At 38.3% G+C, this 130485-nt stretch overlaps 14 protein-coding genes and 1 long non-coding RNA gene across 18 annotated transcripts; 8 read left to right on the plus strand and 7 right to left on the minus strand.

The window, feature by feature from the left end:
• The first annotated feature begins 1228 nt into the window (after window positions 1–1228).
• Window positions 1229–14573, plus strand: LOC122663858. Its single transcript, XM_043859512.1, has 11 exons — window positions 1229–1592; window positions 2117–2348; window positions 2459–2530; window positions 6336–6433; window positions 8949–9180; window positions 9352–9426; window positions 11112–11209; window positions 11391–11544; window positions 11605–11696; window positions 13624–13975; window positions 14438–14573. Exons 1-10 carry the CDS (start codon window positions 1488–1490, stop codon window positions 13834–13836), a joined length of 1371 nt encoding a protein of 456 aa, XP_043715447.1. The 5' UTR covers window positions 1229–1487; the 3' UTR covers window positions 13837–13975; window positions 14438–14573.
• LOC122666081 lies at window positions 14367–15387 on the plus strand. The gene is made up of 3 exons (XM_043862190.1): window positions 14367–14577; window positions 14794–14849; window positions 15095–15387. Exons 1-3 carry the CDS (start codon window positions 14367–14369, stop codon window positions 15281–15283), a joined length of 456 nt encoding a protein of 151 aa, XP_043718125.1. The 3' UTR covers window positions 15284–15387.
• A 3665-nt stretch (window positions 15388–19052) lies between these two features.
• Window positions 19053–25112, plus strand: LOC122664798. Of its 2 annotated transcripts, none has more exons than XM_043860778.1 (3): window positions 19053–19267; window positions 22022–23016; window positions 24359–25112. In XM_043860778.1, the coding sequence occupies exons 2-3, from the start codon at window positions 22049–22051 to the stop codon at window positions 24840–24842; spliced, it is 1452 nt and encodes a 483-aa protein (XP_043716713.1). In that variant the 5' UTR covers window positions 19053–19267; window positions 22022–22048; the 3' UTR covers window positions 24843–25112. The 2 variants fall into 2 exon arrangements, with proteins under 2 accessions (XP_043716713.1, XP_043716712.1); XM_043860777.1 differs by having other exon boundaries at window positions 19058–19267; window positions 24356–25112.
• A 2621-nt stretch (window positions 25113–27733) lies between these two features.
• On the plus strand, window positions 27734–41728 carry LOC122664349 (putative aminoacrylate hydrolase RutD). The gene is made up of 11 exons (XM_043860126.1): window positions 27734–27926; window positions 28058–28271; window positions 28582–28664; window positions 28778–28878; window positions 30137–30232; window positions 32863–32916; window positions 34374–34522; window positions 34605–34722; window positions 40387–40474; window positions 41045–41250; window positions 41409–41728. Exons 1-10 carry the CDS (start codon window positions 27809–27811, stop codon window positions 41245–41247), a joined length of 1224 nt encoding a protein of 407 aa, XP_043716061.1. The 5' UTR covers window positions 27734–27808; the 3' UTR covers window positions 41248–41250; window positions 41409–41728.
• Window positions 41729–44377: 2649 nt separating this feature from the next.
• On the minus strand, window positions 44378–48908 carry LOC122664350 (protein ABIL3-like). Its single transcript, XM_043860127.1, has 10 exons — window positions 48691–48908; window positions 48067–48252; window positions 47515–47597; window positions 47264–47414; window positions 45845–45944; window positions 45583–45675; window positions 45434–45473; window positions 45264–45328; window positions 44950–45086; window positions 44378–44787 (listed from the first exon to the last, which is right to left on the minus strand). Exons 2-10 carry the CDS (start codon window positions 48166–48168, stop codon window positions 44617–44619), a joined length of 942 nt encoding a protein of 313 aa, XP_043716062.1. The 5' UTR covers window positions 48169–48252; window positions 48691–48908; the 3' UTR covers window positions 44378–44616.
• Window positions 48909–51764: 2856 nt separating this feature from the next.
• Window positions 51765–58127, plus strand: LOC122664353. Its single transcript, XM_043860129.1, has 4 exons — window positions 51765–51778; window positions 55403–55489; window positions 57365–57447; window positions 57797–58127. The coding sequence occupies exons 2-4, from the start codon at window positions 55411–55413 to the stop codon at window positions 57827–57829; spliced, it is 195 nt and encodes a 64-aa protein (XP_043716064.1). The 5' UTR covers window positions 51765–51778; window positions 55403–55410; the 3' UTR covers window positions 57830–58127.
• Window positions 58128–62348: 4221 nt separating this feature from the next.
• Window positions 62349–63660, plus strand: LOC122666083. Its single transcript, XM_043862191.1, has 3 exons — window positions 62349–62437; window positions 62539–63349; window positions 63443–63660. The coding sequence occupies exons 1-3, from the start codon at window positions 62349–62351 to the stop codon at window positions 63632–63634; spliced, it is 1092 nt and encodes a 363-aa protein (XP_043718126.1). The 3' UTR covers window positions 63635–63660.
• Window positions 63661–63818: 158 nt separating this feature from the next.
• LOC122664351 (uncharacterized protein At4g00950-like) lies at window positions 63819–65551 on the minus strand. Its single transcript, XM_043860128.1, has 2 exons — window positions 64843–65551; window positions 63819–64139 (listed from the first exon to the last, which is right to left on the minus strand). Exons 1-2 carry the CDS (start codon window positions 65539–65541, stop codon window positions 64062–64064), a joined length of 777 nt encoding a protein of 258 aa, XP_043716063.1. The 5' UTR covers window positions 65542–65551; the 3' UTR covers window positions 63819–64061.
• An 8664-nt stretch (window positions 65552–74215) lies between these two features.
• Window positions 74216–78365, minus strand: LOC122665234 (coiled-coil domain-containing protein 171). 2 transcript variants are annotated; one of them, XM_043861325.1, is made up of 4 exons: window positions 78053–78365; window positions 76120–77397; window positions 74912–75819; window positions 74216–74767 (listed from the first exon to the last, which is right to left on the minus strand). In XM_043861325.1, the coding sequence occupies exons 2-4, from the start codon at window positions 77372–77374 to the stop codon at window positions 74423–74425; spliced, it is 2508 nt and encodes an 835-aa protein (XP_043717260.1). In that variant the 5' UTR covers window positions 77375–77397; window positions 78053–78365; the 3' UTR covers window positions 74216–74422. The 2 variants fall into 2 exon arrangements, with proteins under 2 accessions (XP_043717260.1, XP_043717259.1); XM_043861324.1 differs by having other exon boundaries at window positions 76120–77400.
• A 4587-nt stretch (window positions 78366–82952) lies between these two features.
• LOC122665244 lies at window positions 82953–87717 on the minus strand. Its single transcript, XR_006333459.1, has 2 exons — window positions 87647–87717; window positions 82953–83020 (listed from the first exon to the last, which is right to left on the minus strand). It is a non-coding gene; the product is annotated as an uncharacterized LOC122665244 (long non-coding RNA).
• Window positions 87718–90421: 2704 nt separating this feature from the next.
• LOC122663982 (probable E3 ubiquitin-protein ligase RHA4A) lies at window positions 90422–92423 on the plus strand. 2 transcript variants are annotated; one of them, XM_043859650.1, is made up of 4 exons: window positions 90422–90432; window positions 90848–91097; window positions 91454–91539; window positions 91883–92423. In XM_043859650.1, exons 2-4 carry the CDS (start codon window positions 90888–90890, stop codon window positions 92343–92345), a joined length of 759 nt encoding a protein of 252 aa, XP_043715585.1. In that variant the 5' UTR covers window positions 90422–90432; window positions 90848–90887; the 3' UTR covers window positions 92346–92423. The 2 variants fall into 2 exon arrangements, with proteins under 2 accessions (XP_043715585.1, XP_043715586.1); XM_043859651.1 differs by lacking the exon at window positions 90422–90432 and having other exon boundaries at window positions 90655–91097; window positions 91986–92157.
• Window positions 92424–95205: 2782 nt separating this feature from the next.
• LOC122666084 (PP2A regulatory subunit TAP46-like) lies at window positions 95206–96103 on the plus strand. The gene is made up of 3 exons (XM_043862192.1): window positions 95206–95418; window positions 95527–95649; window positions 95984–96103. Exons 1-3 carry the CDS (start codon window positions 95323–95325, stop codon window positions 96101–96103), a joined length of 339 nt encoding a protein of 112 aa, XP_043718127.1. The 5' UTR covers window positions 95206–95322.
• Window positions 96104–97456: 1353 nt separating this feature from the next.
• On the minus strand, window positions 97457–101569 carry LOC122664688 (auxin response factor 11-like). The gene is made up of 14 exons (XM_043860631.1): window positions 101360–101569; window positions 101113–101228; window positions 100882–100977; window positions 100746–100802; window positions 100502–100654; window positions 100331–100415; window positions 100044–100134; window positions 99762–99926; window positions 99537–99650; window positions 99367–99439; window positions 99123–99276; window positions 98397–99037; window positions 98055–98242; window positions 97457–97936 (listed from the first exon to the last, which is right to left on the minus strand). The coding sequence occupies exons 1-14, from the start codon at window positions 101430–101432 to the stop codon at window positions 97789–97791; spliced, it is 2154 nt and encodes a 717-aa protein (XP_043716566.1). The 5' UTR covers window positions 101433–101569; the 3' UTR covers window positions 97457–97788.
• A 13360-nt stretch (window positions 101570–114929) lies between these two features.
• LOC122664388 (exportin-2) lies at window positions 114930–121185 on the minus strand. The gene is made up of 2 exons (XM_043860182.1): window positions 118202–121185; window positions 114930–115075 (listed from the first exon to the last, which is right to left on the minus strand). Exon 1 carries the CDS (start codon window positions 121130–121132, stop codon window positions 118202–118204), a length of 2931 nt encoding a protein of 976 aa, XP_043716117.1. The 5' UTR covers window positions 121133–121185; the 3' UTR covers window positions 114930–115075.
• Window positions 121186–124419: 3234 nt separating this feature from the next.
• Window positions 124420–125293, minus strand: LOC122664899 (phytolongin Phyl2.2). Its single transcript, XM_043860925.1, has one exon. It carries the CDS (start codon window positions 125233–125235, stop codon window positions 124435–124437), a length of 801 nt encoding a protein of 266 aa, XP_043716860.1. The 5' UTR covers window positions 125236–125293; the 3' UTR covers window positions 124420–124434.
• Window positions 125294–130485: the final 5192 nt, after the last annotated feature.

Raw genomic sequence — 130485 nt, forward strand, 5'->3', positions numbered from 1 at the left:
AATCCAAAAAAGTGGATCAATTGGCGGATTTTTAGCCAATCCAATGAATTCGAATCAGATTGGAATCAGCAAGGACCAATTCTGGTACCGATCTCTGGAACCATTGATTTAAAGCCTAAGGGTGTAGGACCTAGTTTCTCTTCACCCATAATCTTTTCATGGAAATTTGAATCCTTTGATTAAGAATAGTGATGGATATTTTTGACCATGTACAATGAGGGTGATAGTTAATAATGACATGAGAATTCAATCATGAATCACCGGACCAACCAATGGCCCAATTAAAATCGGAAACCGAACAAAACCTAGAATCAAACCCTTAATGGGCGGTTTTTGGATTGGGTGAAACGAATCATCACACCAAGTAGGTCTTGTGATCAAACCTTCGCTGCTGCATAATTTCTTGGGGCCACTCGCCTGAGGCTCACTAGGGCCTAGAAAGCTCCCGATTCGTGCATGGTGTGGGGGTCATGTACGAGCCCAGGGGGGATTTAGTCGGCCTAAAGTCGGATACCCCTCCTGTCTCCAAAAAAATATATATAAAAAAAAATAAAAATCATCACCAAGCAATGTTCAAATCAATATAAAAAACTAAACCTAAAACCAAATTGATAAAAACGATAGAAAACAGTTAAGAAATCAAAAGAAAATGGGAAAAACCTATTTTTCTAGGGAAAAAGAACACTCTTTGGTCACATGATTTTGGCATCTAGAAATAGGAGCACATGAAATTACCGCCCAATCCCTCATGAAATTAAAATTCCAATCCATGTTATGCTCGCGCTCTCATTTACCCTTGCACTGGTGTAGGGGCTAACGATCAAACAGGGATATCTTGCCCTTTTTTTCTTATTAATTTTTTGAAATTGAACCGGGTTGAAATCGGTATCAAACCGATAATAACCCGATAAGAGGAACTCAATAAAAACTCTTCTGAAACCAAACTTTAGATTAATGGTTTGATTTTGATTTTGGTTCAATATTAGACCAAAGCCGGTTCAGCCGATCACACCAGACCAACCAACCGAGTGACACCCAATACCTATCCAAATTTCGACTTCCGAGTCGCAACTCGTACGCTAGAGGTTTCTGTAGGGTGTGCTATTCCCGCCATCAGATAGAACAAAGTTGCGTGAAAAGTGCCCTATTAGTCCTGACGAGTTATCCGATTACTCGGACTCCCGTTTTAGAAGAATTTTGCTCTCCCTGCTCTGATCTCGTTATCAAGTCATGAATAACTCACCACAGAAAATCCTCCTTCTTCCATTTCTCCGAGACAGTGAGATCCTCAGTCCTCAAAATCTCGCTGGTTGTCTTGTAGGATCGGTTTGAAGAAGGATATTTCTCATTCTCCTCGACTCCTAAGCGTTTCGTTTACTGTTGATATCTTCTTGTCTGCAATTTATCTCTGTCTGCTCTTTTATCTCTGTTTTCTCCCCCGCTAATTCAAAATCCTATTTGAGAATCACATCCGTGAGCAACTGAGCATGGGAGATGTGAAGACCTGGATTGTAACCTATACGAAGCACATCAAGCAGAAGAGGAAAGTATATCAAGACGGTGTTTTAGAGAGTCACGGCTCCACCAACAAGGTTTTACATTGGCTCTATATTCAGTTTTTTTTATTATTAATTTAATATATATTCATTCAATGAGTTATTCATGCTTTTTATCTATTCTAGTTTTTGTAAATCCTTTCATGGATTCTGTATCGTTTATAGTAGAATTCACACCTCCATGTTTTTTTATTTATTTGTTAGAAGTGTTCACTACATTTTCGAATGAACAAAAATATATGACAATGCGGTATCTTCACTCGACCGATAAACTTATGAATGATTGGAAAGCGTGAGTCTCTATTAATTTCAGTTATGCTTGAAGTCTTGGAGGAACTTTACTGTAAAGTGATGTCATTAGCAGATGCACTATTATTTAGGCTACTCAAGATTTTGATAGCACTTATCTCCTTCATGCTGTTTCCTCTTGATTAGGTAGAAAGGCCTGAATTTGGAGACTGCGTTTCTTAATAATCCGATTTTAATTTCTTCTCACATTTGGCCCTCGTACGAACCAAAACTGTCTCTCTCTCTCTCTAACTATTTTTGTCTACATTCAGGTTATGCTTTATGATGATAGTGGGAAACTCCTAGAATGTAAGTTGCTGAAGGAGGAAGTTGTTGGATCTGGTGAAACACTAGCATTTGATTCCTATCTTGTTGACATTGGTGATCCCAAAGGAAGCCATGAGCATGTAACAAACTTAAACACTCAAGAAAGAACTAGGAGATCGAGTGGAACCAATAGGATTATGCATGGACAGAAGGCCAGAAATATTCATACCTTTGTTGGTATCATTAACTCTTTGTCTAATTGTTTATAATTTGTTACACATTCTTCAAGTTATGGCAAAAATCAACCTTTTGGATTTATTCATGCAAGTGAGTTCTTTCATGTGCAGAAAAGAGGACCGATGTTGGAAACACTGGAGCCCCACAGGATCGTCCAAATGTGACAAAAAGCATTACCAGAGGTTGATCCACTACCCTTCTGCATCTGACTAACATTATCTCTCAATGCAAGCACCATATGAATATATTCTCTCTCAATGCAAATGAAAGAGTTCTTCCTCTCAGTTATAGCAAACTAGTTTAGGATGGATGTACATAAAGTACTAGGTAGTGCCTAAAGGGTCAGACCTGGTTCCAATCAAGATCGGCTGGATATCAGACCCTCTCTCTGAGAAGATGTACTCAGGTTAGATCTGGATCCATCGAGGTTGGCTGGGTGACCAGACCCAGATAGGTGAGATGTAAGCTGCATGAGTGTTTGAATAAAATTGTTAAGAGTATGGGTTACAGTGTCATTGGACATAATGAATCTAAGAAGCTGCTGTCTGTTTCAGATTTGTATTTGGTCTGGGGACGGTGTTACTTCTTTTTGATGAGTAAGGGATGACATATGTCCCTGGTAGTAGAGCAGTCAATGGTTTGTCTCAAATATATATTTGGTCTATATGAATTAATTTAGATGTGTTCTTCTCCATACCATGTTTTTATTTACCGTCTAGCTTTCAAAACCAGTGTTATCACACAGACCTTGAGTTCGCCATGCATCATCAGAGTATCTATTTGAGTTACAAGTGCATTATGTTTCCAGCCTCATTGCACAGAATTTATGTCATGATTATTTTTATTTCAGAGTACAAAAAGATTGATTTGGAGTGTCATATAAACACAACAAAGACCACGGTGACAGGTTTGTTTGTGAAAATACTATTATCATTTGTTGCACGCTGCATTTGATCAAAACCGTCTCTCCCTCTCCATTTTCCTGGCATTGCCTTTTTTTCTATGTAAGTTAGAGTAGATTACTCCTTTTCTATTTTGACTGTCATGTTATGTGTTGGAAACATCTATAGCTAACCCTTGCTTTTTTTTTCCTGTTATAGTTCGGGAATAATGTTCCTGCTGTTTCCAATTCAAGAACAATTTGGGCAGTGTGTGTTAGTATACATATTCCGAGGGTAGAATGGGAAATATAATGAGAAATAAGCACATATGTGTATTACATTAATCAAGTCTTTCTTAGACTAAACACTTGCAAGCAAGCAGTAGAAATTCCATTAATCAAGTCTGAATTCTAGTACAACTGATGGGGCCTATTTATAGTTTGGCCTAAGCTTTACAAATTAGAAAGTAATGAAAAAGGAAAATACTAGAAGCCTCTTACAAGAGAATATTGAGGCTTGTACACCAAGTAATCTAAGACTTGACTAAGTAAGACTTAACTAAGTAAACTGAAATAAAATTAGAAAGTACACAAAAATAGAAACTCAAATAAATAGTAACTAACTAAATCAGCAATAAAATCTTCCTTCTCTTGCTATCTTCAGCAGGGCCCATGGAATCTCAAATAGTTCCTTGGATTTCCTTCTCCATGCAAGGCTTATGGACCCCCAACACTGTTCACGTGAACAGTAGGTTCAGGTACTGTTCACATGAACAGTAACTCCCCCCCCCCCCCCTCTTCTTTGATGTCTGTTTTTTTCCTATTCTTCATGCTTTGCTCTACATCACAAACACTCAATTTAACTACTAATCCCGTGTACTAACATTATCCTCACTTTATAGGTTTATAAATTAGGCCCATTACATCAATAAACCCAAAAATAAGAAGCCTAAGGTCTATAGAACCCAACCATGGGCCAAAATAAGTCTTATAATGCCCAATTGACCCAATTGGACAATCTTAACTGCATCACCGGATTTACCAAGTAGGCATTTCAGATGGGACTGATCTCCCAAGCGAGGTTAGGGATCTCAATCAACACTCTAAAACTCAGCTCTTGATCATGCCTAGATCACAAGATATGATATGAACTCAGAACTGACACCTTGGATGGGGATGATACTCCAGCCAAGGGTAGGGATAGATGAACTATTCAAATTTACAGCCAATTCTGATGGATGGATTGAAAGTTATGTGGGGTCTCAAAATTAAAGGGTAGGAGTCCAAATTAGCAACTATGGTCTATAGCCCAAATTTAGCTTTTAGATTAGGTTGAAAACATGGAAACAAATCTCGGTCGAAACTTGAAGTCAAGTTTCGACCGAGATGTCTTGGTTTCGCAGGAGTCCGAGACGAGATGTCCAGGGAGTTTAAAACATACCAGGTTTCAACTAGTTTCGACCAGTTTCAACAATATTTCGGAAATTTTGATAGTTTCGACAAAAAATGCCAAGTTTCGACCAATTTTAACCAATGTCAACCAACCCTCGCATGTCGAGTTTTACCCAAAAAATACCAGGTTTCAACCAGTTTTGACCAAATTTTGGTTTCTGGCTGGTCGAAACCTAGGTCGGCACCGAAATCTTTATCCTTGGTTGAAAATAAACTCGAGGGAAGGATCCAGAGTGAGTACTGTTCTGTCAAAACAAGGGCTGGAACCGTGGATCTGATCTTGAGTTTCAGAGGTTTGAAATCTGCTGCAATAAATCACCAACACAGTAACCGCAAGGTTGAGGATGGTTCTGTGGTCTGCTTCAGTTGTAGCTCTATAGGTTAGTCTTCTATGAAGAGAACAGAAACACAGCAATGGCAACAGATCTTCGGAGGTTCTCAGAAATTTGATAATGGCAGAAGAATCGTAATTAGTAATAAGTGATTGCAGGGAAAGAAAAAGAAGAGAAGAAGGATCTGTTCGTCTCCCATCAACTAGGAGATGGCCTCTCACCAATCTCCTCCTTGAAATCTCACCAAGGTTTGCTGTCTCTCATAACATGGGTGTCTCTCACACTCACACATATGCACATAGCACTCAAAGTTTGTCATCAAAATTGTTGGAGTCTAGGAACTACCTCCTCCTTTATTTATAAATTGCCTTGTTACAAAAATAGAAACTCTCTTTGGCTAATGGAGTGATCTTACAAAATAGCAACTAAATAAAGCTTACAAGGAAATAGAAACTCAAAAATAAAAAAAACCTAATATTCTTAATGACTAAGAAACAGAAAATAGAAACTATCTACTTAATCCCGTATAAGACTTAAATGCCTAATATTTGGGCTTATAGAATTGGCCTATTGCACAAGTAAACCGAAAAATATAACGCCTATGGCCCATACAACCCATGGGACACTCAAAGTTACACATATTAGTCCCATTCTTGGTCCAGTTTGGTCTGGTTTGTTACTGGCTTTCTTGTTCTTCTGAACTACATTAAAAATGGAGAGGAAAAGTATAAATAACCTAGAGAGAGAGGGAGAGAGGGATTTCCCCTGAATCTTCAAACCTATGCATTAAGGAGTTCTAACATATGAATTCATATGAATTTTGAAAAATTCTTTCACGATATATTTTTTAAATAATTGGGGTGTGGATGAGTAGTTAAATAAAGATTTGGTGCCCAGCTGCTGGACCCATTTTCTTCACCTAGATGTAAGGCATTGGTTTAAGTTTAACTCACCGTTTAGACCCACTGAATGGTGTCTGTGAATCCCAGACAATGCATGCTTTCCATATCTTCAGCTATGCCATTTATAGTTCAAATTATCTGCCATACCCATGTCTGGCACTTCATTTTTAAGTTTTAATGCAAAATATTGTAATGAGTTTTGTCTTCTTGCACCTGGGTAACATGATTATGAGATGAGGCTGTACTGTGACTGTTGTACTTTGAATCAATGCAACTGAAATAGAAGAGCAACTGAAATTCTTTTTAATTGCCTTTGATGGATTCTGAAATCTGAAATACAAACTTATGTGAATTTTGTTCATCACCACTGGTTCTGACTTCCTCCTCTTTTCACTGGATAACACTTTCTCCATACCTGCAGAATGGCATGCCCTGTACACTACACAGATAACTCAAAAAGCTAAGAAGTATCATGACGGATTCCTGCGGCTTTCTATTTGTGGTTCCCAAGGGAGGCAGGTTGACTGACGTTGCTTTTCTAGTCCTATTCATAATTCTTTGTTCAGGAGTTGCAATTGAACTTCATTATTCACACTTAATGGTCTTCTGATTCTGCAATTGCTTTAATGCTATTACGAGTAGATTAGGAATACGACTATCAATTGCTGCTAATACATAAGGGTTAGGATTTTTTGTCAGTAAATTGATCATGAAAATAGTTCTACTTAGTAAAGGTTGCTTCTGAAGGGTTGGGCTACATCTTGTCAATGTAAACTCTGCAGGTGTATGCCACTGAAGGCAGCTCAATATTAATTTCAACAGCATTAGTCATCAATTTTGCCTTAGTGTAGTTGTCAATTCTATCATAGTATCTTTCATATTTCTGCATGAGTTCCATTGTCTCTAAGAAATTGTTCCCCCAATTAGAACAGCATGCATGATACTAGGACCTGTGACTCCACAGGGTGTCAAGCTTTTTTTTTTTTTTTTTTGTCTTTCGAAAGAGGCAAATAAGGGGGGACATAATATTGTTATTTGATGGCATAGGTTGATTAGTCTCTTCCTTTCTTTCCTTCCTTCATGGTTTTATCCCTTATATTCCTTCTTGCATGTTGCATTCCTTATGTTCTTCCATAATATTTTTAAGAAATTTAGACCGAAAGAAAAGAAAGAACAATAGTGAAGTTATTGCTTAGTGGTTTATAATTGACATTCACAAATCACATTTTTTAAATAGGGGTTGTTCCATCAATTATAGGGTGTTTTGTTTGGGGGGTCTTAGTTCAAGTCTTAAATATTATGCTTTAGTAGACTAATATCCATCATTGCGACTCTAAGAGAATCTCCCACGTTTGTGGAATTCCCTCTCGAAAGAGGGTGTACCTGATAATTATAAGCTACTCAAGTACTGTGATGACTCTTAATTTTTTTTTTTCTTAATTTCTTCCTCAATACCATTATTTAGCTTTTAATGTTTAAGTGGCATTTGACAAAATACTAACCTTCCTCATGTTATTTATTGGTTTCTTAATTTCTTCCTCAATACCATTATTTAGCTTTTAATATTTAAGCGGCATTTGACAAAATACTAACCTGCCTCATGTAGGTTATTAGTCAACTTCGATTACTTGGGGATTCCTCAAATCCTCATGTTTCTATTTTTCTTGGTATAAAGATAATCCCTTGTTCTCTTGTTTCTTGGTGTTACCAAGGAACTAAAACTCGTCTCGAGTACAGGTTTCGACCAGCCAAATTTCCGAGTTGGCTTGAGATCTCGCTCGAGTTGGGATAAATTTTTTTTTCCAACTCAATGGCTGATTTTGATGGGTTTTAGAGCTATTTTGGGCTGAAACTTGGTACTCAGCCTATTTAGGCCATTTAAACACAATGAGACTAACAGATTTTGCAAAAACAAAGTCCAAATAGGAGTTTCACTTAGTGGGAAACCAGGACAGACACTTATACCAGAAATCAGGACAGACTTATTTATGCCTAATATCGTTTAAGTGTCTGTCCTGTGTCTGAATACCAAGGTTTGCATAGATAGGTGTTTGTATGCCCGAGATGGTGCACTTTTGGGACTCGGCTAACATCTCGTCTTGACCACTTCAAAAACCGAGATTTCGCTCGAGATCTCGCGAGTTCTTCTTCCATGGGTGTTACTAGGATTGGATTTCTCTTTAAATGGCCTCCAAGTCCAAGTGTCAAAACATGGTTCTAAGGACTGGCCTATCCAGTAACAATATTGACCTTTTCTCTCTGGATCATCCAATACATGACAGTATAGGTCGGTTCACCCTGGGAAGATCCAGATTTCAATACTGATCTTTTCGTCCTGCATTTGATGTCTACCCAAAGTGCCCAATTTTGTTTCTTTTATCTACACCACTGTCACCACTTTTTTATATCCTTTTTACATTCTTTCATTAACAATTCCAGAGAGAACACCTTGTTCTAGTGATGTACATGATTTTAGATTCTCAATTTTTTTCGGGAAAAGATTCTTTGCACAGACCACATTGGAAGGCCTTCCTATGTAGTCCACCTAATTCTACCACGTGGAAGATGATATGGCAACCCTGACTATTAGATAGATATTGCATGGTCTGGATTACCAAGGTGTCAAATTCATAGCCGAGTTCAATCATGTACCCTTCCATGTATTGGTATTTTCCCCTGTCCTTTCAGCTGTCTATTATTTTTCAAAAGCTTCCTTAGTGAATTTAAAGCTTTATTTACCATGTGACCAATGCCATTTGCTCAGAAACTTGACATTTTGAGCAGGGGATCCTTGGCCCTACCTGTCCACAAAATTTGTTCTCCACCTGATCTGTCATTTGGCAGATAATATGGCCATAGGGGATGGCCTTCCTATGTGGGCCATGCAGGAAATGAGACTTTTGTTTTCCTTTGCTGAATTGGTTTACTTGGTTTTCAGTTGTTTGATTTGTCATTTCATTATGCCTAGACTTTTTGGGATCGAACTTTGTTTATGCTCTTCCATCTTATTATTTCTTTTTGGATCTATATTCAGGTTATGCTATATGATGGAAGCAGGAAACTCTTAGATTCTAGGTTCTTGAAGAAGGACGAAGCGATAGGACCTGGTGAAACACTATCATTTGATGCCCATCTGGTGGACATTGGAGATCCGGAAGGAAATCATAGTGCTCTAAAGGATCTCAATTATAAAGGAGAAGATACCAAAGTGATCGATTTGACCGGGATAACACATGAACAAAAGGCTAGACATTGTACTTCTGTTGGTACCTTTCTTGTACAAAGCTTACTATGGATTTGCATGCTGTAAAATAAATAATAATCTGTTCACTAAATGGACATCTGCCCTCAAGTGCTTCAGAAAAAACTTATTAGTTTACGTAACATTGAGATAAATATATCCTTTTCCGTGTCATTTATTTAATGACTATATACAGAGCATGGGAACAAGGAACGAAAGAACTCTGGATCACTGCAAAGTCCTGCTAATGCTCCACAAACTTCTGTGAAAGGTTATTTTTAATATTTTGATTATTGGACAAAATTGTACATTTCTTATAGCGACTCTTCAAAGTTTCATCAAGTGTACTTAAAATGTTTATGAGTATCTTTCACAAGTCTTTGTACAATGATTCTTTCAGAAGTTTGTATTCTAGTTTGTTCTGGCTTTGGTAAAGAAATGCTTTGGGCACTCAGGGTGCTGATAGCTAAAAGTTGGAAAGCATTTGCATGCTAGGATCATAGTGTAGAGGCCCTGACATAGGACAAGCTCCAGAAGACAAAATAGGTTGGCTTGAAATCTAGCTTTCACCTGTTCCAGAAGAAAAAAATATTCTAGTTTGTTCTGGCTTACATACAGGGATGCCTTTTTTTTTTGAAAAAGGGGGGGGGGGGGTTAGGGGAAGGGGGATAAATAACAATTTATTGATAAAGTGGGATAAAAGGAACAAACCTAGAAATACAACAACAACAAAAAGAAGTGCAAACTGCAGCTGAAAGCTGCATAAACCTCAACACCCATTAGCACCCCTTGTTTTGCTAGATTATCCACCACTGCATTTGAACTCCTTGGGTTTCATTGAAGACAAAGCTGCATTTGGGAGGTTAAAGATTAAAAAACTGCATCCATTGAATCATGTTGGCAGAGTCACCCTCTATCATAGCTTGCTGGATTCCATTCTTCAATAACAACTCAAAGTTTTAAACACCAACAATTCTGCTCTAGTGGAATCTCCTATTACCATTGAACCTGAGAATACCCCAATCACAGAGCTACCCACCATTCCCATATGCCACCAACACCTGATGGTCCTGGATTCCCTAATGAGCATCCACCCACATCCAATTTGAATCACACCAGGATGGCTTATTCACCCTTTCCCTTTGAAGATATCAAGGCCCCTCAATCGCTCTCCCATTGGTACCGGAATACTTTGGGCACTCATATGCATGCAGTTAGATAGCATTTGCAAGCAGGGATCATAGCAAGGTTACCCTGACATAGGACAAGGTCCTGAAGACAAAATATTGCTTATGGAAATCTGACCTTCATCCCTTGAAAATAATAAATGAATTTGAAAGAATGAGTGTCGGCAATTAGCATTGGTTACATTGCATCCCTTAATAGAAATCTGTCCAGAAAAAATTCTCAACAAAAGAAAAAAAAAATCAAAGTCCCAGGGATCAATCTCCTTATTTCTTCTCTCATAGATCCATTTTTTTCCCCAAGTCATGGCGACTCTCAATTTCTCGACTTTGTCATTTTGCATGTACATGCTAATGCCTCTGGATAAGGTTTGTTCTTCTACTGTTCTACATTCAGCCGATGTAAAAATCATCCATTTGATCTATATTTCAGTCTATAAGTTAGAAACCTATTGTTTAGGGCATTGTTGTAAAACCAGACTGGACCAGCCGATCAAGCGCGGGTTCAACTGGAACATTCACATAAACATCCTGATTTTTTATGGAAACTGGCAGTCAAACCAGAAAAGGGGAACCGGACTCCTCACTGTTTCAACGCCTAGTCTATTTTTTCAAGCTATCTTTTAGGTCATTTCGTTCCTAGAAATCTGTCAGCTGAAACAATGGAATGAGCATTGGTCTTGGATACAGCCCTATCATGATCTTTGTAGGGATTGCCTTTGTGATAGTGTATCCTTTTTCTAATGTGTCTACTTTCTCCCATCCAATACAGAGTGGAATGCCTTGTACACCACACAAATAACTCAAAAGGCCAAGAAATTCCATGATGGAATCCTTCAGCTTGATTTTTGCAGTCCCCGTGGGAAGCAGGTTTGTTTGCACAATCTCTGCTCCTTCTCTCCCAACATTTCTCAGATTTCCTTTCTGGTATGTGTGCTGTAGCTTTTTTTTATTTGGTAGCGATTCTTTAAGGCAGTAATGAGAAATGCAGAAAACTTCATCTGACATGCTCCCGCAAACCTCATTTAACTAATTTTTTTGGTTATCTTAGGTTATTTTGCTGGATGAGGATGGAACAAAGCTGACTAATAAGTACATTAAATTCTCAGAAGATGTGAGAACTGGAAGTACTCTTGAACTAACAAAATACCTGGTTGAGATTGGTGAACCACGAGAACTTCAGGGAGGTATAATTCTGTACAAAAATCTGTGTTTCATCCATATGATCATAGAGGGGGCCATCAATGACCATGTATTGCAGTTTTGAATGCTTCTTCAGGGGAAGGTGTACGTTCGAATTCCAGCAGCTACATTGCCGATAACCTTGGGATCTCTAGAAGCACACTATTACGTGATGGTTTGTTTATTTCTATTGAGTCATTCACAATGTCAGAAATATTACTGAAGTTTTGGTTCGTAGATGTATTGGTGAGTTAGTATGTTCATATGGGTTCTAAAGTGAAAGGGTTGATGGGTGACTCCATGTCTAACCAAACTAAGTAATGAATCTGAATGTTCCATTACAACTCCAGCTTTACAGAGTCCACTTTTGGCACTCAAAGGTTATAATGTTATATGCCTGGTATCTTTTAAGCACCATTGCATTACATTGTCCCACATTTTTTTTCATCGGCTTCATATAGCTCCTCTGTGTCAAGTAGCATACTCTCATTTTTGTAATATACGGAGCAGTTGAACCTCTTATATTAGCTACCTCTCTCATTATAATTTCTATATTGTGTTGTTTATCCTTAAAGAATGCCATATATTCTGCATCATGGACTATCATAGATTAGTTGACAATGGTAGGTTTTTTCAGGAAAGCATATCTTTATGTTCCTCATGATTTCAGATTCTGATTCTCAGATGTGCCCTCTTTTTTCTTCCCTTTCTTTTCCTCCTCTTTGGTGTATGTGGGTAAGTATGGGTATGTGGATGGGTAAGTTGGGTTATGGTCTGATCCTTTCCTGACCTTCCAGAATTAATATTATATTATTTTTATTACTATCATCTAATTTTTGCTAACATAGCTTGTGAAGGAACAAATGAGACATTATGGGTAAACAGAAATTTCCTTCTTTATTACAAACTTGAAGAATAGCTGCTCTGTTAGATTTTTTTTTATCCTACTCAGTGAAGTTCTTTGAAATCTTCAGAGGCTTTTTTTGTCTAAAAAATCTTTCAGAAGGCATCGTAGGATGTATTCAGATTTCAGAGTCTGGGCCTGTGTACATAGTCAAACACACTACTCCATGTTCATGAGCAAGAGCACCTTGGTGTGGGGCATAACACCACCAAGTTGATGTTTTCCACATATTAATGCCTCCCTCCAGAGATGTATGGCAATCCCTCCATTCTCTCTTCTCCCATCAATGCTAGAACCATCAGAATTGAGAGCACAATCTAGGTGTGAGGAAGGGTCACAAACACATTTGCACCACACTTAAGATTCTCTAAAACTGGTTTGAAGTTAATGTTCCATCTCCCGAGTATCCAAATGGCACAAACGGGCTGTCTTTTGCTTCATTATCTTCAAGAAACCATGAAGTCTGTGTTGTCCAATTTGATTTTAAGTATGAGCCAAATCGGAATTGCTGAGCATGGAATTAAATCTCGGTTTCATAGCTAACCGAGACGAAACCTTAGGGGAGTTTAAAAATACCAAGTTTCATCTGGATTTGACCAGTTTCGACAATATTTTGGAAATTTCAGTAGTTTCGACCAAAAAACACCAAGTCTTGACCAATTTTAACCAATTTCAACCAATCCAGTTACGGTAGTTTCGACCAGTTTTGACCAGCCCATCACATGTCTAGTTTTACCCAAAAAATACCAGGTTTCGACCAAATTTCGGTTTCTGGCTGGTCGAAACCTAGGTCGGCACCGAAATCTTTATCCTTGTTGCTGAGAAAATGTGATGATAACTTAGGAACACTGGGCTGGAAAAAGTTTTCTTACAATGGATACTGGGCTGTTGCCCACTTGTCCTTGAACTACTACCATCCACGTGGTCCCCTCACCCTTCGGCCCAAGACAAGAAAGAAGGCTATGGGCAGCTGAGGGATGAGAAAAAAAAGACCATTCAATAACTAACTCGGGATATCAAATACAGGATGCAATCCTTGAAGCAGTTATGTCCATGTAGATTGTTTAGAAATTTAAGCTGGGAGTGATTAACATCAAACTTGATTAAAAATTATTCCCATAACTGATATTTCTTCTGATCTTTGTAAAGTTCTTCATTCAAGGTTATCTGGTAATAATTCTGGGTCTTTTTTGTGCAGCTGAGCAGATCTTGTCCATTCTCAAGAAGCCATTGGCTCAGGAGAGTGTTGTGCATACCAGACAGGTACCAGTGGAGCCGTCTCATTCTTCACATCCTTTATACTCAGTTCAATCTGGCACTCAGGATCAACTGCCAGCCGGAAGTTCCCAAGGGGCAAAATATTTTGAGAGAAATGAAGCGGATGATCATGAATATGATAATAAAAATTTGAATGGAGCAAGAACTGCCTCCTTTAATACCTGCAGAAGTGAGATCTTAGAATCCAAGGTGGCTCAGGATGATCTTGTGGTTGACATCACCAATTTGATGGATCATAACCATAGGATATCTACTTTTGCTTGCTCCCCTGGGTATGTAGGTATATATGTTTGATAACTACTAATTAGATACATATGCACCCACACACACGGTTATATTGGGGAGGATAGGCATTGGTCATGGCAAATGGCAATTGGAAATTACAAGGCTACAGTGCAGTGGCACATTTATACAGGTGTTTATCATAATAAGAACTTTTAAATTCAAGACTTGAGTGCAATACCGGTAATTTGCAGGATGTACAAAGCCTCCTTTCTGAGTTCTCTTAAAGTAAGGTGATATTAGACTTCAAATACACTTGGATTTGAGCTTGTCAAACCGTTGATATGGTAAAATCAGAAACTTGGAAATTGTTATAGACCATCCTGGAAAGTGCTGTTAGCAAATCTATTTTCTGGTTGTGGCATTAAAACTATGTTAGAGATGATTGCAAAAAATTCTGTCTTCTATCTAATATTTCTCACTGATACTGACAAACTGGCCATTTATTGCAGAGCAGCAGCATCCAACATTTCGTCCAAGCCCGGTTTGGGGTACACTGATAAGAGAATAATCAAAACAGCTCAATCCATTGCAGAGCCTCAAGCTTCAGATGCTATTATACTGGATTTGCCTGATGAGAACCTACCATCAGGTAAATCACTGCCACATAATTTCTGGAATGAGGGTTGCGAATTGTAAAATTTCATGGATTTACTTCCCGAAAAGGCATCAACTATTTTCACAATGCACTGCCATCTAAGGATTAGTTTGGACTATGTTTGGATCTCAAGCTGTCAAACTACAATATTGGTATTTTCACAATTTCATACACGTTGATGATTATCTGATTGAATGAATTTTACGACAGAATTCACTGGCCCTAGAAGTCAAGTCCCCAAGGATGTCAATGTTACCTCGAACCAGGTTTGACTTCAGTTCTTCCCACCATTTTCATGCAATTTGTCACCCTAGCCAACTTGATCTTCATCATTTATAACAGTTGTGCTCACATCATTGTGATTGCAAATGTTGTCTTGATCATGTTTGTAGTTGCACGATCTTTCCTTTGTCGGTTATATATAGGATTTAATTTGTCTAGCACTCAATTTTAAGATCTTAAAACTCGTTGGACTTTATCCAAGTGTAATGATTTATTCCATGTTGTGTAGCTTTATCTGGACAGCATCAAGACCGGCACCCAATGGGGTAAGAAAACTTCTTTTATGGGCTTGTCAAGTTTGAGTGATTCAGCCTCGTGCATCTCAACTGATGGTGAAAGAGAGAGTTCTGAGGTTCAGAACATACATAAGCAAATTGTGCACATTGGTGAGCTCCCAAGTTTTGATCTCGGAATTTAAACACGGCCTTGATATGCATACATATAGATTGGGCTCATCATGATAGTCAATTGTTATTGATGTTTACGGGATTAAATCAATGTTTTAAGACATGGACCAGACTTGTCCGCACTCCAGGCTGATTCTAGCATGGATTTAGTCCACACTATTGCTGATGGTATCGGTTGCCGCTGATAGTGATATCAATATCGATATCTATGTATTGGCCGTATCAGTATTGGCTCCATGTCAAAACAGCATTTCTCATTAAATACTACATCCATACTGTATCAACCAATCCATGTCAGTTGTATTGGTATCGGTCATGGTTGATACGCTCGATACCAATACGAATCGACTAATATGGGCAATCTGATACCACTTCCTAAACTCGTGGACGCTCAATGCGGATCTTCATTAAACCTTACTGCACTGTTGAATGGCCAGTAACCAGCCTGAATGAGCCTGATTGGCTAGAGGGACAGGTAAGCTTCTGAGATTTCAGTGGAAGCTGCCGCCGTAGCCAAGGATGGCAAAATGCCAGAACCACCTGTTTATAGCCGAACTGGACAAACCGAATTAAAATGGTGCAGTTAAGATTTAAATGTAAACCAAATCCAATCTTGAACCGAATCGAATGGCCAGAAGTCAGAACCTAACCATTGTCATCCTTAATTGTGGCAAAATCATGAATATTGTCTTGAATGGGTCAAGCCCCTGGGATAGAGTATGTTAGTACTTTTGTGTCATCTCTCTCATATGAAATGATTTTATTATCCTCCAATGTATAATACTGTTTCTCTACCAAAAAAAAAAAATGTATAATACTGTTTTACCACACCTCATAGGTGGGATTTTCTATGCCATTTGCGCAGAGAACCCTCTCTCATGTGATATTGTCGCATGGGTAGTTTATTTTTTGTCATAGTGGATCACTAAGTTGACAGATCAAGTTACCATTTTTTTTTTGGGGGGGGGGGGGTGTTGGATCGTTGCTGGGTGTAACCATGCATTGGTTACATAGAGCCTGACACCATGATCAGACCTTTCATTCAATAGGGTTATTTTGGCTAATCATATGTTAATCTCAAGATGGTAGTCCTTTTTTTTTTTTTTCTGGACTACTTCGAATAGGGTTCAGGTTTATTCCCACTGAATCTACATAATCAATGGATGGAGTTGAGTTGAGTATAAATTTGACAGTTGACAACTGCCCCACGGCTGTTTTAAGTCTCTTTGCTTCTTTTCTAATCCCTTTTTTTTTCTCCCCCATCTAGAGAAGAGATAAAGTCAATATCATGAGCTACCAAGAAACTTAAAAAAATAAAAAGGTGTCCAGCTTCAATTAGTGAAGACAGTTATCTCACTTATTTATAATAATGAGAAAATGTAAAGGAAAGGGAATCGGAAAAATAATGTAACACATGTAATTGTTTGTTATATATATATATAAAGGGAAAAAGAGCGTTATCTGGCTGTGTGGTTCATGTGCCCAGATATAGGAGCATGTGGAAGTATTGCCTTGGCCGTCATTAAAAAAAAAAATGACATCTATGTTGATGTCTTTGTGTGCACTCTCATTGGTCCTTGTGTTGGTGTAGGTGGTACAGGTATGATCCGACAACGATCTCTTGCCCATGTATAAAACTGTTGTTTTGATTTTTAGTTTCATCAATCATACGTAACCATTTATGGACTGAAACTTTTCTTTATTTCTAATTTTATATTCCTTTCTTTTTTTTTTCACGACAAACTAATATAATATAATCTAAATCTTAACGAGTGTTCCTGTCAATTATGCTCACTAATTATAGAAACTCCCCTTTCTAGGGATGCAATCACACAATGTGCTGCACCCCTCTTTTTTCCTCTATTTCAATATATAAATTAAGTTTATATTTTGTTTCAATCAAAATGGTGAACTAAAAAGTATTTTTAGAAGTTAGGTTTTTAAAATAATTTGAAAATAACTTCCTATTATGTTATTCTAAAGTGATATCATTATTTTTTTGGTAAAAAAAAAAGTCATTGTCTACATTTCAAGAACACAACTACACCTGTGAAACTATGTTATTATAAAAGAATAAAAAAAAGTAAACATAGTGTTTGTGTTGATACTTCATGAACTCTCTAAGAACCTGGTCTTCATTTTGTCTGTACCTAAAAAAAAATCTCTAAAAAATAATGCAGTAATACGGTAAATGAAGAGGGAAAAAAAAAAAAAACTTATATTGCAATTCATCATATGCTTAAAATCTAATTATTTTTTTTACCAATATTGAATGCAAATTAATATTCAAATTATTGACTATGAGTTCTAGAAGGTAATTCTAAGTTCTAACAGGATTGGTTGGGGAAATTAAGATAACCTTTTGCCATGAATTGGGAGGATTAAATTTCATCCTCTCATGGTTCACTTCATAGTATAATTTTTTCAGATAAAAATAATTAAAAACCGTGGTGGTAGAAGTAGAATGTCGGTTTGCGGTCAGCCTTATCACAATCTTGCTGACTCAACTAAGGCAATACCCCCATCATACCATGGGCCATGTTTGGAAAAAAGATTAGATTAGATTAGAAGGACGCAATGAATGCAAACAAAAGAAATAAAAAAGGCAAAGGGTTCTCGCTCTTGTTCTTGTAGAGTATTCGACACTTCTGGTTCTCCAACCTACACTTTGATTCTCACTGCCACGTGGAGAATTAACATTGTTAACTATTCTTCTTTATTCCCTGTGCATGAGTGAATTTTTTTCCTATGCAGTTTGCTAGTGCCTCTCACAAGAGGAGGGTGGATCCCACCCGGGGTAGAGTGTTCGGTCAGGTGTCCCGGGTGGATCTCAACCCCTCTTATGAGAGGCACTAGGAAATCGTACCGGTCAAAGAACCGTAGATCATAACGATTCATGCATGAGCTCCTGTTTGTTCCATGAAATAAGATTATAATTCATCTGTCTGTAGTATATCATTAACTCTCATCTTCTATTATTATTAGTTTGAAAAATTAAAATTAGATCGATCAAATCATTGGTTGATTCATATTAGTCATGATCGATCCTAATTCTGATCAATTCAAAGCGATCGATGATAGGGATTTAGAGATCTCATCGTTACGTTTGAGATCTAAGTGGTTGATTATAGGATTATTAGGCTCGATTTTAACCGAGTCCAATTGAGATCGAATCAAAATCAATAAAGACCAATTTGATCTTAGATTCCAAGTTTAAAATCCATGCCTATTGTTCAAGGTCCAAAATACCTGTTTTTTTTTTTTTTGTTTTTTCAATCCAATCAGGGTCGGCCTCAGCCATTCCGAATCGGCCGATCCGATTCTAATTCTTAAAACTCTGGTCTTCATCATGAGAGGAAAGAAAAACTGGGTCCCATGAAATAATATAGTCAGTGGGCTAAGATCCCTAGTTTTTAGATGATAAACAACTTAAAAAAAAAAAAACTTTATCTTGTGGGACGTGGACAGATACAAGTCAATCTAATCTATTGCCACGTGTCCATCTTCTTTCAGAGAAGGACCTATTGCTTGTGCTTGTGTATGAAAGTAAACTGCAAAACCAGTTGCCCAAATGGATTAGGAAACAAAATCTTGTAGGGAGGAAGAAGAGTGGTTTCGTGGTTTTTAGATATTTTTATTTTCTTGAATTCGACACTTGAAAAGGGTAAGCTGTTTTGGGAGTTTTCATTTTCTTACCCACATCTAATGAAAAATCCCAATAAAATTCGATATAATTATTTGTGTAAGTGTGTAATAATAAGGACCGAAGAATTTGATAAAATGAAAACGAAATTAATGAAACTGAGAGGAATTTAACATTTGTCATTCTTCTCTTCCTCGTGGGTTTGTCTTTGGATCTCAGCAAAAACACAGCGTTACAGACTCTGCCAATCAAGCTAATCCCGATTTGCCTCTCTTCTTTGGTTCGTGGGTGTCTAAGCATTCAACTCTTCTGTTAGAATCAGTCCCCAAAAAAGAAGAATGTTCTTAAGCAGGTATAATCTGCCCTTGTTTTTATATTTATCTTAAAATTGTCCATATTTCATGTTTTGGGTCTTCTAAATTTGCTTCCTTTTGCTTTTGATGAGTTTGATTTGGGATTATATTATGCTCCAACTTTTTCCTTCTTGCTTCAGCATCTCTTTCCCTTTCTGGTTTTGTATACTTCTTTTCTCTTATGGGCTTTCTGATGATGTGTTGGTGGCATGGTTTTGTGTATGAATTTGAACTGTGCATGGTTACTTTTTTTTTTTTTGTCCCTTTGGGTGGGGTTGGAGTGAAGGTGGTTGGGGGTGTGAGCGGAGAGGAAAAAAGTTGGCTTTTGTTCATTTAGATTTTGAGAGATGTTGTGAAGTAGTTTCTGTTTTCCCTGTCGCTTGTCGATTGTGTGAGACGTAATGAAGTTTCTGGATTCAGTTTTTGGCTTGATTTACACTTCCTGTGGAATTCTGGCTTCGGGGCAATGGTGTGATTAAGGTCAGATTTCATCATTGATGATTGTTTATCTGCAAATCTTAGGTCGGTGTTGTATATATTAAATTTCCGAACTAGATTCTTGAATCTGACTTTGTATGTTCGAGGTGTCTGAATCTCTTAGTTTTTTTAACCGGTAAGATAAGATGACTCTCATAGACTATTCATATTTTCTGTGTGGGGCTTGACTACATTTGTAAGATAATTCTGAATTGGATGCTGGTTTCTCCTTAGGAGTTCTACCAAGCAGTAGCCTTCCAGTAAATTTCATGACCAATATTATGAGAAAAGGGTAAAATACGAACTTTTGATGCCTTCTTCTTGATGGGCATAATTCATAATGAATGTTTAATACCTTAGTGATCAACGTTTTCTGTCAGTGATCCTTTACCAGTTTATGCATCTGCTGCTGCTGAACTTACTGTGGCCTAAACAAATTTAATTGGTGAATGCCTTCAATTACTCCTCCAAAAAAGTTCTCCTCAATGTAGGTAGCAACTTGTAATTTCCCTTCATATTGGAATTTCTTTGAAATTTTTGCTTCAGGTTTTATGTACTGATTAAGATTAAGTGCTTTACTTGTGTATGGTACTTTAATACTTGGACATTGTAGGAATCACCATTAGAAATATAAATTTCCAGAATGTTTTTTTTTTGGGTGGGGGAGGGGGGGATTCATGAGAAAAAGGTCTTACACTTGAAACCTCCTGTGGGTGTGGGGTGCTTGGCTCAACTGAACTAGCCTCAAGCCTGCTGTGCTAGCAGCTGTCCTCAATGGGCAATAATGTTAAGATGAATAATATTGGTGGGAGAAGCATAATATATAAACTAATATGAAATAGTGGTGTGGGTATATATCAACTAGGGTGGGGAATGGAAAAACTGGATGGCTCAAATAAGAAGCATCCCTAGTTTGTGAGAAACAACAGTTGAATTCGGATAACCCGATTGTCTATGTGGCTAAAGAGGGAGGAGTTCCTCTCAGGCTTTTGATTAACCAACTGCTATCGGACTGATCTCTTTTGAGGGAATCGACTCTTGAACAACAAAGAAAATGACCAGCAAAGAAAAGTTTTAGGTCTACTTCTTGCACATCCACCTTTTTTTTGGGGGGGGGGGGGGGTGGGGTGGAAGTATATTTCCTTCATAAAGGAAAAAAAACGAAAAACTACTTAATTGTTGTTTCACAACAGACTTTTTTTTGTGGGGCCAGGGGATTCAAGTATTCAACTGTTGAAGATGGGAGGACAGCAGTGAACGAGGAGATGATAAGCAGATGAAAGTGAAAGCAAAGGACTTTTTATGCTTTACGGAATTTTCATGGTTGTAGAACATGTAAAGACAGTGTAGCATGTGGGCAGCCCCCAGCCCTTCACCAAAGCCTCTGTGCCATTCCTCTGTTCCCCTCTATGCAGTTCCATGTCCGACTAGCATCCCTCCTTTCTCTTTGTACTTTGGAAAAGGAAAAAAATTCTCTTTCCTTATTTGGGAAGAGAAGAAGATCAACAACAAGAATTTAGAGAAGAAAATAAATGTGGGGTGTCCTATTGGCATTGGGAAATGAACAAGCAAGTAATTAGCTCTGTTTTCAACCGACATTGTTTTGCACATGTTTTGGATTGGTTTCTTTGTATTTCCTTCATGAATTGTGACATTTAACACTTGTGACCTGTATACTTTCACTTTTGAAGCCAAAATTTTCTTGGCTGAGACACTGACTTCCACATACTTTAGATGAATTTACTGAGTGCCAGCAACTTTGCACTTCAGATGACAGGAATTTTCAATTTTTATGATTCTACAACATTTGTCGTCTGAATATAAGTATTAGATTTTGGAACAGAAGAAGAAACCAAACAAGGTAGTACTTAATATTTATATAAAATAAAAAAAATAAGTTGTTGAGGAGAAAGACTTTCAGAGCTTTTCTGTTGAGGATAAAGTCATTAAAACCTTAATTTCAGGTCAATTTATAGTGTCATTCTTGGAGCTGCAAATTGTTGGAATCAAGCCAATATATTGGCAGCTTTGAATGGTATAAATTATTGCGCTGTATCCATTCAAAACGCATGATTGTTCTTAGATTCTAAGAGGCTTCCGAGGACTCAATTAACATGTCAATTTCAAGTATTTCTTCTGCAGTTCTTTTTCCTGTAAATAATGAAGATTATTTTTCTTCAATATTCAATGCTAAATTACACCTATTAGTTCAACCGTATGCACATTAAAGATTTGTTCAACCATATGCCTTATAACAGATTCTTCTTTTGCTACAGTGAAGTGTACCCAGGAGTAAGTGACTGATGGCTGCAGCAGAAGCAAGGGCTGCTTGGCAGCGCATGGCTAACCGCTGTTTTGTCCAAGAAGATGCCAAGAGAGCCCCAAAGTTAGCTTGCTGTCCATCATCTTCTTCATCTTCCAAACCAGAGTCTGATATGGGACCTGGTGATTATCCAAATGAGCAAGATCATCCCTTAGCAGGTTTTATGCCTCTTAACTGGAACCCCTCATATTCTAATCTACCACCTGACACAAAATGGTGGCTTCAGTTGCAACCCAATTTTGCATACCAGAAGGATTTCACATATGAGCAGTTAAATGCTTTGGAGGCTGAATCGGAAGTGTTTAGAGCTGGGGAGGTAAATAAGACCTCCAAACTTGATGAGAGTCACCCACTCAGTGAAGATGACTTTGTCCACATTAATAGCAACAATTCTGGATCTTATTTGGACCCAATGGGTCAGGTGCCTGCCACCTGTATGATGCATGATACAGAATCCAAAATGCACCAGCCAAAGACTGTGAACATTAACAAAACACACGACCAAGTTGAGCATAAAGACATGGAGTACAAGCATGGATCTGAGGGGTTAGATAGCTGGGATCCGAGCTTATTCTCAAGGCCATCCAAGAAGCTTTGCCCTGACTTGGGGTCCCCTTGGATGGGAGCTGAGAAGACTGAGCCATGGTGGCGCACTGTGGATAAAGACGATTTAGCTTCTTTGGTTGCACTAAAATCACTGGAGCATATTGAAAATTGCGATCTTCCTCGGCCCCAGATGATGCATGTTAGCCGAGGCCCATTTACTTGTTTTGAAAGTTTTGACCATGGAAGCATTTTCTCATCATCTTTAGATCATAAGGATAACATTGGTCTCTCCAACCCAATTGATTATTCACAAGGTAGTCGCACTTCAGGAAGTGTCGGTGGAAATCAAGTTGAATATTGTGAATCAGGCCATTCAATCTATTGTTCAGAAAGACTCCACAGGTATTGATTTAGAATGTTGTAGGAATCTTTTTGAATGTACTCATTGCATTTTTCTAGTTCAGATAGCCCAAGTTGGGTTAGATACAAGTCTTCATCTCCATGCCTGCTTTGCCATTCCTACAAAGTGAAAATCCATACAAACTGTTGAACAGCTTCCATTACCTGCTTTGGAGACTAATGCCAAATTGTTATTACTGAACCATTAATGAATTTCAGTAGTGCATTAGTGAATTTCGATAGCAAACAAACTCCAGGGCTTGAGGGTCTATGCTACTTTTATAGGCCCAATATCCTGGAATATCCATGTCGTGACAAAGAAATGTTAATTATGCTTTAATTTATTTGTAGGCTGGAAGCACTAGCCTGGGAATTAGTGAAGAATAAATTCCATAGGATAAATAATCAGTTGATGTTTTATTGTGGTAAATGGATATAACCTTCTTGGTTTTCCCAAATAAAATTTGTGTTTGTTACTAATTTGAACTTTTATCTCTTTGTTTCTATTTGTTAATTTGCTGGGTTTTGTTTTCTGAACAAATAAGCACCTTCAAGGTGTAGCAAGCAAGTTTCTCCCATCATCCCTCTCTCTAATCTATAGCCTCTCTTGTAGTTTATGAAAAATCTGCACAACTACTTGTTTAACACTGTCAAAATATTTATATTAGTTCTATTAAACATTAAGTTTCATTTAATGATATGTTTTATTAAATTTACATACTATATCCACAGTGGGGCTTGTTTTCTACCTTTATGCATGTGGCATTTGTTGGCTAACTTCCAATCTGACTCGGGTATCAGGCCAAATCAATATATCTTATAGGAGAGGAAGCTAGGAAAATGCTGAGGCCATACATATTAAATGAGTGGCACCACACATGTGCACCTAGGTAGAGAATTGCGACCCACTGTGAAGATGGGACCCTCTTTTCTGCGTGGTGGTCTGTGGCATTTATTTTAGTAAGTATCGTGCCAGCACATAGGGAACTATTAAAGTCCAGTGTAAGAATATTAACTGGCTTCTTTTAGTAATTTTTTGGGGATTTTGTTGGTGGGGGTGGGGGCAGAAAGAGACTGTTAGAACTCTGGTGATAAGCAACCAACTGAATTCATGGAAAGCTCAACTCTATGAAACTCGACCAATTAGGTAACCAAAGCATATCCCTACTACTTGGGGTCAGCTATATGAATCCCAGGTTCTGCCATTTGGCTCTTAAATAATAATCCTAGTCCAGTATGAATAAGTGCATAGTTTAGTCATCTTGCATGCATTGAGCATGGGTAGGTATCTTTGATGATGTTATTCAGAAGCTTATATTTTGGCATCTGTGATGACCTCCAGCAGCTCCAATGGCCACACTGAAACCAATGAAGAACCGACAGAACCTTGCCACCTCTCTAATAGTGATTCAAGTAAGGCTCAACTGTTGGAAGCACTTTGCCATTCCCAAACCCGGGCAAGGGAAGCTGAGAAGGCAGCCCAACGGGCATACATCGAGAAGGAACACATAATCAAGCTCTTCTTCAGACAAGCCTCACACCTATTCGCATATAAGCAGTGGTTCCAACTATTGCAACTGGAGGCCTTTTGCCTTCAGCTTAAGAACAAGGACCAACCAATTTCCACTCTCTTTCCAGTGGTCCTACCATGGATGCCATACAAAGGTAGGCAACTGAAGAAACGTCGACATAAGGCTGTGGAGCGGAAACGAGGTGCACCGAAATGCCACATCAGTAAGTATGCTGTTGCTTTTGCAGTGGGCATAGGTCTTGCTAGTGCTGGTTTGCTCCTTGGCTGGACCATGGGATGGTTACTACCTACATTGTAGAAGAAAATGAATATGCAGAGCCAGGTAAAACAGGTAATGGATCCTGCAGATGGAAATTTCCGATCAGCATTAAGATTGATTGGGGAATGTGGAAGTGGGTAGTGTTTCTTATCTTTTATTTATATGTACTGTTTAGATTCCTTTGTGTAAAAATAGTTCCCGCATATGTAATCCGGTGTACATGTGATGAGATGTACATTTGTATATATGGTGAACATATTTAGGAGGAAGATCTCATCTATCTTCTTTAAATTGTCTCAGTTTGGTTTAGGGTTTCAAGGAAATGTCTACTGCAGGTTATTCCTTAGTTCTGATAATTTTTCTTGAGGGCCGGAGGCTTTGCACGTAGGAACTAGCGACAAGCAACTGTGACAGGCTCTTGCACCATGGCAAAGACTTCATCTTATGTATATGAATTTCCAACTCAAAAGATTGACAAAGACTTCATCTTATGTATATGGATTTCCAACTCAAAAGATTGGCAATGATTTCATCTTATGTATATTGATTTCCAACTCAGAAGATTGGCAAAGATTTCATCTTATGTATATAAATTTCCAACTCAGAAGATTGGCAAAGATTTCATCTTATGTATATAAATTTCCAACTCAAAAGACTGATCTGTTAAGTGGAAGTATTCCCAGGTATATGAAGTGGATGATTCCCACCTTTGCATGTAGGTCAAAACCAGCTCTGATACCATGTAGATTTCTAACTCAAAAGATCGATCTGTTAAGTGAAGGCACTTCCAGGTATATGAAGATATGAATGATACTGATCCCACTTGCGATGTGGGATCCAACAACATATGAATCATTTGCCCTGCAAAATTGTCATGGCAGTATCTTTGTGCGTCTTGTATCTCAAGTTGTTTAAGTTGGTGGTCTGGAGCTCCCAGAGCTCTGAAATACTGTAATTAACGAATAACAGAAGAAACATTAACAGGGAAAAAAGAAGAGAAGAAAACAGCAGAAATGAATGAGTGGAAGATGAGAAACCAGGTCATTATCAGTGTTTAAGATCAAAACTCAGCACTAGACCTATATTTGTTATACTATTCCATATTCCATATCAGATACAGTATCAGAGACACTGCAATACCATATTCCTTCATCACAAAATCCAGTCAAGGTCTTACAAGACAGAAAAGTTTTTGAGGTGAAGAGTGTTAGTTTCTCTAGGGCTAAAAATGTTTCTAGGATTCCAAAAGCATTTCTTGGAGAAGGGAATTGAGAACAGAATTTTTTGACTTTTATGTTGTTTGGTCGTGTAGCCTCTGAACCAGCATGAAAGCCACACGCAGGGGTATCAAGGTGTTTTCATTTCACAAGTGGTAGGATGGTAAATTTGTGAGCTCGATGTTTAGACAGAGGAACCATGTGACCAAGTAGTGTTCTTTTTCCCTTTATATTATTATTGGTCTTCTTGCATGATCAAGTGGATGGTTAATTTGTTTTGAACTTGAATCATCTATCTGTATGTGTATGTTTCACATACGATTAGGTGATGACATGTGTCATTTTGTTTTCATAAATGCCCTTCTATATTGACTCTTTCTCATAAGTTATTGATTAGATAAGCCCATGATGTGTCATCCTTGTATTTAGATTTTTTTCCCTTTTGAATTTGAATTATAAAACAATCAAGAGCTATCCATTCTTGAGTCCTGACTTTATTTTTTCACTTTGTCAAGTGTTTGGACTTTTGAACTTGGTCTTCTTCCTAATTCCATCAAAACTCAAAAGAAAAGGTAAATGATTAAGCTACTAGCAATACTATAATCTCTTTCTCTAGAAAAATAGAGAGAGATCAACATCAACCTTCATGGTGAAAAGTCTCAGATGGAGAGAGAGAGAGAGAGAGAGACACTTTGAGTGACACCAATTTTTGTCCCATGCTTTTAACTGGCCGAAGGACCGAAAGCGCGGATCTTTATCACCTCCAGTTTGCTGACCGACCCAGTTCCCCAGTTCCTCTAACAAAGGGGGGCTGAAATGACCTCTCTACCCATGCCCAAACACCCTGCCCGGGTGGGGTCCACCATCCCCCTATTAGAGGAACTGGGGAACTGGGCCGGTCAGCAAACTGGAGGTGATAATTTTCCCCGAAAGCGCATCCTTATCATAATATATTAAAGATTGGGGCCATCCGTCTAAGGCTTATTAGGGCCCAAAAGCTCTTGGTTCATGCGTGGCGTAGGATCATGTATGGGCTCGAGGGATTTAGTCGGTCTAAAATCGGATACCCCTCCTGTCTCAAAAAAATATATATATATTGAAGAAAGAAAGATTTGATTGCCGACAGTGCGAGAATGTTTTCCTAAAAGCCATTTTTTTTTTTCACAACTTGACCATATGGGTCCTGTACCAAACACAAATCGTTTCTCATGCCGTGATTAGTGTACGGTGAGAGATTCTCCAACAACGGCGGTGTTGGAAAACTTCTTCCAGAATCTATTTATCCATATTCAATTCTAAAAAAAGTTAAAAGAAGGGTTGTAAGAGAAAGCTGGAAGGTGATGGAACTGGAACAACCACTACTGCCGCACTTGTGAGCTCGCTCCTGTTTAGACATCATGAATTACTACTGTAAGAAATGATCCCAACCTCCATTACTGCTTGCTTCAACTCTCTCTCTCTGATTCATTTAAGAGTCTTTCCTTCTCAGAATCAGGGTAAGTGTTAAGATTCAAGCTATACCAACCAAAGAACCATCCTGATGTAGCGTCACACCTGACACCACAAATTATCTGTCACGTGGTACCAGTCAACCTCTCTCTCTCTCGTTGAAACACGCACACCTAACGAACACAGTTCACAATTCTTATCGAAATCAAACTTCTCCAGAAATCAAAGAGAAAAGGAGTCTGTGCTTCTCTTTCTCTTTCTTAGTTGAACAGAAAATTATCTGTTCTTCTCAGATTTTCTCCGGCACCCTCCCCCTTTTTCTGTTAACTTCAGAAAACCATGCCGTTCTGTGATGTCAGCAAATATCAGGAAGGAGGAGGAGGAGGAACAAATTATGGAATTAAGATTTTTTATAGAAACTATGGTCATGGGACAACCAAAGTTCTTCTCATCATTGGTTCTCTTCTCTCTCTCTCTCTCTCTCTTCTTTTCTTACTCTGTTTCTTATTCTTTGTTCCTTTATTTTTAATGAACTGCATTCCAATTTTCTGGGTCATTGATATGTGTACCTGTTAAAACTACGATTAGGTTTGGCGGGAACCCATGATTCCTGGGGTCCTCAAATTAAGGGCCTTACGGGTGTTGACACGCCCAATGATGCTGAATCGAAGACTAGTTCATCAAAATTGAATGATCCAGAAGAGGGTTTTGATAGTGATGACAATGAGGGGATAGAAGTTTGCTCTTTTGATAACCGTGGGATGGGTCAGACCTCTGTTCCCACCAAGAGATCAGAATATACGTACGTTTTGCTTCTGTACAATTATTTCTTTCTGTTGTGTAATTTTCCTCCTTTTTTTTCGTGGGTGTGTTTTCTGGTTGGTATCGTTTGCTAAATTGATTTTAATTGACAATTTGATAGGCCCAGATTGAATAAAAGAAAGATAACTTGTTGGGTTTTGAATTCAGATCCTTAAACACACCCCCAACGTGTGAGAGAGGAAGAGAGTAAATAGGAATTTTATTCATTTTTATATTTCTCAATAAATGTATTTCTTCTATCAATTTATTAGTTGTAAAGATTGATATGGTTTCATCTACTGGGTTGGCAGAACAACAATCATGGCAAGGGATGCCATAGCTCTAATGGATCATTTGGGTTGGAAAAACGTTCATGTCTTTGGGCATTCAATGGGTAAGCTTGGAGTCCCTATCTCTACTTTGATGTCCTCATTTTTGTAATTTGATCGAGCTGACTATAGTGTATTATTCTTTTGGTGTCTTTAACTTCCTCTTTTTATAATACAGGGGCTATGATCGCTTGCAAGCTGGCTGCAATGGTACCTGATAGGGTATTGTCGTTGGCCTTACTTAATGCAACCGGTGGAGGTTTTGAATGTTTTCCAAAGGTATACTTATAATGTATCTTGCCTTCTTGAAGATATATGCAGTATATTTAATTCCATTTTTCCACTTACTGGGACATCAATCCCAGTCAAAGAACAGATGCTTCTAAAATGGTGGATCCTATTCTCGCTGGATTCAGTACCACTAGTCTACCCTCCTTTTTCTCATCCTTTTGTGATCCCTAAACTACAGCCATTATATGCCTATGATATAGCAATATTTCAATCTGGTGTATTAAATTGTGCACTGGGAATCACTTATGTTCTCTCACTAATTAGATGACATTATGCAATCCAATCAACTCAACTCAACTCAATTCAACTTATAAAGCACTATGCACTAATCCCAGCTACTTCGAGATTATGTATCCAGTATCTTTCTGTGATTCTCCTATTGATTCCTCCAATCACATATCTAAAATCCAAGTGATTATAGCTTCTACTGTTATGGACTTAGACAAGTGTTTGTGCAGTTTTTTCTGACCAAAGGTGTGTTGCTTTGGGGAGGCATTCTAATGTCTATATGGATTGTTGTTAATTTTGTTGCTGCTGCAATTCAAAATGTCTTTTCTTAGGTTTTCAGAACATTTGGTTCATCACATGAATACTTCTTCTTGTGACTTGGAATGACTGGCACTCTCACTGCAGGGGGGAAGTAAAAGGTCATTATTTGCTTTCATAGTCACTACAGACCAAGTAAAGATCAGTGCTCACTTGTTAACTAAACAATACTAGTTCAAGGTTTATCATGTAGAGCAGACAGGACAGAGAAATTGGAACAGCATATTTTTCACTGCTCTTCCTCCTCAGTCATCTTTATTCTGTGAAAATGAACACCTAGTAAATAAGTGAAGAACTCAATACCAATAAGGAGAAGATACATAATAAAAATTAAAATGGTTGTCTACAAACATAAAATGTGGAAAACTTTCTCTGAACAATTATTTTTTGAGAAGTTAGTTTCATAGTTTATTTACCTTCACATTGACCTCCTGTAGAAGTTAGTTTCATAGTTTATTTACTTCCACGTAGACCTCCTATAGTGCTAAGTAGATAACAGTTCTCATTATTCTCATAAACTTGGCCACTTCAATTGACTCTGGTGGGAGAAATTTAAGGAAATACCATCTTCTGAGCCAGTTTAAAAAAGTAGAAATAAATATTCTCTAAGTTTTACAAGAATTGAACCCTTTTTTCTGGATGAATAGGTATTGTACTTATTTCTCTGCAAGGATAATCCTTTTGTTTTCTGCTTCTGCAGCTTGATCGACAAACAATATCCATTGCTATCCGTTTTCTAAGGGCAAAGACTCCTGAGGAGAGGGCAGCTGTTGACTTAGACACCCATTACACAAAGGTGAAATGTTGTTCCGTTTTGCTTTTTCTATTCTTCTTGCTTACCGATAAATTATTGGCAAATGACTTTTTAACTGAATCAGCCATCCTCTTCATTTCTTTTGGGGAAGTGATCTGGTACAGCAACCTTCATGCTGCCAAAACACTAAATCATATGGAAGTTGGGAGGATCCTTTTAAAATGGTGAGGAGAAAACCCCAAAACATTTACAACCCAAAAAATATCGAAAGCCATCATTTTCCACCTTGACATGGTGCAAAGCTTGGCTCAAGTTTTCTCGTTTTTCCCTTGTATCTTAATAATTAGCTGATTTATTCAATAAAGATAGAATTGAAAATTCAAACATGCCTTAACCCAAGCCTATACCCCTCCCAGAAAAACAGCACCGCACCCCCCCAACCCCATAAAATGAAAAGAACAGAACAGAAAAGGAACCAAAAAAAGTCAGTTCGAGAGACTGCCTTGTGAGCATACATCAACAATTTTATATCCGTTTCAAGATACAGGCATTAATGTTTTGCTTAAGTTGGTAAGCATATGAGATAATGAGCTATATATAAATTTTAAGGTTTAAACAATTCCATTTTTCCACTTCATGCAGCTGCTATGTAGAACTCCACGGAATTGGAAAATATTCTCCAAAATTAAACTATTGCATTTTCTTGTTCTTTTCTATGTGATGAAGTTGTTTCTATATTTGTTCCTTCTTTTTCCAGACAAGTGTTACATTTTTTTATTTTTATTTTTTTGAGGGGGGGGGGGGGGGTGGGGGAGGGAGCAGAAGCAGAGGTAGAGACTATGCATGTTAATGTACAGCTAGGTCAATGATGTCCAAACCTACAGTAGGATCACCAGTACTACCAAACAGTAGGTTTAACAGATGGTTCCAGCAACAGAACTGTAGGTAATAAACTTAACAGCAAGTCAATGACATGATATATAAGTATATAGGCTAACCACAGGTCTGAAACCAATATGGGCATAAACTCCCAGCCACATAAACAATCAGAATAACCTCCACTGTTGGCTGAGCAAGGCTCTAAAACTCAATTACAACGGATCCCAGAATTAGTAACTAGGCAACACTGATGGGGCAGATTCTTCTGTCGAGAGTAGTACTTGTAGGTTGGAATAACTCCTAAAAATCTCAGCTTATTCTGATGGCTGATATGACCAAGGCCCCTCACCTATGCCATGTTCCATTTCTCATAGACCTCAAAGAATCTCTCCCAACACTCTCGCACAGCAGCTGAATCACATAGCACTCAATGTAAAAGTCAAGTTTTGAACATCCAAAATCGTGGGGTGTATGGTGACCCCTCCTTTATTAATAGAATCAAAACCTCTCCCTTGCGTGGGACACTAGGACTACTGATTACAATCCAATGAAATTAGAAACTATCTTAATCTAAGATTACATCTCAAATAGCAATAATATCTAGCTAACAGCTACTATATAGAAACAAACAAGAATAGAAAGTAGATTGTCTCCCATGCAAAACAGCAACCAGCTCCTGAATTATCTCCATGCAAAGGCTAGAATGGGTCCCACACAATCTGATAAATCTTCCTCCATGCAAGTTAAGGATGGGACCCACAAATCTGGTACAACATTCCTACTGATCGATTAGAGAATAGGGCCTGATATATGGTTTTAATTAACATCATAATGCGGCCCACAGATACTGGCTTGATGGGGAAAAATCTGGACAGGCTGCTGGTGTGGCTGGTTCTTCCTGATGGATCTTTATCACATGTATTTCGGGCTCAGACACAGGCCACATACACACATATGGTTGTGAATTCTGTCTATTTGTGCATCTGACTCCCCAAAAGCTTTTTCATCATTGGTGTACAGTTCTTCAGTATCAAGACCAAAAAAAGTGAATTGGCCATTGTCCTTGTCTTTCACTGCTTAAGAAGCAGTTTCCTTCTCAAAATTGGACTACTTATCTTCTTCCAGTTGCTCCAAAAGATCACCAACAAGGCACAACTTCTATACTATCTTCCTCTACGAGAGAAAGACCATCTATAAATCATTTAGATCACCCTCCATTTCTTTCTGTTATGTGGTACTGTTTAATGTGCACACTCTGTTTATCTGTTCAGTTTCAGACAACCTCTCCCACCTTTCTCTATTTTTAGGTCTTTCATTTACATGAACTCCCTGAATTGGAATCAAACTTATCGCATCCAGTGTGTATTTGCTCAAAAGCTTCATGGTTCCCTGTGACACAATAGACCAAAATATGGACAATTTTAAGATTGAAGATTCTTTTTATAGGCGGCAACTCTTTATTAGAGCAATTAATGTAGTTCATTCTTTGGGTAGCCTTGATGTTTAATTTAAATGTGTTGGAAATAAGTTTCCATTATCTTTTCTTGCTTATATCAAAAGTCGTTCAAGCTTCTGAATATTAAGGTGAATGAGATCATGCAGTAAAATCTGTTGAAACTCGGCAAAATTCATCTCGAAGTCTAGTATGAAATCAGCCATCTGTTAGTTATGTTTATGTCCTAATCTGTGAAGCATGTTTGCATATTGTTGGTTTACCCATTTGCAAACACTTTCTATATCACCATATGCACATAATAAGCAATAATTTTTCTCACATTGTGCTGGATGTGCAGGAGTATCTTGACGAATATGTTGGACCTAAGACACGAAGAGAAATTTTATATCAAGTATGGTATACTACACTACATCAAACTTTAGTGACCCTTTTCTTTTTGGCGTCGAGTATGACTTGTTGATCTAACTTAAGTGCATTGAAAGATTCAAGCTGAAAATTTTACATCCTGTTTTGGCATCAAATTTGCATTTATATCGACCATAAGTGAATCATGGTTCTACTCCATCTGTTTAGTTGTAATTTTTTATTGTGGATATTTCTTGCTTCCTGCTATATTCGTGGATAGATTAAGGAATAGGCGGGAAAAAATGAAAAGCAAGAAAGAAAGGAAGATAATTTTTTTAGGCTTTACAGAGAATCTCCAGTGCAAGCCCATAAGGCCATAAGATGCTTTTCTGTGACACCAATATCATTTAGAACCATATATTAAATCAACTGCAATTCAGAGTTTCTCTAGGCTGTCTATCAACTCTAGACCAAGAGTCTACAAGGGTATCTCAAATGTAGGTAATTGGTATGTTTTATGAGCATGTTATACAAACCACAGATCAAATTTGGATGTTCATTATTTATCCTCCCCAAAAAAAAATAATGGAAGTTCATTGTTCCCTTTGAAGTTCTACCTTGAGTTTGATAATGTATTTAGGAGAGTTTTTTTTACCCCTTTTTGAAATAGGGAATTTATTTTTTTGGGTGGGGGGACTGAAAGTAGGGAACATTAATGAAAAGAGCATATAGGTACACGACCTCTACTCCACCAGGTCATAATATGTAAGGACCACACTCTCATCACAAAACAGCCTTTTATCACCATACAGATAAAACTAACATCTCAATAAATCTTGTATACAAGTACCTATGGTGTGTCAGTATATAAGTCGATATCGGTTCAGTGAATTATAATTTCCAAATACCCTTTCAATTACAAGTACTTAAGAAATAATGTTCCACTTTTCATGATTGCTCATGTGTAACCATCATAAGGTCCATCATTTTTAGAAAAATGAAAATCCCAATGTTCAAACTCTACCTGGAAGGTAGTCAATTAGTTAGGGTTCACATCTCACTCAAGTCCAGTGACTGTTGCAATAGTTCTATATAGTAATTAAACCACTTGGTTATTTTCACTTTTGTATTTCTTGTAAGCTTGATAAAGTAAGCAATAGGTCAAAAAATTAGTAACTTGACCATGACTCACTATACAATATCTGAAATTTTTTTTTAAATATTTTCTGAATAAATATATGTTTAGGTGAGTGAGAACTTCATCAGTTCTGATTTTTAGAGCATTTTTTCTTGGTAAATGTATGGAACACTCGTAGTGTGTCAACTTTACTGTTGAAAATTCTGCCAGTTTTGATGTAATGTATCCATCACATTTGGTATAATTGCACATAACCATAGTCAAAGTTTTACCTTTCAATGTAATGAAATTGCAGTCCTGGTTTAGGGTTGCCCTTTTATCACCTTTATACCAAGCATCTTCACCTAAGTTGAGCCTTTTGGCAGGAATATGTGAAAAATATATCATCAACTGGGATGCAATCTAACTATGGTTTTGAGGGACAATTTAATGCATGCTGGACACACAAAATGACACCAAAAGAATTGGAAATGATCCGATCTGCTGGGTTTCCAATTTCGGTCATTCACGGCAGGTTGAAACTCATTTAACTTTAGATCTCTGCCTCTTCTCATCTCCCATGAGAACACTAATTTTATGTTTTCCTTATTCTATAGGCATGACATAATAGCTCAGATATATTATGCAAGGAAGATTGCGGAGAAGCTACAGCCAATGGCTAGAATAATAGATCTTCATGGTGGACATCTAGTGAGTCATGAACGGCCTGAAGAGGTATTTATTTTGTTTGCTATGGACTCAAGATGTGATAGATTAGGTCATCCCATGGTCATGGGATGTATAATATCATTCTCCCCAGATGTGAGGGGAGGAAGGGCAAGAGATGGCATGCTAATGAAATCCAGCATATCATTATCCTCTGATGTGAGGGAGAGCAACATGGCATAGACTCTCTCTCTTTCACACATGAAATTGTGGATTGCTCTCTAATAACCTTCAGTCCTTGTGGCCTAAACTTGGAATCCACCCAAGTTTTTGGGTTTCAAGTTCCCATTTTTTTCTTTACTGTGGACTAGGATGCTGCAAGAAAGAAGATACATGAGTTTAATGAAAAACCGACCTACTTGATTTAATGTTTAACTTGTGATATAATACATATATATATATATGAATATTCATTATTCACAATGCTTTTCTAAGAAATGGACTAGGGAGACCTAATAGTTCTGGACCAGATTTGGTGGTTAGGGTAGTACAAAAAGTTTAAACAAGAAATAGTAGAGATGTAACAAAGGATTCAAATCTGAATTACAGGCTGACCAGGCACCAGCAATCCCGTATCAGGTCAGCCCATTACTGGCTGGTCTTGGAGGGAAAATCAGTGGTATCGTCTAGATCGTGTCGGCCAATCCAATAAATACCAAGACAACTCCATCCCCAAGTGGAAATAAAGTTGTTATATCATTTTGTATTTTTGTAAGATTCAGATGAATATAAAATTAACATGCAGCATATGGATAAGGGCATGGATGTTAAACAAGAAGTGATGACCTGAGACCAGGTTGTTCAGGCCCAGCAATCATAAATGAGCTAAATGTAGACTAATTGTATGGGTGTTTCTTATGAAGCAAGAGGTATAGAACTATTACTGTCCAGCAGTCAAGATCCCATATGGCCCTACCACCGTCTGACCATCTTGTCAGATGTATGGTTCATGAAGATGATAATGTTCCTAGGTACTTTTTTCTGATAACTGAGAACTAAATCTAGATCTTATCTTTAAAAAAAAAAATAAACAAAAGTAAGGAAGGTCTTGGATGGAAGTGATCTGCCACAATATTAAGCAAACAAAACAGCAAAGCCATCAATATGAAGATTTCCCACATATCTCTGCAGACAGTGATTGAGACATCTGTAATCTTCACAAAGATTGAATCCCAACAATAGAATAGGCTGAAAGTATTCTCCTTCACACTAAGCTTGCCTTAATAATGAATGTTTCCTTCACTGAAGGACCTTAATATTCAAATATGGTGAAGCCACTTAACAGTAATTGGACAACTGGAAGAACTGGTGAAAGGAAATGGACCAACAAATGATCAAACTGTCATAGCCTCCTGGCTGGGAAGGGAACAGAAGGTGAGGATATGGTGAACTATTGAAACCAATTTATCTACCGTCAATATTTTATCTAGGCAGTCAAAATAAGAAAGGCCACCTTTTCTTGATAGGGAAGGCTCCAAATGAAGATGGTTGATGAGGCATAAAACACCCCACCTATCAGAGGTTGCCACATTGCCGACCTGACCTCAGTCCGAGAACCGAATTGAGCCGAGCAGGAAACCGAGCCGACCCCATCTCCGATAAGTCACCTGACAGAGCCAGACTCGCGCAAGCTAGCCGGTGGCTGAGGCCGAGCTTCAAGCTGAACTCACACAGGTCAGCCATAAACCGCTGGCCGAGTTGACTGCCAAGACCAACCGTTCGGGCCGACCTCCCAGGCCGAGGTGACTGTCAAGGCCGCCCGACCAGGCCGACCTCCGAGGCCAAGCCCTCCTCCACAGAGGCTACCATAGCGCCCCACCGGGGATCGCGGGGCTACGTCAACATCTCCTGAGAATCACAGGATAAGGATCAAGCCGCGATCCCAGTGCAATACGAAATCACACTTTACATGGACTTTTACCTTAATAAAAGCCCGACCCCGAAAATAGCTCTCTACTCTGCTCTACGCGAGGGAGCCTTCCAAAAGGACTCCTACCATACGAGGACTCTCCCAACTGCCTCATCTCATCCTCACTCTATAAATGCCCAGGTATGGAGCACCATTCCTGATCTGGCTTTTTACTAGCTGTTACGCTGTTGCACTGGTGATTTAACTTGAGCATCGGAGAGTCCTAGGCCGGAGCCACACCGGCTCCCTTGTGCTCATCACTTGGTCTTTGCAGGCTCATCCGTGGGCGAACCAAGCATCGGAGATTTCCACACGCAACAATGGTAAAGAAGGGACTGAATCTCATCTCTCAGGGGAGTCCAGGTTAAAGAACCAAAACAAGCATCCAGACCAATCTGAACTTTAAACAGCCTCAATAATAACACAGCCAGCATTGCAAATTCCCAATTATTTAGGTTGCTTACAGTCTTAGTAACCAAGGAATGGCTTTTCTCAACCAATCCTTGAAGTCTCACCTAGGAGTCTCCTTATCAATTGGAATTCTTTAAAGGTTTGAATTTTTTTATATGCAATTTTCTTATTAACACCATATATCATCTGAAAAATGAACCAGTTTCTCTTCCCATGTTAAAAAAACTATCAAGTCCTTAAAATTAGGACAAAGTTTAAGAACAATCATCCATTAGTTGACCCACTGTAATTCCTGTTCATTGTTGCAATCTAACAGAAAGGTTTTACCCCATAATTGTCAACTATAACTTGCCAGTTTCCTAACAAGGCCAGGTACAAAATGCACATATTGCTGTCTTGGTTTGGAAACATTTTTTGCAGTCCATCAAGTATACTTCCTCCTGCTGTTCAGAAATGGTTTTTCTTCGTATAACCTAAGCATTAACATCATCCTAAAAGCAAGAACAGGAAAAAAAAAAAAAAACTGCAAATAGCTATGATGCATATGGTAGAGATGGGAGAGAAGGTTCGAAAACAGGAATGAGATTTGTAAGATATGATGCCCAGAATGGACACAGATACAAACCTACTTATGGAAAAAGGGATATGACTATGTTTCCAGAATCCAGGACACATATAAATGCTTGTGGCTAATAGAAACCATTGATACACTACTTCAAATTAGGCACAGTAGCATGAAAATTAACTAATTTCTTCAAATGATTGAACTATGTGAGCCAACAATATGACAAAAGCACAGGTTAGCAGAAAAAAATATCAGGGAGTATAAAGGTTGTACCTTCAATACATTGAGGTTGATAATACAGTTATGGGCTTCATTACTTAAACATTGAAATAATGAGGAGAGATTTTGTTAGGGACAAATCTCACTAGCAGTGTTGTCACAAACTCTTGATCATACAAACTTAAGTAATGTAGTACTATATTTTAAAAACTCAAAACAGTAGCCAATAGACGAGATCTTTAAATCAAAGAATAGCTTAGGCTATATGGGACATTCCTAGTAGATCTAGGAGAAGAGCATTTAGGTAATAAATCAGCAAACAACAACAGAAAACAGGATAATCGTTTCACACTGAAATCTGTTATGAACTAGTGATTAAAAGTGATTTGAAAATCAATATATCGATGAGAAAACAAATAGTAACCCCTACCATTAATTTACCAAGGAAGTCAGAATTCAGAAATTAGGGTTTGTAGTGGTCAATTGATTCAATGGCATATGGCATAAGCATTAGCTTAAATTGCAGAATCGATTTAACAAGAAAGGTTAAAACAGTAGCTATAATTGAGGTAGGGGCAGAATGGAAAAAGTAGAAACATCTCAAGATCAGATGGTTAGAATTAGGTCAAACTTATGTCGATTTCACCATTAGGGTCCTTGAACATATGGTCAAAATTTTGAAGGAATCTAATGGTTGGATTGCTTAATCTCATAAAAAATGTAACACGTAAATTCTAGGTAGAACAGGAATTTGCAGAAAAATTCAAGGTCTGAACTTACTTGTTAATGGCAGAAATTTAGAAGATAGATTCAATAAAACTAGTATAAGACTAGCAGTACAAGCATATGAGCAATAGAATAATCCACCTTGGCTTCCGCAAGGGTGATCGATTGGATCAAACACTAATCTACCTTGATCACACACAAGGGGTTTCTTGATCAAACACAAAAGTCTTCAATAGAGAAGAAGAGCAGCAAAAGTTTTTCATTAAGCAAAATTCGTGCATAATGCTGGCCCCCCTTACAATCTTATATAGAAAAACTCAAAAATAGACTCGAACACTAAAAGGAAAAGGCCTAACCCAATCTTTAACTAATACGATAACCTAATTTGACTAGTAAACTAACTCAAAACATAGTCAAACTTTAAGTCCTAACATGCCTATGACTTTAAGAGACAATGAAATAACTAAAGACAAAGACTTAGGTTGGATTAGGAAACCCATAGCCGAACTCAGCTAAACATAACCTATGCTGGTGTGGACTCTACTAACTATGCTGATGTGGATTTCACTAACTCAAAAATTTTAAAAATAAACCAAGTATAAGTAACTTAGTCCTAATAAAGGAAATCTCGTATGCAATCTTACTACCCATGTTTTAAGCCCATGAAAGAGGCCTATTACATTAAAACCTAATGGACTAAAGGCCCCACATGTATAGAACACAACCCTAGACAAAATTCCTAATAAAATAAGCCAGTTTTGATTATGAATCTGCATCACTAAGGGCAGGAGGTCCTTCAAAAAACCGTTGACTGATCAATAGACCTTCTAGTCAGAAGGGTTGGATTGTTTGGACACCAACCCAGACAGTTGGACCACCAGACCATGTTCACCTTGATACTAACAAACTGTTGGGACATTACATGTTAACATTAGCATAAACTAACTGACCCTTGGAACACCAACCAGAAAGCCAGAATGGTCTAATGTTTGCTGGGTTTAAAAACACTGGGCTATATGGTTAACAAGGACTTCCTTGTCCAATCAAACTGTTCTAACTTTTTAAATTCTCATCTGTTGAAACTATAACCCTACCATATTAGTACCTATGTCTGTATTTCTCACCAGGATACCGCTACCATGACCATTTGCTGGAAGCGATCTGGGTATCTTAGTTCAAAAACGAGATTACCTGAAGAAGAAGCTTCCTGCTAGAAAGGTTATATTCTTCTCATTTTCTAAGAGAGAAGATTCATTCTCGGAATGGCAAAGTGAAGAGGTACCAATTTTGGTGTATGTTCTTGAAGGCACAACTTGTGAAAGCTCACCTGTTTGTTGGCATATTCCAAACCCCACCCTATCAACCCCCCTAAAATAGAAGTATTTTCAACATTCAAAACATTACAGTTGAACTAATATCAGAAAGAGGATTGTGATGACAATGACCTTTGTGGAAATAAATGTTACGTGTTTATGTGCGACATGTGCACATATAATTTGTTATAGATAACATGTTGATCACCAGTTTGTCATATGGTATTCTTGACATTTAGGCCATATTAGTGGAAACATATCTGGATGTTATGTTTGTGAGAAATATCAACTCTCCCAGCATTACTTTATGAAGAAAATGGCACCCCAAACAACCCCTTAATTTGGCACTTATTCAGAACTCTATTTGTTCCAGACATTTTCTATACACTCCACCTGCATAATTGAGATTGCATATCCACATTATGCTCATATTTTGTGAAATACAGTTAATATAACCTTTTGACAATAAGTATCTCTTACCAGATTTACTTGGGTTTATCTCACCATAATGCCGCTGCAAAACCTTTCAGGTCAACAAGGCTCTTTTAGAGTTAATCAAGGCATCAGAATTGAAGTTGAGTCCAAGTGATTGGTCAAATTTGCCCAAAAAAGACACTTGTGAGTACACAACACTAAAGCAATTGTCTATCCTGTTTTAGTATTATTTTTCCTGCGACCATGAATATACCTGCAAGATGCATAAGCATGGACAAATTCATTTTCTGAACACGGTATCCTTCTGCCTTAAAAGCTGGATGCACGGAACATGAGCTTTCGTGAACCAATTATGAGAACCATTAGGAGGCTGTATCTGTTGTAGAGCTCCTAATTGAAAAGTATGTTATTTATTCAGAGATCATGACACAGTTTTGAGAAATTGAGCCCCAAGGAGCTTTGCTACTAGAACCAACCGATTAAATTTAATCAATCTTACCCTTGGATAATAATGCATGGTAAGCCCTGACAACTAATACAAAAAGTCCTGATACATGGTAGGCCCTAACAACTAATTCAAAAAGTCCTAAAACATGGAAGAAGGAATAGGAAAGAGTAATATGTTGACCAATTTTAGAGTTTTTATGTAAGAGAGAGAGAGAGAGAGAGAGAGACCATCTGACAAGGGATGTAATTATCTTTCATATTAATTCCAAATGCCCTATGCTAATTACAGTGTTTGTTGGATCTCAGGGTGGCAAGCCAATGAGATACAGATATCATCAAGCAGAAAGAATTATGAGGGAAGATTTTGGTCACTTTTCATGTTTGACATTATGGTGAAGTTTCATCTTTGCCTTCTATACATTTTTGGTCTATTCATGATTTTAATTGAATATGGGAGGAAAGCTTTAAGAAGTTTAAAGCCGGTTCGAGTGGGACCCTCCATCTCTTAAGAGGTATGATTAATAAAGTCTTCACTATGGCCTTCACCCCACTGGTTGCATGGGTCATATGTTTTTCCATAACCAAGTTTCAAATTTTTATGTCTAGAAATAGTCTAGGAACAGTTTCTCATACGAGAAAGTTAATCAGAATCCATTTCCATTGTTGGCAGGTCAGGATTTATTCATCACCTGAAGATTTTTGTGTTTCAAAACAAGTAATTAATTCAAGCGTAAGAATCAAATGTAGAGCAAAGAGATCAGATGCAAGCAAGGAGGTTCATATATCAACAGGAACTTTGGATATCCAATTCCAAAAATGCCCTAACTACTGATTGTTTTCTATATGTACACTCAAATGGGAATTCAGCAAGGATGAAACTTGTATGCTTTCAACAGATGCAAAACAAACCCTATACCTTATACATGAGCGTAGACACATTGTACTACTAAGATCTTGGAAATGAAAGCTTCACCTCTGTTTCATACAAAATTTTATTCCTTCTGACAAGGAGAGAATTACAGTAAGAGTAAAATACGGGAAAGGTTGGACAATGATCTGGTAATCTGAATAAGTTTCAAACCCAGTTTAAATTGGGCTAAAATATTTGCTACTTGTATCTAATAATTGAAGGCTCAACACCAATTTGGAGTCTTGGACCTGACCTGGCTATATATTCAGAAAAGTTAGGCAATGTCTGGACTCTGGATACAGATTTTGGATGAAAAAATTCTTGTCTGAACCCAAAATGAAATATGGTTTAGACCAGGTTAGGAGGATTAAAAACTGCACTGCCATCTCAAGATTCTTTCGATCAACTGGCTTCGTTCAATTTAATTGGAACCATCAAGGTATCTAAATCAGAATGAGTTAAAGATGAGAAGGTTACTAGGTCAGTAACTAGTGCACTTGCAGGTTAAAAAAAATGTACCTAGATGACACCCATTTTGCAACATGGACACAGGAATTAAAAAAGGAGAAAATTGTTTAAGTCTGAATGAATTTCCTGAGGTAGTAAACTTCAGTAACCATTTAAATCAGAGTCAGTGAGGATCAGATTTGAAGTTATCTGATTTATACAGAACCTGGGCATCAACATAAACTCATCAGAACTGTACAGAGTAGAGAAGGCAGCAGCATCTAATTCAAAAATCAAAACAGAGTCTTTCTTTAGTTGGGTTTGGGTGATTAAATAATCAACTAAACGACGTTGGTTTGGTGCTTCTTATCGTCTTGATGAACCTATTATCTCTTTACTCAGTTCTACCAACTAAGAAGCAAGAACAGAGGAGAGTAAAACTGTACCTAACAGCTTTAATCCATTAAAAAAAAAAAGAACTCCATTTGTTGATTCTGTTTTACTTATCAGCTTATGGAAGGAGAGAGAGAGAGAGAGGTACCTGGTGCCTCTGTGCTTGCTTAAAGGTGTGCTAGAAATCCGTACTGCTTTGCTTTGCTGCGTTGGTGGAGAGAAGGAAATGAGGAGTCCAAAGTCTTTTAAATCTATCCAAAAGGGTGTAGTTTCAAATAATATGCTTTGGGGAATATACTGGGGTTTGCTGACGTCATGGTTTCAGCTCCACAAGCTACCCCCTTTGGCTACTGGTTTGTCGTGGTTCGCAATGCGTGTTGTGCTAGGGAAGGTATCTTTTCGATTCGACGAGGCTATTTTCGTCCATTCAATATAAATTGGACTAGAATTCCGCCGCCTCACAACTCAAGGAGGCCCACAGGCCACAACCAAAGATGTAAGGGTTTTTTACAAATGCCTTCCTGAAAATGTCATTTATCCAAATGCCCCTTACAAGTTTTGTAATTGTAAACTCTTGTTATTTTCAAAACAGTGTAGCACTTTGGTGCAGTCCGTTGATTTGGGATGTTAGTTTTAGAGAATCTAATGATCAAAATGCCCTTCTCATAAAAATCCACCAAAATTAAAGAATAAAATAACCAATTGCCCTCATATTCCTAAATGATTTAGGGTTTGAAATTGAAAATCAAATCCTAAACCATTTGGAAAAGATGAACCCTAAAATCAAACTTCCAAAATTGAAAATCAAACTAAATGGTGAATTCTGTGAGCAATGAAGGTGGGAGTGTCTCTGTTCATAAAAACTCAGTGAGTTGACCCTATTACAGAGTCGGCATGATTTGAGGAATTAAAATCGGATCACTCAAATCGAATTGGAATAGGATGGATTCAATTTCTGATTTCAGTTAATTCTCGATTCAAAAAAATTGTGGTTCAAGCCGATTTCGATTGATTTTGGCTGGTTCCCCACCAATTCTGTTGCCAATAATTCCGCTTCCTTGAACAGTGGAACCTAATTTGCATTGCATTTATATTTTATGAAAGAAATCCTTTGCATTCATTTGTGGTAATGTACTAGATTCCTAAAATTAGAGGGTTGCCACTTGGAGTTGGAGATGGCAATTCGGCTCTCCTCCAGCCATGGCAGGAGCTGGAGGATCCAACCCAGCAAAACAAGGGGGTGTTTGGGTCATTTCACAGGCAGACCCACCTCTGAAATGACCAAAACACCCTATGTTTTTGCTGGGCTGGATCCTCCAGCTCCCACCACGGCTGGAGGAGAGCCGGATCCCTTGGATGGTCCATATGGTGTGGAACTTTTGAGGCAACTTCAATAAAGCCATTGAAAATACAAGTTTTTGAGTCATGTTATGACTGGAGAGTATAGTTGATACAGCACCTGAGAAACAGTTGGAGGCTATATAAGGGAGATATAAAGTCCAGAACCAAGAACAATGGAAAGCCACTGAGCTACCATATGGGGAAGGAGAGCAGAATTAAGTCATGGCATAAGGTTTCTTAATCTGGGCTGATTAGAAAATCTTACCTGGTTTTGAATAGAGAGCATTGACACCCCACACTTGATCTGAATTACTGAATACCTTCTTCACATTCAATTGGGAAAGCAGGTCAAAGTGTGTATTCTTTTGCATTGTTCAGATGGAACAGAGATACAAAAACTTAATCAAAGAAATCATTGATAGTACATGAAATTGCTTAGCCTCAACCTGGAAGCAAAAGGCACAAATACAAACAAATATTTAGTGGTAAAATATACTATCCCAGGGTACAAAAGAAATCATTTATGGTACATGATGGCACTTATTGCGGACCTGTAAGCAGAAAGAACTAGAACAGATATAAATTCTGTGGTAAAATATATATAATCCCAGGGTTCAATAGGAATTGTCTATGGTACATGAAAGTACTTATCTTCAACCTGGAAGCAAAAAGAACTACAAATTGGGGTAATAAACAAAACAAGAAATTTTGGATTAAGCAGGTATCAGTCATTGCACTACTCTCTTCCATAATTATCTCTCTATGAGTATCTATCTCCATTGCTTTCTCAGTATTCATCCAAGTAAGTATACAGCATATCGTCTTTCTTTGACTTTCGCCGACTGAGCAAGGCTTTGAGGAGGCGTTTACTTTTGCTAGGGTTTTGTTCATTCTCTTTCGGGCTGTCCCTTTCAGCCGGGAGACGCATCGAAGCTGATTTCCTTGGTTCAGAAGGGTACTACAAGCAGAAAAAAGAACATTTTAGATGAAAACTATGAAATATGGAAATATATAAGGTCAAGAACAATAAGCTTTATTGGCATAAAGTCTGTATCCTTGTCCTATTGCTTTTGGTACCAGCACAAAAAGCATTAAACATTATTCTCTCTACAAACATTACCCGTTTTCTTGAAGTACTAGAGGTTAGAGTAGTCGGCCGGCTTCGGAGGGGAGTAGTTGAAGTAGTTCCCCTACTTGCGAGAGATCCAGAACGTAAGAGTGGAAATGAGGAGCGAGAGGGTGAGACTGCTCGCTTCTCTAATTTACATAAGAACATTCGTCAGTAAATATTCCCAGCAAGGGACTTTCAGACCCTTTCTAGCAACAAAAAAAAAGGGGAGACTTCCAAACCAAAACATAAAGAAATGCATTGACAAGGTTTGTCACTGTATATAACATAGTTTCCTTGGGGGGAATATCATTCAGACACTACACCTGTGAAGGAGAAGGTCCCAAGTTGGATGGCAGGTCGTTGAGAAGGTGATGGAGAACGCCCTTTTCTGCACAGAAGATCTTACAAATTAAACAACAATCTTGGTGTACTCCGAAAATATATTAGTGATCGGAGACTTCTAAAGCTAAACAATAACAAATGTTGCATTTACCTAAGCGGTGGTGGGGTTTCTCTAATTGTTGCTCTAACAGCTGCAAAACACCCACATTATAAAAGAGTCAACTTCCACAGAGATCTTGTAAACAACACACACACACACAAAAAAAAGGGTCAAAAGAACCAGGATGCATTATAAAATACCACTCTTAAAATGATGCCAATCATCTTCATCATCTAGGCTGCATCCTTGATATTTTGATGCAGCATATCCAGGACCGTGCATCCTCTCCCCATCTGAACAAAAGATGCCAAAAGAAACCAGAAAATCTAAATATCTTTTCCTCAGTAATATGGGTAAGAAATGAAGGCTTTTTTTTCCTCTCTTTATCTCCTACCCCTCTTTTCAAATGCAAATATTGAAGCATTGTAGCGAAGATAAGAAGGCATGGAAGAGAATATTTGCCTGGTAAGATGTACCGCTTATGATACTTGGGAGTTGTGATGATCAGTGATTGTTGGGATACTCCTTCACGGTCAATATATGCTTGGCATGTCCGTAGTCTCTAAAATGCCCAAAGAAAAGGGGGTTAGATAGATTCCCAGAATGAAAAAAAGAATATTTCAGTACTTGGTGCCATTTCCATTGTGTGTTGTATACAGCGTGATCAAGCCTAGAAAGCAGAGTAACCACAAAATTCAAGTACAGTAAGATCTCTAATTTGCAATCTTTAATATATGATGAAAGACAACAGCATCAGAGAACTCTTTTGATAACCTATGTAACTTTCTGGACTCTCAATTCAGGGTCTCACTAGAGAGAGATCCAAGTTGAAATTTAAATTAAAAGAGTCTCTGCACTATAAGTCAAATTACAAGGCAGGTCAGATATTTCCATCCTCACATCCAGATAATTTTAATAATCTGCATTACATCAAATTATATTATTTGACACACACAGTAACAAATGTTCTGTAGCGATTTCCTGGATTTCTTTCAGTTCTATGTCCCAACCTTGACCAGTTGGAATTTCAACTATCAAAATTTAAATTTTCTGATACAAAAATGTCCAAAAGAATGAGTAACCAACATGTAAGCTCTTTTGGCTGCCAACTAAGCTGCCACTTGCCCTCCTCAACCCCCCTCCCCCCTCTCTTCCCCTCTAGCACTACATATGAGAGTGTTTTCACAAAGGTAGACTTCTGTAATCAACTCATGACAGCAATTAAACTGTGGCAAACAAGCATGTAGCAGAAGGAGAGAAGTGGGCACATGCTACAAAGTAGATAAGAGAGGGGGATTGGCATATTGTGAAAGGTGAAGGCGGGATTCATCCCAGGTCTTGGCAACTACTGGCTTAAGACTTTACCACCTGAGAAAGGTGGCACCTTCAATATTTCCACAAGAAGTGTTTGTGTTCATTTCTAAAGCTATACCAACCTCTACTTGGGAAAACAGAACCATTTAAATGCATCTCTTCCTGTAACTTCTAGAGGAACTACAGATTATCCACTATAGTACTAAAGATTCTGCAAGTTAGATATAAATTTTCATTCTTCACTTTTATAGTTGAGATCAGAATTCAACAATATCAGATGATTTTGTGTGTTACTCTCAAGGGACATTTACCTTGAAAGTTATTCAAGTTTTATCACAATTTTTGCACTGCTGATTGTTGTGAGAGGTTTTAAGAGATTTCCTTCTTCAATTAGAAGTGGATACAGAAAGTTTATAGATTATGACCTGCCATTAGTTATAACACATAGCCTCACTGCAAATGTCATTTTTCAGATCTTACCAGTTGGGATTTCTTTTAGCTTAACTTCACCAAAGTAAAAAATGCAAGATACAGTAATGTAAACAGGCAAATAACCAAAACCAGTACCTGTTCAATGCAAGAGACCCGAAGCTCGGTTCCCGAAATCTCATCAAGTTTTTCATCCAAGAGATCATTAACCTTAAATGTCACAGAACCCAAATGGTCTATCGTATTAACAATAGCTTTGATAGTATAATCTTTCAAGGTGTCTACCACTCTACAACCATAAAAAAATGAGCAATAAGATTAGTAAACAAAAGAAAAGAAACTTTCACCCTTAAAACTGCATAGAAGTATTAGATAGAGTAAATCCTTACATCTGTTTCTGATCATCATTGGTATAAGATAATTCGAAGTACTCTGCTGCAGAATACAACTGTGTCCTCAGATTCTTCAAATCCTGAAAAGAAAAATTGGGTTTGGGGGGAAGGGAACTAATAAGTACAGTAGCACCATAACATATATCCTTGAATTTTTCAGTAAAACGTTTCTGGATAATCAAAATTATATGCAAAAACATTTTTCAGCAATCCCGGGCAACCAAGAAAAATAGTATGAACAAGACAAGACTCAAAAAAATGGGTTTCTTTCCCCAGGAAGAGGAAAACGGATCTTCAACTAACCATTACCTCTGAAGAAGTAAAACTGAACAAAGATCATGTACAACTAAACTGAAGAGATTAATGACACAACCAAAACTCCATTACTAAGATTAGACTGTAATATTTGTGGCTACCTCTGGGATTACAGTCTTCTCATGCTCATATTTCAATCTCCATTATACTTCCTTTAAAGAACAGAGAACCATGGCCTTCGCAAACCAAAACATGCTGGAGAAAAAAAAAAAAAGGGAATAGATTAGAACTAACCTTGAGACTTTCTGAGAAGAGCAAGCTTTGTTGCATGGACAACTCATCAAAAGTGGATGCCCCTTGAGGAACAGAGTTTGAAGCAGATGATGGCATTTTCATCCTTGACAGCTAGAAATGAACTGTTGCGGCCGGCAACAAGAACCAGAACCCGTTTCGCGTTCAAAACCAATTCTCCTTCGCTACCTAGCAACGAAATCATAAAGGTTTTATACGAAATCGAAAAATCCTTTTTTCTCTGTAAACATGCTCAAAGGTAATTTATATAGAAGGTAAACTAATCAGGCAAGAAAGATATTTAGTAAATGGAATCACGTCTCTATTCTTCCCTTCCAACTAGAATCCGAATATCCAAATTCTCATTCGAAACAATAGAAAGAAAGGGAATTCCTCCCCCGAGCGTCTAAAAACTCAAAAACTGCGAAACGTTGGGCGGGAACCAACAAAGGACAAGAAGCAGAGCAATAAGATGGGTAGCTCCAATCTGAAACTATTCAAATAAGCCCAGTAATCTGTCCTCGCTAGCTTTCCACCTTCCCCAGAAACCCGAGAAAGAAGAAAGAGAAGATGAAGAACAGGCTGGTTAGAAGTTAGAACATAGAAAGGGAGGGAAAGAATACAAACCGGATTTTCCTCCTCCAATGGCTGCAACCCAAAACCTGCTTCCCAATTCAAATCATCACTTGTTAAAAAGTGAAACCCAGTAGACTATGGGTAGGGGACAAAGCCTCCATTGATGGAGGATATTTGAATATATAAAAAATTTTGACCAAACCATGTAAGGACAAAGAGAAGACGAGACAGAGGGAGAGAGGGTGTCATAAAATCTTCTTCATCTTCTTCTTTCTTATCTCTGTCTTTCTCTTCAAAGCTTCTATGGTATTTTGGTCAAGGGTGCGTCATGAGTGAGAGGTAATAACGATTAGAAGTAAATGTTACTGGTGAGTTCTAAGTGTTGAGGAAGTGAAAGGGGACGAAAGGGGACGAAAGGGGACAAGAAGGGAGTGGGTAGCCAGAGAAAATCAGTACTACTCACTCTCCAGTCTCCAGACTCTGAACGGTGGAGATGGGAGTGGAAACTAAAAATCGCTTTCTTCCCTTCTTTTCCTATTGAAAATGAAATTGAAAGCTTAATAATAAACAGTTTTAGAGAAGAAAGAAAGGATCCAAAGACCAAATGGGCATGCCCCAACCCACAGCTTACCGGACCACCTTCTCTCCCTCCAACCCTATCATCATCATAGCTGGGTCCCTGGGGTCCCTTCCACCCAACAGTAGATGGATACATCCATGATCCACCAAACGTTTTTATGTATCTTTTCTTTTCAGTTTGTCCTCTTTCTCTCTCTCTCTTTCTCAGCCAAAAATTCTAAGAAGCTTATTCCACTTACTATGCACATCCAGTGCTTCAAGGGTCAAAGGACTTAGAGAGCTAAAACATAATTTGTATCCTTAATGGTTGGTAGTTTGGATTAATAACCCATATTGTTAACATGGCCACAACCCCTGCATGCCTGCATATTTTAAATGATCTTAAAGAGGAAATGGAGGAGGAGAGGAAGAGGTATGCTCCCCCATGAAAGATAGCATTTGTGACATGTGGCCTACGAGTTTTTATTTTTATTTTTATGCATTCTGACTCTCTCTCTCCCAAGTCCTAACCAATGTTAAATTTATTATTTAAAGTTTGTTCATGGCTTCATGTCATCTTGTCCATGAATCTCCAAACCAGAGTTCAAACTTCAAACTTCAGACTTCAAACCCAGGCACAAGAGAGTAAAAAACACATCTTTTACCTAAAACATACTTTTTCACAAAACCCCATTTTTTTTCTAATGAAATTCTTCACAAACACTTGATGACAAGAGGGTTGTTAATAGTCTCTTTGACGTCTTTATCAGGAGCTTACAATCGACAAACACCTCTTTCTCTCTCTCTCTCTCTCTAAATTGGGTTCTTCTTGCTTCACTTCCTCTTTTGAAGACGAAAAGGAAATGAAATCAGTCTCTCGCAGTAAAGGGAAGATGATGAAGCGTGAACGCGTGAAGCTTTTGTTTCAATCATGGTTGTTGATCATTAAGGGGGACAGTTGTGGAAACTAATGAGTTCAGCAGTAGAGATGATGAGAGTCTGGAGTGGAGACTCCTTTGAAAGGACTTCTCTAATAAATCAACCATTAAATTGGAAAAACAAAGGGGAGGTTAGGACTGGAAGACTTTTCTAGTTCTTTGGTAGCAGGGAAGGAGCTTTCAATTGTCATGATATTTAATTTAGTTTACTTTTCCCTATTGTTATTGTTTGTACAAGAAAGATATTTATATTTAACCTTCCAATCTCCTCCTTCCCAGTAATGCAGAAGAGCTGATCCCATGACCTCTTGGGACCTAAGGTATGACATGGGTACCACTACCTGCCCTAACAATTTCTAATATTCCATTGTTTAAAATTATTGTTTTTAGCTTCTTACTTATCATGGTTTAAAGAATCAGATTAGAATCAATAAAATCTTTAGATTCGAATCAATTCAATTTTGATTAATGTATTTTCAAACAAATTTAAGATTGTTTAAATCTAATTTATATTGAAAGATTTATGTTTCGATCAAATCTTTATTTGGTGTGCGTGCGAATATTGTTTAAAATCACTTTGAATGAAAATACTTTTTTAAATATCAAAATAAATGAATATTTTATCGTACTTTTTGTTTTAGCAATGTTTTACCATATTAAGATTTATGGAATTTTTTTAGATTTGAGGAAAACCTCCCAACATTTAAGAGTTGAAAATTGCACCTATCGTCGAAAATTCAGTTTTTGTTCTTGGAATTGGGGAATTAACTTGTTATCTTTGTAAAATTTGATTTTTTTTTTTTTTTATTTTTATTGGATTTAAATAGTGGAGTATTTGCTTATTTATGTATAATATCTTAAGTAAATAAAGTAACAAAATAAGTGTTTGTCCTGGTTTCGAGTTAGGATTCTTCAAGTTTTGATGGAGATTAAGTGAATTTATATAGGTGTTCAAGTCGAAACTTGCGAAAGATATGGACTATTTCAGTGGAATCATGTCAAGTTGAATCGAAATATAGGACTTTTTAGAATCGATGGCCATCTCATATCGGTTTATTACGAAACCGAGATGTTTTTCCAGGATTTGGGTCCTCTGTAGAGCGACAGAGTTTGTAGCGCTCCAACACACAAGTGGAGTGTTGGGCTGCGTACCCAAGCACTGTGGGCCTTATGGATGTGCGCTACACTCCCTGCCGCGCTACAAAGGAGCCCAACGTGTTTTTCCATGCTACCAATAGGAAGATGGGGTGGAAGTGGAACCATGTTACTAGACCGGGAAAGCTTCCTTCCTAAAGTTGTCTAGGAACTTTCCTACTTCAAATTATTAAATGCATCAACTGCTTTCCTTAAATCCTACTCTTGGTAGTTAAACACATCAATTTCCCCTTGTTAGGAATAGTGCAACTTTTCCACCCTTAAATCCCACCTTACCCGTGCTGCATGTGTAGCGCCAGACACATCGAGGTGTGCAAAGACCACTTTACTCCTACTTGGGCAAGACGTTCGGACAGAGGTAAGGTAATCTTTACACACCTCACTGTGTCTAGTGCTACACGTGCAGCAGAGGCAGGGTGCTGCACCAAAGCTGAGTCCCCCATAGAATATAGATGATAAAGAGGGAGAAGAGCAGAGAAAAAGATAATGTGAAAGGGAACTACACTTCCTTTTCCCTTTATATTGTTAGGTAAGGGGAAAAAAATCTTTATTAAACGACTCTATAATCATATGTTGATTGATACGTGATCAGCATCAGTTTTATTTATTTTATTGTTTTAGACTTTAGTTGGACAGTTTAGCAATCACGTCTAAAATTTGCATAACAACCCTCAAATATAAAAAATAAAAGGTGCGCATGAAATTGAAATGCCTAACAATAAGAAGAATAAAGAAAACTTTCATTTCTTAGCCTCCAAATACAATCTAGGAAAATTATCTCCTCCAGTTCTCTGTCTGGCCTAGTTCCCCAATTCCTCTAATAGGGAGATGGTGGATCCCACCCGAGTAGAGTGTTTGGGCAGGGATAGGGTGGTCATTCCAGCCGCCTTTGTTAGAGGAACTGGGAACTGGGCCGGGATGGGAACTGGAGGTGATAAAGATCCAACCTTGAATTGAAGTGTCTAAACCATGAATGACAAATAAAGCCCATGAAAATTCTGAATTAATAAGAAAGTGTATGTATACCAGTATACATGGATAATCAAAAGAGCACATGACAGTAGATGGGAGGGCATTAAGTGTATTAGATTCTAAAATTTAACACGTGACCAATCATGTCCTCTTATACCCAATAAACCCTGACGTGTAGGTAAAATACGATCGATGTTGTTGTACATGCTGAAAGATAACGTGAGAGAAAAAACTAATGAACATGGGCTCTGATACTATGTTGAACGATCTTTGGTTAATAATTCAAAACCTTAAAGCATTAAGTAAAGAAAACTCTTCAAATATTTGAATGACCTAAACAAACGGGTGTGAGACTATAATTCCATAACTCTCAACATGTCTTATCTATTTATTGAACATTCAAAATTAAATTACACCTATTGAACTTGTGGAAGCCTAAAGAAATGGTCTTTATGCCATATTTACAGTTTTATACTCAGTGAATACTACCTAATTAATCTATCCAATAATAAGATGTGGCTTTTTTTCATGCATAGTGAAGAGAGAATCACCTCACCGTAGACTTCTGACCCTTGATTAACATGGGTAAACGTATATTCGACCTTTGTACAATAGAGGGGGGGGGGGGAAATGATGTCTCTTGTAAAAGTCCAATTGCATGATCACATCACTAGAGAGTGAGGAGATTCTCTCTTCTCCATGGGTGATGGAATAAAACATAATTAAAAGGAAAAAAAAAAGAAGAAAGAAATCTCGCTACTTCTTAAGAAGAGCGGTTCCATCAATTGAAGGCAAGATTTTAGTATAACTGTATTTGTCTCAGTCAATACTGATATCGATATTAATACTGATATAGATTAATTGTATCAAGTAGGATCTGACCATTTTACCCCTAAAAATACCGATATCACTAATTTGTTGACTATTTTACCCTCCGAAGATATTGATACCATCGATCCATATTAATATTGTATTGATATCGGTATTCACTGATACCAATACGTATCTATTGTATTGACCGATATGATGCCGGGACATAAATATACATGATTGAAGGGGGATTCATACTTCATACAAGAAAATTATCCCTATTTGTTTAATCTTTTTTTCAATCAAGTTGATAAATTAATTAATTAATAGAGCAATTAGTGCCGTGAGTGGCGGATGCTTGGCCTGCTCGTGGGCCTACTGTCTACGCGGGAAGAGATTACGAGTTGCCGGGCCGACTTGGAAAGAGTGGACCAAAAATGCCATTTGACTTTCTGTATTCTTCAGTAGCTTATTAATAGCTTTAGCCTTTTAGTCACAATAGGAAGAAGTTCAAAAGTTTTTTGCTTTTGGGAATTAGCCCCATTAATCCTTACTGGTAAGATTGTGGGCCATCACTGTTTCACAAAAGAGGAAATCAGATCAGTGAAATCGGTCGATTCCAATCCGAAACCGCCACGAATTGATCCCTACTTTGGACATTCCGATCTGAGTGATTTTAGGGTTTTTTTTTTTTTTTTTTCTCACTGGATTATCGGTTTTCAGATTTAAGGGGTCAATTCTAATATTTCTAAGACTGATTCCGGCCGATTCCTATTTGCTTCAGATTGGAAGACAGATTTGATCCCAATTCCAATTATCATAAACCTAGATCCACCCAGGTGTGGCAAGTAGGAATTCCCCTTGGAAAATTCAAGCTCGAACATTCACTAATAACACAACAAGAAATTGTTGATCTTAGCAGAAATTTTTTTAAATGGTTTCAAATAGAGCTTAAGTAGTTGTTTTATGTACCTACGGGCTATGGTGTAACCATAATTCCGGCCAAGCTTACATGGGTGGGCCAAGCTAATTTAGCTACAGTGAGCAAACCAACCCAAACTGACCTTTGGGCCTCAAAGGCATATAGTCCTGGATTGGCCCACTTAGTTGAAGCCTAGATGGAGTGGGCTAAATATCCCAAATTGCAGTTGCATGGAATGTATTCTTCTTTTTGGCTAGTTAACTGAGATTTATTATCCCCTTGGAAAACTCTCTCTCCTTAAACTTTATAAGCATTTTTAAGTTAGTTTCAAAATATTTCATCCAAAAAAATTTTAATACTTCCAAGATGGGTTTCAACTAAAGTTCTCAAAAATGGGTGAAAAATGTAGGTTGGGCAGGCCATAAGAAGGAAAGAAAGAAAGAAAGAAAGAAAGATAAAAAAGAAAAAAGAAAAAAAGAACACTAATCGATGCTGGAGTCTGGATCCTTTGCCGTACTACAGGGTGTGCGGTGCACATCCTGTGGCACACACACGTGGCCTTTGCTGTGCCATAGGATGTGCATCGCACACCCTGCAATATGGTAGAGGATTTTTATACCCGGTGTTGTGCCTGGGTTTGCACCTACTCCCAGACACAGCCCAAAGCGAAAAGACCGGCGCTGCCTCCTAGAAAGGCGGAAAGGATTATAGGCAGTGGTGGTCTTTTCGTGTTGGGCCGTGTCTGAGCGCAATTACATGTCTAGGCACAACACCGGTTAACGTTATTTTTTCTGGAAAAAAATCCCTTCACTATTGGTGAGTTGATGGAGAGCATGACCTCCATGATAATACAAACGCCACGAAAAAAAGACGATAAGGAGTTGTTCCTTTCATTTTAAGAGTATATTTAATTTCTTGGTTCACCTCATTGAGTTCAGTCTTAGGTTGTGTTTGGTATTCTTGGAGCCTCGTGCACTAGGTATGTCCTTTATATATTATGGAACTATACCGTATTTTGAAGCGAAAAAACATATTCTGAGGTGAGAAATGCATTCTAAATCCAGACTCTATTCCAAGAATGCATTCCAAAACAGTTTACTTGAAGCCTGGAGGTCCTGGAGGACAGGGCCAGTCGATCAAATGATTCAGATAAGAGATGGGCTCGTGACAAGTTTAGCCCAAGCCCGACCCACCGAAGGTGGTTGATTCTAGAACTAGATTGCTAGAACGGCTAGGAGTGGGCTCCTTGTGTTACTTGTTACGCATGTACATCACAGTCTAACAGAACAGAGCCGTTCGTTGAAACTCCAAAGGGCCACCGGGGAGACTTGTGTGGAGAATCCAGACCCAAGTGTTGCTCTGTCGAGGAGGAGAAGAGCGAGAGCGAGCGAGCGAGCGAGCGAGCGAGAGAGAGAGATGACGGTGATGGAGAAGCTGAAGATGTTCGTGGTCCAAGAGCCGGTAGTCGCAGCATCCTGCCTCATTGCCGGTGTCGGTTAGTTACCTTTCTCCCTGACCCCTAATTTCCTCCATCTCCCAGTCTCTCTTTCTCTCTCTCTGTTACTGTTTTATATTTATTTCATTTCATTCACCTAATTCAACTTTAGAGATTAAAGTAGAGATCTTGTGATTAATTTTCCCCTTTCGTCGGAGATTTGGGACTTTATGATTTACTTGCTTGTTCGTGTTTCAATTTTAAGATACCAAAATCTGATCGAAATAAACGAAAAGGAGCTCTTTAGATTCCTATATCATACGTCTCACAAATTTGGATTTGGATTTGAATTTGAATTTGATGAATCTTGTGATTTGTAAGCGCAGTCGCTACTTATTGACGTATCATCCCTAAAGCATTGAGTTGGCTATTCTGTACTTCCGATTTCCTCCTTGTATTTTTCTCCTTAAATAAGTCGTTTATCATGATTTTATCGCATTGTAATTTTGTTCCACTTTCAAGCTGGAGTTCAAGAAATGCGCCATTAAATCCTACAATGGCTTCTAAGGTATTTTAGTTGGAACAGGATTCCATACAGTAAGGCTTAGAGCTTTAATAGTATTTGAATTTCCTTTTTTGTTGTTCCATTGGTGTAGTTCAAGGAACAAATAACAGAATCATTTATATACTTGTCTTCTCCCAAAAAAAAAAAAAAAAGAGCTCTCAATCATTTAAATTTGTACTGGACTTTTCAATTCGTTAAGAATCCGGGCTATGAGTCTGCCATGTGATCATCTACATTGGAGATTATAACTTTAGGGCTTTAATTATATTGTTATTACTGGCTTGCTTAACTTAAATCAGCATGAAGAGGGCTCTGATACTAATTAGATTCTGGAAGGGCTGCCAAACACTGGAATGTTGCTGTTATGACTCAAGAAATAACTCTGTGGAGGAAGTAGTTCATTGGGCCCTTTGATTTGTGCAGGTTGAATTTGGAATTAAACAGAGAAAGAGCTTAGTCTAGATAGGTTTCTGATGTCATATGAAACCTTATAAAGGCAGGGATTTTCTTTTTATCCCAGGATATGCTAGAAGTTTTCTTGTTATGAAATTAATTGCCCAATCATGGAGGGTGTGAAAATGCAAGAGCATCAAAATTATATAGACTCTAAAGTATAGAGCAGCTTTAGATTACATCTATGTGTATACATGATGAATGTGTACATGAACTCTCCCAAGTTCCAATGATTTTAAAATAAAATATGGTGCATAATGGAAGCAACTTAATGTTTGATCCTTGATCCAATAGGATTTCAAGTTTAGAATTGTCCAACAAAGCCAAGATTTCAGGTTTCCTCAAAGCATATATGTAAGACTTGGATTAATTATCTTTGGAGCATGCACTCAATACTTTGAGCGGGGATTGTATGCATTCTCACTCTCAGAGAGTGAATTAGAGCAACATTCCTATGAGAATGATCCGGTCACAAGTTCCTGATGCCTATGCCATGCTTCCTCATACCCGCTTAAATTTTAAGTGTGCTCAGCACTAACCCATCGTAAATTACTTCCTCACACATACCTTGACAAAGTGCTGTGCTCCAAGTACCACTTGTTTGTTTCCATTTCTAATGTCATCACTGACGATGTATCTTGGAATTCCATACTAGCTAGCTTCTTTTTCTGTTTCTTAGAGTTAGTTGGGTAGGGGCGAAGTTTGTGTTGGGGACTTGGGGGAGGTGATGACAGTAGTGAGGACCATTTGTTCTTATTCCTGAAGGTTGGTGGTTTGTGCTGTGGAAACTGTTAGTCTACTTATGCACCTCTGGTTGATTTTGTGATGAGAAGTACTGTTTAGCATGGTTGTTTTCATTATATTTTTTTGGGATACATTAATCCATCTAACCTGCTTATATTGTTGCAAATTTCCAGGTCTTTTCCTTCCAGCTGTGGTCAGGCCTATCTTGGACTCATTTGAGACATCCAAGCAAGTTCCACAGCCTGCTTTAAGTGATGTGAGTTTCTAGACTTGGACAATCAGAGTTTCCGTATTGTCCATTTTGTATAAATTGTTGGTGTTCTAATTGCAGTCTGTTGCTGCCTGGAGCTTTCGTTATATTTGAAATGCTTATCTGACGACTAAGAGAGTCTGATCATTTTCCAGATTTGAATCCTATTTTCAGACTTCTTGCCTTCTGCATGAACTTCATACAACCTATTTTTTGGTGGTTTAACAAATGTTTCTAATTTCTATTTCCATAACCTACATTTACATTTACATTTTCTGAAGTGTTGTCTCACTTGGTATGTGTGGCCTTGACCTTAATCTGATTTTTTTTTCCCTTTTAAATCCTTCCTTTGCAGGTGGTTTCAGGAATGACTGGTAAAAAAGAGTAGTTTGCAGCAAGGATGTAATTCGAAACCTAACTTTTTCACTGGTCATCTGTTGAATAAGCCCTTTAGCAAACTTTTCATTCTGGAACAAACTAGATAGATTGGAATGTATTCCATTTCATTGCCCTTGTAAGAATGTGAATGGCTGCAGAATACAAACTTTATTTTTATGTTTTCCTGTTCTCAAAATATTTCTCCATGGTTTCATGTAACTAGCAATAGTTAATAATTGTGAATGAACAATTGCAGGATGAGCTTATCATACATCTATTTAATGGGTGGCTCTATATGGTTTGTGATTGTATTTGTCAGTAGCTTCCACCACTTCTTTTGTTGGCCTTTGGGAAGGCTTGGTTTTCTTGCCAGTAAAAGTCTGTTAAAGTCTTTAAAAGAATATGTTTTCTGAAAAATTTACTTTGCTCAGATGAGTAAGCCTTCGACAATGGTGGACCGGTGCTCCTTATAGAGCCTTCAGGTGAGAAAAAGGCAGGAAGGTTTTGTGCACGGTTGGCGTTTCAGTTAGTCATGTAGGGGAGAGAGGGAGGGTGTGTAATACCATCTCTTTCCTTCAGAATAAATGTATACCACTTTTTCTAGGTAGATCTTGGGTTCTAAAAATCTTAACGGATTGGTCGATTCCAGCTGATTCGGATCAAAATAGGCCAAAACCGATCCCAATTTCTCCAGGTCTGGCTCTGGCTTTGGCTGATCTTGTACAAAGAAACCCTAGATGTTTGGAATTTTCTGATTCTGAGGCCAATCCAGAATTGACCGGACCGGAACCCGATTCTAGGTAACCCAGGTTACTGGGTAGAAGACATAACTAAGCCATTTTAACATCGTTCCATTAGTTATATCTTTTTCTCCTTAGTTTTATGTATGATCATCATCACAGCTAAACACAAATTTTGCAGAAAATGAAGGGAAGGTGAGGTTGGGGGGGGGGGGGGGAGATCATAGAGAAACATGAACGGTAGAAGGAAACAAAAATTAACAATTCATTGGGATCCCATTCACCGAGGAGTGGGAGAGGACGGGAATGAATATCAGGATGGTATTTTAAAACATACCAAAATCTCAGGAAGGGTTTGTGAACTCTAAGATGGGTGAATCGTTCCTCTATGGGTGGAGAAATACTTTATCAATAACTCTATTTCATACATGATTTGAGGAAAACACCCACATACTATTTACAGTTTACAATCGTCTTGTACTCAACTTCTGGACTTCTCGTTGTGTGATTGGAAATTGGGCAATTGTTAAATGCCGGCCTTCTTCCCACTAATTCTACTTGTAATCATTAATGTCGTATAACCCTATATCTGGTTTTGGGAATTGAGAATTTGGAGATTAGCTCTTACTCTTTTTAGATTAGACTAATCTCATTAAATTCTATTAATTACTTTCTCTACCTCCCCTTAGCCTTTTGTAACTGAAAACCCTCTCCCAAAAAGGAAGAAAATGCATTAATTTCTTTAACGTAAGAGAGCGAAGGAACTATGGGCGTAAAAGGGGGATGATTCTTTGTTGATTCTGGTCCTACGGATTCGATTCCAGAATCCAAACTGTCTCAAAACTACAATCTTATCCTGTTTACTAACGAAATGGTTTGATTCCAGTTCAAAACTAGAATCTGATCCTGTTCAAGTGTTTCTTTGTAATTAAGACGTAACCCAGCTCGAGGTCCTCAACGATTTTAGGGTCTAAAAATTAAGTGTTTCTTTGACACATAACCCTTAGGTTTTCTTTCTAATTCTAATATAATCATGGGAAATGTACACATACCCTCCTGAGGTTTGACGAAAGAATATTTTTATCCCTCAGGTTTGGAAAATTCTACGTAACCCCTTAAGGTTTGCAAACAGTAACAAATAAGCCCATTCCGTCAATTCATGATTAACGATGTTAAAAACATGGGATGAAATGATAAAATTACCCTTGCCAAAAAAGAAAAAAACCCTCTACGCATCTTCCCAAAAAAACCTGCAACTCGTTCACCGGCATCGATGCCATCCCCCTCTTGTCGGATTAGTTCGGTTGTCTTTTGTCTTTGAATATCAAATGCCGTTTGACGCTCCGACGAACACCTTGGCTCGAACCAACCTCCTCACCTCCTTGATTCAACCCAATCTCCTAACTACCTCGGCTTGCCCTGACCTTGTCACCATTACTCCACCGCCACAATGGTTCCCTACCCCTTCTGAGATGCGGCTTCACCGGAGACAGCAGACCTCAGATTTTGAAAACACTCTGGCGCCCGTCTCTCCTTTCTCTACCTTTTTCTCCATTAAACATGTTAGAAATCCCCGCAATTTCTTGTTTTGTCGGATTCTCTTAGCTTCTAGTTTTTGTTTATTTTAGTTCAATTTTTGTTTTGATTCTTGAGAAACCTTGCGGATGCAAATGTTCAAATCGTCGATGGTATCACACCACATGACGTGCTTCGAACTCTCACTTCAGAATTCCTTTTCAAAGGGGCAATTCCAGGGCTTTCTCATATTGAACCCAGCAAGCTACGGCTTTGCTTAGAATTGATTCAATTTTGGAATTGGTGATTATGAGTCTCGTATTTGGGATTTCAGAAACGGAAGGAGAAGAGGGTTGGGTGGCTTATGGATTCAGTTGCCGGCGATTTGACTGGAACGGAAGGCAGAGGTGGGTTGGCAGCCATGATTGGAGGTTGAGAGGGTATGAAATTGTTGCTGAAAGGTAGAGCTGAAGAGGAGGCAGATGGGAAAAAGGTAGATTTGCTGAAGATCTCTCTCCCTTCTTCAGCATCTTTCTCTGCTTATAGTTTCTCTGTTATTTAATGTTTAAACCCCTCTCTCTCTCCCCGCTCGTCCTTGCTTCTCATCCGAAAAGGGGAAAAACCAAGTTTTCTTCAAAACCCCTTTACGAAAGAAGATTGACTGATCGAAAGCTCTCTCTTTTATCTGTACTTGAAATTTTTTATCTAAACAAAAGAAGATTGGTAGTTCAATTTTCGGGTTCCCTATTACAACTATACTTAAAATTATGGACTGTCACTGGAAGACTGCTGCAGAGGGAGGTGCCGTGAGGAGTTGCGTTGCCGCCAGAGGTTTCTTTCCTTTTTTAAAAAAAAAAAAAGAATCCACCGAAAATCATTGCTTTTAAATTTGAAATCGGAATCTGAATCCAAGATTTTGTTTTTGTTGTTTTCTACGTGAAGTTGCCAGCGACACCTACAGAGAGGAGGAGGGCAAGGACAAGGAGGAGGAAGAGGGTGGGTGTTGTATAGAAGTGGCCATGAGTACGAAGAAGAGTCACTGGAAGACTGCTGCAAAGAGCTGAGGCGGGTGGACGACAGGGTGCAGGTGTCTGGCCATAGAGAGGTCACTGGACGAGGCGCAGAGGGAAGGGGAAGAGGACGAGGACGAGAAGGGAAACTGTATTTCTTGGTTTTGAGTTGGGATCTTTGGAGTTCCAAACCTGCAACTCATCTAAGATGGGTTACAGGTTTGTTTTTTTTTTTGGCAAGGGTAATTTTGTCATTTCATCTCATGTTTTTAACACCGTTAGTCATGAATTGACGGAATGGACTTATTTGTTACTGTTTGCAAACCTCACGGGGGTACGTAGAATTTTTCAAACCTAGGGGGTAAAAATATCCTTTCGTCAAACCTCAGGGGGGTATGTGTAAAATTCCCTATAATCATTTATATAAGTTATTGCTAAATTAAGTATTAGCTAACCTAAATAAGTAAAGGGAGAGTGTTCCCCATTACACCAGTATGGAGAGGAATCTGCAAACCACACCAATGGTAATGCAGAGAATGGTATCATCCAATGAGGTACCCACATAGTTTACAATAGGAGAGATTGTCAATGTGGGTTACACATCTCATTGTAGGAGAAGACGCATGCTGGAATTTGCACTCTAGCATCGTGCACTCGTTTTCCCATAATAAGTAAATATGCATCTTATAGGTCCTAGGTTCTAGTTCCTTATTGGTCTTAGAACCGTCATGTCGTGTCCCATTTAATAATCTCGGTTCTCGATTCCTGGTCCAAATTGACACCCTTAGGCCTTAAAAGTAAGAATTGAAAACCAAAATTACGAAACTGGGTTTATTGCGACCCAATTGCATTGTCCAAATATTCATCTCATTAAAGACCCTAAAAATTTAAGAACAAAGAAGATACTAAAAACTAACTATATTCATTGAATTTTTTTTTTTCCACTTCTAGTTTTTGAGAATTTTGGGCAAGGATAGATTCATAGATAGGCTGGATATGGCATAGCTCTCTCTCAAAAAGCCAAGTATATTGTGTATAAGCGCATGTGAGAAAGCATTTAACACAAGGAAGAAGATGCATTGCATTGCACCCTTCTTTGGTTTTATCAGTAAATCATTCACTCATTTATAACTGAATCATCAAATTCCACACACAAATTGTAACTCCTTTCGCACGAACTCCAATCCTCCTCTCATTCGCTCTCCATCCAAATTTAAACCCTCTTCTCCTCACTCTCTCTTCAGATTTCAGAATAGCCCAACAAATGGATGCTAACATAGTAACAGATTTCAAGTCGGAGGAGCAGCTCTTCTTCGAATGGCTCTGGAATCCTGAACCTCTGGAGCTTCAGAGGTGAACACGAAAATTTTATTTTACTTCTCCTTGATGTCTATCTGTATTGATCTTATTTACTTACAAGAGTAGTAATCATCTTTCTCAACTTGTAAATGCAGTGCAAAAGAAATTACCCATAACCTCGATTCTCTTGCTCATCAGAACAGTCTCTTTGATGCGCATTACGAACCCTTTGTTGGTTCATCAATGGCAATAGATTTGATTTCATCCCAGCTCCCGCCGCTCCCAAATTTGAATTTGGAATTTCAATCTTTTGATGTTTTCAACTGGTTGGATCGCTATCTTTCTCCCAATTGCATCACCAATGTGCCATTACCACCACCACCAACAACACAAGAACCAAAACCACCTCTACTTCAGCAGGTAGTCAGTGACTGCAATGGAAACCAATCCATTGGGGACAGCTGGAGTGAGAAATTGAGCAAAACCGACGGGGGAAGCAGGGGTTCTTCTAGTTTGAATTTGGAATTTCAATCTTCTGATGATTTCAACTTGTTCGATCACTATTTTTGCCCCAAAAGCATTATCAATGTGCCGCCGCCACCACCACCAACACCACAAGAAGCAAAACCACCTTTACTTCAGCAGGTAGTCAGTGACTGCAATGGAAACCAAACCATTGGAGATAGCTGGAGTGAGAGATTGAGCAAAACCGACGGGGAAAGCGTGGGTTCTTCTAGCTCGAGGACTGCTGATGAAGATGGGAAGAGGAAGTGTAGCAGAAGGGCCAAAACCATTGAGATAGAATTGGATGAAATTAAGAAGCATTTCAATCTTCCCATAACTAAGGCAGCAAAAGAGATGAAGGTTGGTTTGACAGTGTTGAAGAAAAGATGCAGGGAGCTTGATATCAAAAGATGGCCCCATAGGAAGATCAAGAGCTTGGCATCGCTCATTGAAAACGTCAAGGTATATAATGAACTTAACTAGTCTGGTAAAATTGTTTTGACCCATATTGTAAAATTGTTGAGGAATGAAAAAATTATTGAAATTAATTTGCAGGAGTTGGGTTTGACGAGGGACTTAGAGATATTGGAAGAACACAAAAGACTAATGGAGAAACTACCAGAAGTGGAATTAACAGAGAATACAAAGAAGCTAAGGCAGGCTTGCTTCAAAGCCATGTACAAGAAGCGAAGGTCCTCCTCCTTGGCTGCTGACTCCTGTTCTTGCTTGACATATCACATTAATTGACATAGAAATCTCTCTCTCTCTCTCTCTCATCTGTATGTCAAGCTTAACAAAATGGATACCTACCCATCTTTTAGTTTTTGTGTTTGTGTCTTATCAAGACATGGCTCTATCAAATCAATATCAAAACTGTATATTCTTTTCATGGACAATACACTACATGAGAGAAAAAAGATTAAAGATTAAGAACCAATCACCAGTCAACTCTTTTAGCTATAAATTACTAATAAAAATCCCACATGGAAAACGATGATGATGGGTTGGCGACCATTATCAGATGATTATTGGGGACTGTATTAGCTTTGGTTCTATGGGAATTCTCATATTTACATAAAGAAGACTGAAAATTCAACAAGGAAGTGAGTGGGGTTGAGGAAGAAGATGATTGTAGCCTTTAGGTGCTTATCACTGCAGCTTCTCTCTCGGTTGATCAATCTACAAGTCCATCTTTCTTCGTCATCTTATTCCTCCATGGGACCACCTGCTTAAACCCTTCATAAATGCTTGCCTGCAAAAAAGTTTTAACAGATAATATTTCTTCCCATTCATGCACTGTTCTGAAAAGATAGAAAAGAAAAGGAAGAAGTTAAATTGGTACCCCCAAACAATTTTTTTTTTTGGGTCCTTGGTTTTTGATCTTTATCTTGAATTTGAATGAAAAGTTAAGTCAAGCGGTCAAGCCAGATACGTGAGCGATGGAAATTCAACAATTTCAACTGTATGGGCAATCCTATCTCTTTAGTTTAATACTAGTAAATAATATGATAAAGCCCAGTTAAGTTGTCATCGGATTCTTTCTCTTGTGTTTACCACCACAAAAAGAAATTTGTTTGTTAATCACGTTTACCATGTTAATAAACAAGAAGGAAGGAAAAGAAAAAACCAGGAGAAAAATCTGAATGACAAGTAATATTCAGGTATTCTCCTGCAACCAACATATCTGCAGATGATCTTCAGAGAAATTCACACGGAGATATAGAGTCAACAAGGTTATAGGAAAGGACCCATCAAGTAATCACAAAAATTAAGTAAAGGGGATGAGATGGAATGACTTTGGGGGAATTGCTACAAAGACACAGCTTTTGCAGTTTCAAGAGCTGCAATTTTAAGTCTAAGACTCTCAGTTCAAGGTGGGCTTCCAGTTGCGTTCATGGCTGAAAAATTCAATAAAAAGAGGAAAAGGAATGAAATTGGTAAGAGGGGAAACTGACCCATACGTGAGATGATTTGGTCCGTGAGAGGCTAAAGAAGCTCCCAGTGCTCCTGATCCTGGAAATCTTCACCTTTGAAATTGAATTTCCTTCACCACCCACATCCTGATTCGGCTTGGAATTGAAGGAGGAAGAGGAAGAGGAGAAGAAGGCCTTCCTCAGGGAAAAACCAAAGTACCCTCTGCCGCTGCAGCTTCTGACATCTCTTCTCTTACTATGAAACAAAGAACCAAGCTGGGGAATCCCATCAACACCATCACTATCTTCAGGGCTTCCAGTTCCTCGGCGAAAAGACCCTTGTAATGGAGGAGGGTCTCTGTCAACGGAGGGAGAAGTGAAGGATGAGGAGCGACGAACGTAAGGCCCGTCAAGAACGGTGGTAGGGGAAGGCGTGTTGTTGGAAGCCTCTGTCAACTGAAGGCGTGGGGGAAGCTCCAAGCATCTGGCGATGGCAGAAGAGGAGGAAGAGGAGGAAGAGGAGTTGGAAGTAAGAAGGGGCTTGCCAGGTGCTTCTTCCCAAAGGAAAGGAACGGAAGCAGGGGGTCGGAATGGTGGAGTCAACATGCCTGAAGGATCTGAGGACTGCTGTGGGACTGGAAGTGAGAAGAGGGAGAGCTTCTGTGGTGCTGTGGACCTCCTTATTCTCCTTTTTCTTGCTTCTTCCCTCACTTCTACTTCTACTTCTGCTTCGGATCCCATGTCTACCTTACTACTACTGCTCTGTTGTCCTCTGCAGAAGAGATGAGGAATACAGAGAGAGAGAAAGGGGAAGGTGGAGAGGGTGAGGGCGTCTTTTATTGTGATGAAATTGGAAAGACACAGAAGTGTGAATGAGTGTGGGAGGAGCTGGTGAGGGAGAGAGAGCGTGAGAGGACAGTTTGTTTGTCCTTCAACAGTTACAGCTTGAAAGCTCCTTATTATGTATAGTTCACGAGAAAAGCCGGTCTTTAATTTCTTTTTCTGTTTTTGGACATTAAACATGTGAGTAGTGAAGAGCCACGGTTTAAAAATTCGGAACTGAATCGGTTGGATATGCCGATTCGGGTAGGATCGGATCGGATTAGAATTTGCCGTAATTGATTCCAATTTTGACAGTTTCGGAATGGTTGATTTTAGGCTTCCCGTCCGTGTTCTCCTTATTTTCTTTCTCTTTTGCATGGTTTTAAGAATCGAAATTGGATCAGCTGTATGGGTCAATTCGTATTGGTATTGACCATGATATTAATATTTGATTGATACAATACAGACATGGTATTTTTTTTATTTATGAAAATATTGTTTTATTATGAAATTGATATTGATACAGTCGATATGTATCGATATTGATTTTGATACCATGAACTAAATCAATGAGTTGAAGGCTCGAAATGGCGAAAAGTGTTCTAATACATCCTACTGCAATAGAGAATAAAACAAAAGGTAAGTACGTAATCAGATTCGAAGGATTTTTTGAATAAATATTAAGGGAAAATAAATGCTACTAAGTTATGTAGCGTACTCTAGCACTTCTTGTGTTTATTTCTCTCATCTCTCTTATGAAATGATATATTTGCCCCTTATTATGAGAAGAGAAAAATAGATACATGGAAGTGCTACACTATAAAATCGTCAAATAGACATAAATCTCCATTCAAAATGACTATAACACCCCACCCCTATGTGACAAATCAATGCACGGAATCTCCCATGCTCAAATCCCTTCCACTTATATTTAATATCATTTTAGTCCTATGTAGTAAAAAGAAGACTACCAAATATATATATATGATAACAATCCCAAAGTGAGTAAGGTAAAACCCATATAATATTAGGGTGAAAGAGGGAGCGCAAACACTAAAATATATGTCATCTCATATAATCTCTCTTTCTCTTTCATCATTAATATTGATAATCCTTTGTTGTATACTCCAAAATCCAACGAAACGAATGTTTCGCCCTCTTAACATATATGTTTTTTTTTTTTTTTTGTAACTCCCTCTAGCATATTCGATGTCAATATGTAAAACTAGCGTAAAATCCCTCTCCCCATAATATAACGATGGAGAAAATTTTCTCATGAAGAAACTGTGACCCTACGAATATACGGGGTCAATAAAAACACACACAAAAGCATCAAATGGGCGATCATTTCAGGTTTTTATGGGGCAGGGGTGGGATGAGACGGGGCAGTCATTTCGTAACCCTCTGCATCTGCTGGGGGTGAGGCTCTACACTCCCTTACAGATAAACATTTCTCCGTGTACCCAAAATATATTGTCTTCCTTCTTTTGTCGTATTTATCAAGTCAAGGTCAAAAGTAGAACCAGAAATGAAGCTGCACATATGACAGCAAATCATATGTGGAAAACAGTGGATCATCATGCTACACCTTTGATTTCTTTCCATTCTTAATTTTATTGCAAAAGACACATTTTCTTTCTGATAATACATTCAGCTCCCTTCCCAGAATAAACTTGGTTTTACTTTTTTTGGCCTTTTAGGTATATAATAAACTTAATTTTACATTTTCAACCACTTTTACTTTAAACAGAACTTATTAGTTGTGACTTGTGACTGCACAATTTGCTCTCTCTGTCTCTGTAGCTCTCAGTCAGATTCTAACTGCTTTCTGCAACTTATTTTTCCGGGAAGTGATTTACACGTGGCCTACGGAAGTCTGGATCATCAACCCATAAAAATACATAAATAACGTATGATTAAGTGATGACATTTGGCTTTTTTTTCTTTCTTTCATTCATAATGGTCGAAAGTGGGACAGATGTCCTCACTTATATATACGTGAAGCATACATGGATGTGTAGGTGATCTGGTATCCCATGTGTCTAGGTAGGTATCTGTCATGCTAAACCAACAGCACACGACGGTAGAGGGTGCTTCAAGTTGGTCAGAAAAGCTTTACCAGGAAAAAAAAAAAAAAAAAAAAAATTGGTCAGAAAAGAGTCTCAGTGAAAAAAAAGAGTTTAAGTGGGATGATTCTCCCTCATAGATGCATCTTTTGGGGTGTTTGAGTCATATCGTGACACATGGTATTATTGTCAAGCTCGAAGACACTAGGGATGTGGGTTTGAGAGCACTATAGTGTGAGACCCACGTGAGGGTGTTTGAAACATACTAGTGTGGGTCCTTCTGGTTAAAGCATCAAGATTGAGCGGTGGTGCATTGTACTGTATTTTCTCTTGATAAAAAATTATCTTCTCCAATTCCTTAAAATGTGGCACTGCGACAATACTAGATAGAGATGTCGACACCTGACTGCTGCCGTATCCAACCGTCCATATCAATGAAACCCGGAATGTTGAATGGGGCAGCTGACCTCTCAACCCAACTCCCCTCCCCAAATTTTAACATTGTCCGCTTTGAGGAAAGTTCTTGGACTTGATTTCTTAACGAGTGGGGGAAATTGTCACGACCTCAAAACTCTCCTCCCCAAATCTAACATTGCCCAACTTGGGAAAAGTTCTTAGGCTTAACCTAACAATTCTCCTCTCCAAATCTAACATTACCCCACGTTGGGGGAAGTTACTGGTTAGTCAAAATTCCAAGATGATACCTATGGAATATGATCAGTCCCTGTGTCATTGTCATCTTTATCATCTGCCAACACCAAACACTGCAACAACTGCAAGAAGTTGTTTCTCTTTCCCTTTCGCATCTTGGACACCAACTATCACTGGCCTTAGTATCAACAATGATAAGGGCAAAAGGGCCCAGTTCAGCTCCAGATAAGGTAGTTTGGGGAGGGAGGGGGGTGTTGTTAGGGATTCAACTCGTAGTTTTCAAATCAAAACGGTTGTTAGGTTTGACCACAGACCGGTTAGAGAAGGAAAGAGTTTACCTCCACCCATAAAAGAACGGTTCACCCACCATCTTAGGGTTCACAAATCTCATTGGGATTTATATATGTTCCAAAAATACCTTTCCGATGCCCTCTCCTGCCCCGCGGTACCGTTGGTGGAGAAAAACTCGGTCCATTAGCGTAAGAAAGAGAAGAAGAAAAAAAAAAGGTTTGGGAAAAAGTTCTAGGAGCCGTCGGAGGGCAAGGTACACTAGCATTTTTTTGCCTTTCTCGCTCCTCTTCACATGAAACGACTCTATTGCCTTCCTATGTACGATACCATTTTATCATACCTCATTGGTGTACTTCCTTATCTCGTGTTCTCAAAAAACCCTACCCCAAAAGGTTAGAGAAAAGGTTCTTCATTGGTGTGATCCCTATGCAACCATTTTGTGAAATCTCATTGATGTGATCCCCTATGCAATGTTGATTGGTCTTACAATGAAGCAAGAGTCAATGTTTGAATCTTTACTAATGTACCTTGAAATATTGATTTCTGCCTAAAGAATTCTACAAATCAACTTGGGTGGTTCTTAAAACCAGCTGATCTTCAGAAAACCGTCCAATTTGATTCCAATTTATGTACAACTTGGTCCTTTTTTTGGACCAACCAGAAAAGAAGGCTGTTCTGGTTTTGTCCAGTTAGGATGCTGGTTCATTATGGTTCAATGCATAATAGCTCTAGCTTATAGAATGGTTAAGATATGGTATACACCTTGTTCCAATCTATTCTTATTTCCTTTTTGGGATCATGGAGTCTCTTTCACATAAAGCAAACAGTATCAAGTTTCTCTTCACCAACAACGCAAAGAACTTTCCTTCACCGTGGGGCTTGAGAGTGGTCAGATGAGATTCCAGGGCCATTTTCAACCCTGTAATGTAAGGGAGGAGTAATTAAGACCGTAGGATGGTGGGTGAACCCTCATCCACTGGTGGAGGAAAACTTTCCCCAAACATTGATAAATACACTGACTACAAATGGCTTCTATTCAGCATAAGCCCATGACTACTATAGTCAAAAAGTTGATGGGGGGGGAAAGTATAAAGTTTTCCTCACTTGACATTTACTGATGGACTGAGTTTTCTTGTACCTATGGTGAAGAGAGAATCTCTTAATCCACAGGTTTTAGCGGTTGAATGAGACTCCTTGAATAGTGCCAAAGCTATTTTGGACTTTGTACAAAAGGAAACAAAGGGAATAATGACACCCTAGCAAGGTTTAAAAGAACGGAATCAGGATCTAGATCAATCGCAGACTAAATATGCCCTGACCCTAGAAATTCAATCCTGATTCTTAAAACAGCACATCCCAATGGCTAGGATCTCTTCACCCATGAAGAAAAAGTTTTGCCTTCATGAATAAGACATCCTCGATAACACGTTCTTTGATAATTGTCACATGGCAGTTCAAGTGAGCTGAAATTGTGTTTATAGGTCACGGGTGGACCCAAAGTCCCCTCCTCACCTGTCAAGTGTCAACCTAATTCGAATTTTCCAAGTGGCAAAACAAGGTATTAAAAACCAGGGAGAATCAAGGGACTCAATGGGGGTTCATGAACATACATGGGAGGGTATGCCTACATATGAAAGGAGACAAAGAATCTCAGTTCCAAACTTACCATGTGGCAAATCGACATAATTTCACAACATTCAACAGTTGGAATTTTCAGATCACCTTTACACGTGGCAAAAAACATCTTATGATCTGTTCTACTTCCATGCTGAGGTAGTCATCCTTGACCTGGTGCCCTTCTACTGTCTACTTTACCTGTGGCAATACAGAGATTTTGAAAGTTTGGGATGGTATACCAATGCCAAAGACCTTATGGCCATGAGTGATTGAGTCAGTCAATCCCAACAGAGCAGGCTAAGATGACTTCAATTCAGCTAGGTTCAGATGGCATTAGTGAAATCCCCAACCCTTTACCCTCCCAAAATAAAATTACCTACCAAGTTATGCAGATATTGACTTGGTTGACTATCTTTGTCAGTAGATGATGTGGTTATAGCTTCCAAACACCTGAAACATGTAAATTCCCCATCAGTTAAACTAAAAAAGAAGTATAAGTAAGGCACAAGGATAGAGTGGAAAAAGTTTTTGGGTAAATATATACAGGAAGTGTTCATCTACCTAAACATACAACACACCTAACATTCACCTTTGCAAATGGATTTGTCTCAAGAAATCAGAGAAATTAAATTTCTCCACATGTAAGGCTATTCTATTATATTGTCAAACCCAAAACATGACTTCTATAATTCTATTAAGAGACTTAATTATTTAAGGATATCTACTTGTTATTTTTGTGCCTAACAGAGCTTCGGCACAATATCTTTCATTTGGCCCTGCTGAAACATGGAAGAACTGAAATCTTAAATCAAAAGTTTCACGACATAAGCTGAGTCAGTATAAAAGGAGACCCAGTGCATGAGGCTCCCGCCACTGCGGGCTCCCGCCACTGCGGGGTCTGGGGAGGGTCATAATGTATGCAGCCTTACCCCTGCTTTTGTAAGGAGGCTGTTTCCAAACTCGATCGAACCTGTGACCACTTGGTCACAATGGAGCACCCTTTACCGTTGCACCAAGGCTCGCCCTCAGTAGTTACAAACAATAGATTTTTAAATGGTCTGCCTTACTCAAGATGCTATTCTTTCTTCATTCAAGAGCCTAAGCCTGGTTTTGAACTACCTGATAAATATAAAAGCCAAGATTGCTTAATGAAGGTAATGGATTGGGTCACACCTGCCCTTAACCAGTTCATGATCATGGTCATGACCAGTAGCCCTCAAAGGATCAGGCTTGTAAAACTCTCTTCAGTCTATTTCCAGTCCTGCAGTGATAAAAAAAAATTTCAGCTCAACTCCCCACCCCCCAAATAACCATGTTTCACCTCTTCTTTTCTTAATCGAGTTTTGTTTTAGAAGGTTGATTCCTCAGATTTGTTAACTAGTTTGCATTAATCCTTAACCTAAATTTTCTTTTCCATTTGTGCATCATCCTTGACCTAAACACAAAATTCCAACTTCCATTAACCCCCACCAGCTCCTTTATGTCCAGTCATCTTTTGGTTTAAGCTTCAGTCAGAATACCTATAACTATTCACTGATAGTACCCTTCCCCCCCCCCCCCCCAAAAACAAAAAATAAAAGAAAGAAAGAAAGAATAAAGGGGAACTCCCATTATGCAAAGCTGTTGCTAATCTTACTGATATACCAAAAATCTACCCACTTATGATAAATTGACACATGGCAAGGCTAGAACAAGGTAATCGAACTATTACTATATAGGTATACCATATCAACACTGTAGTGTACCAGAGGAGTCAGGGTGCCCCCCCGACATGCAGAAAGGTCTGGAGACGCCCCCAACATGCAGAAAAGTCTGGGTGCTCCTCCTTCTCAGAGAAAGGCTTGAGCACACTGCCCACAGGTAGACAGGCCTAGACTCTCCACCGCCATGCTAAGAAGTCAGATTCACACACCATTTCTTCTATAAATAAGAAGGCAAAACTCAAGGTAAACTCTCTAGACAACATCCGGAACTATCCGATTCACTACTACTCTCTAATCTTCCCAAACTCTTATCTTGTTGTTCGGATTCTAACTTAAGCATCGGAGAGTCCCTGGCGGAGCCCAATTCCATCCCTCTCTTGTGCTCATTCTCTGGTTTAAGGTGTGCAGTTCTCCTAGTCATCCATTCAGATTTCAGCAGCAACCCTTACAAAACAATAAAAAAGAAGTACCTTCATATTCCACATTAAAGAATCCACAATCCAAATTGGTTATTACTTATCAATAACTGAAACTAACCACCCCAATATTGGCGTAGAGATAAATGGGAACAACTAAACAATGTATAGATGCTCACTTTTCCTGATTAAGTCAGTGGAGCTCATCCCAGTCTCTCTCTCTCTCACTCTCTCTCCAATGACCCACACATCCAGAAACACACAAAGGCTAGGAAACTCCATCTATGATGATATGATCTCCCCTAGCATTCAATTTGATCAGAACACAGATGGCCAAATATGCACAAACGCAATCTTTCTGTTTATGCATCAATCCCAGAGGAAACCATAAACACCCTTCACTTTTTGCTTCAATAATTTTTTCTACTTATATTTTGTTGCTGATATATTCTCAGCGCTGGTAATACCTCTATGGGATTGTCTGCATCCTTATTACCCAGAAGCTAACAGCAGTGTCCACCATTATATATGCAGCACATAGAGATCCCACAGTAAAAGATCTGCTAAGCCAATAACCAAAACAGATAGACGATCTTATCATGCAAACTAGAGGTTTTGTTCACCCATCATCAAAATATTGTGGTAGGATCAAAGTTAGCAGAACAATGGCTAAAGATACTGGAATTACGTTTTCACAGTGGTATTCTAAAAAGACCTTTTTTTTCGATATGCAACAACCACCTTTTGCAAAAAAAAAAAAAAAACCAGCACTTCAACTTCCAAGGATAGAGAATATGAATTTTCTAAGGCTCTGTTTGTATCAAGTGAAAATCACATAAGATTTTGCGTGAAAACTTTCCTTGCGCAAGGTTTTTACCTGGAAACAAACTACACCTAACAGAAAAAGTTTTTCCAATGGAGCAATGGTAACTACCAAAGAAATGAAGATGGCAAGAACAGCACCAGAAACAGCAAATAAATGATGATTGAAAATTTGCAGCGCGTAGCGAATTGGGCTATAGAAACGCCTTGACACAAGCCAACAAAAGTTTTAGTCCTGACAAGTTCCAAAATTCTACTGAAGAATACAATTTACTATGGTATGAAAAATCTTCTCCTCTCACACATTGTGCTCCAAGGCTCTTGCATCACTGAGTATCTGATTGATGAGTTGCAGTAATGGTATTTTCTTGCAAGGTGCTGAATCTTTCACCTTTTGGAGAAACATGAAGTCATTCTTTACCTCCTATTCAGGATGCTCCTGCAAAATGTTTTCTACTTCAGCTTTCTATCCATAAATTTCTTGCTGGAGAAGTTTACCATCTCTAAAACCTAGCCAACTTTGTTATTCTTACTTTTTCAGTACTTCATTATCTGAACAAAGCTTTTATTGTCAACACAAACACACCTACACTTGTGCCCACTGGTTCAGGCTCTTTAGCTCATCTGAAGAATTAACTGGGAGATAACTTGACATCTCATATATATGCAAATCCTGGATGAGCATCAATGTCATTTAGTAGATTGCTCACTGAGCCATTCAATGCAGACTAAGGGATCGAATTTGCAAATCACTGGAGGAGTGACGACCTCTGATGCTCCCTGGAACATACTTAAATAATTATAATTCAGAAAATTAAGTCAGCTTAGCCAGGACATGGGATGTGGTTAGAAATGAACAAATACATATGTTGAAGGAAAATCTGCCAATTATTGACTCTACAGTTTTATTTCTAACCTTACATACAAACAAATACATTATGTCGAAGGAAAATCTGCCAATTATTGACTCTACAGTTTTATTTCTAACCTTACATTGTATTTTCCTTGCATAACAGTGAGGGAGTTCAATAATCAGATGATATTAAACTGGATTTTCTAACAAAATAATGTATCAGAAGAAGAGCATATACTTAACTGTACATTGTAATGTAGAGCCTCAAATTTGGCTCTTATAAACACACTATAACTTTTGGAAGGGGATCCCCTCTTAGAATCATATTAACTTTAGAGCTCAAATTCAGAGTGGGACTGTCAGCAATGAACTGAGCTGAGACTAGTTTCTCCGATGCATAAACCCGTCAGATGCCAGAGTCCCCTCAAGGTCTCCTATAATACGAGCTATCCGGACTTCTAGACCCCGTTGCGCTTCCCCGAAGAGAATTCCAACACCATCAGCCAACCGCCTCATATCAAAGCCAGCAGATTCATCAAGCTCTTCAGCAATCCCAACAAAACAAGAAGCTATCTGTGATTGTATCCCCATTAACTTCTGCCCCGTTGCAACCATGTATCTTTGTAGCTGAAAAGTTTCTTCAAGAAAGTGCTCAAGTGTTTTTGTTTCCTCCTTGGTCTTTGCAATGCTTAAGTCTCCACAGCTCCCATGTAATTTGTTTTTGTGCTGAACAACTCAAAAAGTTTAAATGAAATAAATAAATAGACAATAATATAGTTACTGACTACTGAAAATAGACTAGTGGTACTTTTTTTTTTTTTTTTGATTGGGGGTAGGGGGAGGTTTGGAGACTAGCAACATGGAACTTACCATCCTCTGGCATAGATCATCAGTCTTATCTTGAAGGGACTGGTACCTGCTGACTTGTTTATTGAGCAAGGTCATTAAAGAAAAGAAACCCTTTATCTGGGCCTGCCCTTGATCATCACCACCCCTCTGTTCACAGCTTCTGTGTGTTCCGGCCAACTTCTCCAGCATGAGAAGATGCTGCTTCAGCCGCTTAATTTTGAAAGAAACTCCAAGAGCATGGAGATCCATCTTCCATGGACAAGAATCCTTCTTAACAACAGAGTGACCCAATGATGCTACCTTATTGCCAATATGGGCCTCTAGATGCATGCATTCCCCTTGAGTATGATCAAGGTCCATGTCAGCCACTTTCTCTACTCCAATCTCTTCTTCGGGAGTTTGGATTCTGAAACCTAAGTCTTTAGACTGGTCAAACAGGTTTTCCTCATCATTCGCAGTCTCCACCTCATGAGTATTTCTAAGCACCATGGGGTAAGATTCTTCCTTCTCTCTCAGTTTGCTCTTCGTAATCTCAACTTCAGACCAGACAGGCTCATGAACTAAAGCCAGATTCATTGGGGATGAATTAAAGTTGGTATTTTGGCGATGAAAAGAGTGTAACAGCAATGAAAACCTCTCTTTTAAGGATTTCAATTCCAATTCGCGGTCCAACAACAAGGCTTCCAGCTTCATGTTTTCCTCCGTAAGTTGTGACATATTTTGGTCAAGGCCTTCAATGTGGGACTGCAAACGTTTTGTTTCCAGTTCCAAGCTCAATGTCCGCCAGCGGAAAGCTTCTAACTTCTCATCTTTCAATCTCATCTGTTCTGCAAAGGCATCTATTTCTAGGTGATGCCTCTGCTCATGCACAATTGTGTATTTCTTCTCTGTTTCTGAGCGAATCCAACTTCCAAGTGCTTGGCACCTGTCTTGATCACGTTGAAGCAATAAAAGAACAGGATTAAACCACAAGTTAGAATACACACATTAACCTAATGTAAAGCTTAAGGACTCAACTTAATTTAATCATCAATGCAAGAAATTAAAGATACCAAATCTGTAGTGCCAAATAGACTCTTATAACAAATGACTTTTGATAAAGTTAGATGTAGATCAGCAACTCTTAACTTTTCTCACAGTTGGTTGTAATAGATCACAAACTAGGACCTAATGTTGAAGTAAAAGAAATTCAAAAATAGGCAAAGAGGAGATAAGGAATTTGATCTTACTAAGTTCTTCATCTGTTTCGGGTGAGAATAGATGGGAACCATCAGAAGTTGAATTAACAATTCTCGGGGGTGTAAAACGTTCATCTTCTTTTGTATGCTCAGCTTCCAAGCAGCCAAGGTGAACATTTTTGGGGTTTACTCTATTGTCAACAGCCTGCAATCTGGTCCTTCGTTTCTCAGAACAGCTTCCCTCAACATGATATGCCCCTTTTGAACCTGAGAACACATTTGAGGTTGATTCTGCATCATCAGCCAAATTGCTCCTTAAAAAATGTCTGTTGTGTCTACATTTGCAGGGTGCCTTCCACCTCTCTGTCTCTAGCTCTGCTTGCTTCCTCCTTGCCTTCGATATCTTAATCTCCTTCAACAATAATTGCTTCTCTGTGGCGTCTGATTTAGATTTTCTCAGCATAGCAGACAGGATCTTGTCCTTCTGTTCCAAGTCCTTGCGCATCTTTATCATCTCCAAGGATAGCTTTTGAACCATTGAGATTGATTCCTCCTTCTGCTTGAACGCTGAGTCCAGCTCTTGCTTTGCAGCCTCAATTTGCCGAAGGGTGCGGCTCATCTCAGCTTCAAGCTGACGCTGATTTGAGACAAGTTCAATGAAGGCAGTCTTGTGTTTCCAAATTTCAGAAGAATGCTCTTGAGCTTCTCTGTTTGCAGTTTGTCTCAGTTCCTCCACAATGGCCTCGACTTTCTGTAGCTTTTCTTCTAGCTCCTTCCTCTTACTCTCCTCTGCCTCCAATGCTTTATCTGTAGACTGTATCAGAAGCTCCTTCTCTTTAACTTTTTCATTCAAACTTGATATAACTTCTTCCTTTTTTGTGTCAAGGACCTTCAATTCATTTAGAAGAACTCTAATTTGCAATTGAAGCTTCTTCCTTTCACTTAACCAGCTCTGCTCCTGAGCAGCAAAGATGCTCACGACTTTCTCATTAGCCTTTGCATCTTCACTTCTTATCCTCTTCAATTCTGTCACCTCTGCCTCGGCTTTCTCAAGCTTACACTGAAGCACAGACCTGCAATCGTTTGCTTCTCCTTTCTGCACTCTCCACACAAGCAGCCCCAAGAGATGTGCACTGCCTTGAAGCATTCTATCCCGCATCTCAGACCATTGCACGTCATCCGTGTCAGGTCCTGAGAGGAGCCTGAGGGCAACCAATGCACATGAAACACCAAAGCACATAGGATATAGGCTCTCAGATTCCTCTGAGATAAACAGACTTGAAGCTGAGACTTCCTTTACATCCATCACTCAAGGATCTGCTCCTGGCTCTCCTTTGGGAAAGGGAGGAAAAAAATCAAAGAAGGAGATTGAGAAATCTAATCACATCAGGGGAACAACAAGACTAAACAGATACCATTATAATTTCACAAAGTAAATTGGGAAAAGAATTCATAGAACCCCATTAGTGCAGGATTCATTAAAGCTAACTATTTCTTCATAGGACTAACAGGAACCATAAGAACCCAGGTTCTTAAGTAAGCATTGAAACTCTAAAAGAAAAACTAGCTGTCATCAAGGAGATCAAAACACCAGCAACCCAAGAAGAGCAGTTTGTTGTCTACTTACGAGCGTATGTGGGTCAGTGGGTGGGAAAGTAATTAGTTTTCCAAGCTCAGAGTGTTCCAAAAGCATGGTTTCTTACACGTGTGGAGCCAGCAAAATCAAAACAAAGGCGATGGGTACTATAATTGAAAAGCAGAAGAAAATCATGAGAATTATTCTCTTGGTCTTCAGAGAGAAGATGATTAATTTATCTTTTCCCCTGAGTTCTTGTCCTGCCCATTTGAAGCAAAATTGCAATAGCTCCGGATTCTTGGTGGTTGGCCACCATTACAATATATATATAAAAAAAAAATTAGCTTCACACAGAGAGTTCAAGAAGAAATTCTGAAGAAAATCGTACTTTTCGCAGAGAGATCGTACCTGTTTAAACCAGGCATACAGAACATCTTCTGCAGCTACAGAGGGATTCGCTACAACTGAATCATTATTTTGTTGCTATCCTTTCCGGACTGGATATTTTGCAGGACATCAACTTGTATAAATGTCTCAACGACCTGTCAATAATAATTTCATGAACTGCTTAAAGAAACTGTAGTGTTAATTTTCCGAAGACCGTAAAGTCTGGAAAGTGGGACCTCTGAAGCTTACTGATCCTGAGGCTCTGCAGTGAACCAATGAGTGAAAGATAACTGCTTCAACGGCGTTTGCGTTCCATGGCACGGACACGTAGTCAACACTACAATTACCGACACACCCTCATCTGCAAAGTGATACATGTTACATGTTAGGGCCCGAATTGCATTGGATCGCTACACTACAATGGAGATGCGCCAATGAAAGCTTCTAACGAGCTTCCAGACAAGCCTAGTAATGGCCAATGGGTATCAGGGTCTCGCTGGGTCTTCAGAGAGAGAGAGAGAGAGATTTCTTTAGACACTTTAAACCCACCTCAGAAACCAGGTCGTCATGGGGCCCAAGATCATCAAAAATTGATAAAACCCACCTCAGAATACCAGGTCGTCATGGGGCCATGGGGGGTGGGGGGAGCTTGGGTTTACTCTTCACTTTTCTTTCCTTGCTTGAGACCTGTAAAGCAGGAATTTGTGGAAGAAAGCAGAGCAGCGTTTCCCAATATGGGATAGCCTTCGATGAATGAAGGAGGGCCATCACCATTCACCAACTCCTCCTTTTCATTTTTATTTGTAGATCTGCCCTTGGAATCTGAACACACAGGACTTGGACTCATTACCTTCTGTCCAAAGCAAACTTTTTTTTTTTTCTCCCCCTTTATTGCAATAAAATATTATTCAAAATGTTATCTTTTCCTTGGCAATCTGCATTTTTTAAGCCACAGTGATGTAATCACATGATAATTTTCATATCCTATCTTCATTGTATGATCCACTATGTAAGGGCTTTTACCATTGAAGATTCCTAGAGAGTTTGATTAGTCCATAGATTTGGGATCTCCTAGAACGTGCACTTTGAGTGATGATACCTATAGATCACATTGCTACCTTTAGATGTAAGAAAAATGACTCATAGTATGGTTAGCGGTATACTGTGTGTTAGCACTCTATGTGTCTCTCTCTCTCTTTTCCCTTTGAAAGATAAGTGAATCATTTCAAAGGAAAAAAAGAAAAATTAAACACATAAAATGCTAGCATACGATATACCACTAGTATACACGTCCTTCTATGTTCATTAATGTTCAAAATAAAAAATTTACCAAAACACCTTTGTTATGTTTTTTCCCTCATGTTGCATGCGTTATGCAGAACTATCCTTGGAGTTGGATGAGCAATCCGCGTATTCATGTTTGTCCACATAATTTTTACATGTTTATGGGAAACATTAGAGGACACCCACAAGGTTGTGTTGGTTTTAACTAGAGAAAAAACAAAAGAGAAGGAAGAACCCAAAAGATGTAATTTCTTCCAACAAATTTTCCCTGTCTAAGTTAACTATTTGGGAAATTTACAAAACACCCTCTGAAAATGGATCAATTTTTAGATCACCCCCTCTGCACTAACCGTGTTAGTCTGCTATTAGTTATTGGTGTAAAAAAACTATTTTATCCTTGTACTAAATCATTAATACTCCCTGAAAATGGATCGATACTCAGATCACCCCCTCTACACTAACCGTGTTAGTTTGCTATTAGTTATTACTGTAAAAAAACTATTTTACCCTTGTACTAAATCATTAGAATCAAATTTACAATACTACCCTTTCCTTCATCTTCAACCTAAAATACCCCACTTTCACCCATTTCTTCTTCCTCTCCCCGTAATCCTCACTTTACAACTCCGACCTCACCATTGCAATTTCACCAGAGTTTTCTGCAACTCAGGGGGATTCGTAATAAGCATTGAACTGGGTAACAAAAATCTGGTTGACATTCTTCCCATTGATTTGCTTTAGCAGCTTCAATCCCTGCAAAAAGTGGATCTCAGATTGAAATTCGAGAATGAAACCATTGTAGATGGTTTGAGGAATTGCAACAACTTTGTCAGAAATCACAGAAATGTCGTCTCTGAGTTTGATCGACTAGAGCAAAAATCAGTTTTTCGGAGAGATACCGTCGATTATCGAACTTCAGAATCTCAAATAGATCAAATTGATCAAGAAATTCCAAGAATGATAGAGAATCATACCTGGAATCGGGCAGATCTGCAGAAATTTTGATTGATCTCAGTGATCGTTCTCTTCAATCTCCACCGATCGATTCAGACACAAAGGGGAGGGGATTATTACAAATTTGAGAAGACCTAACAAATTTACAGAATAACTATCAAAACATAGACTGAATCGAGATCTAGAACAAGGATTCTTCAGATTAATGAGTAGACATCACTCCACTTCAAATCTTTTGGATTCGGCAAGGCTCCACGATAGTATCTCCTTGATTCGAGCGTAGATTTAGGATGGCCGACTGTGATCAACTCCGATTCTCCATTCTTTCTCCCTATTTCTTCTCTCTGAAATCCCTTTTTTCTCTCAAAACCCTAGATTTCTGTTTTCCCTTTTTTTTTTTCTCTCTCTCTTCTCTCTGTTTTCTCTCTCCCAGAACGAAGAAGCAAAATCAGAAGAATTGGGGAAGAAGGAGAGGGAATATTCCCTCTCCAATTCTTTATTTTAATTAATAAAAAAAAAAATACATGTTGGGTTTTTAGATTGGGTAAAATAATAATTATACTCTTTTCAAGGGTAGTTTAGGATTTTCAAAAAATTTAATCAACTTCATCAGTTAACTAACGGTAGGGTCTAATTTGAGTATAAGGCTCTAATGCAGGGGGTGACCTGAGTATCTTCAAATATGAAGAGGTGATCTGAGTATAAGTCCATTTTCAGGGGACGTTTTGTAAATTTTTCTAACTATTTTATAGACCAAGAAAACAAAAAGTAGTTTTAAACTAAAATTTATCTCAAAGGTAAGGGTGTCAATTTGGGATCGGAATTGGGAACAGTCCCAATACCGTTCCGCTAAAACCCGGTATTGGACCGTCCCATTAGTAAATGGGACAGTACTGATATCTGATTTTGGTACCGAATGATAAATGAGACGGGACGGTACTGGTATCTGATTTTGGTACCGAATGATAAATGAAACAGGACGGTTCTGGGACAGGATTTCTAACGGTACCAGTACAAGTACCGTTTAAAAAGAAAGAGTATATAAGATCTTTTTTAAAAAAAAAAATAAAAGATAGGGTATAAGAATTACGACTCATTAGGGTTTCACTAATTGCCTTTTGAATATGAAGAGGAACAACAGGTCAACAGCCATAGCTTGAAGTCTCTCCTCACACAACCTGCTACAGTGCTACTCCCTCCTCCCTCCGCCCTCCTCCCTTTTCCCTCTTCCCTCTTCCCTCAACCAACTACATCTACCAGATGCTTCCTTTTTGCACTTCGTAGTTCATACCATACTACCATGTGACATGTATGATAAATAGAATTTTGTTTGGAAAAATCAATGAGGAAACACAAAGGGATTCTTCCATTTTGTAGGACTTCTTCACATTTCAAAAAATGAGACGCTTATTACATGTGATCTTAAGGAATTTGAAGAAGTAAAACTATGATTTCATAATTTAAGCTGCTTTATAAAAAGCAGTAGACAACTTAGATTTCATGATAGTGAAAAAATTCCACAACACTAATAAATCCACCTTGTTAGAAACAATTTTACTTTTTCTCCTTTTTTCTACAGTGCCTAGAACCGTTTAAGAACTGTACCGTCCCATCCGGCTAGTAATCGGGACTGAGATCTAAGTTTGATCCCGTTAACTAAATGAAACGGTACTAGGATTGATACTTTTGATACCGATACTGGTACCGTCCCGTCCCAAATACTGGGAACCGTCCCAATTGACACCCTTACTCAACAGTTGAAAAAAACCCATCCAAGAGTGAGGGGTGAGGTAGTTGGGGAATGTTGGGTAAATGGGTTTGGCTGTCCCAACCATTCACGAATATTCGAACAAATAGCCACCCCCATGTGTGTCTCTCTCAGCAGCCGACAAGGGTTACTATGGGAACAATAATTTTTTTATCTTATCCTTTTGAAAACAATCTTTTATAAAATAATTGGCAAACAAATGTATTTTCAAACCATTTTTACATACAAAGATTTCAACAATAAAAATTACTTAATCACAAAGTTTGAATTTAGACTGATTTTAAAGTTGGTGACCCACTATTAAATGGGTCAACCTCTAGGAAATATATTGAAAATTTTCCAATGATACCTCTCTAGATCATTTTGAGATGGTTTAAAACATTAGCTGGGAGTTGCAGAAAACCCTAAGATTAAAATAGACGTAACACATTATTCAAGGAGTTCATCATCGCTATGCATGTCTCCCAGGTAACAAAATCATTTGTCTACAACTACGTTGACAGTTCATGTGTGTGTGTGTGTGTGTGCGCCTCTCTCTCTACCCCTTTGACGAATCACTGAAGCGCTCGGGATTGATGCACTCCCCTATGCCGCTTGCTCAGAGGATCCTCTCGCTTGAATGAGTTAGAAAGGCACAAAGAATTCAACTCTTCTACCTCAAGTTGGTTATTTCTGCAACCTCATACTATGAGCTCTCTCATCGTCTTCAAGTTTTCCTTCTGAGGAGGCAGTATCAGCATGATCTAATTATACTTTCTGTTCCTTATCTTGAAGGTGGAGGATCGAAAAATATCATCATCAGCCTACACTGTCTCAAGAACAGCAATGGACTCCAGTTTTGTGAAATAGGTGCCAAGGAGGTAGAAAACATCCAAGTAGGTGTTGGTCTCTCCAGCCCTGTTTTTCTTCTTGATACTATAAGCAAGTGGAATGACTCCTCTATTAAAAACCTCATTGTGAATGCCACCCCAAACAACAAGCAGCTGCAAGACAACATTTAATAAGGCTCTTAGATTACAAAAACAATTTATAATGATTTAATAGAGTTGCAATACACAAGCAATCACTTGTACACCAATTGAGTCAAGATATTTAAGTCCACTGCTGATGGCAATGGCGAAGGTCGTTAATTTTTACTAATTTTGCTCATGTATTTTTTCATCGGAGGTAAACCTTGACGTCTATCCATGTATTTTTATTTCTTCTTATTAATCTTCATAGCTTAACTTTTGGTTTAAAACAAATTTAAAGGCTGCCAAGTCAATTCAGACAAAATGAATAAGCTGAGTTTACCTAAATTTTGGGATTCCAGTGATTAGCCGAAGCCTTTTTTTTTTTTCTTCCTCTTCCTCTCTTCAATCTTTATTTTCTGCCAAAAATATAGGACTATACCTAAAGACATCTGAATCATTTTTCTTGGCAAAGATTTTCGAGTCTGCCAAGTATCTGAACCAACTCATCAGAAGACCAATAAGCTTGTTCCATGTGATGGATCTTAAGCTCTACTTACCACAGATATCTATCACCATTTGCTATTTTCATTTGATATAATCCCTCCTTTATATTTATGGGGTAAAGTACACATTACCCCCCCTATAATGCACCCAATATTCCTCGTACCCCTCTAAGCGGTTCAATATTCCACATACCACCGTTCAATATTCCACGTACCACCCCTGCTTTACACCCCAAATGCCAGATAAGTCCAATCCGTTAATTACCACTGTTAGATGCCAAAATTTTGACCATTTTACCCTTTGCTCCATTTTCTTAAATCTAAAAAGACTTAATTATCCTCACTTATTTGTTGTGCCCTAAACTAATTGAAAATGACCATTTTACCCTTGTTTTATTTTTATAAACGAAAAGATCTAATTGCCCTCATTTATGTATTACCCTAACCTAATTTAAAAAGACTATTTTACCCCTAAATATTTGTTCTTTAAAACCTTAAAATGCCCTCATCTTCCCCAAACCATCTTCTTTTACATACCCACCACCACCACAGTTCAAACACCTGAACCGTCTTCAACCTCACGCTAAATGATGGTTGCAGAGGCTAGCGTCTAAGCTGGAAAGGGGGAGTGAGAACCTACTGGTTGCGACCAATGTAAATAAGTCGCACCGACCTTTAATCCCACCCTCAACTTTTCGAACTCCAAAAAGGGCTGAGAAGAAGAAAACCCTAAAAATAAGACGTAATAGGAGAAAAAGGCAAAGCTTGTGCGTGAATCTCTCTCTTAATCAAGTGGGTTTCACGCTCCTCTTTCCTCCCTTTTTCCCTCTCAATTATTCTAGAGAGTCTCAAACTAGCCTTCTTCCAGTTCACTTGAACCTGCAATTAAAAAAAACAAAACACCACAATTAGTCAAATTGAACGTCTCGTGACATTTCACACAACTCTGCCAAACCATTCTTCTCTTTTCAATTTCTCTCAACACAAAACCCAAGTTTTGAACTTAAGGAGGAGCTAAGGAATTCAGAAAGAGAAAGCTTCAAGCTTTCAAATTGAGTCAGTCGACATTGGTGACTATATATCCAAGTCCAGAGGAGATTCACACCAACCTCCTCCATCATTGCATCCCGTAAAATGGGATCCAAAACGCAAATCGATGAAACGGAGAAATTTCACAAATCAAACGACGATGAACAGATTAGCGTAAGGTTGAAGACGGTTTAGGTGTCTGAACTGTGGTGGTGGTGGTGGGTATGTAAAAGATGACGATGATTTAGGGAAGATGAGGGCATTTTGGGGTTTTTAGGAACAAATATTTAGGGGTAAAATAGTCTTTTCAAATTAGGTTAGGGTAATACATAAATGAGGGCAATCAGGTCTTTTCATTTATAAAAATAAAACAAAGGGTAAAATGGTCATTTTAATTAGTTTAAGGCAACAAATAAGTGAGGGTAATTAAGTCTTTTTAGATTTAAGAAAATGAAGCAAACGGTAAAATGGTCAAAATTTTGGCATCTAACAGTGATAATTAACGGATTGGACCTATCTAGTATTTGGGGTGTAAAGCAGGGGTGGTACGTGGAATATTGAAGAGTGGTACGTGAAATATTGAGCTGTTTAGGGGGGTACGAGGAATATTGAAGAGTGGTACGTGAAATATTGAGCTGTTTAGGGGGGTACGAGGAATATTGAGTGCATTATAGGGGGGTACGTGTACTTTACCCTATATCTATGTGGGACTTGTGTGTGTGTCTATTCCTGTCCTCCTATTAAAGCTGTGCACAGAGTTATGGACAAGACCACATAATGAACCCACCATCATCCTAGGGGTGAATAATTCAGTTTCATCAAAACCAAAACAAGTACATTCACCACTTAAGGGTATAAAATGCCATCCAAAAAATGTTAGAAATAGAATTCCAGGCAATCGGTATAAGACTTGACAGAATCTGCTTGTATATATATATATACTTGAATGAAATATCAAAATAAATACAAAATTAAAACAACTTACAGTACAACGAAAACTGTCTTCTTGTTTCTTCAAAAGCAGCAAACAAGAACACAAGTGGAGTCATACAAAGAGTACTTTCCTTAAGGTGTGGAACACCCCTTATATGTGCAGATGCGGGTTGACCTTGGCGTTCTACCTCCAAGATAAAACCACTTCAATCACAATTGACAGCACCCAAAAGTGATTACAATACGGAATACCCAAAGGTAATTACTCAGTAATCAGAAAGGAAGAAGAATAAGAATAAGAAAAGAAGCAAATAGAATGCAAAGAGCACACTGTTTACAGAGCACAGGAAACACTACACGAATTGTATGCTTTGAAGCCCAAAGACCATTTGTATGTATGGGATGTGTCTCTACAGACCTATAAACCCCCATATACAGACCCCTCTACGTATAGGTATGTGTACATACCAGGTCCTTAAGTATGGGTGCATGTATATGCATGTGCCTATACGTACTACAATGCATGTGCATGATGCCATTTCGGATAAGGGTGCATGTGCATGTACTTCACCAAAAAGAATACATCAAATGGACCCACACCCACACCCACCCCGCCCCGCCCCGGGGCGGCTCGGCACGCGTGTTTGAAAAGCATTCTGGATCCCAACCTCACACATGGGACAAGGGAGACTTCCCTTAGAACCCTATGTCCCTTGTAAGGAACATGAGCTCATATTAGCTCACTTTTCTACTTGTCCCAAAGCAATGTGAGACTAAACTTGAAGAGGTACTCAAGCCTTTCCAAGTTTCCTTGCAAGTTTATATAAGAGGTCATTAGTTCAAACCACCATACACACATATATACAAGTGTTTCCAACAAAATCAAAACAAAATGGAGGGAAAGAGTTTTTCGTATTTGAAACTTATATTTCAAAAACAACATTTTAAAAAGGAAAATTTTGAAACTACTTTCTGAAAACATAAAATACAACAGAAAATTCATACAAGCAATTCAATAAAGTTGGAGAACTCAGAAGTGGTATCTCTTTTCCCATACCAAAGAAAGCCCTTCTTGTTATAATTGCAATCACGGAAGCAAGAAGAACGTGTATATTGGTTTAAAAAAATGTATATTTGAAATTTTAGACCTTTTTAGGTTTTCCAATAAATAAGCTTCCAGTCAGATATCGTGCCAGAACCTTGTCAAATAACATAGACTTTGTTAGCCTGGGTATTGGGTAGTCAATTTATCCAATTCATATCTACCCAATATGGTGTAGTCAAGAACATAAATCTTTCAAATAAATAGAAAACTCAATAGTTGATATCAAGGAATGGAAACTGGATAGAAATAAGTACTTTTTTGAAGGACATGGGCTAAGTGAAACCAAGATTGAAAAGTAAGGGAGGTCTGAGTAGTTGTCAGAAGGGTAGGAGAGTTTCCCTGAATTGTCAGAAAGATTAGGGGAGGTCTAAGTAATTTGCTCTTGAAGTTTTTATGCTGGAATTGCAAATCATGCACCTTCAATACAACAGTCCCAACCTGAGCACAATAACTAGAAGGTTCCCATGAAATTAAATGTTTAGATGTAATCCATTTGGTTTTTTTGCATTGTTCAAGAGGTTAGTGTACTGCATTCAGATTAATTAAATACAGAACAGAAATAAACTTGCCATGTTGCTTTGACACATCTCACCCAACGCAAACAATCCAAATAGTTTTCTTAGGCCATCCCCAAGATTAAACAAATCTAATTCCTCCAGAATTGAAGTAGTTCATTCAGAACAATCCAATACTAAACAAATCTAATTAATCCATATTGACTTCAGCCATCTTACAAGTGGCAATCCTGAACAATCGAATCCTTTTAGTTAACATTTAATTAGTGTACTGTTCATTGTTATTACAACATCACTAATGGAACTTAAAAGAAGAAAAAGATGGCAATACAGAGTAATAATCTCCAGCACCGAGGTGGGGGGACATTGGAATTGCGACATAAACACTCCATCTCTATATTAACAGCTAATCAATGAACCCAACCCAACATGATTAAGAAACAAGAATTTTCAAAATAAAGTCAGCAATCCGACAGCGCAACAATCTGTAAAGAATCAATAAAAGAGCTGGACGGAAAAGAATATTTAAATAAAAGAGAGTAATTAGAGGAGAAGGCGAGGAATAGATTACCTTCAAGAAGATAATGGTATCGTACTGGCGGAGCCCAGGTGGACACTGAGAATCCTGCTTGTCCTCCGCCACCAAAATGGCTAAACCAGGTGAAGTGCTGGTGGTTCATTTTCAACCAACTCCTCCTTCGAAGAACGAAGCAGAGAAATCTAGGGTAAGGGCTTTGATGGACAAGCCATTTACGGCTACTCCTCTTCTACTGCTCGATTCTACTTGGGCAAGGTCTGAAAATTCCTTCCTTCCTTCATAGCTTACGTATCAAGCTATGATCTCTAGACTGTCATTGAAGATTGGAAGAACTGAAAATAGAATGAAATAAAGATTAAAGAATCCAAGTGTCACTTATTATTAATCTCTCCCACTGAGCACTAATCCTGGTTCCTCCATAAAATATTTTAAGAAAATATAAATTAATACATATGCTAATGCTTGATTGATAGAGCATATATGATTGTTTTCATATAAATTAATTCATGCCTTGGCAGAGGGGTATTATGGGAAAACAATAAAAAAAAAGGGGGCGTATAAGACATTTTACAGGGGTCTGCTACAGTAATCTGAGAGATGCCAAGTTGCCAACATGCAATTTTAAAATTAAGTTGGCATTGTGCAAATCTTTTCCCAAGATAAATATTAAGTTAGAGAAAATTTCTGTGAACTAGCTAGTGTGAAATCTTCAATGAAAATGATTTGACGATCTTGCAAACGTCTGAACTTTGAAATACCCTTTTCAGTCCAATCAAAGGGTCAGATCCCATGGATTAAGAAATTCTCTCTTCATCACAGTGGGTGAAGGGAAACTCCATCTAAACCATAAAACCCACCATGTGTTTGCATTCTTATTCTTAAATTCTCAACAGCCCAAATTACTTAAAAATAATATCTTTCATTCAATTTTCAAACTATTATTAAAATATATTGTAAAGTTTTGACAAACCCAAAAAAGTTGATACATGAATAGAAAAATGTTATGAACAAATTACGACAATGCACATGTATTTGCCAGTGGAGGAATGGGGGAATGACATTCTCCACCATAGGAGGAGTTGCCACAAAGTTTGATTTGTTTTTCTTTTTTTTCTCCTTTGGATTAGCCATAAAAGAAGGATTACTTTTCTCCATTATATGAAAAGAAGGGCTATTTGATTGTGAAAAAGATCTTCATATCTTTGAGAATCTCTCTCTCTCTCTCTCAATCTTCCCTTGAAGACCCAACAGTATCTGTACAAAAGAAATGGCACTATGACAGTATCCAAGTTAAAATAAAGCTGCTTGCCTAAAAAAGAAAAGTTCAACTAGGGCAAGTTGCAAGATGTAGGGCCTTAATATACAGGAAAAAAAAATAATAATAGAGAAAAGTGGGAGATATGGTTCTTAACCATTACTCCTAGAGTATTATCAGCTAAACCAACATCTACTCTGCACCCAAATAATATAAACAAAAATTCCAGGTTCTCTAAAATTAAGGGAATATGTCAAAACATGTTTGAGAATAAAGGGGGTGTGTATGTGATGATTTACATCTAGCTCTTGTTTTTCAGTTTTGATTTCAGTTCATTGTTGATGTTTTGCTCTATCAGCCATATATCAGTAGACAGTAAAAGGCCGTACCTAGTGCACAAGGCTCCCACGTTTAGTAGGGTCTAGGGAAGGTCAAATGTACGCAATCTTACCCCTGTTTCCAGAGAGGCTGTTTCGAGGACTTGAACCCCTGACCAAGCGTCTAGTAAGTGAGCACTTGGACTATATATCAGTAGACAGTATTGGAATAAAGAAGTTCACAGTTGAGATCACATTTTACTTTCAATACAGGAAGGAATTTAAGCCCCAGCAATAATAAGATAAATGCACTGTTGTTAATATATTTAATTACTGTTTAAAATGATGATTAGGGAATGGGTAAGGGTGTCAAACCGTCGGTTCAGTTTTTCTTGGTTTTATGGATATACTGGGCCAAACCGAAACCAGACCGATAAAGTGTTTGGTCTGCTATCTGTCTGATCGATTTTGGTCCGTTATCAGTTTCTTATAATCAGTTTGGCCTGAATTTTTCGCATATAAGAGGAAAACATGTGCAAAAATATTGAATTTTATCAGGCTTTTGGTTTTTTATCTGGTTTCGGTCAATCTTATCAGCCGGTCCAGTTTTGGTCTTTTAACAATGAACACTAGTATCAAACCAATAAGGAGTTCATTGGTCGATTTCGATCAGTTCAACCAATCCGGTCTCATTTTTCGACACCCATGGGATGGGGGGGGAGGGAGCTCCTATCACCACTTCATGTGTAGCCATTGACACTTCTTTTTGAAATTCTTCATTTCACTAACCCAACTTTATTCCAAATAAATAAACACATATCAAATAAGATCAATTCTAATTTTGACATGAAATGCAGGTGTGGGACCACTTAAGTATAAAGATTCATGGTTTGTGCATAATACATTAATTGAATCAGGTGATAAACTATATGTCATTAGCCAACCCTACATGTCCATTACAAGTGGGGTCTCAACCAGTTAAATTTAATGATTAGCTAAATCTTACCTTGCCATATCCATTAGACTTGTTAGGTCTGGTAATTGTAATTTCAAAGCCATGGGTTAGGGTTGAAAAGCCAATAGATAATCCAATCTCAATCTCAAACTACCTTAACCATGGCTTAACTACCAACCCTAGAAAAGTAAAAATTCTTTTGCTATCTTCCATGTCTTTCAGGCTTTTTTCTTATGGTTAAAAATGAAGCACAACTCATGATTAAAACAGCCTTTTAGTTGCATTCACCTTTGTACTGAATCAATCATTTTGGCCTCTATTTTATCTTCCAAGCAATAAAAGAAAGAAAAATCATTTAAGCTAGGGTGAATAAAGGCCCATGCTTGGGAGGTTTTGATGTATGAGTTTTAGTGTGAGGCTTATAATCTTTAGTGGGGAGTGATGGCCTATAGTCCCATCATAAAAAAGAGGAGAATATCATCATAGATTGTTGATAAAAGAAAAGTTTCAAGTATTGTATTAATAAAGTTGCTTTTTATTCATGGATCCACATCTCAATCTTAAGAAACAAAACAGTAAAAGAGAATAGATGAATTCATGTCATTATCTGTCTTTCTTCCAATCCCAATATCTCACTTTTACTTGTATCTGTTAAATACAATACAATCTGGTTCTAACAATTCTCTCATCTCTTCTTGTCAAAGCAGTCTTTACTGGTTTCTTTGCTTTTTGGAAGTCTGAAGATTAATGGGTCTTCCAAGTATTCCCAGCCCTCCACACCTTTATCCTCAAGCACTTCAACTCAAACTCTATCAAGCCTTCATATTTTCAGTCCCAGTCCTCTTCTCAATAATTCTGTTTCTCTTATTTTACCTCTTCTACCTCAAGAGAAGGACCTCTAATCACTCCTCTTCTCCAACAATTATTCCATGGAGATTAAATCCAGCCACTCCATCGGTAATCTCTTCCTCTGATCTCTTCTTGTGAATTTGAATTATCAGAATAAAAAAGAGGAAAACTCTTACCTTCAACATGTTATGTAGGAACTGTATGTGAAATCTGATTCTTATTACAGGGAGAAGGAAGATATTTTTCAGCTGTGCTGTGATACTAAGTTGAGTGCTACCCCTAAAGATTCGTCTTTTGATGCTCTTGGGGGCGTAACACCTAACTGGGTTAAGAGTCTTATCCTTCATCTTCCATTCATCCATGAAAATAGTAGAAGCAGCTTATTCAATCATCAACTGTAAAAGTAAATAGCTCTGGTTTTCTGGATTGCCATTTCTTATTCTGTTTTGATCTGTTATTTGCAGCCTTTTGAAGTCGACTTGAAAGAGGAACTCAAACCCAAGCTTTCTATAATCATATTTGATGAGGATATAAGGTCCAGAGAATCACAGTAAGTCCTAACACTCTTCTCTCTTTTTTTGGGCAAGACCTGTTTAGTGAATACTGATCAGTGACCAACATAGTATTCTATACATTTTCGTCATGGAAATGGAGATCTCATAGGCTGAGCAAAGTCCATTGATTGAATGGGAGAGAACTGATAAGCTTAGCCTTCCTAGCAAGGCTTATGGCTTGGAGTTTAGAGAGATTTCTTATAGAGTCTTGAGAGAGTCTTAGACAGGGGAACTGAAGGTTGTAGCTAATCTGGTACCATGCATCTATCACTTGATTCACTATTATCTAGATCTTTCAACAAATTATGAGCATATCAATGAAGGGTTTTAGCCTGGTAGGTGTTGTGTGTGCCTGGGAGAATTCGAGATGAAAGAGCAATTGCACCAGATTCCATCATGCAATCATGTATTCCACATTGACTGCATTCATCACTGGCTTCAGGCAAACACTACATGTCCACTTTGTCGAGGCTCGGTCCTTGTGACTACTAGGAGGAAATCTTGCTCTTCAGATGCATCACCACCCAGTGGATTGAACTTTCAGCAAGGGATGGACACAGAAGCTGGTCATCAAACACAATTGGAATCTTCTGAACTACAACAAGCTAGCATGAGTAGTATTACTGTCACCAATTTTGCCGATGAAGATCAGTTGGGACACATCGAAGGATCAACCAGTGGAAGAACGCGTTTAACAACAGAACCCAGTAACTTGGAAGATTTGACAGTCCCCTTAGACAATGGAACTCAATATTCACATCAAGACTCAGTTGTTGTTCAGATATCAATGCATACTTCATAATTTTGAGATGTTTTAGGCATTATTTTGGGGAAAGAACTCAATAGTCATGGATATGGTAGAAATTTTATGTTTCATAGATATCTTCTCCTCTATCAGTCCTCTTCAACAGTTTAAGACTAGAATTCCACTTCAGTAAAATGACCATCATCATACAGTCATAGATTCTTCAGGTGTTCAAGTTGGAAGGAAAGAAACATCTCAATTTCATTTCACCTCGTTCGATCAATCTAATACTCTGGAACAATTTAATTCTCCATTGAAGCATTGAAATTTTTTTTATTTGTTTTGTGCATCAAAAGTCTGGATACTGGCTGAAGTGGAGAAACCTTCCAAATTCTGAAATACCAATCCATTTTCTAGTGATCCACATGAAAATGAGATAGGACAAGGAAGGTTAACTCTCACTCTCTGAGCATGGATCCTGCCTCAAGCTCAATAATAATAAGATTAATTGAGTATTGCTTGGGTTTATTACAGATGGAACTGTAAAACCATATGATTATTTGTTGTGTCAATAAGTTGAATCAGCAAATTTTAATCACAGTTCTGCATAATATTTAAAGCATCCAATCACTGGATTCACAATTTCTTGATCTCAGGAGTCCTTCCACTTCACACAATCAAATATTCAAATAATTAATTCAAATCCATGGATTTAAAATCCACAAGAAAAGCCAGAGATTGAGCTTCCAACCGTAAAGCATTAGGTGGAGAGTGTTAAGAAAAACAACGCCCAGAATGGTGATTTGTAGAAGAAAAACGAAAATAGAGAGAGCACACAACGCACAACACAGAGATTTACAAATTCTCATAAGCCTATCTCAAAGAGATATGAACAATATATAGGAAAACCCTAACCTCAGAAAGTACACAAATGCCCCTAGCCCAAAAAATACCAAAAAACCTGAGCCGGACCAAAACATAACACATGGCTCAAAAGTACTCATTTCGAAGATCTCGACGATCCCAACACAATTCCACGCCAAGCCCCGCCATTTTCGGCATTCCGAGGTCGTTTCGAGGCCGAAACGGCCCTCCGAAGATCTCAACTGCACTTTCTGGACCAAATCAGGCTTCACCAACAACAGAGAACTCCTCATGGAAAGATAATGAAGGGGAAAGGACCAAGGAACCACGTGTTTTGATACTATATTGGAAGGTCTAACCTAAAACCTTAAAGCATAAGGTGAAGAGAGCTCCTCAACTATATGAAGAGACTAGAGAAATGAATAAACCGATGTAGGACTATAACTCTATTACTCCCAGCATAACATGAGATGGCTAATTAGTTGTTCCTTACATGGATGGAGAGTGGGTAGGGATCATAATGAGCAATGGAATTCACATTGATTCTCTCTCTCTCTCTCTTCAAACAAAATGTTGGTCTCTTACTGAACGGAGCCATCTACCGCCCTGCCTGTGTGAGTTTGCACGCCGGCCGCACTGGCAGGCGGAAGCAGAGGATTCAAATTGTTAATTTAATCATCTCATTTATTCACTAAGGAACCTAGATAACCTATGGGGTAAAAAAAGTGACCACCTAAACGAGAGTCGTTAATATGGCATCATGGGGATTCCTTCCCACACCCAGACACGTAATGAACCATGTGACCCGCATTGATAGTCTCCTTCGTCGAACAAAATGTGAATCCTCTACTGAATGAAACCATCTCCCATCTTTTCATTGTTTCCCCTCGCTTTGTTGTCGTGGGAAATCTTAATCGCTACTATATATTGCCTCATGAGGATAAAGGGTGGGCCAACGGTAACTACCATTCGTAAAAGGGAATTAACATAATCATCTCTCATATACTCACTAATGAACTCAGATAACTTTGAGGGAAAAAAAAAAAAAGGGTGACAAGCTAAACGAGAGTATTAGTAAAAGGGAATTGACTCTATCAATCTCAATTATTAACCAAGGAACTAAGAGAAATTCACAAAAGGCAAACTTTAACTATTCTAGAGTCTTGATGGTGGAGCATTAGGAGGTCCAATCAGCTATCTAAACAATAATTTATTTCTCCTTTATCTACCACATGCCAAATATTTGTGCCTTACCCTCAAAAGTATGCTATAAATTTGTTTCCCCGTAATTTAAATATACAGGAGTGTGGCCTACGCCAACACTCACATGAGTCTATCTCTCTCTTCTCCATATGAAAAGATACTTCTACCTTTTGTTTTAAGGATGAGAGAGATATACACATGGGAGTGTTGGTGTAGCCCACACTCCTGTACAGAAAACTATTTTCCATATAACAATTAGGATTTTCAAAAGAATAGCTACTAGCACAGCTGGCTTGAGGCTAGTACACCAGAGCCTGGCCCCTAAGAGGTTTTGAGTTAAAGGAATCGAGATTGGATTGGTTAATCCAGATTGGAATTGATTGAGATCGATCCCAATTCTGACTAGTCCAGCTTAGCCAATCATTGTACAGAAACTAGGTCCAAGACATGCTTTCGCCGATTTCGACCGATTTCTCATCAATCCTGACCAATTAATCGGGACTAATCTAGATCCCGATTCCGAGTTTATTAACCCTGCTGAAACCTGAAGAACTAACCCAACGTTAGGCTTTGTCGAGCGGTTCGGTTCAAACCCAATGAGGTACCCACTCCTTATCATTTGGTCCATAATGTCCAAGCCTCCAGGGTCAAGTCCCCTATCAATTTCGGCCCAACTCGATCCCAAAAATGCAGAAGCGGTCGCTCCGGAACAGCTGGAATCGAGATCGGTAATGGCCGATGCCGATACGAATCGGCTGATTCGACTGATCCGATTTCGATTTTTAAAACCTTCCTCAGGGACTTTTTTGTGCCTCCTGGTAATACGAAGTCGTTACCAAATTCTGATTGATTTGAAATTCTTGGTACCAGGAGCTTTGTTGTTCAGAATTCACGAGATAGGCCTCCATTGATTTCTAGGGTTTAGTCTGTCTGTGCGTTTGTCTGGTTTTGCCTGATTACTCCGTCGATGGGGGAGCGGGAAATGGAAGAAATGCCTCTACCCGCCTTATTCGAACAGGGGTGTAAGGTACATAACATGGCGTCTGAGTCCGGTGTTGATCAGGTAACTAGATCGACCAAGAGCATTTTCTCTAATTCTCATGTCTTTCGGACTGTTTGATGCTCTCTCTCCCCCCAATTGAGATTTAAAGGCTAATTTCAGGATTTACAGGGCACGCTAAGAAAGGGGTGCGAAGCTTTGCAACATTGTGAAGAAATGATGAGCAAGCTAGATCTGTTCTCCGCCAACGAGACTAAAGACGATATCAGCACGACAAATCTGAAATATTTGCTGGTTTTTTTTTTTTTGTCCTCTCCATACCAGATTTGGACTCCTTTTCTGAAATTATCCGATTGATTTATGGATAAGGAAGACTTCATGATTTATATGATATTTATGTTGTAAGGGAATTATGAAAATTGATTTCTGATCTCTGACCAAGCAATAATTACAAGTTCTGATGATATCCATTGATCTTTGTGGAGTCGGATCAGGATAAGCTGTTCTAAAGACTTCATGCTCTATATATTCCCATATTTTCATTCCTTGTTTCTTTTGTGTGTATCAAGTGTTATTGTGTTCAGCACAGCATATTAGTTTCAAATAATACTCTTATTCTTCTTCACAGGTGCCATTCTATCTAGTGGAGTTGAGAGAAAAGGTTGCAGGGGAGGACAGGATTCAGGTGCTTAAAATTTCCCAGGCAAAATTGAAGGTGAACGTCAAACCATCTCTGGAGGACCATTAAGGCTGTTTGTAAACTTTAGGAAGTAACACAATCAATGTGTGATTCACCCCTGGTGTGATTAAACATGATTAACAAAGAAACTTTAAACAAAAAACACCACACATTGCTTAATAATGTCCCAACAAGACTGTAAGAACCAGAGGCCCTACAAGCTCCAAGACTGAACACCACTTGTTTAATTTCATTCTCAGTGAGTATTGGTACTAGGGTCTCATTTCCAAATCCGGAACAGCAGGATAAAAAAACACTCCATATAAAACGGGTCTAACAAATTAAAGGTTGTATAAATTAGGGAAAATTACATGATTAGCTATTTTTGGGTTTTCATTTACAAAACTGTCCGCCCTATGAGTTAACAGAAATAGACAAAAACAAGTTCAGTTTTACAAAACTAGACAAAACTAAATTATGTTAAAGTGATCCGCAAATAATTTAGAAGGAATATCATATGGTTTCATACCTTGACAATCACACAAGAAAATTTGTCTTAAAAATTGTATATAAAGGGTTTACCTCCAAAAAAATAAAAAAAACATGTAAACAAAGTCTAGTTCTTCTGCACATGCACGTACATATGAGAGGTAACCATCAGTCCCATTTGTTGCCATTTATAAGAGATGAAAGATATTAATGGAAACAAAAAGGACTTCTCACATGTACGTTCACCTGCACATACGTGCAGATGATCCATTCTCGATATTTTCGTCCTTCATACCATAGGGGATGAGAGAATTATAAACCCAAGTCCAACAAGTCCAATTATAACATCACCATCGGTGGAGAGATTTTCACCATGGATGTAGGAAAACAAGAATGGTTCATCTGCCCATATTGAACGTACATCTCAGAGCCAATCACATGTTTATTTTGTTTCCATAAATACCCCTGTTCCCCTTATAAATGAAAAAAATAAGAGAAGTGGTTTCAGAGGAACCGAACTCAAAAATATCCTTCCCTAATCCAATTAGAAGGCAAGATCTCTTGATCGAAGAGATTCTCTCTTCACCACATGGGTGATGAGAAACCGGGTTTTCTTTTGTGTGTGCTATATCAGAGGTGAATGATGAGTCGATCCTTCCACTAGCAGTCCTTTAGCCCTGGCAGCTCACGTTAACCGTTCCATATTCACCATATACTAAACCACCACACTACGGACACCCAGTCCCCACCACAAGATACCAAAGCAAATCAATGACTTAACGTGTGTTGCTCAAGCCATGCAAGCGCTCACCCATCCACCCAGTGGTTTGGAACTGCCCACAACGCTTCACAATTAGGAAGAAATAAAAAAATAATGTCTCTAATACCCAAGATCAACCATGTTTTAACAGCAGAATAAACAAAAAAGCCGTCCCAAATTGCACTCAAAATCAAAAACAGACCACAAAGGGTGTTTGTTAAAGCATTAACCGTCCAGCGCCCGGCGCAAACACAAAGTAATACATATTTACAAGATCAAACACATTCCCTCTCCCCCTTTCCCCTCAATTGAGACCCCAAAAAACAACTCTACCATATTCATACACAACAATCCTACCTCCTTTGCCAGATGGTTCCTGTTTTTAATACTTAGCAAGCTCTTAAAAACTGAGTTGCTACAGTGAAGTACCCACTTTTTTTTTTTAAGCATAAGCAAAGGGAGGGAATAACAAAATATAACGAAGGTAAGAGTAAACCAATCTCTCTCATGTTTCAGTTTTCAACTCTGAATCAATGGATACAACTGTCCCATCACCCTCTAATGATGATGCTGGACCCTTGCTTCCTGTACCCATCTTCTTCACTTGTTGGCCTGAGCAGATAAGGATTTTCCTCACCATCTTGACGAACTCCCTAAGAAATACCACAAAAAGCAGTAAATTTAAGTTCAAAATAGCTTATGAACAACCAATCAAATGACCATGTTACATGATAAAAGCATTCTACTGGATTCATCTTTTCGATTACTTACTGCCAAGGATCATCTCCCAGAAGCATCGTGTCTCCTTCATCATCAGTGAACACAAGTTGCCATTTGTCCCGGTCACGAAGCTCTCCTTCAATCTCAAACATATCCTCCAGTTCAAATATAAGTTGATCGTACCCTTCCAACGCAGTCAAGTCAACAGCCCGACCAACAGCAATCCCTTGCATTTGAACCTTCAGAATCACAAATCCACTTTCTGTGAACAAATTATCAGATGAATGACACTATTGTGCTTCCTAATTAAAATCTATACTTCATGACCTCTTTCTAAATAAAATCTGTGTTCATCATGCACCTTTGATTAATAAACAACAGGTTTTAACATACCTTGATACGACTCCTGGTGGAAGAACTACAGAAACTCAGCTTGCTTTGACTCTCCTTTGGTGACACCTGTAGCAAACATTGTTTCTGTTCCTTCGAGACCTTTGAGAGGTCCGATTTTTGGTCTGAATCAGCTCCCGAACCAGCCAGTGGGGTCGATCCATCAATGGTTGCACTGGATACACTCATGGGACATGATGGTGTCTTCTCCGTAGAACCCGGGATATCTGGTATATTTACCAGATCGATCCCAAACAACCGGTAACCACTTGCCATCTCAGGTTTCTTCCTTCTGTCTACAGGATCAACCATCAAATTGTTGCTCAGCTTCGATGCGTCCACGGTAGAAAAACCTGGGAGAAACGAACATGAAATACCAGTTTTACGATCTTCAGCCGACTCCTGAAACAGATTCAGGGAGACATCCACTTGTGGAGATTGCAGCCACCCCCCATCCGTCCAGGTCTTCGAGGTACAGCTATTGCTGCTATTGATGAGGCTGCCCTTAGATTCTTGCTGCTTTGGATGCCACAAAGCTTGATTTTCGTTGCTTTGGGCTTCAACACCACTCATCTGTGTTAGGTCATGGGACTGGGTCGATCCAGGATACCAGTATACTGAAGCTGCAGAATTAGCAGCAGTTTCTACATCCAGAACACGAAAGTTTAAAACACATTCAACCCAGCAAAGGTAGAAAGGAAAAAGACAACAGGTTAAAGTTTCTCTCACCAAGTACAGGGGGGTCTATTGGTGGTCTTGGCCTTTTGTTCTTTACTGCAAGTGGAGTCAGGTTTGAAGGAGCAGAAGCAACAAAAGGATCAATCTCCCATGGAGAAACCCTCTCTGGTCTTTGGATAGGAGATGCAGGTTCATCCCATTGAACCTAGAAAGAAAAAACAGTTTAAGAACGCAAGTATAAAAAGAATACAAGAATCTTCCGAACAAAAACGTATGTACTGAAAGAAATTCCTACCTTCAATGATCTCCATCTAGAATCTTTCCACTGGGTAGAGACATCTCCAACCCCAACAATTGTACCGGTAAACCTGATCAACAAAAACAAGTTGAACATTAGGTGAAAGAAGGAACGAACAGCACAAAGAATTCAAGACCAAAAAATGTTCCACCGACAAAACAAAGTACCTTCTTTCAGGGGAATCTTCACCCTCAAATCGCATCTTGAATCTCATACCAACTGAAAACCCATTCTTAGCAGCTTCCAAATACTTGTTCAAGCCTATAATGAACTGACTCGTCCTAATGAAAACAACGAAGAGGAGAGATAAAGTAACAACAAAACAGTAAGAAGAACATCCCACTAACGTTTATTTGACAGCAAAAATCAACTCATAGAGGAACATTTCCAACCTTGGCTTGTAAAAAACGATAAAGAGGGTCTGAGTAGCTACAGCATGAGATGCAGTAGCAAGAACTCCAAGGTGCATGCTTTGGCTTGATATCACAGACGATGGCATGGTACTTTGTTGACGAGCAAGACGTCTAACTCCAACACGTAATTCTCCATTCTCCCCCCTATATAATCATCAGTCAGATAAAATTGGAACTACTACAAAGTATAACTACTCAAAATCCTGAAAATCAGAAAGCTGAGAGAAGATGTGATCATATTAAAGCCCTCTGCTCAAATACCTCAGGAAAACAAATGCATCCCCTGCAACCAATCTCTTAGAAGTGACGAACGTACTCCATCCCGTTGTAAGTAAATGCCTGCGGGGTTGACCTGGTACATTCAATTTAAAAGAGGTAGGACTCCTCAGTCATTTACATGTCCTCATACCACCATGTTTAATACTATTTGGAATGAAAAATTTAGCTTCGATTTGTTTGACTATGTTTCTGAAATAACTTGGACATCAATAACCAAAACCACAATATAATTGATATAAAAGAAAACAGAAAAATGGAACTGCAGGTACCTCTGAAGATATGCTTAAATCGCCACTCATAACCATGAAGATCCTTTGCAGTCAATTCCTGGGTTGGAGTTGGCTGGTTCATGTCCTTCAAGAAAAAAAGCCACAGTGAAGTAAGAAAACCACTAAAGGAAGCGAAGTAAATACGAAAAAACAAAATATAATGAGAAATACCAATGGAGGAAGGCATTCGTTAGCGTGTTTCCGAAGAACAGAGAAGCCGCCATGAGTACTTGTATCAGACGCAGTTAAAATCTTGCAGAAAGAGTGAACGGTGGGTCGCAGAGGTTCAGGAGTGCTTGGATCAGGACTCCTGGGCTCACTTTGCTGTAGAAATTATATCAGAAAACTTAAATTAAATTTTCTCCACTTGCAACTACACAATTGAACGGGTTGAAATTTGAAAAGTAAGTCTTACATCTAATTCAGGTTGTAAAGTAATTTGCGCGTAAACTTCATCGGTTTCTTGTTCAGCCTGGAAATAGTAGAAATTAGCAAAAATACAAAAAACCCAAAGAGAGAGAGTGAGAGGCGAAGTTTAAAAAGATGAATACCAGCAATTCTATATGTATAACACGACAAAGGATCTTCGAAGGAAGATTAAACATAGGAATTTGCTGATTCAATTCCTGGTTTGTTGATGCTTCTAGCTGTAAATTATCAAACGGGAAAAAAAAAATTCATCAGATGGGAAGAAAGATTGAGGACGAAAAAGAGTTTGATTCCAGAAACGAGAAACAAAAAAAAAAAGAGCTCAAATTTAAAAGAGATAGAGAATCACTCACTTGTTCCATGTGACCTTGCGGGAAGTAGAAAACCCTCTGGCCCAAACGAGGAACATCGACGAGAGGACCTGCACAAGCTCTCCATAGTTCTGCATAGAGTTCATCACCTACATAACCTGCCAAAGTCCAGGGGGAAAAATACAAAAAAAAAAAACCTAAGTATGCCCAGAAGCAACAGCATTACGACGTAAAAGCTCTGAAAAAACCCAAAATAGCATCAAGAGGAAGAAAAAAAGGGCCATTTCACCTGTATCCTTTCGTTCACTAGAGAAATTAGGCTGGGAAACCGACGAACCTCTGAAATTCTCTGCATACGCCATGGAAAAGAACTTCCAGTTCCCGAAACTCTTAAAACCACAACTCAAATCAATGAAAGCTCAACCGCTGACTTACGTAAACTCCTCTACCCCATTTTAAACTGAAGAGAAGAAGAATCCAAAAGAAGAAAACTTTGAATGCAAGGAGTAACGGCTTCTGAATTGAATAACCCCTTCCCCCTGACCTTCCCACTACAAAAGAGCTCACAGTAACGATCCCGATCGATAAGTAAAACCGCCAATCGCCAATAGCCACTCTTCGCTTCAGTTACAAAAACCTCTTTATCAGTTTCCAGAAAAACCACTTCGTAAAACCACTTTTCGAAAAACCAGAAACTCCTTTCTCTGTTCTTCTCTGCTTTGCTTCAACTTAAACCTCGTCGAGCTTGAAGCTTGTCACCCCCCTCTCTCTCTCTCTCTCTCTCTCTCTCTCTCTCTCTAAATCCAATCTCTGCTTCGCGCGAGAAAGAGGAAACTCAGAAAACGCCGTTACCGAATCCCGAAAACCACTTTCCACGCTTCCTATTATACGCCTCCCTTAACGTTACTCTCTCTTCAGTCCGTCTCTCTCTGTCTCTTTGTCTGGCGCGCTCCAGTTAATCCAACCCTTAACCATAGTTAAGTTTCTAACCATTCAATAGTTTGTCCGTATAGATGCCGTCAGGTAACGGTGGCGGACTTTTAATTTTGACTCTCTTTTAATGGCGTTTGTTATTTGCTGGTTGCGCCGAATGGTACTGACGGCGCCTTGGGATGGGCTTTCCACGCACTCGCCGTTACCGTTAGTTTACTCTCTATTTTACTTGTCGGCTTTAGGGCAGGCAACCCTGTTGGCCCATGTAAACCCGGCAGGAACTTAGCTGGTTTTTCTTCGTTCTTCTTTCTTCTCTTCTTTTTATAAAAAAGGATTCTGGATTCTTGAAATTATTGACTTATGGGTGTAACAGCCGGTTCGGTTCCAGTTGGGTCGATCCGGTATGGTGAAGTCTGACTTTCAGCCTAATTCATAATACTAAGGGTGTCAATCGATTCGGTTTCTATTCGGTTTAAGAGAGTGTTGTTGTGATCTAAAACCGAACCAAAAATTGAATGATTTTTGAAATTCGATACTCAATCGAACCTACTTGCTTCAGTTCGATTTTGGTTCTTATTCGATTCTAATAGGTTCTTACATTGTTTGGTTCTGATTCCCCTTACTGAATCCATATACTATAATAACCATAGGACAAAGAATGTCACCTGGTCTTGTGTTATGGCGTGTACCTATATCCAAATACAATCAAGTGCAAAATAACCGACACACCCCTACCTTTCCATGAGGACAGGGCAATCATTTCGCATCTGATTATATCTGGGCACAAGGTATACGCCATAGCACATGATCGGGTGGCATTCTTTATCAGTTTTGATTGATCTAGTTTTCAACCGGTATGGTGAAGTCTGAATTTCCGTCGATTTCATGATACCCCAAACTGAAACCGGTCTATTAGGAAATCGAATTTGGTTTGATTGAGGGTTGTTTTTTCGGTTTGAGCAGTTAGGTTTTGTTTTTGACATACTTTTGTTGAACCGGAAGAAGGATGACAATTACGTAGGTGAGCCATCCACGTAGGATCTCAATATGACACGTGTTTGAGGCCATATCTTGACATTTAATGAAAACTTTTTCATTTGTTGTGTGGGGATCATAAGGTACACGCAACACTAATGGGGCTGCGACAAGTTTCATTTATAGAGCCGTACCACCACACCGTGGCGTCCATACATTGGGCCCTACCGAGCATGTTCTAGGTTTGACGTTTCCACCTTTTCTTTTAGTTCGAGCAATGAAAGCGACGGAAAACGGATCGTCACATTCCAGAATCGCGAAATGAAAATGTCTTAAAAGCTCATAAGTTGTTACAGGGAGAACGAAATTACAGTTATGTCCACCACGGTTCAGTTCTTACGTCTAAAACTTCTTTACTTAAGAGCTCAAATACACCAAAAAGGGCATTCTGGTCATTGGATAGTTGGGTAAGATATTTTAAGGATGATGGACATAGGTGGAGAGTTTGGCGGTTCGTTGGATGGTGGGGGGAGTATAAAAATATCTTTTGCCACGTGAAGGAGGATGGTTTTGACCGTCGGATTAGGATCTGTAGGAGAGATCAGGAACATCCAGTTAGGATGACGTGCAATCTGGGGACTGGTGGAATTCCCGAACCTGCAGGCCCACATTTAAATAGGGCCATGTGTGTACCGAACCAGAAAAACTAAACATATTTTTGGACTAGAAAACTACAAAAAATGAGGCGAGAAGAGGAGATGGGTCTGGCCACATTTGTTTGTCCGTTACCGTTAGGAGAAAGAGAATCTTTATGTGTGATGCTTCTTCTGATAACCCTTTTTATTATAATGGAGTCCGAATTGGGGCTTCCCAATTGGGACAACCACCTAACCTCATGATCCCATTAGGGTATCATCTCAATCTCTTCAGTTTGGTGTGCCTAATTGGTCAAGATCAAATGCTTCCAAATTTGAACTAATTAGACAAATCAGGTGTTTCCTGCACTGCTCACATGTAGCTAGGGTTTTAAAACATAGAATTGGGATTTGGATCGAATCGATCTGGATTGAAATCAGTGTGTAGATGTGTAATCCTAGTTTTGATCCGATTTTTAGATCATTTTTTTTTTTTTTTTTTTTGTTGGTGCGAACAAGATTTACTAATGAGAATCATATGTACAGTCAGTGGCTTCAGATAAACAAAGATCATCAGGCCATGGAGTGGTAATCGGTCAATTTTTAGATCCAATTCGTACTCACTTTTTTTAGTGTCATTATTACTCTCACCTTATATTGTACGAAGTCGATAAAACCCCCATTACTTCTCGATACCCTCTACACATCATCCGAACCCCTCCATCTAGAGATGCTCTCTAGATCGTGGGTGAAGAAAAACTTGATTCCATGTAGCAGACCCATATGGCTGGGAAAAGGCTGGGTTGATTTGAGTTTAATTGAGTTGTATGCACTATCATGAATATCAAATCTAACTGCATTTCTACAAATTTTTAGACAAGAACATCCTAAATAGAGGTCTTCAATTAGGTTCTATAAGCATACAACTTGGACCTTTGACCTATTAAATATCAGAATTCGACTACCCACGAATCTAAGGTCATCATTACTTTCTCTTACATGTTGAATGTCCAAAATACCCTTCATTCTTTCTTAGACAACCATCCAAATGCCCTTTAAAGAAACTAAAGGTTTAACATTGGCGAAGGAATTCCTCTTTCACATGGCTTAAGAAAAGAACGAACCATTAAAAATAATGTCCTTTAAAGAAACCAATCATTTTACATGACAAAATAATAAATAAAATATAATGTATCTTTACGTATACATGTATTTAAGTGCACGAGAAGATAATATATTAATTCTTATTTACAATAACGGAAAAACTTTCCTCATGACGATAGAGTGCAATTTTCCCCAAATGGATTTTCTGAAAAATGTGGGTCCCATGTGGATAATACATTTATTCAGGATAGCCTTATTGGTATGACGTGCAAATTCCTTCCCACACTAGGGTCATACGGAATCCTCTCCGTTACAATAATTAGTGGGGGAGTTGAATCCAAACCAGGAATCACATATATCTCTTTCGATGAAATACACTTTATTTTTGTCCTTAAGATAACTGACATATTGACATAGTATATACATATACGTATACGTATACCATCAATCTTGGAGCAAGCCAAGTGATAGTAACATATAATTATATGATATTAGAACAAAAATAAGCTTAATAATACAAAAAGGAAGAAGGGTCGCTAAGATGCTAGAGGGCAATTTCCCACCTATGAGGGGGTAGATAATTGAATGGTTCATCAAGGAAGCATTGCCTTGACCGTCCACCTAATTTGAACCACTTGGAGTGCTAATGCAAACAATTTTGATGGTTAGACAATTCTAGAAGAAGACCAAACTCAACTATTCATATCACTCTAGGCATCCATCACCACTTGGTTGGTCTTTAAACAGCATATTTGTGTTTGCGTGTGCATGATTTGTATGTATGTGTGTTTGTTCTCGCGTGCATATGCTAGTCTTTAAATAAAGGAAAAAAGCTCCCCCACTTCATTAGTATATTATTGTCTTCTCACATAGGTTTTTTTTTTATTATTATTATAATTATTTTCTCTCTCTTATCTTGATCTTGTGGACCTAAATGGATTATACCTTCCCATGTACCACATTGGTATGGCATGGGAGGTTCCTCTCACCCCTCTCCCGACACTAGCATCGCGAGAAACCCTCTCCCTTAAGTAAGAAAGGGGGGGGGGAAATAGAATTTTAGAAGGAAAGTGGGAAACTATAAAGGAATAATGCAAATGTGCATCTTTGAAATTTTGATGGATTTTATCCTTCCTTTTTCACACAGGGAAGAGATTAAGAGAACAATTAAGAAAGAGGAAAAAAAGGTTAGAGAGGAAAGAATAGAAATTACTTTTTTAATCCCTAAAGATGGGAATAATTCGTGCAGCAAACCGAAAGTTTGATATAGTCCACAAGAGGGTCTTGATTCCTTCTTAGAAATTCTTTTTTTCATATTGAGCAACTCATCCTCCACCCCTTCCATAAGAATATTTTTCAAAAGATTCCTTCAACCCTACACTTCTAATCTAGTGGTGTTAATTATGAGTTAATCTTCCCCACATCTAATAATAATTTATGATTCAATTATTTTTTATTTATTCATTGGTTTCTCTCTCATCATATGGTGATGGATCCATAACAACAGTGATCAAAGAAATAGATGGTTCATTTGATCTATCTAATCTTATTAGATTGTTTTTAATGAGAGCTTAACATTTTTTTGTGAGTCCACATCAGCAACAATTAATATAAATTATGTTACTGATACGGATAAGAATCCTTAATTTGGATGTAAAGAACTTTTAAGTCTTGTCTTGATAGAGAACAATGGGCAGGATTCAAGAACAATGAAGAATGAGGTATGTGTGTATGTGTCTTGGTGTGGGTGTGACTTTGTCCCTAGGGGACCTATAATTATTAGGTCTAAACTAAGGTTACATTTTGAAAAAATACAACCTAATCCCTTTGGCTCCATGCTCTTTAATAGTAAAACAAAAAATGAATGTGCCACAATCTTGGATTTGTTAGGGTTTTATAGCTCCTGCTGCCACTCGAGGGTTAAACACAACTCTCAGTCATTCCTTGATGCAATATATATTTATAGGGGATTCTTCCCCCCCCCCCCCACCGTGAAAGAGGTATTCCTTCACTATGGGCGTTAATAGAGGAGTGTATTTTTTGAATTTTGTCTTATAAGAAATAATAATAATGACCCTAGATTTGTGGGTTTTTCTTCTCTCACATTGGAGGAAATCAATAGAAAAAATTTGATTGAATTAACCGTGTTTTAGAGTGTTGCTATCTTGCCCTCCCACCTTGACACAAGCATTCCTCTTAGATTTTATTTATTTCATTTCTATCATCAACCATTTCTTAATCTTCAATCTAACCTTCCTCCTCTTCTCTTTTTTTTTTTTGTTTTTTTGTTTTTTTGTATGGTATCTTACCCGGAATCTTAAAAAATTCTTCCAAAGTTCCAAATACTTTGGATTGTTTATATAACTTTTTCTTCTCATTGGAACATGTTAAAGCTAAAACATGATTAAGAAATATAGGGAAAGAGGGGAGAAAAGGGATTAGAGGAAAAGTGAATAGAAATGAGCCCATGACCTCCTTTTAAAACCTTGATGTGTAATATTATCAGCCAACAGCTTCTTGGAAGCTTCCCTTCCATAATATGTCAAAACAAATGAGATCAGTGAAGCACTAGTGGTTTTGAAGGCACAACCCATGTGGAGACCAATTTGATTGGCTTTATCCTACAGAAATATACACACACATGATACACCACACACAAGCACTTAAGCTTAAACCACTTTTCTTGTACTCTCAACCCTTAATTTGTAGTCACCTAAGGATTTAAGTATAGTTTTTTTATGTGGGTTAAGAAAAATTAGATATGATAATTAAGGGGTATTTGGAATAGAGGGTTTGATTAAGATTAGTTTATATGAAGTGGGTACCCTAAAAAATATCATATTAAAACAACCATTTGGAGTTGGAATCCACTTTAAAACATGTGAAGACAATCATGGGCAATTGGAACTTTAAAGCTAAGAGTGGAGTTTTCCCTCCATCAATATGATATATAATTAACTTTCCAAAATACTTAGCAACCATAGTTTATAAATTATATGATATATTAGTATACATACTACTAAGGGAGGACAAGTGGGTTTTTGGTCCCCTCCCCCCCCCCCCACCCCCCCACCGGGTCATACAAAGGGTACCTTTATTTTGACCTTGTTTGAGGCTTTCTCAATCGTTGGATTGTAATATTAGGACTTGTTTCTAGTGTCTATGGATGTGGGTTTTCTTTGGCATAAGAATCTAAGGTCCACAATACCCTTATTTATAAGGGGGAAGGGTTCTTTGAGCATAATGTGTTTCTTGCGTCATCTTACATCAAAGTTTTTTTATGCATATTTAAGAGAGAGAAAAAAATAATAAAAAAATACATGTGTGAGAGAGCATAAATTAAACGCCTGAGGTTTAGAGACAGTTTTCCCTATTTATAAATTGGGAAAAGATTTTTCAGACTGTCAGTATGGGAATGAATCTCTGCATGCCACATCAATGGGTGTCTTGAAAAAAATATTATCCATATAGGGATCTTTATTGCCTATGGTTTACTATCCGGTACAGTTCCTACAATTCCACCCCCTGATCGAATACTCTATCTGAGTGGGGTCCACCCCCTCTTGTTAGAGGACTGTAGGAATCGTACCAGACAGGGAATCGTAGACGATAAAAATTCATCCATGTAGGACTTACATATTCAAAATAAGAGAAAGAAAATAATAAAATAAATCATGTGAGAAGGAAATTGCACTCGAACATTGTGGGAAAATTTTTCCATTTTTAAATAATACTCTCTCTCTCTCTCTCTTTCTCATTCGGGTAATATGGCATAAGTCTTGCCACATGAAGAAAAGGACAACTCCTATGTGGAAGTTACAAATTAGAATTAGCCACATTCATTTGGGCCCTAACCACCAAACACACATTTCTAATTATAAAATGCAAAGTGGTTTATATGGCCCTAACAACCTCTCTCTCTCTCTCTGTGATTAGGGTTTCAAGATGAAGAAGAAAAGTAATTCTTAAAGCAAACAAGATTTCACTGAGATCAAGTGTTTTAATTTGTTACTTTAGAAGTCATATGCAGAGCAAGGGATTGGTCAATTCCCATTGATCAAGTCAATCCAGTTCAAACAGTAATCTTGATCTAGATTTTAAACTCATTGGCTAAACTGGACAATACCCATTACACCATCTTGTGCATGGTTTTAGGAACTGGTATCAGATCGATCGATTTGTTCATATCCAATTCCAATACCTGATCGATATGAATTAATAAATACGATATAGATATCGATATCGGTGAACTAAATCCATGATAGCCACCTAAAAAGAAGGAGAGGCCAAATGAGAGGAGAGTGTGAGACACGCACACACACACAATGTTTGTGGCTCCATTTTACACTGAACCCTTTAGAGACAAAGAGACCCATAATTAATATAATCATCCAATAAGCTACATATTAATTGGTGGTTTATGTTTTGGGATTACCCATATATTATGTAATGGGACTTTATTTTATAGAAAAAAAAGCATATATATACAAAAATAAAAATAGCCATGGTTGGGATTAAGGGGTGACAAAAATCTGTGTATTAAGATTTAGGATTAATGATTGTGATATACGCATGGTGGCCTGGTGGGGAGAGGGGGGTATTACACGCGTGTAAATCTTAAAAAGATCTAAAAACCATTTGTTTTCATCACTTTAAGGAGGGTTTAAGGGTTAATGCTTAATGCTTATTGGGAAGAAGGAATAAATGATTAGCTAAATCTTATATATATAATTATATATTAAAAGAATTTTGGCGTTTAAGTAAAGAAATACAAATATAATACACAAAGTGTGCTACGCGTCACTAGCTAAAGCTTTCCAATTCATTGGCCTTTTTTGGTTTTATATATTTGATTAGGTCTTTATACTCCTTTTGGGTTTTGTCATTATTTGATTTTTCTTTTTTTTTTTAGGCTTTGCAACTTTTCTTGGACCAAGAAATGAAGAGTTATAAGGAATAGTTTTTTGATCCCCTACTGCCCTCTAAGATTGAGAGAAGTCAAAATAAGTGTGATGTGGTGCTTTATTTGTCTACCTTTTTCAAATGTTGTAGTTTGAGCAAACAAGTCCAAACAATAATTTAGAATGTTTTAGAATCATCTTAACTTTCGAACTGTCAAGTATAATTTTTAAAAAAAAAAAATTTTGCTTTGTGTAATCACGGTTGGTTACATTGAGACAGTAATGAGAGACAGAATTTATCTTCCTCTATACATGTAATGGGTGACTTTTTTTCGTACTGTAAGGGGATAGAAATGGTATTTATATGATCATATTACGTAATTGTCTTTTATCTTATTTGATCTACATACGAAAGATATCCTAAGAGAAATAAAATTTTCTCTCAAAGAGATTAAAAGATTACTTTCAATGTGTCATTTGTCCTAAAGTTCATTGAAGTAACCACAAAAAAAAAAATTGGTGACCTAAAATGAAATGGGCCAAAGGGAGGGGGTTTCATTTCGGCATATGATATAATTTAATGAAATTGAAAGAAAAAAAATTTGTTATTTTACAATACCTTTGGTCATTTCAAATGCACAAATTTTCTTCACCCGTATAGAAGAAAGAATTGCTTCTCTATAGAGAAAACTTCACTTGATTGGATTCATCATTACACTCGATCCCCTTATTGACAAAGTCAAAACTACCTTCCTTAATAGGATCCAACATTATCGATGACTACAATGAAGAAGTGGATGAAGAGAAACTCGATCCAAGGTTTACTCCTAAAATATCCAAAACCCTACCTCTAAGTTATAAAGTTTGAAATGAGTTAGAAATAGATTTAACTTCATAATTACTAACAAGGTCATTACCAATGTAATTTAGTCAATCCTCTAATAATCAATATCCAATAAGCTATTTTTATCTAATAATAAAATTTTAAAAGTAAAAACTTAGTTTCATGATGCATAAATACCACAACTACCTAAATATGTAACACTATTATATTATTTTTCGTATTAAGATAATATTTTTAAGTACTCATTTTTGTCGTTATGTGCATTTATGTGTTTATTATATAATAATATTTTAGGAATTAGTGATGGTACAATCATTTATTTTATATAATTCATAATCCTTTTGATCTCATAAGATTCTCATAAGTTATACTTAATCTTTTAAAAAATAATAATAAAAAGAAAGAAAGGCTAAAGGAAAAGTAGGTTGACCTAATCCTCAAAAAAGTAACAGGAAATAAGAACCTAAAACAAGAGAAATTACTTAAAAGTCCTCTTTAAAAGAATTTTTATCCAAAAAAAAGGTTGAAATTTATTGATTCATAAATACCAGATGAAATCATTCTTACCTTTCTATTCTCTCAACAAGTCATCCTCCATCACATATAACTTTAAAATCAGTCATTTTGAAATTGATTTTCAAGGATGAGAACCTCCTCCATCTTTTACTAATTTTTGGGGTTCTTCACTTTCCAATATCATCCATCCTCTCAAATGAGAGACTTTTTTCTTTTGAGTTCAAGTTTATGTTCTTAATGCCTGAAAAGAATTTGTTGGGGAGGGGGGAAAGGAAAACAAGAGGTACCTAGAGAATTTGATTTTAAACATTGGGTTAGATAATTAAACATTGTATCAAAGCCACCACTTAGTCATTTAGGAGGAACCACACTTGTCATATGCATGTCAAAGATAATTTGGTTGTCTGTTGCATATAGGGTTACGATGAAAAAACACATCATTTAAAATTATGTGTTATTGATATAGGATGACGGTTGACATTTTTATTTTCATTTTATTTTTTATTTTTCATAAATTTATAAAAAAAAAAAAAAAAAACTTAAATCTGAAATCTTAGATGACTTCATATACTAGTTAGGCCTTTTCATTTAATTGATTAAGCTTTTTTTTTTTTTTTTTTCCGGGTGTCATACACCTTTAACTAGGAGAGGGAAGTTTCTCTAGAAATGTACCTTGCTGGCCATTATATGGTGTATCTAGGTAGAAGAAAAGGCTTATGTTTAAAGATGACTTATGTTTAGCTATAGCTCTAAACCTTGCGTCCCGTACACAAGAGAAACAATCGATGTTCTACCAAGTTTTTTAGTTAATATATTTTTTTGGTTTCATCAAAAAAAAAAAAACAAAAAAACTTGATTATTTTTGGATTTCCTGTTGGAAGTGGAGAAGTTTGCTCCATATACCTAAGTGTCAGACTGGTTCATTGACAGCAGTAGCAGTAGATTTCACTTCAAAGGGGCTCCTTTTAGCTATCTTCTGAAATACTAGTCAACAATTATTAGATCCTTTTTTTCTTTTTTTATGAAAACAATTATTAGTTCCCAGCCGTTAAATGAAATGACCTAGGGAGGATTAACAAGGCCCTTTTCCAGCTGATTGGGGAGGAGAATACATCAAGCAGGTTGAGAACTTTTAACTTTGAATATGAACTAGCTCTATTGTAGGGAATAATTTTCAACTTTTTGGGAATTGAAAGAAGGTCATTTCACAAAAATATTGTACTAAATAATTTTTAAATTTTAATTTTAAATTTAATTTTAATTTTTCTTTACTTCTGCATTAAATAACTTTTGAAAATAAGATAATGGAAAATTGAAAGTCACCACTTTGGTGACAAGTTGCATCAGAAACAGAAAAGAACACAAGAAAGAAAAGATCGGAAAAGAATTAGTAATTATCGATTAGTTTTCAATAGATTGAGCCACTTCTCCTAGAATGAAAGATGCCTTAATTATCCTACCCCCGATTTATTGAGCAAATTTCTATTGCCTTGGATAAGTTAACCTCAATGATTATCAAATCCAATCCAGCAAACGGAGGATCAAATGGGGAGATTGATTTCATTGACCTGGACTGCGACTACTTCAATCTCGAATTGACTAATGAGGAGGATCAGTTTGAATAAAAATCATTATTTTTGTGGTTTAAGTAGCCACGACTTTGGTCATAGTCAATTCGTACACATAGATCCACAGCCATGTTGATCAAAATGACTAATTTTCATGATTTGACCAGCCACTTGCCCTCGAAGAAAAAGAAAGGGATTCAATTTATCATACATCAAAGATGCTCTCCTTTCTCTAGAGTTCATTAATTAGGCTATATAGATATAATTGTAAACTTGTCTACAACCAATATTTGTATTCCTTCTAGATGTGTTAGCATAGATTGAATGAATGAGGCTACTTCCCAATGACTCTCTTAGTTTAGAAAGTGACTCTCTTGGACCAATGAGACTACTTCCCAATGAGATGTTGAGAGTTCTAGAGGTGTAGTCCCACATCAATCCCATAGGGATTAAGCTTACAAGCGACGAAATGGGTAATCTTCATCTTATCTTCAATTGCTTAATTTCTTTTGATGGAGAGCATAACCTCAGAGGTACTCCATAAGTTTGTGATCAATGGTGATACTAGATGTGGGGAGAAATTTACAACTAACCCATCCAAAAATAAATTTACACCTAAGACTGCGAGTAGACATACACAAGAGGGAATATACCATTAGATGACAGAGGGTAAATGAATAATAATTTTGAAGTTGAAATTTAACACATGACCATTTAAATAATTTTAATTTTCTAGATATCCAACTGTAAGAATTCCCATATCACTTTTCCACATGGCAAAAACATAGGAGTCATCCACCAATTTTATCGGTGGATTGCTGACCACAAACTTTCACCATCCCTAAAAAAAACCAAAAGATAAATGAGTTAAACATGGGGCAATCCAAAAATATAGGCTTAGCTTAGTCCGGCCCAGACCATAAAAGGACTCCATTATTGAGTAGAGGCTGGGTTCACAAATTTTTATCCTATGCAGTTACTGCACGGTGCAGCACGTGCAGTGCTGCATCGTGCAACGGCTGCAGAAGCCATGTGCATCATGTGTGGTCCCGCTGTGTCACATGGCCTCTGCTGCACTGCACAATGCAGTACTGCACCATACAATAACAGGAGAGGATAACGATTCTTGGGTTCACACCTTCATGGCTTGCTAGTATTTGTTATACTGTGCAGCCTAACCAAGCACACGGGAGCACGGGAGGGAATCTCATATCCAACATTATGGTGCTGGAAGCTTGGAAATGGAAAATAGTTTCGTCCAGCAAAATGCCCACATGATGGATTGCTAGTATTTGTTATATTGTGCAGCCTAACCAAGCACACGGGAGCACGGGAGGGAATCTCATATCCTACATTATGGTGCTGGAAGCTTGGAAATGGAAAATAGTTTCGTCCAGCAAAATGCCCACATGATGGAGGAGGAGAGACTATAAATGCAGGACCCACATGATCAGAACATGAGTGAAACTTTTACCCAGAACTTATTGTTCTATTCAGAGAAGTAAGGAGGCAGAGGGAAACACACAGAGCAAAAGAATACCTGAATTACACATCTGGGTAGTGAATAGTGATATTTTCCATAGGGTAAAAGATTTGTAAAACGCTAGTTTAATTTCAAAATTGCATGAGACTCCGATTATTGTAACACCACCCCTATAAAATGTCTAATATAACCCCCAATTATTAGTGTTTTTCCATAATGCCCCTCCTCGAAGGCATGAAATTGCAATGTACCAAACCCTCTCCCTTTTCCATATTATATCCATAGGTGTGAGGTGAGCAAGTTACCCACACGCCAGTTTTCTGATGCGGGCGTAAGTGATCTCCCCATTCCAAATCTTCAAATAGGAGATGGTGGGACATGCAATTTCGTTTTTTGGGCTGATGTTGTGGTAATCTTTTACCCATAATGGAATTGAGTTTCCTGTCCGGCTACAAAGCCTACGCTAGCACCTCCCTATGTCTATTTATCTCCTCATACAACAAGGGGCAAATATGTTGTTTCATAGGAGGGAAGAGAGAGAGACATACATAGGGAGGCACTAGTTTATGCTACGCAGCCTGGCAGCGTTCTTTTCCCCTTGTAAAAATTAGGGTGAGTGATAAGAGCACACTTCCATACCTTTTCCTATTTATGGAATTGGTCAGGTAAGTCACCCAAGGGAGGCTGATTGGATCTTGCAATGTGGAAAGGAAAGGGAGGTTCATAACCCATAGGGGAAAATATACACATCTGAAACCCTGTTGTGCACAAATAACAAACCCTTGCGTAATAATGAAATTTCCTCTTAACAATTTCATCTCCCTTTCCCTCCTCCTTGCTCTTGAAGGTGACTCCAAAAGAAAACTACAAGTCTACAATGAAGAAGGAATACCCAGGAATTGAAACAGGGAGAAGAACTGCATGGTAATACAAAATAAAACGACACAACTCACTGCAGTCAAGCAAGATTCGATGTCATCCACTCATGAGTGACTGTGACTGCAACCAAAACCGACTCCATCCTCTATTGGCTATCATTCCTGAGCCTGGGGAGAAAACAAAAGATTCCAATAATTAGTACTGGAATTATACGTTTACTTCAAGTTCGAGCAAATGTTTCCAAGGAATGTAAATCAACACAAGATGCACCGTAATGTAGAATAATATTAGTAGCCAGATCTGAATTAAAGGAACATGCTCAATATTTTGTGGACCAATGTCAAACTAAATTACCAGAAGCAAATGTGTCATTCTAATTTCAGTCAGATCCTCAAGTAGTCAATGAAAAAATATTACTTCAGTGTGTGGTATTGACTAGCGAACTCAATTAAGTTCCAACCAAAATCACAGGAAGGCACTTAGGAAGAATAAAAAGGGGGGGGGGGGGGGTAGGAGAATAAATAGTATGTCGGTTGGCCAGTGTCATAGTTGCTCATCAATTTAAATTGGCAGTGTCATAGTTGCTCATCAATTTAAATTTATTGAAAATAATGAAAGGCCAAGGAACACTACTTGCTTACACTCAAGAACTGTCTCAAATTTGGAGAAGGTCACAACATCCCAGTGCACAGAGTTCAACTGTTCAAGTGATCACTAAAACAATGCCAACATAGTACAAAATGTAGATGATGCAAGGGATTTGGACTCCACAAACTGTGAAGTTGTGAACCAGCACGGCAGGATAATCATTTTCCGAGTATTGACAAACAAATGCTAGACCTTTCAAAAAGGACAAAGTCCTTGGAAAATGCTCTTACCTCCCCCAACAATCTGGCTGGCAAAAATATCATGAAAACCTCTTTTTCATTTCTAAACAATGCCAACCAGAGGATAAAACCCTAGTAGAAAGTTCTCAGTCAAGCGACATAACCAGTAACCCAGGGCAAGTCCCAATTCCGAAGGGTACCATGAGGGGTGAACTGCGGTTGGCCTTAATCTTCAGCATTTTTTGCACAAATTAATCACCCTAAACTTGAACCCAAGTCTTCATGCAGGTGAAAAGTCCTCAGCCATTATATTGGGTCCTTTTTTTTTTCTTTTTGGAAGGGGGGGGGGGGGCTTTGGATGAATACACTACATGGAGTCTCTAGAAACAATAGTCCAAAGAAAGACCTTTAAGGATATCATCAATAAAAGGATAGAAAATGACAAAAAGGCAGATGGATCCTCAATAAGAACCCATTGTTTCCTATGCATTGCATGCCTACAACAACTTAAATGGCACCCAAAACAGTCCTACATTAAAAATAATAAAAAATAAAAGGTTTCAAACATGAAATCACAGACCAACCATTCAATATGAATGCTCCAAGTTAAAGAAAAAAACACTTCGAACACCACCAAATGCTTAAAATGGATGACAGGAAACAATGCTAATAAATTTAACTGATATCATGTCCCCTTCAAGCATAGTTTCAAGTTCACACAATATTGGACTACTGATCTTACCTCAAAGATAAGCCAATATCAGGTAGGGTCTGCCGATCCAGATCAGGATTGGCAGTGTCTGATCATAGCAACCATCCTGGCTTTAAATCCTTGCCTACAATGAAGTAATGCAAGACTGGGTTGGGTTAGGTTGGTCAAGATCTGAACCGTTTAAGTTTGATCTGGTTTATTAATGTACCAGTTTAATGTTTTTCAAGTGAACAGTAACACATGACCACCCCATCCTTGAAATCAGCACTTGCGGGACCCAGTTTGGAGACCCAAACCATAGCTTGCGTATGAATATTTCTGATGGGGCCCAGTTTAAATTTTTTGCTAGGCATGCGGTTACAAGGATCTTATTAGATTGTTATTTTATAGTGAAAGGTTATATGTACGGCCATGCATGGTGCACGGTCATACATGTTAACATGTGATGGAGACAATGCAAGGGTCAAAATGAAAACCCCCGGTCCCCCCTATTTGAAGAAGCATCCGATCGCCATATGCGACCGTGCATGAACCCCTTCTCCTTATTTTATTATTTATTTCTTTCTTAGTGATGTAATCAGGATTGGATTAATCTGATAAAATCCTTTCCTGTGATAGTCAGTTTTCAGCTTTTCTTAATTATATTAGGAGTTAGGAATCTTCTTCTTAACTTACAGTTGGAGCAGATTTATTTGGTTTGTCCTTTAAGATTCCTTAATTGTTTGGGTGTCTTTCTAGTTGAGTTAATTTAGGATTCTCCCAAAGGCAACCAATGACTTAGGAAGTTTCCTTCTCTATTTGCATTAGTTCTCTTTATTGATTCACTTTAGGAAAGACACCTCAGCCAATTAATAGGGATGTTTAGGAGTCCTTTTTTTATTTCTGTTTTCAGTTTTATTTAAATCAATACCACCCCCATGACTGAATGAATGGATTGGAAGGTAGTTATAAATTATTTTGAGTAGAGATTGTAATCTCTCTCTCTCTCTCTCCACTACCCAACGATTGTGTTTTTTGGTTCTCTTCTTTCTTCGCCCTCTTCTTCTCCTTCTCTTCCATCAATCTGAACCCACCACCAGCAGATCCTCAGATTGATCAGCATCAGGGAGGTTCCTATGATCTATTGGTTCTTGCACTGGATGTCAACCGCAACAAAACACCAGTCCACCCCAAATAGATATCTAAATGAACGTTTAATGTTCTCCAACAGCATCTTTTATTTGGAGACTGAGAAACATGTTTATGGACAGCATTTTGAATGTCATAGAAAAGGCTGAACTAGTTTATATGACAGCCCCATCATCTAATGGTTCTCAACCAACATTTTATTGGCAAATGGTAATATCTACAAAAAGAAATATGCAGGTTCAAACATTACATCCATGATCATAGTCCGTCTCAAAATACAAGAGCACAATAGATAGTTCCCTCAAAAAGAAAGATACGACAGAAAGAGCTAGAAAGAAAAACAGGACATTTTTAATAACAAGACATAAATGTCCTCCCACCCACCACATACCCTTCCCCTCCCCTGAGAAAAAAATATTTGGAATGTACACTAATATCCATAAAATCACCAAAACAGATGATGGGTCTGAAGCCAACAGAAACAGATAGAAGGACAGCAATTACCTCTTGCTTATTAGAAGGGACACAATTCAATCCAAACATAAAAACAATATCCAAAACAAAGTACCATGCAAGGTCACAAGAGAAAAAAGAGGAAAGAAGCACTAAGGAGATATGTTTCTTACTTAGACTATAGCAGAATTATATATGCTGCAGAAATGGAGCAAAGCCGTTTGATTGTTTGCATCAAGAGACCTATTAATGATGTCAGGGTACTTTCCTGGAGAGAGGCCAGAAAGTTTTGCCAGTGATTTCACCAAGAATTCCTTCGGATCATTGATTTCCCTTACAGGATCTTCCTCTTTCCTCCCAGCATTGTAGAGTTGGACAAAGGTAGCAGTATAGCCTACAGCTTCTGCAATATCCGGAATTTCTGGTTCCTCCTCAACCCTCTCCTGCTCTGGTCGTGAAATAAGGGTAACAATGCTATCCAACAATTTTCCCCAGAGGAGAACAGCTGAAGCATCCAAAAGGACTGGGCATTCATAAAGAAGCCTGGTTGAAGCAACTGAAGTCAATTTCAATTCAATGGTTCCAGTGATCTGCTTGAGATGAGGAATCCAGAATTGCTCAAGGATTACAAGAAATATATTAGGCTGAACAGCATTCATGGAATCCAACAGGGTTACAGGTCCATGCTTGACCAAGAACAGAGACATGAATATAACCAGAGACTTCACAAACTTCCCTGTTCGATGACTCTGCAGCCGTGTAAAAAGTGCAGCCCAAATGTGGGGCACAAAGGGTGCTATCACATTATATCCCAGATTCTCTATAACAGTGTTGAGCACATAGAATCCCAGTTCTTCTGTGCTAGAGACAGAGACAAGTTTGCTAAATATCCCAAGAACTTTGCTCAGTCTACCATCTTGAGTCACTTCATGGGGTGCCTTCTGAAGGAAAGCCTGAAGCAGCCGCACAAGAGCTGGAACATTTGCAGATCTCTGCCAGGTTTCCGGTGAGAGTAAAATCTCAAAGATGTTCATGTAAAGTGGTGGGAGAGGCGGTCTATTAAGTTCAACAAGCTGGGCCAGGAGCTGGAATGCATAGGGCAAAAATTCAGTGACATCGTTTCCCAAGATGGTCTCGAGAATTGGGGAAAGGCTTGCTTCAAAGGCCGATATCAGAGAAGGATCCTTCTCACAAGCCCGTCTGACTAGACCAGCCACAGCCTCAAATACATAATGATTGAAAGTGGGGTTCTTAGGGTTTTTGCAGACCTCACTCAGAATGGATGTCAGACCGGTAATGCAATGTAGAGCAACCTCACCAGAAATCTCTGCAACTCCCAGAACCCGCATTATGCACTTCATTATGTAAGGATTCTCTTCAGATTCTGGAAACCTCAAAGCAGTAAAGAGGTTGGTCATCAACACCGGAAGAAAAGGGTTAATATCTGATGAACTATACCTTGGCCTTCCTCCCTCGTCCTTAACCAGAAAAAGCTTCTCAATACAACTAGCAGCGTAAGAGTGAACAACATTTGATTCAGCCCCCAGAAAATGAATCACATTTGGCATTAAAGCAATTGCTACATCCTTCGGTATCTGGTTCCGGAACATTGTGAAAAACTTCAGGGCCCCCGCCTTCAGCATGGGGAAACTGTTAACATCCTGGCTTTGCAACTCAGGGACAATGACTGTACTAAAGAAGCCCTGCACATCAACAATATCTGTCAAGACTGAAGTACCCCCAGCCTTTTTCATTGTGAGGGAGACAACCAAGTATATAGCAGAGTCCTTCTCCTTCCAATTAGCAGACGGGTTTTGAGCAAAGCTGGCCAGCATATTTTGTATCTGAGCAGAAATTATGGCAGTGACCTGATCCTTGTAATTGGTTGCAATTCCCTTAAGAAGCTCACAGGCAATCCTTCTCCGAGTATCAACATCACTCCCTTCCATATCCCTCCTGATGAACTCAACATAATTCATCTCAAACAGCTCCACATCCTCATCTCTCAGATGTACATTGGGGATCACAATGCTCTGACATATCTGTTGTAGGACACCAGCACCTGCAAACAAAGTATGGTGGACACTTATGCTAACCGTGTTCAAGAACCTAATTGCCTTAACAGTTAACCCATCACGACTTGAGGAAGCAGAGGCAGACACTAGGAGGCTCCAGACGGCTAAGGCAAACTCCTTCAAATACCCTTGAAATTCCTCCTCATTCTTCTCCATGTAAAGATTAATATTCTCACATACAGCTGCCCGGAGCTCATCAACAAGTGCAAGCCCATCACCACCACCACCTTCAAGAGCTTGATAAGTAGTTGTAAGGTACTTTCGGAATTCAGTCATCCACTCATTCATGTGGTCTTCGAAGAACTCCGGGAGTTCTTGAAAGTTAAGAGAGTAAAAGATACTACAGCAAAGCCGTTGGGACTCAATCAGTGGCCGGAGGGCCATGGCCGTATTACCATCGGAGCTAGCAGTGGAATCAATGAGAGCAGCAGTTCGGAGGAAAATTTCAAGCAAAGGTGCAGCAAAACCATCAAGGCAGTACTTGAGATCAAGAAAAAGGTCGTTGGACTTGTACTCGTACCGAAACTTATTGAAAATAGAGTTAGCTGTACCAAGAATGCCATTGATGGAGGCGTAATCAGTGGCCTGTCGGAGGTTGGACACAAGCTCCGGTAGCAAGGTAGGCCATGATTTGGGGAAATCATGCTTACCGATCAAAGCAAGAGCTTCGCTAAGTTGGCTCTGAATACGCGGAGTCGATGAAAGCATGAGAGGGACGATTAGGGTTTTGATCTGCTCCTTCTCCTGGTCGGGAACCGGGGATAGTTCGGGGACAGGAATATTTCTATTGGCGTCTGATGGAAGTGTGGAAGCCCACCGGGCACGGAGATGATTCTTAAAGTTAACCGCGGCCGCCAGACGGATCTGTTCATCAACGGCAGGTTCAGCGACGAGGCGAAGAACAGTTAGGCCGTAGTTGGGCTTGTCGGCCATCTCAGCGAGAGAAGCCTCAGCCCGGCGACGAGGCTCAGGATTGGGAGATAGGGTTTGAAGGAAGCATTGAGAAAGGTGTTCTAGGGTTTCTCCCATTGCGTTAGATAACAATGTCTAAGTTTTCTTCTTCTTCTGTATTCCCGGTGATGTGAAGATAAAAGCTAGGGTTTCTGTGTTTCTTCTAAGAATTTAAAGGAAAAATAACCTTCAGAGAAAAGGGGGGAAAAAAACATACGCAGTGAATGCAACTTGGACAGAGAAGAGATGTTTTCCTCTGGTTCGGCGTCTCAAGTCTCACCTCTCGGCTCTTCCCCCAGTCGACAATCGACACTCTCCTTTGCGAGCGATTTGTTTTTTTGAAAAGTCAAAAAAAAGTAGGAAAACAGAAATGAGTCGTTTCTACACTCGTACATGGGCTTTTGGAGTAGCGTTTAAAACCAGGAATCGGTGACGGAATTGGTCCTGCCGATTCCCGGTTCAAATCCCATTAGAATCAATTGGAATCGACTCGGAATCGCAGAAATTAGGGAAATCTTGATGTGAATATTCCGATTCAGACTGGTAAAAATCGGGATCGTGATTGGTCTCGAACGATTTTGATACCAATCGGGCGATTGCCGATTAGATTCATCGGTTTTTTAAACCTTGCTTTGGAGCCTTTCGCATTCCCAATCCCACAGTCTCGTTACTAATGATCTAGTCTATTAGGGTGTAGCCCGAGATCGATTCGATCAATTACTAAACGTGCTCAAGTATTGACTGATTAATAATTGTATGGTCATATTCCAACATAGTAGACCAATAGTCACCCAACTCGGATCGATCAAACAGTGTGTTCAATTGACAACCAACCATTTATAGCCTAATTAGACTATTTAAGCCCGTTTAAGGACCATTTAATTAGTTAATTAGCACATTTTAAAACCCGATTATCACGATTACATTGAACCGATTATGAATCTAGAAAACCGACCAACGAATAAAATATGTCAATGCCCTAGCCTGTGTTACCCGAATGGTTGAAAAGAATGTGAGGTCTTAAGAATGTAAGGGACTTAGGGGTGTCAATCGGTCAGGCCTAATCGCTCCTTGGTTAGATTTCCGAGTTCTTGGAAGGTCCATGCTGCATACTCACAAGCTTGCCAATCCAAATTGCATTTTTAGAATCGATTAACTATCGGGATCGATCCTGATTCTGACTGATCTGGAGTTGTCAATCCATATTGCATTTTTAGGGTTAGGGTAGAATCTGTCTAATTTTGGATGTAGAATTTGACAACCATTGAGAATAAGAGAATGAAAGTATATCTACTTTTCTGCCATTTTTTCCCAAATACACCTCCAATCAAACAGACCAAGAAGGAGACTTATGGCAATTGCTTTCACCCAGTCAACACAATTGGAAGAAACCTTCTTCTCATCACATTTAAGAAGTTTGGGTTGAATTTCTAGGAATCATTTTCTCTCATGTATCGTGATGCTTCTTTCGTTGCAATATTTTCCATGCAAATAATATTTTATATGAAAATTTTTGATATATTTTTAGTGTCTGTTTTTATTTTATTTTACAAAAAATAAAAAACAAAAATCTATCATTCTATATGGAAACAAATGGAACCAAGGGTTCAAGTCCTGAAAATAGGGGTAAGGTTATGTACATTTGATCCTCCCCAGGCCATGCTAAATGCGGGAGCATTGTGCACTAGTTTTTTTAAATGGAGCCAAGGAACACATTATACAACAATTAACATCACTTCCAGTGTGTATGCTAATTTCCAGTATACTAGAAAAAACTATATAAAAGCAAAAGATTTCCTTTGCATCAATATGCTCTCGTGAACCTTGACAAAGCTTTCTGAATTTGATCGTCCTTCCACAACAGGTTCACCTTAAATTTATTTCTGTTCCAACTTAATTGCAACCATGGTCCACAAAAAAGAAACTCAACCAGGAAAAACCCAGCTTTAAAGAGATTATTTTTTAATATGTTATTTAGTTATTTGGGTAGAAGCTCTAGAGATCAAGGATTTCAAATTTGGAATTGGGGGCAAATCGGCCATTATCGGTATAAAAAATTCTAGAACCCTAAAATTTTAAAACCCAACGATCTATTCCCAAAAACCCTAAAACTGATTGTTCCAAAAAGTTCATAATCTAGATCGGTCACGAACAATTACAATCCAAATCCACCCATTTGACCGAACTCAATTTTTGTAATTAGTAGGATGAGATATTCATGTGGCCCAACCTTTCGTTAGCTTTTGTTATAGATATCGATTAATTTTTCCTTCACCATGATTCATTTGTAAATTGACCCTGTGATGCCACTTTTAACTCTCACCCCCTATTGTACAGGATCGAAAATACCCTTTTCCAATCCAACGAGAGGGTGAAATCGCATAGTCGAAGAGATCCAATAAAATATCTTTCAAGTATTAATTCCTATCATCCCATAGAAACATCTCCCAACAAAATCGGCTATTTCCTATCATCCCATAGAAACATCTCCCAACAAAATCGGCTATTCCCCATAGTTAAAAAGGTTTACTGGAAAACTCCTGTAAGTGGACCCTTTTCTCAGTAAATAATTAATTTAGTATAGGGAACAAGAAAGCTGCCTGGTCGTGTGATTCATACACCAACGCATGACCAATGAGGAGGCACACAGAGGCACTAACAGGTTGGGATTTTTGTAGTTGTATGGGCAGCAAGAGATTATTGCCCGATCCTGTAACCCTTGCATCAGCATGGGACCAATGAAAGCACCTGCAAGGGCATCCACATGGATGTGATTTTTTTATGTCAGACTGCAGGTGTTAGAATTTGTAACCTTTCTTTGAATGACCTTATTGTGTTCCCAAAATTTTATTTTTTTTTTTTAATAAATCAAAAATAAAAATATTAAAAATAATTTATAAATTTAATCACCATAATATCATTGTCAAGAATGTCATTCACTCATGTTTTGCTCCAATACAACAAGAAATTTGTTATAACAAAAGGGGGGGAAAAATAAGAGTACAAATTATTTGACAGCCCCTAAGGGTCATCAATGGCATATGTTCATCAGAAATTAAATTCTAAGAACTATAAATTAAGCATAATCGAAACTGTGAAAGGTTGACATTAATGGGATGGCCAGAATGCTATAACGATTGCAATGATGATATTTCATATACAATCACAGATGATACAAGAGAACAAGAAGATTATCCACCCAGTTGAGAAGAAGAATGTGAAGACTCTGCAACATCAAAAAAATCCCAAACAGATTGACACACTGTCCCTACAACAGGAATGTAACCCAGATTGTCTTGGAGAAGTAAATTTACAGAGCAACGGCAAGGATGGCAAGGATGGCAAGAGCAATTGAGTAGCAGACCTAAATGGTTGATTAATCACTCTCTGAGGCATTTGAAACCCTTGCATATCCAGAACCATACACAGAACAGAGCAGTGCAAACCAATAAATCTAGCACCAATGCAATCCCAACATATCCCCACCACTTTTTCTGAGCCTGTTGACGTAGTAAGTTTGTCGCGAAAAGTCCATTCTTCTGCAACGGCAAAGAGAATTCTTCGCGATTGTTAGGTACAAATTCCATGTTTTCAATTGGGATATCTCTGCTACCTACGTCCATCTCGTCCGAATCTCTCTTCTTATTTTTCTTCTTTTTTGAATTCTTGCCCGGTTTCTGATCAAGCAACGGAATTGATACAACCAGCTTTCCAGACCTGGAATCCATACTTTGGTTTCGGCGATCTCTGTAGACAATTTCGGGAGGAGGAGGAGGAGGCGGCAATATATTTATCTCCCCAGAATAACCCAACAAATCGTTAAAAATGGGAGTGAATTTTTCATGGAAGCAGTAACTGGCGAGATCATCTAACTTCTTCAGCTGTTCGGTCTTGAGGAAGAACTTCATGAACTCTTCCTTTAAGCGCTTTAGGAAACTAAGACCCTGCGGTTTACCCAAGTTAACGTCGAAGATCGCAAAATATACAAAAGGATCTTCCATCAAGAAGGTATAGAACTTTTTCCCGATGGTGTGAGAAAACATGGCGTGAAGTCTTGGAATCTTTTCTAGGCATTGCAAGGCTAGGGTTTCTACTTCCTTGTCACCGGAGTTGTGCTCAGCGAGAACATTGGTTCCTTTGGAAACGCAGGCGTAGAGGATCAAATTCGGATTACAAGACATCGATTGATTGGAGAAGGTTGAGCTACCTTCCCCAATATTTGCAGCAAATTCCTTCCAGAAGATCGATCGATTTCAAATTAAAATGACTTTGGAAATAAACACAAAATTCCAAATTCGCGCATTTCAATCTCGAGCCAACACAAATTGGAAAACGATCGAGGAAGATAATCTGCAAGAAGCCAAGAATCCGTACCTTATTAAGACTGTTCCTCGTAGGATCGATCGCTTAATAATCAGATTGAAATCCGAGAACATTCTAATTTCTAAGCCAAAAAGATGGCAAACAAGACACCGAATCGAATCTGAGTCCCCGTTTCTTGTGATCTACAAGGGTGACGGGGAACAGAGAGACGCGGCGAGATCGAAGGTTTTCGATCATTGTTCATGAAACAATAAATTTTGGAACAGATTTAGGTTTTGAAACTTAAAAAAAAGAAAAAGAAAAAAAGAAGGATACGAAGAATAACGGAACGAGAGAGACTCTCTCTAAAGATGAGTAGAGTTGCTCTGTCAGGTTCGAAATTTTGGTGATCGATCGCCGATAGATAGAGCTAACGCCTATCGGTTTGTTACCTCTGCGCTGTGAAGACAAAAATGACGCCCTCATCATTAAAGTACCCCTCATTTTTAATTATATCTACGAAAATGCCATTTACTTCAATATAACTTCTAGTTTTAGGTTAAGGGGGGCTTAAATTAAATGGGCTGATAACAAAACCCAAAACCAGCCAATACAAGCCCATGAGTGAGCTGGGCTGAGTACCAGACCGCGCAGACTGGGCTGAATGTCACTATTAACATATTCATGGTCAAGAGACGAGACAACTTCTTAATCCCTGGGATCCGACCCTCCAATTAGGGACCCTTATCCCCTGAGGTTCGCTGACCGGTATGGTTGTATGGTTGCCCTCATAGGGAGGGCTGAAATGACTATTCCATCCCCTAACCGAACACACTGCCCGAGTGGAGTCCACCCCCTTTTATTAGAGGCACTAGGGAACCGTACCAGGCTGGGGAACCGTAGGTGATAAAAATTCTCCAATTAGACTACGAAAGAATTTTTGAACTTTGATAAATAGAGGACATGAATTGATGATGATACTCACAGTTCCAAAAATCCAAAATAATGAATGTCATTATTTAAATCTCGCCCCTTACTAACTAGAGTCTGAAACCTTATCTCAATCCAATCAGAGGGTTAGAATGTATGGATTAAGTGGTTCTCTTTTTCAACGTGAGTGAAAGAAAACTCAGTACTCTCAATTCAATCCGAGGGTTATAACCCGTGGATTAAGTGGTTCTTCTTTCACTGTGGGTGAAAAAAAACTCACTTTGTCATTAGTTTTTTTTTTTTTAAATAAATAAATAAACCAGTGAAAATATGAGGCGGATATTAGCCGCACTCTATTAATTTTGATATGTAATCAGTCCAAAGTTCAGACACCAAATAATAGATGCTTATCCATTGGTCAAAATGATCAAATCGATTTTTTGATAATTGTAGATATAGCCAACAATGAAGGAAATCTCGTTTCACTAGCAGTATACTGGAAAATAAAATGCCATGTGGTTACAATCAAACGTAAGGAGGACAGATCGGTTTCACAATGGTTTTTAATGATCAATTGAACAAAAATATTTTTGAACCTTAATAGTTTAGATCGAACAACGTTTATACACAGACAGAGAGAGAGAGAGAGAGAGAGAGAAACAATCGAACTTGAGCGTAGATCTATTGCAGAGTTCCTCGCTGACAGACTGTAGTTCGCCTTCGCCGGAGATCACTGGTGTGAGAGAGGAATAAATTATCTGCAGTTTTTCTTCCTCTAGTTAGGGTAAGTGTTTCGCCAATACTCGCACTTCTCCGCCTGGGACTCGCACTATGCCGCCTGGGACTCTCACTACGCTGCCTTTGCCGGAGGTTTCTCTTTGTCGGAGGAGTGAAGAGTGAGAGACAATGGAAATTCTTCATTTTCAGGAGGAGAGAGAGAGAGAGAGAGAGCTAATGAGTTTTTTGGGGAAATGAAAAAGTTTTTTCAAACCTTAACCGTTGTTTGATCACAGGCCACATGCCTAACATCAGGTAAGGGAACCGTAGGAATTGTTCGGTGTTAGAACCGTAGAGGATAAAAATTCAATATAAACCAAGTTAAATGCAACAGCAATAAGGATTTAATTTATTTATTTTTTTTTTTTCGTTTTTCACCATGGGTGAAGGGAGAATCTCTTCATGAATGTTGATTTGATGTTATGATTGGACTTTGAAAAGAATGAATGTTAACGTTTATTCTCGTACCTTATTACTAAATATCCAAAATACCCTTCTTCAATCCAATAGAGAGATCAATCTTGTGGATGAATATATTCTTTACTCCTCATGGGTTAACAAGGGAAATGTGGGTCTTTAATAATTTGAGAAATGCCATTAATTGTAGGCCTTAGATTTTTGGTGGACCCCAATGACATGGAGAAAATAAGGTCAAACCCATGTGGAGTACTGAGAATCTACTTAAAGGTACTTCACTTCACCTTCGAGCGCGATCCACTTCCCGTGTAATGGACTAATAATGGCTTTGCGCACTGAAATTATTGTAAAGCGCCCAAACCATACATGATTTTATGACCGTGTACAACTAATTTTGGTAGTTTTACTTCCCTTTCCTTTCCTCTAATCTTCATTGCTTAACCTGTTTTGTCCCAACAGTTGGACCAAAAATTAAAGTGTCTTTGGATTGGGTCTTTTCATTCACCTTCCCATCTAATTGTGTAAGGACCATTGACACACGATTTCAAGAGTTGCTATCAATCGGCAGAGATCAATCTTCAGATTTTGATGGATCCGAGAATATATCGATTCTGAGGCTGATTTGTTAGAATAACTTTGAGTTTTTCATGACACTCTAAACGAGTTCCATACGATAAACAAGAACACGATTGAATAATAAATATGAGAGAAACGATGTGTACATTGCACTTTAGTATTTAAGACCTTGAAGAATGTCCTCATACACGATCAAAATCTTTGGTTTGAATTTTCCACAATCTTCTTTTCCTACTAACAAATCTCAAAAATTTTATGGAAATAACAAAAAATGAGACCAAAAGACATCAACATTGTATTTATAATACAAAATCCTAATCCTTGTTCATCCCACTATAGAAAGGACTTAAAGTGGTCTCAAATTGGGTTTTATGCCCATGATCCACACCAATAAGTTAAGGTATAATTAATGGGGTGTTGTTCTCGTGCCTAGTGCGCATAGTGCTGCGCTAGGCAAGCACATGGATGGATAAGCAATGACTATCCCCTGCATTGAAAAATAAACCATCCATTGTTTGTGACAATTCTGAAGATAAACTTATGTAGATGATTCTTCCTCTATGACCTTAATTTCAGTCTCAGTTCCTTGTGAGGGTTCAAAATTGTTTATTCAAAAGAGTAACTACTCCTATTTCATCTCCATTCATCATAGACAAAAGACTTTCTGAAGTTGTGAGAACATGGTTTTCCTTCACCCACAACAAAGGAGGTATTCCTTCAAAAAGAGGGCTCCCCCACCCCCGACAGAGAGAGGAGTCATGTGGGCACGTAAATAAGTTATTGTCACACTGATGTACATCTTATGGTACTTTGGTTAGCACTTTAACGTGTACTTCTATCACAGATGAATTAATTGAATCCGCCTCCTTTTTCTCATCTGTGAATTATATAGGTAAGATAATTATTACAAAGATTATTGGATGGGATTTCCTCACAATAGGCTGGTCCCGGATTCCTATCTTGTTGTATGCTCTTTAAAGAATTTTCTCGATTCATGTTTAAAAGAATGTTTCATGGTTGCGTGTGACTCCTGTGCCCAAACATAGGAGCTCATAAAATTACCAACCAATCCTGCCTAAAATAAAAAATCTCATCCGTATTGATGCCCTTGCAGTCGTTCTCATTGCCCCACGATCAAACAGTGATCTCTTGCCCATAAAATAATCCTTTAGATTTATCATATGTCAAATTTAATAGTTTATTTCAACCATATGATTTTTTGCTCCATTACATTTTAGAGTCCAAATTTTAGAAGAATAATTGGTCCTTTTAACCTTTATTTTGTACATTAAAAGTTTGAATTGAATGAAACTTAACATATAATTAAAAGATGAAAAATATAGAAATAAAATATTACATAAACATACATAAACCTTTTTATTAAAATAATACTATCACAAAATGAATTGTTTATTAAGTAAATTTCAAATTTTATTTTACATGATCAAAAGTTTGAAAATATTTATGATCTAACATGTAAAGACGAAAAGTGATCATATAACTATTAACTGCCAACAACTATTGGTATATGGCATAGTCTCATTAATTGCCAAGGGTACGTAGTGAGATATTTTGGTAGCACAGCCACACAGTGTCATGACAGTGATAAGGAAACTTAAAAAAAAAAAAAAAAAAAAACAACTAAATATAGATTGAGAGAAAGAACATTAATCGGTGCTGTGTGTGGGCATGTATCTGTGCCCAGATAAAGCCCAGTGTGAAAAGACCGTCATACCTCTTAAAAAGATGGAAAGATTCAGAGGTGCGACAGTCTTTTCGCATCGGGCTATGTCTGGGGCCTGGGCACAGATACATGCCCACACACAACACTGATTAGCGTTCCTTCTTCCAGATAGATTATGGAGAGTAACTAAAAACTATGCTAAATAGTGGAATAAATCAATAATAAGTATTTTATTCCACATTATGAAAAAGTTTTGTTGAATGATCCTTAATGGTGGAATCTATAGATTTTTGCACACCTAATTGGCCATGTGGAATAGTGATTTGACAATCTTGACCTTTGGATATTTAGCTGAATGATAAACCTATCTAAATTGTACCATCAATAGGACCTTTTAATTTCCCTCATAATAACTAAATCTTTACCCCCAAAAAAAAAAAATTAACTAAAGCAATTTCAATCATGTGATATGCGCAAACATGGAAATGAATGAACAAATCTTCCCTCACATGGATTCTTAATTTTTTTTTTCTCTTACTTCAAAGTTTAAATATGTAGGTCTGTGTGAATGAATCTTATCTTTTTTTAGGACAACTATTAAGTGCACCGTGGAAATTCCTCCCTACAGTAAATGAGAAAATTATACCTTCCGGTTCCCCAAGTGCTTGTAATCAGGAGGGAGGAGGGTAAGGGAATCATTATTCTCTGCTGTTACAGCACGGTGCTGTACTGCATCATGCGATTT

Source organism: Telopea speciosissima, chromosome 6, assembly GCF_018873765.1.
Source record: "Telopea speciosissima isolate NSW1024214 ecotype Mountain lineage chromosome 6, Tspe_v1, whole genome shotgun sequence".
Lineage (NCBI taxonomy): Eukaryota > Viridiplantae > Streptophyta > Magnoliopsida > Proteales > Proteaceae > Telopea > Telopea speciosissima.

Bases quoted from the DNA above. Each gene is read 5' to 3' on its own strand.
- LOC122663858 (XM_043859512.1), top strand. From the start codon at position 1,488: ATGGGAGATGTGAAGACCTGGATTGTAACCTATACGAAGCACATCAAG. The intron at 1,593-2,116 runs GTTTTACATTGG...GTCTACATTCAG, and splicing joins GTCACGGCTCCACCAACAAG to GTTATGCTTTATGATGATAG. The intron at 6,434-8,948 runs GTTGACTGACGT...ATCTATATTCAG, and splicing joins GTGGTTCCCAAGGGAGGCAG to GTTATGCTATATGATGGAAG.
- LOC122666081 (XM_043862190.1), top strand. From the start codon at position 14,367: ATGATTGCAAAAAATTCTGTCTTCTATCTAATATTTCTCACTGATACT. The intron at 14,578-14,793 runs GTAAATCACTGC...ATTTTACGACAG, and splicing joins TGATGAGAACCTACCATCAG to AATTCACTGGCCCTAGAAGT. The intron at 14,850-15,094 runs GTTTGACTTCAG...CATGTTGTGTAG, and splicing joins TCAATGTTACCTCGAACCAG to CTTTATCTGGACAGCATCAA.
- LOC122664798 (XM_043860777.1), top strand. From the start codon at position 22,049: ATGGCTGCAGCAGAAGCAAGGGCTGCTTGGCAGCGCATGGCTAACCGC. The intron at 23,017-24,355 runs GTATTGATTTAG...GATGACCTCCAG, and splicing joins TGTTCAGAAAGACTCCACAG to CAGCTCCAATGGCCACACTG.
- LOC122664349 (XM_043860126.1), top strand. From the start codon at position 27,809: ATGCCGTTCTGTGATGTCAGCAAATATCAGGAAGGAGGAGGAGGAGGA. The intron at 32,917-34,373 runs GTATGGTATACT...GCCTTTTGGCAG, and splicing joins GAAGAGAAATTTTATATCAA to GAATATGTGAAAAATATATC. The intron at 40,475-41,044 runs GTGAGTACACAA...GTTGGATCTCAG, and splicing joins TTTGCCCAAAAAAGACACTT to GGTGGCAAGCCAATGAGATA.
- LOC122664350 (XM_043860127.1), bottom strand. From the start codon at position 48,168: ATGAAAATGCCATCATCTGCTTCAAACTCTGTTCCTCAAGGGGCATCC. The intron at 47,598-48,066 runs GTTAGTTCTAAT...TTTTCTTTTCAG, and splicing joins TCTTCTCAGAAAGTCTCAAG to GATTTGAAGAATCTGAGGAC. The intron at 44,788-44,949 runs GTAATGTTTGTA...TTCTGCTTGTAG, and splicing joins CTAGTACTTCAAGAAAACGG to TACCCTTCTGAACCAAGGAA.
- LOC122664353 (XM_043860129.1), top strand. From the start codon at position 55,411: ATGACGGTGATGGAGAAGCTGAAGATGTTCGTGGTCCAAGAGCCGGTA. The intron at 55,490-57,364 runs GTTAGTTACCTT...GCAAATTTCCAG, and splicing joins CTGCCTCATTGCCGGTGTCG to GTCTTTTCCTTCCAGCTGTG. The intron at 57,448-57,796 runs GTGAGTTTCTAG...CTTCCTTTGCAG, and splicing joins CACAGCCTGCTTTAAGTGAT to GTGGTTTCAGGAATGACTGG.
- LOC122666083 (XM_043862191.1), top strand. From the start codon at position 62,349: ATGGATGCTAACATAGTAACAGATTTCAAGTCGGAGGAGCAGCTCTTC. The intron at 62,438-62,538 runs GTGAACACGAAA...TTGTAAATGCAG, and splicing joins GAACCTCTGGAGCTTCAGAG to TGCAAAAGAAATTACCCATA. The intron at 63,350-63,442 runs GTATATAATGAA...ATTAATTTGCAG, and splicing joins CGCTCATTGAAAACGTCAAG to GAGTTGGGTTTGACGAGGGA.
- LOC122664351 (XM_043860128.1), bottom strand. From the start codon at position 65,541: ATGGGATCCGAAGCAGAAGTAGAAGTAGAAGTGAGGGAAGAAGCAAGA. The intron at 64,140-64,842 runs GTCAGTTTCCCC...ACTTTTTTGCAG, and splicing joins CCAAATCATCTCACGTATGG to GCAAGCATTTATGAAGGGTT.
- LOC122665234 (XM_043861325.1), bottom strand. From the start codon at position 77,374: ATGGATGTAAAGGAAGTCTCAGCTTCAAGTCTGTTTATCTCAGAGGAA. The intron at 75,820-76,119 runs GTAAGATCAAAT...AACGTGATCAAG, and splicing joins CGAAACAGATGAAGAACTTA to ACAGGTGCCAAGCACTTGGA. The intron at 74,768-74,911 runs GTAAGTTCCATG...TGAGTTGTTCAG, and splicing joins ATGATCTATGCCAGAGGATG to CACAAAAACAAATTACATGG.
- LOC122663982 (XM_043859650.1), top strand. From the start codon at position 90,888: ATGGGTCTTCCAAGTATTCCCAGCCCTCCACACCTTTATCCTCAAGCA. The intron at 91,098-91,453 runs GTAATCTCTTCC...TGTTATTTGCAG, and splicing joins TAAATCCAGCCACTCCATCG to CCTTTTGAAGTCGACTTGAA. The intron at 91,540-91,882 runs GTAAGTCCTAAC...TTAGCCTGGTAG, and splicing joins ATAAGGTCCAGAGAATCACA to GTGTTGTGTGTGCCTGGGAG.
- LOC122666084 (XM_043862192.1), top strand. From the start codon at position 95,323: ATGGGGGAGCGGGAAATGGAAGAAATGCCTCTACCCGCCTTATTCGAA. The intron at 95,419-95,526 runs GTAACTAGATCG...CAGGATTTACAG, and splicing joins CTGAGTCCGGTGTTGATCAG to GGCACGCTAAGAAAGGGGTG. The intron at 95,650-95,983 runs GTTTTTTTTTTT...TCTTCTTCACAG, and splicing joins CAAATCTGAAATATTTGCTG to GTGCCATTCTATCTAGTGGA.
- LOC122664688 (XM_043860631.1), bottom strand. From the start codon at position 101,432: ATGGCGTATGCAGAGAATTTCAGAGGTTCGTCGGTTTCCCAGCCTAAT. The intron at 98,243-98,396 runs GTATGTTAAAAC...GTGATTCTGAAG, and splicing joins CCACCAGGAGTCGTATCAAG to GTTCAAATGCAAGGGATTGC. The intron at 97,937-98,054 runs GTAAGTAATCGA...GGTATTTCTTAG, and splicing joins CTGGGAGATGATCCTTGGCA to GGAGTTCGTCAAGATGGTGA.
- LOC122664388 (XM_043860182.1), bottom strand. From the start codon at position 121,132: ATGGGAGAAACCCTAGAACACCTTTCTCAATGCTTCCTTCAAACCCTA.
- LOC122664899 (XM_043860925.1), bottom strand. From the start codon at position 125,235: ATGTCTTGTAATCCGAATTTGATCCTCTACGCCTGCGTTTCCAAAGGA.